Source organism: Portunus trituberculatus, chromosome 39 (genome assembly GCF_017591435.1).
Source record: "Portunus trituberculatus isolate SZX2019 chromosome 39, ASM1759143v1, whole genome shotgun sequence".
Classification (NCBI taxonomy): Eukaryota; Metazoa; Arthropoda; class Malacostraca; order Decapoda; family Portunidae; genus Portunus; species Portunus trituberculatus.
The window spans coordinates 15,014,956-15,157,926 of NC_059293.1; the positions used below are offsets into that span (position 1 = coordinate 15,014,956).

A 142,971-nucleotide genomic window follows, 5' to 3' on the forward strand; every position below is an offset into this window, starting at 1 on the left:
TGTCTTTCTTTCTTGTTTTTTTTTCTTTTGCTTCTACTTCTTCTATTTCTGTTTCTTCTTCTTTTTTTCCTCTTCTTCTTCTTCTTCTTCTTCTTCTTCTTCTTCTTCTTCTTCTTCTTCTTCTTCTTCTTCTCCCTGCGGTGATTTTTGTTTCTATCCATTCTCCTCATACCTCTGTTCTTCTTCCTCCTCCTCCTCCTCCTCCTCCTCCTCCTCCTCCTCCTCCTCCTCCTCCTCCTCCTCCTCCTCTCTTCCCTTGCTGCTAATCTCTCCTTTGTCTTCCTCTCATCTTCCTCCTTTGTCTTCTCTCTCTCTCTTTCTCTCCCTTTGTCTTGTGCTCTCTCTCTCTCTCTCTCTCTCTCTCTCTCTCTCTCTCTCTCTCTCTCTCTCTCTCTCTCTCTCTCTCTCTCTCTCTCTCTCTCTCTCTCTCTCTCTCTCTCTCTCTCTCTCTCTCTCTCTCTCTCTCTCTCTCTCTCTCTCTCTCTTCTCTCTCTCTCTCTCTCTCTCTCTCTCTCTCTCTCTCTCTCTCTCTCTCTCTCTCTCTCTCTCTCTCTCTCTCTCTCTCTCTCTCTCTCTCTCTCTCTCTCTCTCTCTCTCTCTCTCTCTCTCTCTCTCTCTCTCTCTCTCTCTCTCTCTCTCTCTCTCTCTCTCTCTCTCTCTCTCTCTCTCTCTCTCTCTCTCTCTCTCCGTAATTGTATTGTTATGGTGTCTTTCTATCTTCTTTACTCTCTCTCTCTCTGTATTCCTTTCTTTCTTTTGTTTCCTTTTATTCTTACAGTTTACATAAGTGTCATTTTTTGCTCATTAATTTGCATACGTGAGTTAATTCATGTGTGTGTGTATGTGTGTGTGTGTGTGTGTGTGTGTGTGTGTGTGTGTGTGTGTGTGTGTGTGTGTGTGTGTGTGTGTTATTAGTATCTCTCTCTCTCTCTCTCTCTCTCTCTCTCTCTCTCTCTCTCTCTCTCTCTCTCTCTCTCTCTCTCTCTCTCTCTCTCTCTCTCTCTCTCTCTCTCTCTTCTCTCTCTCCTCTTTTCTTTTTTTTTTCTTCCTGTCTTTTCCTCCTCCTCCTCCTCCTCCTCCTCCTCCTCCTCCTCCTCCTCCTCCTCCTCCTCCTCCTCCTCCTCCTCCTCCTCCTCCTCCTCCTCCTCCTCGACTGCCGCAGAACATCGAGGCATTTTATCAAAGCACGAGTATTTGTTTGTTTGTTTGTTTGTTTGTTTGTCCTTGTTTATGTGTGTGTGTGTGTGTGTGTGTGTGTGTGTGTGTGTGTGTGTGTGTGTGTGTGTGTGTGTGTGTGTGTGTCTCTGTTTGTTGCTTGGTTCGGTTATGATGTGTGTGTGTGTGTGTGTGTGTGTGTGTGTGTGTGTGTGTGTGTGTGTGTGTGTGTGTTTTTTTTTTTTCTTCTTTTTCAATTTTGTGTCGTAAATAAAATGAGAGGAAAGATGCGTCAGCTAAAAAATTATACAAATGTGTCGGATTTGGGGAATGTTTGTGTGTGTGTGTGTGTGTGTGTGTGTGTGTGTGTGTGTGTGTGTGTGTAGAAAGAGGAGGAGGAGAAGCAAAAGAATGGGAAGAGGAGGAGTGGGAGGATTAGGAAGAATTACAACAAAAAACAAGTGAAGAACAAGAACGCAAACTGAATACAAAAGGAAGAAGAGACAAAAGGAGAAGAAAAGAAAGAAGGAACAGAAAGCGAAGGGCGTTAGAAAGGAAAGCAAGGAAGAGAAAAACAAAAAAGGAAGGAAATATTAAAGGAAGAAACAAAAGAACTTAAAGAAGAAGGCAACAAGAAACAAAGCAAAAAAAGAAAGAAAACAAAACAAAAAGAATAGGAAAAACAAGAGGAAGGGGAAAGAGGGTGAAAAAGAAATAAAAGAAAAAGAATGAAGGGGAGGAAATAGAAAAAAAAAGAAGCAGAACAAGAAGAACATGAACATTGGCGCTACTACCACGACCACCACCACCACCACCAAACAACAACAACAACAACAACAACAACAATAATTACAGTAGCAGTAGCAGTAGATAGAGGACGAAGATGAGTAGGAGTAGGAGACAGAGGAGGAGGAGGGAGGAGGAGGAGGAGGAGGAGGAGGAGGAGGAGGAGGAGGAGGAGGAAGGAGGGAAAGAATAGAGCAGACATTGAGAAGCACATCAGAGTGGAAAAAAAGAGGGAAAAAAAGGAGACACAAGAGAAAGCTTTGTATCTTTTTGAGAAGCCTCTACTGAACTACTGCAGGAAGACAATCACGGTGAAGGAGGAAGGAACAGAACACGGAGGAGGAAGATAAAGAGGAAAAGAAGGACCAGCAGGAGGAGGAGGAGGAGGAGGAGGAAAGAGAAAGGGAAAATAGAAAGGAAATTCCAAAACAGCAATAGATCATAAGTTTTTCCAAAGGCTGTACAGAAGAATGATAGTACAGAAGAAGGCTCTCCCACCCATCCATCTCTCCACCGTAAAAATAACAGTGAAATGGTACAACGTTATATAAACACGAAATTTGAAAGGATAAGCGAAAGTTAAGCACTACATCTATTTCTTATTTGTAGCTGAGGGTATAAATCCATGATAGATAAATACATGATAGATGGGTAGGGTGGCCTGAATAAAAAAAAATGGTACCATAGAAAGACACCAAATTTGACAGGATAAGAGAAAGTTAAGGGCTACTTCTACTTGTTTGTGGCTGAAAGGTATAAATGCATAAATAGTTGTGTAAGATGGACTGAATAAAAAAAAAATGAAAAAGAAAAAAAAGCGAAATGGTACCACATTGCTTAAAAAAAAACACACGGAATTTTAAATGATAAGAGAAAGTTAAGAGCCAAATTTACTTTCGTTTGTGTCTGAAAGGTATAAATACATGATATATAGTTGTGTAATCTAGCCTGAAAAGAAGCTAATAAACGAGATGGTACCACGTTGCATAGGAAACCCACACGGAATTTGAGAGGATAAGAAAAAGTTAAAATCTACATATACTTTTCTTTGTAGCTGTTTGTATAAATGCATAATACTGGCTTAATGTTTTGTGTATATCGTAAGCACAGTCTGGTTGGCAAGAAACGGTGCTGTAGTCTTGTCTGGCACTTTCTAGGGAGGCAGCAGTCAATCAGGACCCGGCTCCAGTCACTTCACTGAGTTTGTGTATGTACTTTCCCTTTAGAAACGCCGTACACTGCTTCCCCCTGCAATATTGATCCCTTCTACTATATTCCCGAAGTTGATCGAGGAGGAGTAGAAGGAGGAAGAAGAGGAGACTGAAGACAAGGGAAGGAGCAAAAGTAGTGTCTAACAGTCAAAGAAATGAAAGGAAAGGCTAGACAAAGAACGTAAAGAAGCAGGAGGAAAAGGAAGAGGTGGAGAAGGAATAGATGAGGGAGAAGAATGAGAAGATTCCTAACAAGACAAGGGAAGAGGAGAAGAATGAAGTGAGAACTAAAAGAGCAGAGGAGGAAGTTGAAGAGAGATAAATGAAAGCGAGAGAAGTAGAGAAAATAAGGTAAGAGAAGCAGATAAGAAGAAGAGGAAGGAGAAAGATTAGTGAAGGGAAGAAGACAGAGAAGAAGAGATAGAAGAAGAAAATAAAGGAAAACGAAATACAGAGAAAAAAATAAGAGAACGAGAAAAAAGAAGAAATGGAGGAACAAGAGAAGTAGGAAAAGAAGATGGGAGAGGAGGAGGAGGAGGAGGAGGAGGAGGAGGAGGAGGAGGAAGAGGAGGAGGAGGAGGAGAGAGATGAAGAGTGAAGAAGAGAGCACTAGAGAGAGAGAGAGAGAGAGAGAGAGAGAGAGAGAGAGAGAGAGAGAGAGAGAGAGAGAGAGAGAGAGAGAGAGATCAAAGAAAGCGTGGTAGTCAGAATAACGATGACGTGAGAAGATGAGGAGGAGGAGGAGAAGGAGAAGGAGGAAATGGAGGAGGAGGAGGTGGTGATGGTGGTGGAGAAGGAGGAGCAGGAATAAAAGAAATGTAATAGAATGAGAGGGAAATGAGGGAAGAAGGAATAAAACTAATTTTGAAGAGATACAAAATTTGCCTTTAGTTTCTCTCTCTCTCTCTCTCTCTCTCTCTCTCTCTCTCTCTCTCTCTCTCTCTCTCTCTCTCTCTCTCTCTCTCTCTCTCTCTCTCTCTCTCTCTCTCTCTCTCTCTCTCTCTCTCTCCTAAGATTATCCAACAAAAAAAAAAAAAGAAAGAAAGAAAGAAAGAAGAAGAAACGAAAACTGCCTCATATTTACGTACATGTTTTTCCTCCCATAGCACACAATCTTTCATTCCTCTTTCTTTCTTTCTCTCTATTTTTTTTTTTTTCAATCTGTCTATCTTTCTCTTTTCCTTCTTTCCCTCTTACTGTCTCTCTCTCTCTCTCTCTCTCTCTCTATGTCTCCCTCACCACCACTGGCTCTTACTTCCCCCACCCCCATCTTTTGAATATGCAGCACAAACCCTGGGCTTCCCACATCATTAAGAATATTGCGGAAACTCAAAGCCGTACAGCTCACACAGGGACCCAAATGCTTTGCTCTTACTTACATGACGCACGCATACTCGCATACATACACAGCAGCAAGGAGGACACAGAGGGAGTTTATCTGGCTGTGTCTGTGGCTGTAGCTGTGTGTGGATGTGTTAGGGAGTGTTCTCTCTCTTGTATGGTTAGTAGAAAATATTGTTTTGGTGTGGCTTGTGGAAATGTTTCTTGTGTTTCTCTCTCTCTCTCTCTCTCTCTCTCTCTCTCTCTCTCTCTCTCTCTCTCTCTCTCTCTCTCTCTCTCTCTCTCTCTCACTCTCCGATAGTCATGAAAAACGTAGATATCTTTCTTTCATCACTGTTTAATTTTTCTTTTTTATTCCTTTTGACTGGCGTGTAAGAACCTTTTCACCTCTCCTTCCTTTCTCCGTCCCGTCTAACGTTTTGTGTGCCCGAAACGTTTCCTCGTATGTAAGAACGTTTCATTGAATGCTTTTATGAGTCTGCGGTAAGAACTCCACTACTTAATACGTGTCAAAGGCTGGCAGGCACACACACACACACACACACACACACACACACACACACACACACACACACACACGAGCAATCTCTACCAGGAGTATGTATGCATGAGGCCACGAACTTGTGTTATTGTCGAGTGTGGGAGTGAGGTCCAAGGTTCGCAAGGTGCTCAGAGTACGCACTGTTTTGGTTGGTGCTAATTGTCCCTATTGGCTTGATAATGTGTGTGTGTGTGTGTGTGTGTGTGTGTGTGTGTGTGTGTGTGTGTGTGTGTGTGTGTGTGTGTGTGTGTGTGTGTGTGTTGCCGGCGGGGGAAGGAGAGGTAGAGAGAAAGAGACAGAGGAGAGTGGCCGGGTTATGAGAAGGAAAAAGGGAAAGAAAAGAAAGTAAAAAGAAAGTGGCAGTTTTGATAATATTGATAATGATGACAGATGAAATTTTCTTCTACTTCTATTTCCGTCGCTGTTCTTCCTTCTCCACTTCCTGCCCTTCCTCCTCCACCACCACCACCGTTGCCAAGTGCGAGAGAGTGGCGCTATGCAAGTACAAACCCTTAGCTCTACACATGATGACTCGAGCTCTTAATCAACGAGTTTTATGCAGCAGTTAAGAGCACTGAGGAGCAGAAGCACACAGGGGCGGGTTGCAACGGGTGCTTGAGTGTCTGAAGGGGAGAGGAAGGGTGCGGGATGACGGATGAGTGACGGGGTGAGTGTTGAAACGCCACATGTAGCTCGCATCTCATAACAGACTCAAGGGGCGTCTCCAGAGTGAGTGCTAGTGTGCATGGTGTTAGTGTGCTTTGAGGTACAGACGATGCTTTGGTCCTGTTTGGTGTGTGTTTTGGAAAGATCATCAACTAGCATTCTGAGAGAGCAATTAGAAACAAGCAAAGCGAAAATATAAATGTAGAGGGAAAGGAGAGAGAGAGAGAGAGAGAGAGAGAGAGAGAGAGAGAGAGAGAGAGAGAGAGAGAGAGAGAGAGAGAGAGTGTGTAGCGTGTCCAGAATGAATATAAGAGTGTCCTTTATTAGTGCACTTTGAGATATAGACAATGTTTCAATCCTTTGTGGAGTCTACGTTGAAAAAAAATATAAACTAATATTCTGAAAGCAATAGGAAACGTCACTGGTAAAGAAAGAGAGAAAGAAAAACACAAACTCACACACAAACACGGAAGAAAAGGAGAGAGAGGAAGAAAGAAGGTCTTCATATCACAAATGGAGAGGAGGGAAGGGAGACAGACGTCAGAGGCGGCACTGAGCTAAAGAGACCCCTGGATGTCTGGCGAGGGCATGTCCCTTGTCTGGTGTGTGTCCGAGGCTTGCTGTGGTGACGGCTGTGGGGCGCGATGAGTGATGCAGCGTCCTTGGGGTGGCGGGGCAAGGCGTGAGTGTGAAGCAGCGTCACTTGAGGCAGTCGAGAGTAAAGAGAGAGAGAGAGAGAGAGAGAGAGTACTATAAACCAGCAAACCTCCACGTCTCAGTTCTTGTATAAAATATGCCTACCTACAGAAGCCAACATTACTATATTTTCATGAAGAGAGAGAGAGAGAGAGAGAGAGAGAGAGAGAGAGAGAGAGAGAGAGAGAGAGCACACTAATGAAAAACCAACAGAAACTCACCAAAAACGTTTTAAGAAATATTACACGAAGCGACGTCAGCGATTCGTTATGGCAGCGCAGGACACAAAACACGAGATTACAACTTGACATTGCACTCTTAAATCGATTACTCTCAAGAAAAAGATAAAACAGATAACATTATACTTTTTAAATACTTTCTTTTCCGCTGCAAATTCAGTTCAGTTTTGTTTACGTGATTTGATAGACGTGATATATTTGTAAACCCTTATTCCCAACATTACACCTATTTATTTTCCCTTGTATGTGTTGAGGCGATCAGAGAGAGTGTGTGTGTGGGAAGGTGACATATTGCCTTGCCTAGCACTGACGGCTCTATTCCTTTCTCCCTTTCAAGTTCCTATCTGGCAGTGACGTGAGGCTAAGCTCCCTCTTTATTGTTCGCCTTTTCGTTCCCTAGTCGGTGAAGGGGAACCGTGAGAGTGGCTCAGATTTTCTATTTAGAAGCAGCGGAGATTTGCTGAAGGAGTGAAAGCGACCACCGAGTTCTTATATACGAATCCTAGCGTGCAGAGTTGCTGGAAGTAGCTGGAAATTGAGTAATAGCTTTGTTTTAGACCTTAAGATTCATGAAAGCATTGTCCGTTTGTGAGTGAGAGCGAGTGATAAAGTGATTGAGTGAGTAGGTGGTAGTGAATGATAGCGAGTGAGTAAATGAATGACTGTGTGAAAGACTGACTGAGCGAAACAGTGAGTGAAAGTGAGATTAGTAAGTTGCAGACTAAGATAGAGAGTGACTAAAAGATAAAGATGTATAGATAAAGTGCTGAGAAAAATTACAAAAAAAAAAAAAATCTTGGTTAAAAACGAAAATTACTGATTTAGGCGATTCCACACGTAAAAACATTTCAATCCCAACCCAAGTTCTGTTGCAGCTCTCTAAACATGTACTAGAACCTATTGAAATACTACAGACTACAGATAAAGGCCTGTAAACATTAAGGATTCATAGTAAAAAAAATAATAATAATAATAATAATAATATTGATTTAAGAGACTCCATTCATAAAAAGAAGCAAAAACATTTCAATCCTAATCCTCATTATATTTCAACCCTCTAAACATCTACTAGAACCTATTGAAATACTACAGACTACAGATAAGGCCCTGAAATTCAACATTAAGGAATCCTAGTTAAAAGAAAAGAATACTGATTTAAGAGATTCCATTCATAATAATTAGCTTTTTTCAAACCCTATTTCTTTTTAACCCCTTAAACATCTACTAGAACCTATTGAAATACTACAGACTACAGATAAAGCCCTGAAAACATTATGGAATTCTAGTTAAAAGAAAAGAATACTGATTTAAGAGCTTCCCTGCATAAAAATCAACTGAATCTCAATCCTAGCTCAGTTTTAACCCTCTGAACAAGCACTAGACCTTGTTAGAATAGTACAGACTAAAGATAAAGGACAGAAAAAGGTAAAAGAACAAGAGTTAAGGTCATTCAAAGTAAATAAGGTCACCCAAATCGAGACAAAGGATAGAAGATGTAAAAGAACAAGAATTAAGGTCATTCAAAGTAAATAAGGTCACCCAGATCGAGACAAAGGTCAGAAAAACGTATACGAATAAGAGTTAAGGTCACCCCAAGTAAATAAGGTCATCCAGATCAAGACAAAGGTCAGAAAAACGTATAAGAATAAGAGTTAAGGTCACCCGTAGTAAATGAGGTTAACCAGGTCACCCAGGACACCCAATCAGCTCAGTCACAACCCTAGTCCAGTATTAACCCTTCCTAGCGAACCTTCCAACTGCCGCGACCACCACTGGAAACCCTGGAAACCCTGGAACCTCTGGAACCATATTGCTCTGTCCCTTTTTTTCTGGATTATTGACGATTGCGCCTCGGATTTCCCCTCTCTACCTCCTCCTCTTCCTCCTCCTCCTCCTCCTCCTCCTCCTCCTCCTCCTCCCTCGCCTTTGCTTACACCGATTCCAGGAAAAACAGGCTTATTCTGGAACACGCTGGAAGATCTCGTTTTGAGGATTTTAAGTTTCGTCCTGTATATTTTTTGTTCGTTTTTTTTTTTTTTTTCTTCTTTTTCTTCTTATTTTCGTTCCTTTTCTTTTTTTTATTCTATTTATTTGTTTATTATTCTATTTTATTCTTTTATTTATTTTTTATTTTTTTATTTATTTTTTTTTTTTTGTAGTGATCTGTAGTGAAGATGATTCGATCTGCTCTGTGTAATTTAGCGTATCGGGTTCCTCTCTCTCTCTCTCTCTCTCTCTCTCTCTCTCTCTCTCTCTCTCTCTCTCTCTCTCTCTCTCTCTCTCTCTCTCTCTCTATGACACGCGACATTCCCGGAAGGTTGCAGAATAAAATTAAAAGAAGCAGGAATAGGAAAGTAAGATAAATAATTTTAGATGTAAAGAGAGAGAGAGAGAGAGAGAGAGAGAGAGAGAGAGAGAGAGAGAGAGAGGGGGGATAACCATGAATTTTGGATACAATCACAGACTTGCCAACGTAAGGAAAATATTCGTCGTTCTCTACGCCTTTCACTTCCATTTACTCTCTCTCTCTCTCTCTCTCTCTCTCTCTCTCTCTCTCTCTCTCTCTCTCTCTCTCTCTCTCTCTCTCTCTCTCTCTCTCTTCGGAATTTCATGATATCACTGACGCTAAACTGATAAATCTATATTACTAAGAACGCTACGTCTATCCGTCTGTCTGTCTGTCTGTCTGTCTGTCTGTCTGTCTGTCTGTCTGTCTGTCTGTATGTCTGTCTGTCCGTCTGTCTTTCTGTCTGTCTGTCTGTCTGTCTGTCTGTCTGTTTGTCCGTGTGACCTATTTTCAGACCAATGCGATCGATTCGGTAACAAAAGCAAGCACCAATCAATGACAAGATTACGTAACGTTTAGCTATGAATGGATAAAGTCACTAAATAATTGTCTGTTATTGAAAATGTCCCAGTGAAAGAACAAAACTGCGACACACTTATATCTTGACCTTAGTGCACTATTAGACCATTTTATTGACAATAGGAAGTGTATGGAGGTCAGAAGATTAATGGCCAGAGTCTTCACTATTTTAATCCTCCGACATGAGTTCCTGAAGCTGTATAAAACCACCAAATAGTAAGCAGAATGAATAAGGAAATGCGTCATGGCACTGAAGGGGTTAAGAATACGAGGCTGAGAAGAAATCAGAAAGAAGTGATTGCAGAATTTTGCTCTACTTCTGCCCATGACTGTAGACTATTCACATTTATCCTTCTTTGACGGTGAAAGCTTTATTCCCTTTCAGCAAAACGTAATGTAAAGTGATATGTTAAAATTTCTTATTCCATTGTTGAAACCTTACCAGTGTTATTTAACGTCGTATTTTAAAGTTTTCCTGCTCTATTAATTCTATCTGCTTCTTTGACGGTGAAACCTTCTTATCTTCTTGCTTTGTTATCGTTTTATTCCCTTCCAGCAAGACGTAATGTAAAGTGATATGTTAAAGCTTCATATTTGAGTGTTGAAACCTTAGCAGTGTTATCTAACGTCGTATTTTAATGTTTTCCTGCACTACTAACGATATATGCTGTCCTGTTTCAATTCTCAAAGGCTACTAACCCTATCTGCTATCGTATTTCAACGTTTTCTTAGTTTACTAACGCTATATGCTGTCTTTTTCATTTCTTTAAGGTTACTAACGCCATCTTTTAACGTTTTACAAAGGTTTTCACACACAACTAACGCCATCTATCATCGAATTTCAAAGTTTTCGTACACAACTAATGGAATCTATCATCGAATTCCAAAAGTTGTCGTACGTAACTAACGCCATCTGTCATCGATTTTCAAGGGTTTTCATTCGTAGCTAAAGCCATCTAGCGTCGCATTACAAAGTTTTCCTACACCATCTGTTGCTGCACTTCCTGTTGACACAATGAGATCAGTCACCTCGTTTAGATTTTTATTGCGTTCGTGTTTCCAGTACAGGTGTCCCGTGGGAGAACAGACACCTGACAACAACCCGCATTTACTGCGTTTCGTTTTGTAGGGGTGGCTTTGTGTGTGTGTGTGTGTGTGTGTGTGTGTGTGTGTGTGTGTGTGTGTGTGTGTGTGTGTACGTTGAGTAGTTGGGAAAGACTGAAGTGTGTGATATTACGTTTGTCCTGTCAGATCTTGCCTTTAAAAATGTATACATGCTCTCTCTCTCTCTCTCTCTCTCTCTCTCTCTCTCTCTCTCTCTCTCTCTCTCAGCAGCAAGCCTCCTCCTCCTCGCCCTCTCCTAAATCCTGCGCATGCGTGTTAACTTCCCGTAAATAAACCAGACCTAATGTGAACCAGTTTCGTGTTTAGTGTCTCTCTCTCTCTCTCTCTCTCTCTCTCTCTCTCTCTCTCTCTCTCTCTCTCTCTCTCTCTCTCTCTCTCTCTCCACCCCATTACCTCTCCCTTTGTGTCCTTTCTCTCTCTCCCTTCGCTCTCTCTCTACCTCTATACTCTCTTTTTACCTGTTGTTCACGTCATTCCACAAGATTCATGGTTTGTTTTGGTAGTTTTATGCTTAAAATCCTTTGCAGTGTGTGGGAATAAGATTATTTTTGTCCTGTGTTCATTTTTATGTTTCTTTTCTCCTTTTTTTATTCTTTTCTTTCTTCGATTCTTTTTAGTTTGTTTGATTTTTTTGACTAAGGTGTGGAAATTTTTATGTTTTTGTTATTTCTTGTTTTGTGGTTTTCCTTTTATTTTTCTTGTTTCTGTATTGTTTTTTTTTTCTCCTCCTCCTCCTCCTCCTCCTCCTCTTCCAGTTTCATGTCCTTTCCTGCTTTTGTTCTCTTGTTTTGCCCTCTTTCCTCACCTTTATTCGTCGTTCTCCTATTTTAAGCACCCATTTCGTCCTTCTCCTACTCCTCCTCCTCCTCCTCCTCCTCCTCCTCCTCCTCCTCCTCCTCTGCCACAGGTGCTCCCTCCGTCACAAGGCAAACAAATAGCAGCAGTCAATGTGTTGTTATTGTTGAGGTTGAGGAAGCTTCTCTCTTTCTGCCCCCCAATGCCTCACACACCCAGGGCTTTACTGAGACTAGATTTGCATGAGACTCCCAAACGCAGGGCTCTCTTCTTCCTCTTCCTCCTCCTCCTCCTTCTTCTCCTCTTCTTCTTCTTCTTCTTCTTCTTCTTCTTCTTCTTCTTCTTCTTCTTCTTCTTCCTCATCCTCCTCCAGGCCTCGTGTGGGCGCCTGAGCTGAAGGTTTGATGAATTTATAAGCAGTGTTTTCGTTTCCGTTTTCTTTTTTGCGTTCCAGTCCAGTCTGTGTGTGTTGCTCTTCGCTTCCTTCACTTGTTTCTCCTCCTCTGCGTCCTCCTCCTCCTCCTTCTCCTCTTCCTCCTCCTCCTCCTCCTTCTGTTGGTCTTCCTTCTTCTTCTTCTTCTTCTTCTTCTTCTTCTTCTGTTTGTCTTCTTTCTTTTTATTCGTTCTGTTCGTGTTTTGTTGTTCTCCCCCATTTCTTTAGTCCATCCTTTCTCTCTCTCTCTCTCTCTCTCTCTCTCTCTCTCTCTCTCTCTCTCTCTCTATTACGGGTATCTTTTTTTTTCAATATATAGAATTGATTATGATTTCACCACCTCGCATTCATGTTAGTGCCATTACTCGTGTTATTAATGTATTATTACATATATACTTCTGGGAAAAGATAAATAAGTAAATAAATAAAATAAAATCGTATTGGTGTTGGTAGGTATACCGAACTCAATTCATTTCTCGAACGTTTTTTTTTTTTTCTTCTTTTTCAAATGTTGGATCATAACATTCGAGTTTAAGCTATCGAAAGAAAAAAAAATCACACTCGTCAACTTTGATTTTATTTAATTTTACTTTTTATTTGTGTATTCTTGGCGGAATCATCTCTCTCTCTCTCTCTCTCTCTCTCTCTCTCTCTCTCTCTCTCTCTCTCTCTCTCTCTCTCTCTCTTTTTATGTAAACTTTGAGAGACGGAAATGTTGAGTGACGCGAACCTATCCTGTCCTCGCAGAGAAAGCGTCACTAGCTGGAAACAGTATTCATTTTTCACCTCTTCCTTCCTTCGCACCCTTTCCAATTTATTTTCGTCCGTAATGAAATTCGTTGACCATAACTTGACTGCATATTCTGAAGAAGGAGGAGGAGGAGGAGGAGAAGCAGGAGGGAGGGAAAGAGAGAGAGAGCTTGGAAGGAAGAGGGAGAGAGAGAGGGGAAGTGAGGAGGCAGAGAAAGGTTAGAAATTACGTAGAATCGAAGGAGAAAAAGAGGAAACCAGAAGAGGAGTAGGAGGAGAAGAGGGAGAGAGAGAAGAGAGGAGTTAAGAATTACGAAGAACTGAAGGAGAAAGAAAAGAAACTAGAGGAGGAGAGAGAGAGAGCGCGATGAAGAGAGAGGAGTTAGGGAATAGCTTGGAATTACGAAGAACTGAGGAAGCAAGAGAAGAAACTAGAGGAGGATGAGGAAGAAAAATAAGAGAGGGAACAGTCAAGAGTTGGGCGTTACGTAGAATCGAAAAAGGAGCAGGAGGAGAAGGAGATTGAAGAAGGAGGAGTCACGGGGTGGAAAATAAAGTAAGATCGAAGAAGGAGGCGAAGAGACCAAAAAGAAAATGAAGGAAAGGGATGAGAAATGAGAACCGTTGAAAGATTAAGAGGAATAGGAATTAAAACAAAATAAGATGAAGTTAAATTAATACCAACAGAAAGATTAGAACGAGGTTGAGAAGAAATAAACAAAGGAAATAGAAAGTCTCTTAGAAGGAAGAAATTAAAAAGATAGACGGTAAGATTCGAAAAACAGAAACAAAACAGGAAGAGAAAAAGAAAAAAGATGGAGGAAGAAGAGAAGGTAGCGGTGGGAAAGGTGTGAATTCAGCAGGTTAACTATCAGCAGGTGTCAATAGCTTGCCTGCGCTCTGGAATTCTGGGACTAACCTCCTATTTCTATTGGCGCATTTACTGACGCATTTGTTCCAGCCTTAGCCAATATACCTACGTGGTTTTCCGAGAGAGAAAAAGAAAGGATGTGTGTGTGTGCGTGTGTGTGAGAGTGTGAGTGTGTGTTTTTGCGTTATGTCAGCTATAAATCAACTTTTCTTTTCCTTCACGATCTTAATATCTCTGTCAAGTAAGATGAAATACGTATTCTCTCTCTCTCTCTCTCTCTCTCTCTCTCTCTGGATGATTAATTGTTCTCTTTCCTCCCACACACAGAGAGCAAGATGGAGCGAGTTTGGTTGATACTTGCTCTTGTGACGTTCTCCAGCGCCATGGTAAGCCCAAGCAACGTATATCTTAACCCCTACAGTACTGGGACACATTTCTACCTTGAGTTTTGGACATGATTAGACGCTTTTGTTTACATTAGAAAGGATCTATGGAAGTTAAAAGTTTAATGTCCAGAGTTTTCACTATTTTAATCCCCACGTGAGTTTCTGAAACTGTATAAAATCACCAAATAGTAAGCAGAATAAATATGAAAACGTACCGTGGTACTGAAGAGGTTAATTCAAAATATTTTGTAATTTCAGTATTAGATTAGAATGAAAGGTGGCAGTATTAGTATCAGTGTTAGTAGGGTAGTAGCAGTAAACTTATGTAATTCGTTCTCAGCTGGAGTGGTAGATGAATGGAATAGACCAGTAATTAGGTTGTTAGTGCTGATCGAATCACTGGGGAGCTTTAGAAATTTCGGCGGTGTCCTAATGTAAATGTCTCTCCAGCTCTCCTCGTTTCCTGACTCCCCCCCTCTCAGCTCTTTTTATTATTATTAGGACAGGGTCGAAGATTCATAGATGAGGATGATAAGTGAAAATTTCAGGTTTGATACGGAAACTGCCACATGTTAATCTGATGATCTCTTGAAGCTTCATTTGTTTTGTTTTAGTGAGAAATGTAAGTGTTGTGACATTTCTTCTCAATAAATTTTGCCCGTTCTTCCCTTTCCCTATGTTTCCTGTTTATTTAAGTAACCAAACGTAGTGTAACATTAAGTATTGGCTAGAGTGGGTTCGTCTTAGTTTAAGCAGCATGACAAGTGTACAAGTTTTGACATTCTCCTCCCGCAGAATTTTACGCTATTTTTTCTCCCATTCACTATTAGGGTAACCATATGTACTGGCGGTGATAGTTTCTTGTAAGTGCTTTGTCATTGTAAGACGTGGGAATTACCACGTTGTTGTTTACCTTCCTTCCTGCCACTTGAACTGTTCCAGAAAAAGATCATCAAAATGCCTTCAGATCTTCATTGATTAACTTTTTTTTGAAGTTTTTTTTTTTTTTTTTTTTTTTTTTTTTGGGGGGCTAAATTAAGGCAAGGAGGATGGGGAGAACAGCAGATTGATATGGAGTAGGCCTAATTCACATAAGTAAGGCATAGAGTATTAAGGTAAATCAGTATAAGAATCATAGATAGAGGAAGTTCTTGAATGAGTCAAGACAAGTCCAAATTCAATAAAGGTTAGAGCAAATCTTATTAGGTCTTGAAGTAAGTGAAAGTAAATCAGAGCAAATCACGGTAAGGCCAAGAAGTCAGAGTAAGTTCTGGAGTAAGTCAGAACAAGGCCTATGATATCCAAGAGTAAATTAGAATGCAGAAGTGAATCCAAGCAAATCAGTGTCAGTAAGTTTTGGAGTAGGTCAGAGTAAGTCCTAAAGTAAGATCACTGTATAAGAGTCTCATCATGTGTTCCCACAGTCTCGGCGGCACCGGGACGCCACGCCTTACTTCGACGATGAGTCTCACCGGCTGTGGTCGTCTGATGCTGCAGAGTTGCTGGAGGGAGAGACAGTTGATGCCCACGTCATACAACACCATGGTGAGACTGCCACAAGGACTAAGAGCAATGCTATACACTTAGCAACATTACATTATCTCAGCAAGGAAATGGAGAGGAATTTTTAAGTTGGTCTTCGTTAACAGAATGGAATGAAGATGGTCTCTGATTCAGTAATTATGCAGAGTGTTGTGCTTCAAATGAATACTGATAGCAACCCATTATCATTGTGCAAGATCAAGCTGGGTGAGGCAACACACTCACTAGTTATGATACAATTCAGAAACAGAGTTGACTTACCTCACCATTGTCATCTCTCTTGAATATAACCTTTCATCATCAGAACCAGTTAGAATTTATATACTCCACCATTGTCATCTTTTTTGTAATACAACCTTTTCTCATCAGATCCAAAGTTAGAATTGTCACATTTTGCCAGTCTTCTCTCATAATGTAACCTTTTCCTCTCAGATTCATAGATAGAGTTGTTATACATACTTCACCATTGCCATCTCCCTCTTGTAATGCAACTATCCCCCTTCAGATCCATGCCAAGCACATTTCTGCGAGCGGGGACGTGTGTGTCGCCTGGACCACATTGGTGAGCCACAATGTGAATGCCAGCCCTTCTGTTCCCGCCACCGAAAGCTGGTGTGTGGCAATGATGGCGGCTGTACCTGAATCACTGTGAGCTGCACCGTGCTGCCTGCTTCAGTGGTGCCAGGATCCACATTGATAGGAGCAGAAAGTGTTTCAGAAAAGGTATTTACAAAGGACTGTAGCTGTTACTGAGGAATGAGGGAAGGATTGGAGGTGCCTTAGTGTGGAGTGCATGAGGGAAGGGCTGGAGGTGTCTCTTGATGTGGAGTGAGGGAAGGGTTGGAGGTGTGTCTCTCTTGGTGTGGAGTGAGGGAAGGGCGGGAGATGGCTGCGTTGTGAGTACTACGTCTTGATGTGGAATAAAAGACATGCTGGAGATGTCTATGTCCAAAGCACTAATTAAGTAAAATGTTCCTTCCCACCCAGGGTTGATGCCCATCACCTGGGACAACACCCCATCACCCGCCACACCAGCACCCCACAACAGGGAAGAGACGCTTGATCTGGAGCCAACACAGATCCGCGATGACCTGACACAAGTAAGTCACTTTATTGCCACCACTACTTAAAGTTTTTTTATCTACCATTCATGAACAAACACTGATAGATGTTAGTCACTCATTTTAAGTATATGAAGAATTAAAAACAGCAAAAATTGCTTTGTTCATGTCAATGCTTGGTATCTTATCAGTTCCAGTGCATGTACATCCAAGCATTTCAGATTTATTATGCTGCTTTCATTAAAACTGGGATTAGAACATGCATGTGGTTCTCTATTTGAGCATTATCTGGACTGCTAAATGCAATTATTTATCACTTATATGTGTACATATATCTTTCAGGGAGGAGGAGCAGTGCTGACAACACGGTCACCTCTTGAAGATGATCAGAACAAATTACAGAATGAAGTTACACATTTAGAGGTTGGTGAGCAGCAAGATGAACTGGTATCAAGCAGCAGCAGCAGTAGTAGTGACAGCATCAGCAACAACAGTGGCAGCAGCAGTAGCAGCAGCAGCAGTGCCTCACCCAACAGTCTGTGTTCATTGCAGCAATATGAAATTCTTAAGGTGAATAACAATCCTACCCATGGAGCATTGATTGAGAAGTCATCATTTTAACTCTAAATTCTTTACATATCATCATTACTTTTATGTATTTACAAACCACTTTTGGTACAGATTAAATATTTTTTATCCATCTTGATTAAGCACCAGATGTTATCAAATTGTGCAATGGTTACAGCTCAGACATGTTATTTCTTATTCAATTTTGCTATTCTTATCTCTCCAGGACAATCTCCTCCTGTACCACCATGCACGACTAATGGCTGAGAATGGCCGGGGCTCCGAGCGGGAATACTTGGTGAGCCTTATGTTTTCCAAATTTGACACCAACAACAACGGTGCCCTGGACCGCACAGAGCTGACACAGGTGAGGCACCATTCACACCACCTGGTACTGTATTACTGCCTATCACAAGGTCACCATTCTTGTACCTTGAAGACATTTAACTATAATAATTTGATATCTTTATGCTACAACCTCACTTTTACCTTATCTCCAAACACCCTTTTAACATGTTTCATACTCACGTTCTATGGATTTACCACCTTTTCTCATGAAACCTTTATTTTTGTGCTATTTCCACTCTTTTTTATTAGATTTTTTTCTGGTTTGTGGGTAATTTGATTTATAAATTAAGTAAGATACAAATATTGACCTAAGTCTCCTTTCTGCTGTGTTGTGACTGATGTCCCTGGTGGTGATGATGGTGGTTGTAAAGGTGTCACAGGAAGAGGAAGTGAGTCGTCTGGCAGAGGACTGTTCACTGGCTGACCTTCTGCACTTTGATGACACAAACAACGATGGACAACTCAACCTCAATGAGTTCTATACCGCCTTCAGTAAGTTGTACAGTAAGTTATCATGCCTCCCGCTACCCGTTACCACACCCTTCCTCCCTCTCCATCATATGTCCCTTCCTCATCATCCTCCCCTTCATCCTCTCCCTCCATCCACCGCCTCTATGCATCTTTTTCTTGTTTTCCTCAATGTGTATGTGTTGCATTAAGAATAGAAAAGGCAAGCTCACCAAAAGTTTCAAGAGACCCATACTCACTCATTTGTACTGGGCCAGACTTGTCAAACTTTACTTGTCCACTTTATCCCGTTTTCTTTTGGTAGTGAGTTTGCCATTACTATTCTGAATGTCTTGTATGTATGCATGTATGTCTCTCTCTCTCTCTCTCTCTCTCTCTCTCTCTCTCTCTCTCTCTCTCTCTCTCTCTCTCTCTCTCTCTCTCTCTCTCTCTCTCTCTCTCTCTCTCTCTCTCTCTCTCTCTCTCTCTCTCTCTCTCTCTCTCTCTCTCTCTCTCTCTCTCTCTTGCATGTGTAGTATTTTCCTTCCCTCATATTTAATCACCTTCCTCTTAAGCCTTCCCTCTGTCACTTCCTATTTCATACCTTTCTCCCAGATTTCCTCTTCCTTCTGCCTTTGCACTCAGTTTCCCTCAGCACGCTCCCAGCTTGCAGCTGATCTGGCATGCTTTGATTCATGCAGCCTTGCTTTGTCTAGGTTGATTTTGGAAACTTACCCATAGAAGTAGGTAATAGTGTTCATAAATTCTCCTTCAACACTTTCCTTCATCTAGCAGATACTTACAGTTACGTACCATTTAGTTTTCTATTTAAAAGATACTACCCTCACTTGGTTTCTTTTTTATTCTTTTCCATTCTGCATCTTCCCTCACACCTTCTCTCCACTGCTGCTCACAGGTGTGTCAGTGGTATCCTTGGATAAGGCCCTGGAAGTGAACCAGGTGTCAGCACGAGTGGGTGACAACCTGGAGATCAAGTGTGACGTGACGGGCACCCCAACACCCCCTATTGTGTGGCGCCGCAATGGACTTGACTTGGCAGCACTTAACTCTGAGGTGAGGTGAAAGACAGTATGGTGGTCTGTATGGGAGTTGGTGTAATACTGATGGATAAAAGCAGAGCTCGTGAGGAAAGATGAGGTAATTGTTGTCATATTTCCAAAGGACATTCGTGTGTTCATGGACGGATCACTGTACCTCACACGCCTGCAGTTGGTCCATGCTGGGAATTACACTTGTCATGCTGACCGGAACAAGGATGTGGTCCAGACACACATTCTGACAGTCCATAGTAAGTCCATGCAGCTGCTTCAGGTAATGCTGCACTTAGGATATCAGGTGATGCAGTATTTTCTCACACCTATTTTGTCACTTAGGAATATAATGCTTAAAATAAGTGGTTCTCACCTGTTATTTATGGCTATTTTGCAGCCGTGCCCACAGTGCAGGTGACACCACACATTCAGAGTCTACGACCAGGTGAGGAAGCAGTGATGAGCTGCCGGGCCACAGGTGAACCCTTCCCCAAGGTGAGTGTTTGTTTCCCTAGACCATCAAATTCATATACTTATTAACTGCTAAAATCTATATAATATCATCGTGTCATGTTTTAACACTCATTATCTTAGCTTCATTATGTCCATATTTATACAATTGTCTGCCCTACTGATGACAACTCTTACTGTGTAGATCCCAATTTAGTCTGAATACACAAAGAATATAACATTTTTTACCTACCATGTGTAATCAGGTGGACTGGCTCAAAAACGACGAACCGCTGCGGGTGGACATCCCCCACAAATACCAGGTGGTGGGCAACGGCACCCAGCTTAGGGTTCGCAACATTGGCTACGCAGACACTGGTGCCTATATGTGTCAAGCCACTAGTGTGGGTGGCATGGCGCGGGACATCAGCTCTCTTATTGTACAGGAGAACCCCGCTCCAAGTATGTCTTTTTATGTGCCTATGACATACTACTGACTTTTAAATATAGTACTGCTATAACAAACTTTGAAAGGAATTATAGCACATATATATAAAATGGATGGATGAATGAAAAATGTGGTTTACTCTGAGCCATTCATGAATTTCAAACCACAACAGTATAGATATTGGTACTTATTTTGTTTATTTTATCTTAGCTGGAGAGCAGCAGGAGAGCAGAGTGTTTGTATTCCATGACTGGGGAGTGGCAGTGTACGAACCTGATGAGTGTCGGCTCTTCCATGTCATCCAGGGCACTGATGTGATTCCTGGCACTCAGGAGTACGTGTGTGGGGACAAAGGTAAGTTTCCTGTCATCCTATACATGTTTAGAATGCTTGTATTTAATACTCATGATTGTGACATATTATGATAAGGAAATCTTAGTTTATGAGTTACTTTACCACAGATGGATTTCTTGTATTGGCATTTACATTCCAGGCACCAATTGCTCCTGGGGTCGGGCCATCAACGTGGCTGAACGTTACATCTATGTCACACAGCCAAGACTGGACCGTGTGCTGGTGGTGTCAGTACCACAGATGGTAGTTGTGGATGTAAGTAGATTTTTCCCATATCATGATGTCTACATGCATCTATCTATCTATATACCAGACCAGCAATCCCACACATACTTAAACAAGACACCACGCAATTACACACACACATCATTCATGCTCTTTTCTCTATCAGTCCTTGGAAAAGAGTCTCATAACCTACCTTACATACTATATGCTTATTTACAACATCAACTATACACATCTTATAAAACCAGTGTTGAAGATATTAAGAGAGTAAGTTATTTTTATAGTGTTGCTAGTGTTGATACCATTGAAGTAAGATAATGAATGCTTCCCCTTGTTGTGCAGGTGATAGTGACAGACCAGTACCCCGTGGACCTGTCCTATGTCCCCAACCTGGACCAGGTGTGGGTGCTCAACTGGCGCTCCACCAAGGATGACGGAATCAAGACCATACAGGTGACATCTTCTTTTCCTACTAAGACTTTCAGATTGATAGTATGCTTTTATGTTATAGTTTTCATAAGAGTTGAAATCGTAATCAGTCATCGAAGTTCTATAATGGATAATACTATGCATTTAGATTAAATCTGTTTACTTTCCCAGGTGATCCGAGATGCCTCTCAGAAGAAGAAGCACCACACCGTCCACCCCGAACCCATTGATGGCCACTTTGATCTTGTCGAGAATCTGTTTGTCCCCTCTACTCAGGTATGCCTTTATCCATAATAGTATATCTACATTCTTTATTGAACCTCATATGCATGTACATTTTCTTTATTATATTCATCTACTCACAAATTAGCTAGAGATGCAGGAATATGTATAATACTGATACATAGAAGGGATCTGTTGTTGAAGTAGTGCATAAAGTTATAGTCATCACATATGGCCACAAACACCAGCCATTCTCTTAATTTCAGGACCTTGGACATGACTTCCGTTATGCCTACGTTACACACACTAACCAGCGTGGTCTCTACAAGCTTGATTTGGCCAACATGAAGTATGTGAAGACTGTTGACCTCACACCTTACAACTGCGTTCCTCAGCATGTTGTGTTCTCTTCCCTGCGTAAGTTTTTAAATTAAATTTGTACCCTTTACTTTTCCCTTTCCATTCATAGATTTTGTGTATGTCAAAAACTAAGGTCTTAAGTCTATTTTGATCTTGTTCAAATTTGCTGTACTACTGTGTATAACTTAAACAGTTAAAGGCAAATGTTACATGTGATTTTCTTTTTGTTTCAGATGGCTTGGTTGTGATGGACTGTCAGGAACCAGTGACTGGAAGGCGCACAGGACAGCTGGTGCTTGACTACCTGACAGATGCAGTCCTTAGCCACAAGCCATCACTAACAGGAGAGCCCCATGTTGTACCAGACTCTTCACTTGCTGTCACAGTGGACACACAGGATCATGTTAAGATTGTTGTCCAGAAAGTAACAGGTTAGTCACATCAAGGCATCACAAAGGTGCTATTCCTTACTGAATTTTACTCACATATATAATAAAACATCAATGAAGCAATCATACTAAGATTCTTATGTGAAAAAAAAAGTTTTCTGTAAGCTACTTGATGGAATGAGTTACTTATCCATTCTTGTCCAAGCTTTGCATTATTTTTATGTTGATATTACATTTGTGAAGTGAGAAATATTTCATTGGTTTATGTATAGTATCATGTACTCAACATTTTGTTTCTCTCTGAACCTGATGCAGATCATGGACTGGACTACATGTTTGATGTCATCACAACTCTCAATGTGAGTGATGTCACTTTCTTCCCCTCCCGCCTCACACACAGCTATGATCTGTTTGCCGCCTCTACAGACAAGGATGACATATTCTTCCTGGACCTTCACACCGGTCAGTTATGTTTGCTTGTTGGCATACCTTTCCAACTCCCTTGAAGTATAATAGAAATATTGAGATATTTGTCTGAAGGATAGATAAGTCTTTAACTATGAGAGGCTTTTATCTATAGGATTGAACCAAAGGTGGAATAAAAAAATTTTAAGAACAGGTTCTCTCAATACCACAATCTTTAAGGCAACCATGCTGACTACATTCAAAGGTTAATCTTTGGGTTGCCACATGCTACAGTCTAGTAAGTGAAATTATTAATTTATTTTCTCAACTTAAAGATATAGAAACTGGTTAGAGGCTAAAGCAAAATTTATACTGAGCAGACAATATATAGTTAATGATTTTTTTAAATTCTGGATTACTCGCAAATGTTTTAATTAATTGTGTTTTTTTTTACGATCGAAAGCCAGTAACAAATCTATGAGGGGTCTACCAAAATAAAAGGTGTCCATGGAGAAAAAAAATTGAGAGCTCCTCATTGAGGCTAACAGCTGGTTCTCAGAATTGATTGATTTCCAAGAATAGGTTCTTACGAACTGGTGTGAATGGCAGCTGAATCCCATTACCTGATTGAACCCTTGACCAAGAGAATAGAAGGATGTTTGAACCATAACAGTGATTTTGATACTTCCTTCTACAATCTAGAGTCATCACATGAAAACAAACATCTTTGTCCAGACTACTCTGATTTAGATTTGTGTGTGTGGAATATTGTCATGAAAGTAGCAGATGACATTTGTATCACTGCCCATACATACAATGATAAGATGTGTCTTGCACTTCTATAGGTAAAGTGGAGATGATCACTGGGGTTGGGAGGGCTATGTCAGCTGACCTGGCCCAGTGGAGGAACACCAACCGACCCATCGTGTCCTCTGGAGTGTTTGGACGCTTCATGGTCTCCCCAGCAGAAGCCGCCATCTTTGTCATCAACGGAGAGACCAGAACAGTCAACTGTGAGATTGGCTCACTGGTGCACCCTCGCCTGGCCGTCTGGGTCACCAGGAAATACATTTAAGTTGTTCTCACCTTAAAGACTTCACCCAAAACTTGATAGGACTTGCATCTCACCTGGAATGAATCATTGTAGTTAGTAAGCATAATTGTGAGGCTTAAAGAGAATAACTAGATTGCCTATATATAAGATCAGTGAAAGAAAAATGGAATTTGAATGAGCTGTTTAAATAATAGGCTTTTGATTGCTCAGTTTGTTCCAAGTCTTTACCTCAGCGGATGTGTCGGCTTGTGTTAGCTTGTAGCATTAGTACCTGGGTGGTGGGTCACCTCGAGGTACACTCAAGAAAGAAGAGCCACAACTCTCCCTCAAGTGCCCAGTTAAAAGAAGTTTTGGTGGCTGCACTGGAAGACATACACCTGTGTTTGGTGCATACAACATTCAGTCTGTATTGTTTTGTCAGTGTCTGGTGCAAATGAATTTTGTATTTAACCCAGCAAAACATACATTATTTTTGGCCCAGTAAACAATGTTGATGTAAGTAACATGGTGAGAAGAAAATTAATGCATACATAGTCCAAATGCCATCCAGCTGTTGCTTTAATTGTAGGAAGTTTTTTCTTTTCTAAGTGAAACTGAAATTGTATAAATTCCATAAAGGCAATAAAATTTGAATTACTCTGCCTTTATGATACAGCATTGTCAGACATACATTATCAGGATATTCTTCACTATAGTATCTTCAAATTAAATGTCCCTCCTTCCATTTCATAGATAATTACATTTTCAAAAATGGAAAGCATCACATACTGAGCTTCAGTGGAGAAATAATGCTTAAGTAGAAGTCTGTGTGGGTCTGCTGCCGCCAGAGTACCTATATCAATCCCTGCCTTAACCAAGCACTCTTCAGTTTGCCTCACCCACTACAGTCGCTAACTGAATGGATGATCAAGTTTTTACAGCATATTACAAACTAATAGGAAAATATTGTATTAATATAATGTTTTCTCTGTAAGTTAAGAAAGTGAGGTGTGTGTGCACTATATTACTGTCACAAAATAGTTTAGGGCTTGAGGATCATACATGAATGTAAATATAAAAAAAAATCCTCTTTCTATGTAGCCTTCACCTTCAAAATTCTAGTTAAGGATGTAGGCCTTAAGTTTTCATTTCTATTTATAATCATAAGCTAAAATCTTGCAGGTTTTAGTTTTTCAGGCACTGTATGTAACTTTTAGTTAAGCTTAGCTCCCAGTTTGTCCAAGTGGAGGAGGCGGTGGTCCACATATCAGGTGACAGAACAGAACTCCCCAAGTGTTCACTCCAAAGCCATCTGATAACTCTTGATAATGGCACACTTCATGTCTGTATAACTCTCTCCCTATATATATAAATATATACATATATATGATATTTTCATATTATTTGCTAGACTGGTTTGTAGTTTCAGTGTAAAGCTGGCAGCCACAAATAGATACAAAGCCTTCTTATGAGGGACACACGTGGGAACATTCCTAAAAATACATATGGAAAAAAAACATGAGGCCTGAAGGACAACCTTAATTTAGGATACATGTACATAAAGTGTTTGACTTCTTGTCATAAATGAATGCTGTCCAAGGAAGAAATGCAGACGAAATCATTGTTTTTAGTCACTATAATTTTTTTCCATCAGTAACATACCATCTTCATTGTTTTATTTGCTTCAGGAGCATTTATTTCATTCACATGTGTTCACTTAGTCAAAACTGGGTTTGAAGGTGCCTCAAGTAGTGGCTTCAAGTAATGACTGCTGTTGTCAACTCAAGGAAAAAAATAAATAAATAATAAATAAATATATATATATATATATATATATATATATATATATATATATATATATATATATATATATATATATATATATATATATATATATATATATATATATATATTATACATACCAGTATTGTTACATCTTACACCAGTGTGCAAATGATGTAAAACAAAATGGTAATATGTATATGTATATTTTAGGCATATATGCTGCAGTTTTTGCATTACACAAATTATTGCATATTTCTTTACAACATTCATTTAGAGACTGACCATTCTAAATGATAAAGAAAACATTGTAACAGACATGATTCCTGTGAAGTTGAACCCAAGCTATGAGAGGCAGCCATTAACACAGTCACTTTTGTAAGCCATTATATCCTTTGTTACATGCAGCTTGTGTTCCAATCCCTGTGTATATCAGTGTAATTCTGACAACTGCGTGTGTGCTATTCATATGTATTTAACTTTGTGATATGTACAACTGATTTTAATAAAACACCTATATTTTTCTGTATTTATTCTCCTATTAAGTGAGTGGCTGGAGACATGAAGTGCTCCTCACCATAACAGTCTACTATATTGCTAACTGGAGAGGGAAAAGGTGCTGTACAGATGCAAGCTCTTGACTCCTTACCTATTGCGGCCATATAATTTCTTGGTAGCAACACCTGGTAACTCCACATCAGGTGAAGTGTTCAGTTTTCCTTTGATAGCTTTGTGACATGGTTTGTTCTGTGGCTTTATAATGTAAATTGTCCCTGCATGCAGTGGTCCTAGGAGGCACTGTCTTGCCTATGCACAGAGAGAGAAAGAGAGAGAGATGGGAGGAAGTGGGTGAAGGATGTATGAGAAACATGGGGGAGGGGAAGAGGGAGTGAGGGGCAGACAGAAAGGTGGGAAGTAGATGGCAGGCAGGCACGCCAGCCAAGCTGTGCCAGAGGCAGCTGTAGCCAATGTCAACTGCCATGAAAAATGGTGTCAGATATCACTCTTGTTTAAAATATAGTAGGTAGGAAAACTCCTTGATTAAGTAGAAAGCCGACATGCATACATTCATAAACACACCATGTAGTGTAGAGGTTAGAACACTCGGCTCACAGCCAAGATTGAGGGCCCATGTTTGAGTCCTGGGAGTTCGAGACAAATGGGAGAGCCTTTTAATGTGTAGCTCCTGTTCACTTATCAGCAAGTAGGGATGGGATGTAACTCGAGGGGTTGTGGCCTCGCTTTTCTAATGTATGTGGTGTGTCATATGTAGTTTCAGTCCTTCCCAAAGGTCAGTCAGTATGAGCTCTGAGCTCTTTCTGTATGGGAAAGGCTGGCTGGGTGACCAGCAAGCAACCACAGTTAATAACACAGAGGAGGGTGGTGGATAGGAATATGACATAGTGATGCTCTGTCACAAGGAGGGACGGTATATGGACGAGATAGAGAAGGTCAAGTGGGTGGAGATTAAACCCTTTGTTTTTGAGGTGACTTAAACAATCAGAGGAAAACAGAAGCCTTCATCTGGTATGGGACAACCAGATGTTGCTACTGAGAAATTATATGACCAGGATTGGTAAGGCGTCAAGTGCTAGCATGATGGTGTCTGCACATGTCATAATATTTCCCATATCTACAAATGTATTAGTTTGATAAGTTAACTTTTTTGTTTTCATTTTAAATATCGCACAGGACCATCCTTTACACCGGAAAATAAAAGATCGCACCATTAACCACTGTCTGTGATATTCTATTATTGCATCATTCATCCCTGCATGTGAATGAACGTGACGTGACGTGACGTGACAGGATGTGGCGTGACTCGAAGCATCCGGTGTGAATATATATTTTTTTTCCAAAGATTCATACAAACTTTGTGGCGATTCACGATGCGTCATAAATTTTATCTTGACTTTTCACAACTCGCTTGGTGCCTAAACGCCCATATAGTATCACTAATGACTATAGGGTCGAGCGCATAATTATGTGCTGTTGAGCGCAGTTCGTGTTGATTTTATGGGTTGGTTAAACTTAAAGGACACCAAGCGAGCGAGTTGCGTCAAGTCGCATTGAGTTAACGAGTCGCGATAAGTCAAGATGATGCATCACGGACCGCCACCGCAGTTTTAACACTATATATAAATATAATTTGTATGGGTCTAGTTGGTCGAAAAGAACCGGACGTAGGCTATGTGTGTTGATTAGCGCGTGACTTAAACTGAGTGTGTCTCAGTATGCAGTGCGAGATGGGGTGTGGGCGGGCTGTGAAATAGAGACCGCTTGGTGTTGTAACTAAAGATATAGGAATTACGTAAGACATCTATCTGAACCACTTGTTGATTTGTCGCCGATGTCGTCACTCGATCGTCACTGTCGTGCAAAATAATATGCAACAAGGCATACCTTTGATATATATATATATATATATATATATATATATATATATATATATATATATATATATATATATATATATATATATATAGAGAGAGAGAGAGAGAGAGAGAGAGAGAGAGAGAGAGAGAGAGAGAGAGAGAGAGAGCTACCTAAGTAGATAGGTAGGTAGGTATAGGAATTAAGGTGGGTGGACACATATAGATAGATGGATAGATAGATAAGTAGATAGATAGATAGATAGAAAGATAGATAGAAGGTCGAGATAGATCAATGTAGATATTTACGAGACCACAATAGTAGGTATAAACACAAACATCAATGATATTGATAACGATAATATGTAATAACAATAATGATAATAATAATAATAATAATAATAATAATAATAATAATAATAATAATGATAATAATAATAGTAATAATAACAATAATAATAATAATAATAATAATAATAATAATAATAATAATAATAATAACAACAACAACAACAACAACAACAACAATCGTATGTCACTATTATGATTATTTGCGCATGGTCTTCGGTAGCTGCGTCTTGCAAAAGTTATATATACTCATTGGTCTTGTGCCTAGGGATGGGATGCGCACGCGCAGTGGGCCAATCTCGCCAGTATTTCAGCGGCATCATTGTGACCTCGGAGTAAAGATGAGATTGTGATGTCATGTTATTCGACAGGTTGGGCTTGTCACTGCATTACATAAAGCCACGTACAACGGTAACAAGTAAGCAACAAGTGTGTTAACTTTTACTTTTCTTTCATTTCTTATTCTCTGCTACATAATCTGATCTATTTTCCATTTACTTGTGTATTTATTTTGGTATTATTCCAGTGTTTCACCACATTCACTAGATGTTTTTTACCCACCTCATGAGATAGAGCTCCTCATTACGAGTATTTTGAATCCCATATTTATAAGGCGCAACCTATTTGTAATGATACCGAATTTAAAAGATTTAATCGTATTAGTGACTCGTTTTGTTTGAGCTATTGTTTCCGCTGATTGGTTACTTCCGTTTGAAAGTGAACCGGCGGCCAATAAAAAAAAAATAATAATTTATTCAACCAATCACGGTGGTCTTGAGGCTCGCGGTATGAATTTGAATTCAGTTTGAGGCAAGATGTCCCATTGTGCAGGTTGTGAACTGCATTACTTCAAAGTTATCGCTGAGTTTTTCGAGGACTCTGCTAAATCCGTACAGTTTTTACGTGATCACGGCGTTCTACCTATTGTGGTGCAGTGTCCGAGACTGTACGTACAGGGAAGTGTTTTTTTACCCACCTCATGAGATAGGTTTGGTTAGGTTTGGTTTGGTTTGGTTTAGGTTAGGTTAGGTTAGGTTGGGTTGGGTTGGGTTGGGTTGGGTTGGGTTGGGTTGGGTTGGGTTAGGTTAGGTTAGGTATGGGGGGTGATTTGCGCCAAAAACAAGTGGTAAATTAATTAAAAGCAAGCCGAAATTTACCAGAAGAAATTAGTTTCATCTAGAAAAGAGAATGTGGTGAAACTCTGGAAATTTACCTTTATTTTGGTGTCTGTTGTTTCCAGCAATACACAGTACGTAAGTCTTGCCCTCCGCAGGCCCTACATCCCACTGCTTACCGGTACAACATTTCGTAGACCAGTTTCACCTTGTCGGAAATGGATAAGTTTGTTGTACCTTCAGTTAAGAGCGTGTTGGGGGCGTCCACTTCAGGAGGTCGCACGATGTTAGGATTATTCATTTTACCTTATAGAGGTGAGGGGATTCATGGGGAGCGAAACTCCCTCCCCCGCTGCCCTGGTAAGAAGGGTGCTAAATATTATGTTAAGTTTATTTAACTTCTGCAGACATGCTCTGTTAGAAGCGGAGGAAATTTAAAATACATTTGACATTCTTTTTCATATTTGATTTTATGGTGAAAGTTAATTTGTAACAGATACAGCCATTTTCTATAAAGCTCCATAGAATAAAAAGGTGAAACTAATCAAATTATTACCAAAAATGTGTATTTACCGACCAAACATATATGTTAAGGTAAACATTTATTTTTAGCAAGGAAGATATGTATATCATGAAAGTGAACAGTTACTTTCAATGAAAAAAAAAAAAAATCAGTAATAAGAATATTTACTTTCAGGTAAAAATGTTTCATGGCAAAGAATTATGGCAGGTTGTTTCCATGGCCTCCCGCTGGACCAGGGCATCTTGCAGCCTTACATTAAACTTGTACAGATGGAATAAGACTTTCATACATACATCATCATGTCACAGAAAGTGTGAGCTGACTTCTAAAAGGTATGTCAGACAAATAGCTTAAAAATTTGTAGCGACAGAACCATCAAAGCCGATCAAAAGGAGCTGTGGTGGTGTGGCTGGCTTGGTAATGCGTCAGGTGCTCTGTGTTGCTGTGCCTGAGTGTTGTGCCTGACTTCAGTTCTTGGTGATAAGCTTTTTTTCATATATTAGTCTGTTATTATTGTTATCTATTTATTTATTTGATTACTTATTTATTTCATTTCTTATTACAAGTTCCTGGCCTAGGGTAATAAACTAGTGGAAAGAAGACAGTAAATGTGCCAATTAATTTCAGTTAATTTTCTCAGCACATTATGTACTGTATAAAGTTGGGCATGACAACTTAAATACCATTTTTTTTTTTCTTCTTCTTTTTCTCCTTAAAACAGCATTGTAAGAAAAGTATTGTTTCATAGTTATCTGTGGGTCTGTTTTAAATGTTTTAATACTACAGGTAGGTAAAGCATGATTTAAGGAAGCCAATGTGAAGTTTAACCTACTTTGCCTCCTCTGCCATTGAAGTTGTGAAACTTTTCCATTTAAAAAGTTCTCCAGTAATGATGCTATACTGGAGACGTTGTTCCACTGATGATACCTCCACATTGTAGTTTATGTACTACTGAGATAAAATGTTACTCCATGAAGATGTTATTTATTAATATGTAGGTAGTTATAATTATGCCTTGAACTATTGTACATTGTAATAACTTTTTATATGAAGACTTTGATTGTGATTTTTGAGGATGAATGTAAGTTTGATATGTACATCTTTACTAGGTATCAGGTGAAGAGAGGAAACTACAATCAGATAAATGACCAAAACATCAAATTCTTTACTGAACTCTTGGGTCCACACCGAATTATTGAAGGTGAATCAGAGCTAGAAGGTCACAACACAGACTGGCTGGACACTGTGCGGGGAGTGTCTTCTGTTCTTCTTAAACCCAAGACAACCGAAGAAGTGTCTGCAATCTTGACTTACTGCAATCAGCACAGACTTGCAGTATGTCCCCAAGGCAAGTATTTCAATATTTGTTCTTGCGTTTGATTCATCATCGAGTGTCACACTGGTGATCCGTCTTTTATTTTGTTTTATTTATTTTATTTTTTTTTTTTTTTTTTATTTATTTACTTATTTTATTTATTTATTTATTTTTTTTTTTTTTTTTTTGCCTTTCATCAGCCTATATAAATCTGATGCCTTAATTGTGTGATGTTGTAATCTGATTGATACTTGTACAGTTACTGCGTGCTTTACCAAATCTTGCTGCATAGATCATTATTAGAGACTCTTTGATATTGAGGATGCAAAATTGTTACCAGTATCTATACATTATATCATCTTTTAATAAACATTGAAAGGTAAAGATTAGACCCATGAAATCCAGTGTCACTCCAAACTTGCTATTTTCTTCTTTTGAATTTCTCTCAAAACAGGTGGTAACACTGGACTGGTTGGTGGAAGTGTTCCAGTATTTGATGAAATTATCATCTCAACAAACTTGATGAATAAGGTTGAAAATGTAGACACTTGGTCAGGTGTTGTTACATGTCAGTCTGGGTGTGTTCTTGAAGCCTTGGATCAGCATGTGGCTGACTTTGGATTAATGGTCCCTCTGGATCTTGGAGCAAAAGGCAGCTGTCACATCGGTGGCAATGTGTCAACTAATGCAGGTAATCTTTCTTCTGTGCTGTTATACTGTTTTGCTGTTGATAATTTGACACTGAGTTATTGTGATGATGAATGTGTAGATGTAGCATAACATGAAAGGGAGCATAAAAGTTTAGGAAATTCATTTGTATCATACCACAGAAGAAAATTTTGTTCTTTAATAGCATACCACATATTTATTTTTTTTTTTTCTCACAATTGTACTATATTGTAATTTTGTATGATGGAGTCTGTATGCTCTACTTCTACTGGAATTAATGTAACAGATTACAACGAAAGAGCAATGACAGTTTTACTGAGATTATACAACTTAGTGAACAAATTTGTATACAGAAGTTTACTATTGTAAACTTATATCATGATTATAAATGTTAACATTCACAGGAGGCTTACGCCTGCTTCGCTATGGAAACCTTCATGGATCTGTCCTGGGTGTGGAGGCAGTGTTGGCCTCAGGAGAAGTGGTTGACTGCATGACAGCCATGAAGAAAGATAATACTGGTTATGACCTCAAGCATTTATTTATTGGTTCTGAAGGAACATTGGGATTAGTTACAAAGGTAAATATCTGTATAAATGGGGCTCTCATATATTCATTTTCTGATTTTAAATATTTATTTTGATAATGTATTCCTTTTTTTTTTTTTTTTTTTTTTTTTTTTTTTTTTATATGATATACTATAAAATTGTCATCTATTGAAGTGTGAAACATTGTTACAACATTCTTTTAATCATATAATCAACATGGCATCCACTGCATTTCAGATTGCAATCCATTGTCCATCAAGGCCACAAGCTGTCAATCTTGCCTTCTTAGGTCTCAGCTCTTATGAAAATGTTCTCAAAACCTACGTTGCAGCAAAGAGCAAGCTTGGAGAAATCTTGAGCTCTTGTGAATTTATTGACAGATCATCTCTTGAATGTGTAGAAGAAAACTTAAAACTAAAGCCACCAATTTCATCACATGAATATTACATGTTAATTGAGACTTCAGGTTAGTATGACAAATATCTGTAGATAATAAATTTATAGTTAATAAAAAGAATTATTATCATGTACAGTGTGAATACTTTTGGCATTTAAGAATTCATTGTATTTTGCAAGTGTTCATTTGGTGCATTTCCAGTTACTGATGATTTGCTAACATTAAGGAAAATTTTTGTGTATTAACTTTTGATAATGCTTTTCTTTTCAGAAAATATTTTGAGTTTTATTAATTAGTTTACTCATTTATTTTATATTTCCAATTCTAGATATTGTATCATGCCAAACATTTTTACAGAGCTGGCATATATTTCTTTTTTAATGTTTTCTCTATTCTTTGAACTCATTCTTTTCCTTATTCTTATGCTACAGTGTCCTAACTAGATATTTGTTTGTTTTATCTAGGATCAAATGGAACACATGATGAAGAAAAGTTAAATATCTTCCTAGAAGATGTTCTTGGGTCAGGAATAGTTGATGATGGCACTGTGGCCTCTGAACCCTCCAGAATGCTGCACATATGGGGTCTGAGGGAGAGGATTGCAGAGGCCCTTCACCATGAAGGCTACACCTACAAGTGAGTAGCAGTGATAATAAATATCATTGGATTTCTTTTTATTTATTTATTCATTTGTTTATATTCATTTACCTTATTTATTCTTTTGTAAGGTATGACATCTCCATCCCATTGTCTCACTTCTATAAAATGGTTGAAGATATGAGGGAGCACTTGGGATCTAAGATCATTCGCTGCTGTGGCTATGGACACATTGGGGATGGAAATCTCCACCTCAACATCACAACAGAAGAGTTTGATAAGGTTTGTAGACTACCACCTTCATCATTCTGCTTATAATAATATTTTCATGAAGACACTCTCTCTCTCTCTCTCTCTCTCTCTCTCTCTCTCTCTCTCTCTCTCTCTCTCTCTCTCTCTCTCTCTCTCTCTCTCTCTCTCTCTCTCTCTCTCTCTCTCTCTCTCTCTCCTCGTGTAATTTTAATTTATTTGGAACTTTACAGGAAGTGCTGAATCACATTGAGCCGGCAGTGTATGAGTGGACATCAAAAGTAAAGGGAAGCATAAGTGCTGAGCATGGTCTAGGATTCAAAAAGAGGAATTACATACATTACTCAAAATCATCTGGTGCAGTAACTATTATGAAGCAAATGAAGAAGCTGTTGGATCCCAATGGCATTCTAAATCCTTATAAGGTTCTTCCTGATGAATAACTTATTCTATCAAAGTTCTGATGTAATAAATTATAGTATTTGTTGTACATCATATCTACTTAATTGCTAATATATGTCATTAGGCATATATGATCAATTATGATGCATTTAAATTTACTACTTAAGTCTTCTGTATGATACTTATATTGATGTCCTAATGCAGTCTGTGATATCTCCACAAACAATTTGTTTATGATATGTGAGGGAGTGCTTGCAATTGTAACTGAATGCATAAATGTATATACCTGTTCTTGAATATTTGCCTCCTAGGAGAATGTTTACCTGGTGTTTCCATAGATTTAAGTTAATGCTGGATGTGAACAAACATTTTCTTTTGTTAAAAACTAAGTGCCATTACTAACTTCTAGTTTTGATGGAATTTGTAACAATAATGGATCAATATGAATGAATGTATAATGTAATAAGAGATTGAATTTAAATTTTCATTGTTTTATTTCATGCAAGCAATCAAGACAGTTCTGAAGTGGGTGGTGTAGGTGAGATATTTTGTGTGAAAGAAGGATGCTTATGAAATGAATGAGAGAATCAATAGGGAAGGGATAGAGAAATGTATGCAGAAAAATGGTAAGGCCAAATAGGATATCCTACAAAATGAATAAATATTGAGAGGAAGTTGTGAACTTGTGATTGACAGAATGAGTGAGGTATTTAACCTGGTGTGGGAGGAGAGTGTAAAAAATGTGGAATGATCTAATCTAAATAATTCTTTGGGGGTATGTTGAGAAAATGAATACATGAAATGAATGAAAGAACATAAAAGAAATTAATGACAGAATATATTAAAGAAAGAACAAGGAAGGAGAGAGAAGTACTGGATGGAGGGAAGGAATAATGGAAAGATAATAATCCCGATGTATGAAAAGTGGGCACAGTGTATGAATATGAATGGGAGGGGATGCGACGGTGAATCGGTGATGTGATGTTTGTGAAGCATGCCAGAGAAAGGAATGAGATGATGTAAGTGGTGTTGAGGGAATAGGGAAATTTAGGGTGAAGCCTCGCTGGAGCAATCCCGAGCCACTTGTAACAAGATGAAGATCGGCGGCGATCAGCTGATGCGGCAGACGTGTGCCGCTACGGTAGCCTTGGCGGTAAAGGCAAACACTGTTTCAGATAATCACAACTGATAAACACACGGTGAAGAACATGACCTAATACCGTGCGTGCCACATATATCCCCCGTCAGTACGTATGTGTGAAGATAAGTTTTGCAGCTGATGTGTGTTTGAAGGTCGATTTTGCAGATTATGAACACGTGTGTTGTTGTTGGATAACGTGTTGGCTGCAGGGTGAGTGTTACTTGTTGCCGGACTGCCCCTCATTGTTTTCCCCCAAGATGTGGCTGTCCTAACATACACGTCTGTTATGTGTCGACTTGTAAATTGGCATTTTCCATCATTGTTATTATCTTAAAGATTTAGTGTGATGTAATGTTAGCACTCCCCCCACCCCCATTCCTTCCCAAACCTCTCATGTGATATCTCAACCCCCAAGGGACAGTGTTTATGTGTGTGTGTGTGTGTGTGTGTGTTACTTGTTACTTATTTGTTCATTGTGTTTTTTGTTTATCTGGTCCCATTTCCGCCAAAGCACTTTGCACGACCCACATGTTAATTGATTAACTTTATAATATTGACCACACTTTGTTTGCCATGTTGATTGTCATGCTTCCGTGTCATAACAGTCAGAAAACAGGAACATTTCTAGTTTATTTTTTATTTATTTTCTTAATTTTTTTTTCTTATAGAACTCTTTAGTTTGTCTGATGTAAAGAGAGTTTATTGCAGTGTGTGTGTGTGTGTGTGTGTGTGTGTGTGTGTGTGTGTGTGTGTGTGTGTGTGTGAGAATTAACTTTTTAAAAATCTTGTAATTGCATTCTCTTTGTATAGAGCTTTTTTTTTATTATTATTATAACTGTATACTCTTTCTGTTAGATAGTAACATTAAGTTCATTCATGATTTTTTCTTTATAGGAGATTTTAGGAGTTACAAGCCAACCTTAGGAAAAGAATAACACAAGCTTGAATCATAATGTTGTTAAAGCTCAGAAGATTTTTCAAGAAACATCCTCTGATGAAGGACATGATTTCTTTTGGTGGGATGTATGTTGGGGCAGAATGGACACAACAGACCATGTTGAAAAGGATGAGCGTAAGTTACTAGTGGGCTACATGAAATTTCATTTAATTTACAATAAACCCTTATAAGATACATCTGCATTATGCAATCTTTAAAGCATTGCTAATGTTATCTACTTAAAATGTAGTACTGAAATAGTTCTTGAATGTTGAAAATATTAATAACTGACTATTGTCAAGTCATCACTAAAAGTGGTATCTCACTATGAGTATTGATGAAGCAGGCAACCTGTTGTTTAGCTTGGTAAAATCTAAATATTTATATAGATTCCATTTCTTGAATAGACTCTTAATCATTTATTGTATTTATTAATATAAATGGTTAGGAATGAAAGTTTATGATTGATCTGATAACTTAGAAATGCGAGTTGTAACATGAATTTCTGCAGATATTGTTTGGTACAGGTTGTTGTAAGTTGAAAATGTTCTATGCACACATGCATTTTTTATTGCTATCTTGTCATGGTGTGAAATTCAAGTGTGACTTGGTGACAGACACAAAGGTTCTGTCAGGCAGGTAACCCTGGTGGAGAAATTCCCTTTCCACACATCCCACATTACTTTGAGTTATGAAACACGATCTGAAAATATTCACTGTCAATCTCAGAGGAAAACTGCGTGACCTGACTAACAATCGGTTAATTTGCTGCTATCCTCTCTCCTTTTGACTTCTGAGGCTGTACATGATGTCGTGCAACATTATATTTAAGTTATCATTATTCATGATTTCAGATCTTTCTTATGGCCTTGTATACTTGAAATTTTATCTTGCTCATGTGCTAGTACACTTTGTATTGAAATATTATTAAAAGGTAACTTGAATATTTCTTGAAATTATTGTATATAAAAAATGTATTTTTATTTATTTACTTTCATTTTTTTTTGTGTGTATTCATTTATTTATTTTTATTTGTTTATTTATTTTTATTTATTTATTTTATTTATTTATTTCATTTTTTTTTTTTTTCAGAATGTTGATCAAGATCCCAAATATGACAAGCAGGCTTTTGCACATTACAGCTTCTATGGATTTCTTTGGTACCCAGTTGTTTATCATTATTGGTGAGTTTAAATAATTATTTTTCCATTGCAAACAACTTATACACTATCTATCAGTGTCTCCCTTCAGGAGTATCATCCAAGTGGCAGCCATGACAAAAGAGCCTCCACCTTTCCCTATCCAAACATTTCAGGCTTCTCGTCTTGTTTTGCTAGAACAAAGATACAGAGAAGGTTCTGTGTTAAACTTTAAAACTTTTATTTTAATTGCAGATTCATTATTATTATTATTATTATTATTATTATTATTATTATTATTATCATCATTGTTATTATTATTATTATTATTGTTGTTGTAATGATTTTTTTTTTTTTTTATTTATTATTATTTTTTTCAGATATGCCCTATAACCAATACATACTTTATTTTCTAAAGCTTTTATTGTAGGTTTCTATATTTTCATTACTAAATGTACCATTTAATATTAAATCAAGTCTTACTGGTTCACAGCTTGAAGTTCAGTGTATTTTTTTTTTAAATATTAATAGTGTCTGAGAGGAATGCAAATTTCATACGAATACTGTTTACTTTTAAAATCAATTATATTGTCTAAAAAAAATCATATAGAATTTTATTTGTATATTTAGATGATGATATACATACATTTTTCTCATTCAAAATATTACATGAACTTCATCCATTGATAGCATCCAATATACGTACTTTGTAAGGTGCTCCTTCCCTTCACATTGCACTGAAACAGGATACTCTAGATTAGTTTTAAAGCTAAAAGATGTGTGTATTAACATGAGGTATGAATGACAGGTACAGATGGTTGGATGCCAGGTTTGTGGGAACCAGTGCTGCTGTGATTGGAAAGAAGCTGCTGTTGGACCAGTTTGTAATGGAGCCTCCACTGTTAGCTTCATTTTATGTGGGTAAGGAACAAAGGATATTATTTTTAAAGAAAGTGACTGCTTGCAGTAAAATTAAATATCTTTGAATAGGATATCCTTACCAGTTTGTACATGTTAAGTATATTAACAGTATGATTGCAAGTGAGATCTTGAGAGAACCAGAAAAAGGTAAAAATATATGAATATCATGGTTATTGAGAATGATTAGGGTGAGGAACAATGAGGAAACAAACAGAACAATGAAAGCAGGAATTAAGGATGAAAATTTTTGCAACAATTTTTGTAGCCTATAATTTTAAAATTTTGTGTTAAAATTAAGATTCCAGTCATTGCACTTTATATGTTTCCTCCAATCACTTAACATGTGTCTCTTCATCAGGTATGAGTGTAATGGAAGGACAGGAGGACATATTCAAAGAGTGCAAACAAAAATATATCACAACATTTCTAGTAAGTACAGTGCATTCATATTCACTGTAAAATTTATTTGCATTCCTGATTAGGCAAATGATGTGTGGTTGTTTGATATTCTTATTGAGGGTTGGCTGTATGAGGAGGATGAATGTTGGTAATATTGGTACAAAGGTGAAACATGGAGTGGAGTGGGATGAAGTAGCTTGTTTATTTGGAGATAACATTAAAGGGAACTTCAAAGAATGGTGGATAATCTCCATAGGCTGTGTGAAATGGAAATGAAGGAAAAAGTAAGATGATGGTATTTGAAAGAAAAGTGGAGGTGTGTGACTTGGATGCTTTATGGTATGAGTGAGCCAGCTGTGAAAATCACACACACACCGTGTAGTGTAGTGGTTAGCATGCTCGACTCACAATCGAGAGGGCCAGGTCCGAGTCCCGGCGCGGCGTGGCAAATGAGCAAGCCTCTTAATGTGTAGCCCTGTTCACCTAGCAGTAAATAGGTACGGGATGTAACTCGAGGGTTTGTGGCCTCGCTTTCCCAGTGTGTGGAGTGTTGTGGTCTCAGACCTACCTGAAGATCGGTCTATGAGCTCTGAGCTAGCTCCGTAATGGGGAAGACTGGCTGGGTGACCAACAGGCGATCGTGGTGAATTACACACGCACACACACACACACACACACACACACACACACACACACACACACACACACACACACACACACACACACACACACACACCTCTGCTGCTTTACAATAGACCCTTTCTTACATCTAAACCAATCATTTATTGTAAGAAAACCTTCTGTCAAGATTCTACCTCCATTCATGCATTTACAACAAGAGTCTACTCATCATTTCTTCTCTTGTACCAAAGGCATCATCTTTACATTTGAAGCTCTCTTCACACTGTGTATCCATTTTGTTCAAGGTATTCCCTTAGTCTTTCACCTTTCACATCAGATCCAGTTATCTTTCATACCCATTGTTCTATCTTTACATTCTCTATATGGCTTGGCCCTCATAACTATTTTCCCATGTAAACTTCTCTTAGAAGTTATTTTAACTGACTGTTACATTAGATAAACCGTTGATTTTACATCCAATTGTAAATGCTATTCATTTTTCCTCACGTCTTTTTTGTTTAATTTATTCTTAACTGTATCTCTGCAGCATACTTCCTTGTTATTGTGAATTTAGAACATGATGGACAGTTAGCACATTCTTGTTGAAGTAAATGATACTAACTACTCACTTGATTTTCAGAGTGGCTGTGTGTTCTGGCTGCCTGCAATGAGCATCAATTTCTGGTTGCTACCTAACTCTATGCGGGTAATTTTTCTAGGTGTTTGTAGCTTTGTATGGTGCAATTTTATATGTTGGTATAAAAAACAGTAGTCATAATGGTATGTATGATATTTCTCCTTAATAGAATATTTATGTAGGTACTGATTCTAGTATTACTTTTCAATTAAATTTTTGCAGTAAAGAAAAGAAGCAAACATATATGAGAACTCATTATGGATTTGACAATCCATAATGAGGATAAAATGCTGTGTGTTCTGGAAATCATTACAAAAGGTAAGAGAAAAATAATGGCACAAATAATGGCTTCACCACGCCCTGCCTCGGAGTCCCCCTCTGGGGAGGGGACCATAAATGTCCCCAGGTCGGACTGCCCCTCTGCTGTCGACCTTGGGTGTCTTGACACTTCATCTAATACTTTCACTATCAATTTCTGCAACATTCGTGGCCTTCGTTCTAATTTTCAATCTGTGGAACACCACCTCTCCTCTACTAAACCTCATCTTCTCTTCCTAACCGAAACACAGTTGTCTGTGACTACTGACAGCAGCCCCTTTTCTGTTCCCTCCTACTTGCTCTATCCTCATTTTCAATCCAAAGCTGGATGTTGCGCATACGTGCGTAACGACACCACTTGCTCTCGTGCCCACAATCTTGAATCTTCAGAATTTTCTACCATCTGGCTAAGACTTCAATGTCACTCTCTAACTAAATTCATCTGTGCTGTATACCTCTCACCTAATTCCTCTGACTATGTAAAATTCTTTGACTATTTGACTTCCAAGGTGGAGCACATCTTATCTCACTTTCCTTTTGCTGAGATCTCCATTTTAGGGATTTCAATGTTCACCACCAGCTTTGGCTTTCATCTTCTTTCACTGACCAACCTGGTGAACAAACCTTCAACTTTGCTATCCTTCATGACCTAGAGCAGCTAGTGAAGTTCCCTACCCGTATTCCTGACCGCCTTGGAGACACGCCCAACATTCTTGATCTTTTCCTAACCTCCAACCCTTCTGCTTACTCTGTTAAACTTTCCTCTCCGTTGGGCTCCTCCGACCACAATCTAATTTCCGTTACCAGTTCTATCACTCCAGTGCAGCCTCAGGACCCGCCTAAGCGGAGGTGCTTCTGGCATTTTAACTCTGCTAAGTGGGAGGAACTAAGGCAGTACTATTCTGATTTCCTTGGGATGATTATTGTTTTCATGTCAGAGATCCTTCTCTTTGTGCCGAGCGCATAACAGAGGTGATTATCTCTGGCATGGAGCTATACATTCCTCATACTTTCTCTAACCCTAAAGCTAAAAAGCCTTGGTTTAACTCTGCTTGTTCTCGTGCTGTCAATGATAGAGAGGCGGCTCACAAACGGTTCCGTAGCCATCCAACTGCTGAAACTCATGCCCTATATATTTCTGCCCGTAATCATGCCAAATCTATTCTCCAACTTACTAAAACTCTTTCATCAATAGAAAATGTCAAAGTCTTTCCAATTCTAACTCCTCTCGAGATTTCTGGCATCTAGCCAATAATATCTCTAACAACTTTACTTCTTCGTCTTTCCCTCCTTTACTTCATCCAGATGGCTCTACAGCTGTCTCTTCTTTTCTAAAGCTGAACTCTTCGCTCAAACCTTTGCTACCAACTCAACTTTGGATGATTCTGGGCATATTCCTCCTACTCCTCCACCCTCTGACTACTTCATCCCTAAAATTAAAATTCTTTATAAAGACGTTTTCCTGGCCCTCTCTGGCCTTGATTCTCGGAAGGCTTACGGTCCGGATGGAGTCCCTCCTGTTGTTCTCAAAACTGTGCTTCCGAACTCGCTCACTGCCTGGTCAAACTCTTTCATCTGTGTCTCTCTACTTCTATTTATCCTTCTTGCTGGAAGTTTGCTCACATTCAACCTGTCCCTAAAAAGGTGACCACTCCAATCCTTCTAACTACCGCCCTATAGCTTTGATTTCCTGCCTTTCTAAAGCCTTTGAGTCTATCCTTAATAGGAAGATAATGAGGCATCTATCAGCTCACAACCTTCTCTCTGATTGCCAGTATGGTTTCCGTAAAGGCAGATCTACTGGTGATCTTCTTACTTTCCTAACTGAATCTTGGTCATCCTCTTTTAGGGACTTCGGTGAAACCTTTGCTGTCGGCCTTGACATATCGAAAGCCTTCGATAGAGTCTGGCACAAATCTTTAATTTCTAAACTACCCTCCTACGGATTCTATCCTTCTCTCTGTACCTTCATCTCCAGTTTCCTTTCCGATCGTTCTATTGCTGCTGTAGTAGACGGTCACTGTTCTTCCCTAAAACTATCAACAGTGGTGTTCCACAGGGTTCTGTCCTATCACCCACTCTCTTTCTATTATTCATCAATGATCTCCTAAATCTGACTCAATGCCCTATCCACTCCTATGCTGATGATACCACCCTGCATTATTCAACAGCGTTCAACAGACGCCCAACCCAACAACAATTAAATGACTCAAGGCGAGATGCTATAGGACGCCTAACTTCTGATCTTTCACTTGTTTCTGATTGGGGCAGAGAAAACCTGGTTTTGTTCAATGCCTCAAAACTCAATTTCTACAACTATCTACTCGACATAACCTTCCAGACAACTATCCTCTCTTCTTCAATAACACTCAACTTCCCTCTCCTCTACATTAAACACACTCGGTCTATCCTTCACTAAAAATCTAAACTGGAAATTTCACATCTCTACTCTTGCTAAATCAGCTTCCAAGAAGTTAGGTGTCCTATGGCGTCTTCGTCCATTTTCTCTCCCTCCCAGCTGCTTGCTCTGTACAAGGGCCTTATCCGCCCGTGTATGGAGTATGGCTCTCATGTCTGGGGGATCCACACACAGCTTTACTAAACAAGGTGGAATCTAAAGCTTTTCGTCTTATCAACTCTTCTCCTCTAACTGACTGTCTTGATTCTTTAAGTCACCGCCGCAATGTTGCATCTTTATCTGTCTTCTACCGCTGTTTTCATGCTGTCTGCTCTTCTGAACTTGCTAACTGCATGCCTTCCCCTCCTGCGGCCTCGCTGCACAAGACTCTCTACTTCTTCTCATCCCTATTCTGTCCATCTTCCTAATGCAAGAGTTAACCAGTATCTTCACTCCTTCATTCCCTACACTGGTAAACTCTGGAACTCTCTACCTGTGTCTGTATTTCCACCTGCCTATGACTTAAACTCTTTCAAAAGAGGAGTGTCAAGACACCTCTTACGTTAACTGGACCCTCCTTTTAGATTTTTTTGTTTTTTCTCTTTCTACTTTCCTCTTAACAGGGCCTGGCAACCAGCGGGATTTTTTTTTTCTAACACTTTGTTTGCCCTTGGCCAGTGCCCTTGTAATGTAAAAAAAAAAAAAAAAAAGTAATAAGTAGTATTCTCAATTGACACAGGACAGAAGCTTCACCATCATAAAGCATCACTGGTCCATTGCTGAAGTCTTTCCTTAGTCTTCTCTGTGGATCAACATACTTTACCAAGGACTTGTAGTCCCACATTTCTACCTCCATTGTATTCTTCCTCTGCTTTCTTTACTTTCTCTTATTGTTCACTCCTTACATCCATTCCTCTTGCAACATTTCTTTGTACATACTTTCCATTGCAGCTTTTGTTATTTACATTTGGCCTTTTTAGTTATAGATTTTTTTTTTTCACCCCGATGTACTTATTCTTACTGTATTTTTTTCATTACCTTTGCCCATTCTTCCCACATTATTTTCCATGGACTTGTTTAGTCTCCTCATTTTACTTTTCATAATAACATTATTATGAATACTAGTTTCAGATTGTCTTATGCTTAGCAAATTGTATTACATCCTATGCTGATGAGCTTTATTTAACTTGGTTCTTAATCCTTTGATCTTTGATGCCTCTAGAATTATTCCCAAAATTTATTTTTCTATTGTCTTGTGCATTTTGTAATTTATTCATGTTTCTTATCACTAGGCAAACTCTAGGTGTACAACATCCTTTTTGAGCAAGTTGAGTGAGTTTCCTCAAGTTCTATTTGTGCCTATCAAGTACACATAACAATATAAATCTTGTCCTATATTGCATTTATTTGTGCTCATCAGATGCAGTTCTTCCTCTGTTGAAGTATTTGTCCATACCAAGTCTTCTTTACAACAGACACACATGAAGGGATCATCCTTCTAGCATAGTTCCTTTGCCTTAGGACAGGATTCTTCAAAGTTTGGCTCAGAACTGTGTATGGAGTCACAAGCTCTTTTTCATTGGATTGCCAAATCATTGACAGGCATATAAACAAGTGAAATGTAACAATCTGTGTGTGTGTGTGTGTGTGTGTGTAAGCATGCATGTGCACATGAATTGATTTTCATATCAAAGCAAGAAAGATCATACCAGTCTAGCAGTAATAATCACAAAGCCCCCAAGAGTTCAGTTGACTTTGACTTTCCTCCCACTAATTTACCTTCCTTCACTTTTAGGCCAATGTATGGTATTTCCAGAAACTGCATACTCTTAAGGTCTCTTTGAGATTTCATTCTCTTCTGTGGTTATTGCATTCTAGCCAAGTTTCTCTCTGGATAATGCTAAGCAATCCCAATTTCTTCATCTTCATTAGGGATCTTTAGCACAACATCTTTACAGTCAGGCCATAGTGATCACCATAAGACAAGTTGTGTTGTTACTTTAACCAGCACATTACTGCACCTGTCACAGTTGTGTCTTATAATATGACAGGATTTCATCATTAATAATATTTATAAACTGGCTTTGGAAATTAAAGATTTTATAAGCACTTTTCTTATATTATGTGCATTACAATACATTCCATTATAGATCAAAGGCAAGATATGAACAAAAGTTCAAAATCAAACACAATAACAAAATTCTTCTCTCCTAATCTAATAAAGAAAAAATCTCAGTAAAAGCTTTCTGATTACAAGATTTTTTGTTATCTTAAAGACAAACAAAGAGCAAACTATTCATAGACAAAGTATCCTCATGATCACAACCATATGTAAACTAAATGTGAGAAACCCTCACCATAATTTTGATTGTAAACTGAGTATATTGTTTTCATCATTACTCCATAATTCATAACTTATAATTGGAACTGCATTTTGTATACAAGACAAAATTAAGAATTGGACAACACACTGTGAGGCATCAACCAAATTGAATTCATGATTAATTGGAATGTATGGTACTCAACAGCAACAATTATGGGAATAATCAGTCAAGGAATGCCCCTATTTACAAATTACTGACCCTTCATGAACTATTTCATTACTCACATGAAGTATAGCTGGTTGAAGTTGATGAAACAGGAAGTGCCCTAGACATACATTCATATTTATATTTATATATATATGTATAGTATATACACATGCAAGTACTAGGTCCTCATATATAGAAATTTTTGCATGAAGCATCAAATTCCAATTTTTCATATTCCTTGAATGGTGATCCATTAACATGTCCAGATATCCTCACCTAGCCTGGCAATAATATCTACATCACTGAATTTTCACTATACACTTAACATCAGAGATCATTGATGTAGATTGACACCCCCTAAAACTTAAAAAAAAAAAAATCTTAACAGCAAAGCTGTTTCAGTCGTTTGTTGAAGTTAAAATTAATCAATTGTATCACCTATCAATGAATTCCTCACCTAATCATTCAAACCTGCATAATGAGAAATACCTTTAGTCTTTAATTTCCTCTACATTCATGACCTCCGATAATTGAGTAATCTTACATACATTTATACACCAATAACTAGATATGATTACATAACATGAACCAGGCTAATGTGCCCTTTCTCACATAGTTACAACATTTACAGAAAATCATTCTTGCCAACAGAAAATGAATGCATGAAATTGTACCAAATAAAAGTACAATAATTTTCTTTCTCCCAGAGAAACGTGTTAGTACTGGTGTAGGCAGTGAACTATTCGTACATACTTCATAGGAATTGTTCTTCCCTTTGGTGTCACATCAGAACCTGTCACTGTGGATTTAGGAAGGCATACAATTCATGATTGCACTACCAGCTAGGCAATCTTATCAGGAGCTTCAGAACATCATTTATAGTACAATACACATGATATGTCTACTTCAAGAATAGTAAAAATAATTCTCAGTATAATAAAAAATAACCTGCATCTAAAATATATAGTTTTTTGTCATATGGGAAGTACATTAACAATAATAATTAGCATTTTCATTATTTACAAGAAATATATTAAATGTACATTGTGTTATTATTCAGTTTTCTAATCAATGCATACCAAAGAACCTCCAGGATTGAGGTGTGAGAATCCTGTGCCACACTTGAAGACGAAAAACTTGTGTAGACAAATCAAGCTTTTTGTTTAGCACTTAAAAATACAATCCACAATTTAAGTACCTTGTTTCTTCAAAGAGAATTAGCTTCGTTGTTAGTGACTTCTTCCTTGGCTGTTACTTGTTTGATTTCTTTCATTGAAGACTAGTTATCTCACTCGATGTCAAAGTTTGGTAGTGATGGATCTTCAATACCTTTCACCTGTCTTTTTACAAGTTTCACCTGCTAAAGTATTACCCACAGCCAGTCTGATTATATCTCATAACTGTATCTGTGCAGTTGCTCTATTACTATTGTTGCTATGCCAAAATTCCTAATTGCTTTATTGAAAAGGAACTGGGATAGCAGATTTAATGTCAAATAAAAAAAATTAAGCAAGTATATTTTGTTCTTTAAATATTTGCGACTAAGATGCACAAGACAAAACTTCACATCATACTTCCAGTAATATACCAATGCAGGGCATGCTTGCTAGGAAAAGCTAATTTCCTGAATCACTTAATAACAGTGTTGAAACATATGCACATAAAAATAGGTATTCCATATCTTGAATTGTCAATTTAAGTGTTATACACAGAGTAAATGATTTTTAACCCACTAGTCTACAGTGCTAGCAGCTCTAATTGCATGCTAACAAATTTCTTTTTTCTGCATTTCTGCAACAGCACATCATGCTTTTAACATTTAATACAATAAGGTACAGGCTGAACTCCTGCTTAGTTTAATTTTTTTAGTGTTTCACATATAATTGTTCAGTATCGATTAATTATTGCATATTATTGGCACATTAGTAAAGAAAATAGGCTTATTGTTGAAGGATACGAACATTTGTATCTTACTATTATAACTAGAGCTATCCACCTGAACACATGAATGTGGGGGCTTAATTTTTAATTGGAGATTCATTTGTTTGGGTACAGTACTTCACTTAGAGCTCAAGGATGCAAGATTTTTCATCTTAACTTAAAGAAATACAAAAATAATTAACTAAAAAATAGGTTTTATTACTGTGTTCTTAATTTTCCATATTGCTAAAATAGTATAGTATATATATATATATACTATGAAATACAATATTAAAAACTGTCAAAGTCAGCAAAAAAAGCATACTTCTATAGAGCGATGATTATGTCATACTATAACAAACAAAATATTTGCTACAAAATGAGCTGGTTAAGTGAGATATACCTAACACAGGTGAAGTGTGTAATTGTAGAGTAATTCTATGAAGATATCTATGAGGGAAATAACACTGTTCTACACATACTACCACAACTGTACATAACATGGTTGGTTGATGTAAAGTATGTGCACTTTACCCAAGTTTTATTTCCACAATAAACATTACTTGACTCATTCTGCAAGGACTCCTGTCTCACTTCTATGAATTATTCTTCCACAGTTGCTTAGTATAGTGATCAAGAAGTTGAGAATTTATGAAACATCCTTTGAGGTAATACAATACACATTCTGACCTCAGAAGAAATGAAAATCATTTCATGAGGTATTTTCTACAATCAGCAATAGGAGCCCTTGCCCTGCTCTTGCTAACCAGGAACTTCACCTATCTAGGGCATTATTAATCCTAAAGTCTGTTTCATTCAACACTGCAAGGGATAACTTTCCCCTGATTAGTGATTCCAAGGATGGCCCAACCCTCCTGAAAACCAGGTGGATGCAGGTAATACTTGGTGGTTAGCAGCGGCAGGAGCTTTGGTGCTATCCAGCTGAGCAGTGCCGACTAGTGGCCATGACTAGCTGAGCCTCCAAAAACACATGTGGCTTAATAAGGGAGCTGCTGCTGCATACCTGCTGGCAACAAGAGGCAGTTTACTAGGAGGTGTACTAAGCATACCACAAAGATCAGTTCAGGCAGTCATAGCTACTATACATACATCACGGTCAATTATGTCGATATCATTTACATCTATAATATCAAGGAGCAGCTACAGCACCTTACAAAACTATTATTTCATAAATAATATGTAGTAAATGAAAAGAAATTACCTAAAGAAACACTGACCAACTCCACACACTTGCATTTTTCCAATACAACTGATCATTTTTACAAAACATTTGAAGAATGGTGATATTCTTCAGAAGAACCCTTAGATTTGTCTTCAAGAACTTCATGCCTGAGACTGTGACTGGTAGCCAAAATCCACAGTAGCAGTTCCAGTACCTGACTGAGGCTGGGAAGGCTGTCCACTAAATGGGGGCTGAGAGTAGCCTCCATCTGGATCTGTGGCATCAGGGTAACTGTTGTAACCCCCAGTGGTGTTTGGTTCAGCCTCATAGCTTGGGGCAAAAGCTTGATCTGATCCTTGTTTGTACCTCAGAAAAGCAAGGTAAGCAGCACCAGCCTAAAAACAAAAAGTAATTAATGTAAATAAAACCACATGGCCAGTATTAATTTTTAAATCTCAATATTTGAGTGCAAAAATGAATTCATGATTAATGCCAAAAGTTTCAATAATATTCTGCAAACTTACCCATGGAAAGATTGCAAAGAAGCTAAATGTGATGGCTGCCTGCATGTTGCTTGTTCCAAATGGTCTTTCAGGAGACTTGCTCCACTGATTGGTCAAGTAACAGAATCCCACAAAGTACAGGAAAGACCAAAATGCTGGAAGGGAAAACAAAAAGAAATATGGAATTAAAAAAGAAAACACTGGCAAAGATGACACTCCTATTCTGTGCAGGTAGCGTTTATAAACTATCCACTACCAGAGCCTTCTAAGCACAAGTTTCATAAACAATCCCTACGCATTACCTCACCTGAAAAACCCATGTCTGCCATAACATAGCGTTTCCGTGTCTTGACTGAGGACATCTGTTCAAAGAAATACTCCCCGGCAATAAAGCCAATGGAGGCCAAGAATGCAATAACAGAGATTCCAACCCCATAATTGCAGGCATTACTATCTCCATTGTAGAGACACTCTTCTTTTCCTTCTTTGTTCAAAGTCCAGCCTTGTGATGAGATGCAGCCAAAGATGATGACCGAAAAGAGCTGGAAAAGAAAACAATACAAATTAGATTGTGCAAGAGCTTCATATGAATATCTGACTTTATCTATATAGAAATATAGATGAGGTTTTTAATTGTGACCTCCTTTTACATATAACAGGCACCTGCAGACCATTGGGCTATCAAATTTTGATGTGGTACTCAACAACTGCCATTTTGCTTACAAGTTATATGAATACTGGTTGTTTTTCATTAACACTAAATATCTATCTTTGGTGGTCATGATCCAGCCAGACACCAACACAGAAGTCTACATACACCATCACAACTGCAATGGACAAATTTTTACAAACTAGGGATGACATAAACTTGAAATTCTTTCTCTCAAGATATCTCTGCTGAGTTATTTATTTATTTATATATTTTTATTTGATTACATATATATATATATATATATATATATATATATATATATATATATATATATATATATATATATATATATATATATATATACACAAGTTGAACCTTAATCCGGTATTCTTTCATCCGGCAAAATTTTTGTTTGCTGGAATTTTTTAATTGGCCAAAGTAATTTGCCGGACCGCCGCTAGGACACGGCGGCGCTGTACTGTGTTTTGGAGCCCGGGCATTCTGGGTCAAATTTGGATCAGTACCACACTGCCGCTCATTGCAAGCACCACCCGTCCCAGGTGCATAAACATTTTTTTCTGTAATATTTGCCCCTAAACATGGCTTCCAAGCGACCAAGAAGTGATATTGTGTTGTGTGTGAACCAAAGAAAAAGCGCAAACATATGACAATATCAGTGCAATAGAAAGTGGATCTATTGAGGAAGCTGGATAAAGGTGTTTCAGTGCGGACCCTATGCCAACATTAGCTCATCAACCGTCTATAATATAAAAAAAGCAGAAGAATCGACTTCTCAAGTTTTACAGTGAGTGTGAGAGCAAGAAGAACATGGAGGTTTGTAGAACACTTAAGGAGGGTAAAAGCAGTGATTTAGACAGTGCTCTCATACAGTGGCTTAAGCTTCGGCGTGCTGGTAACGTCCATGTGTCCGGCGAGATGATAATGGCGCAGGCAAAAATTTTCCATGCTGAACTTAATTTACATCATGATTGTGAATATTCTCAGGGATGGTTACAAAAATTCAAAACGAGAAAATCTAGTGCAGATATAGATGTATATTTTCATGTACAACTATCATATATCAAAACAATGTTACAGCTACACTTGTATAATGCAGGGTAAGTATATAGAGGGTGTTTTGGGGACCACCTATAGTTCAGAATTTTCCATGGTCCGGCAAGTCTAAGGTCCGATGGTTGCCAGATTTGGGAGGTTCAACCTGTAATTTTTTTTTTTTTTTTTTTCCCCAGTTTGTCCATACTTTTAAGAAGCAGAGTAAATTTGAGTGAGTTCTGATGCCAGGTCAAAAGAATCATCTCTCCTAAGAAGAATCTAGCATGAACCCAGATTGAGTTCACAATATTTTAAGTGCAGCCAAGCACTTCACCATGAAGATGTTTGGTGTTAAACAATCACAATGTAGGAAAAAAAGGACAGCTTTGTAGCATATTAAATTCTAGTTTTGAAAAAAAAAAAAAAAAAAAAAAAAAAAAGCTTTCCCTATTACTACACTATTCTATAAAATTCATGGCATATCTGACTCTCTATATTACAAAATATGACTTCAGTAAATTATTTTATATACCCGTCACCCAAAATAAATATTATGAATTTGGGTAAGACAGGAAAAGCTATGTTTGATGATAAATATTTACACTTTGTTTATGACTTCTTATGTAACTCTTGTAAGTAGAGATGTACAAGTATTACAAAATGAAAAATTCTAATTCTGAGTATTTTGAATAAGGGATTTTCCAACTTGTACAGTAAACATTCCACGCATTCCAAATACCAATGTCATTTTCCAATATTTATTCCACATACAGTTTCTATTGTTGCTTGAGATCTAAATACCATTGCAAGAGGGATTCCATTCCGAGCACTTCACACCATTAGTCTGGTCAAGGTGTTTTGGCTTCCTGCATCAGACAGGAGCATAAGCCTGGAAAAACCCAATACTTGCTTTCTTGGGTATCCTGCTATTGACACACTGACAGCAGTAAGCAACCTAAAGGCATTACTTTATGATCATTACACTCTAATTAATGTCAGTCTTTGCTACATTCTATGGGAATGGTCAGCACAGATGTGCATGACTAGTCCAGTGTAAACCTACAGGTGCTGGCAAAGTGGATCTGGTAAAGGAGCACACTAAAAATGTTTGAGACAAATAGCTTAAGAGGGGTGGAGAGGAAAGTGTTTACAATAGTCTTTGACATGGTACACATATGATAACGGATGAGAATTGTATAGGATGGAATGTGAATGAAAAGAAAGACTGGGCTGATTTAGTTCAGGAAAGGGAGTTTTCTAAACAATAATCTGCATATTTTATATAAAAATTCTATAAGTATTTTTTTCCTGCATAACGAAACAAGGATAAACAATCTTAAATACAGTCATATTGGTTATGAAAAGTTGAAATTGAAATATATACAGCAATATATATTGTCCCTGTTAAGCAATTAACCAATATGAGAAAGTATTCCCTTTAGCCCATAAATTCCCGTGAAAAGCCCACATGGTATAAATAAAAAAAAATGTAAATAAATAAATAAAAAAAAAACATTCCTATGGATATTACTCCACTTCTATTCCTACATATAGCTTGTTTTTATGTATGTAATATAACAAAATTAATATAATAGAGATCCAAGTACTAATACTGATGACATGTTTGTGGTGTGACACTTACACAATATAATTTTCAAGGGAGTCCTGTATCGATAAGAACACCTCGTGATAATGGCCACGCACTGAGCTGCACAGCCAGGCATGACCATCGTGACTCATGGCGCGCACGCCTACACCACTCATAGCATTTACCATTCACGCTATATACGTTACAACTAAGTACTGTAGGTATTCTATAGCAACCTAACCTTTCCCACCACTGAACTGTCACTTTCAAACCTAAAATCGATGGAAGGTTTCGGAGGAGTGATGTATAACACGATAATTTTCCACTTATCATCTTCCTTTTTACCAGTCCATCCCGTCACAACTCTTGGGGCCTTCTAGATACGAAATTCCCATTTGACATAACCCGACATAGCTATTCCCTTTATGGTCTAGCTCATCGTTTTCGGTACGTTTCAATCTCTTTAAATGTAAGGTATGATAAATTGTTATATATGGTGGTATCTGGCAAGTTTCCAGCAGCTGAGAACGAAGGGAAGCCATGTAGTGTAAAAATGACTCAATAGATGGCGTTGGTGGTGGCCAGCTGAGGAAGAAGCACAGTGAGGGACGCCATGTGCAGGCTTGTGTCAACAACGCAGTTTGCTCCAGACAAAATGTCCCAGGATGCCCATATTAGTAAGTGTTCAGCTTCCAGAAATTCACAGTTTGTTTAATGATGTATAAAGAAGATGTGAAGTGATTTTAAAAGTGTTTGAAAGTGTTATTTAGAGTAATTACGTATGAAAGTTTTAATGTATTTTTTTCGGTACACTGGGCACAAGACCTATGTCAATTTTTTTTGTGAAACGTGTCGTTTTCAGTGATCTGAGTCCAACTTTTGAAAAGTAACACATGGTTGCACCTTGATTTCACATAACAATACTACATAAAATGCACATCTTGCTTGATATCTGCCTTAAACTTGTTTCAATAAAGAATACCAGTTATTGCATAGTTTCTAATGTAATTTATTTCTTCCAGGGCCTATGCAAACCTTCAATTTTAGAGGAAGATGTTCAACACCCAAGGGGAGGGTTTGTCATTAGAGAGGAGCCTCAATCAGATTCTGAGGTGTCTGATATTTTCAGATAAGGACCTGAAATCTAAGGGAAAGTCATCTTTTGTAGAATACGAAGGAAAGATTAGCACATGTGCAGGCGCTGTAAGGGTTGTGAGGTGGAATGATAATAATATATGTACAGTGATGTCTACACTAGGATCAGCTCAACCCGTCACAACTATTGAACGCTGGAACAAAAGTGTATCCACAACACAGAAAGCTGAGGTAGGATGTCCTGCTCTTATCAAGCATTACAATGCTAATATGGGAGGTGTTGATAAAATGGATTCCCTTGTTGCTTTCTATAGGATGTTCTTCAGATCAAAGAAGTGGTATCATCGGCTGTTTTTCCATTTCTTTGATGTGGCAATAGCCAATGCTTGGTTGCTGTACAGACGGGATCTCGCAGCTTTTGGCGGCACTAGTAAGCCTTTGATACTGCATGATTTCAAACTAGTTCTCTCACAATGCCTGCGTTTGCAGAACAAGCCACTGGTAGGTAAGAAGAGAGGTAGACCCTCAGCTACAGTTCATGAAAGGCAAGCTGAGAAGAAACAGAGAGGCCACAACACCAAGGCAATTCCTAGTAAGTCAGTCAGGCATGACCAGGTTGGGCATTTTCCTATAAATCTGAAGAAAAGAGGAAGGTGCAAAATGCCAGGGTGTAAGTCCTCACCCGTCACATGGTGCCTGAAGTGTCAACTCTACTTGTGTATTGGCCGTGAAAATAGTTGCTTCTTGGAGTTTCATGGGGTGCAAACCCCGCCACATGAAAATTCAGAGTGATATGTGTGAGGTGACATGAGAGGGGAGTGAAATACAAGGAAAAAGCAAGATAATACAAGGGTAGGAGTAAATAGAGACTCTACTGTTGTAGCCATGCACCTGGGCAAGTTCTTTGAGGAAAATATTATATTACTTGGATTCTGGACCAATCAAAAATTTCATTTAGTTTGGTTTCATTTGTTTCTACACAGGTATAAGATGTGAAGAGGGATTTTGTTTTGTTTTGTTGTTATTTCTTACATGCATATTGAACTGATTTAACATGTAATTGAAAAGAAACATTGTACACAGGTGTCTAAAAGGTTACAAGTTCTATTTACATGGCATTTATTTGTGAAAATTAATATTTTTTCAATTAAATATCATAATAAAATATAACAAACTACATACACTATAATAATTTTTAATGTTCCTAAATTATTTTCCCATAAAAGATCGGCAATCTTCGCATTCAGGCAAAATAGAGCTTGATATGTAAGAATAACTTATTTTTGTCATATTTCAAAGAAAGGCCTGTCGTATGCTCAGATGATCGAAAAAGGCACGTTTGGATTTTTTTTATTTACAGGAAAATGTAAAATACAAGGCCATTTTTGCATTCTGGGATGCAAAGGGAACTAAAAAAAACCAATGATTATTTTTTTTGTTTGTGGGAACTTAATGCGGTCCATAAAGGGTTAAGCCACTGTAGACCTCATAAGCACTTCTTTTCCTATACTCATCCAAAGTGACCTGCTATCTATATCAACCTCTATTTCTCTCTCCACGTCCAGATTCCAACATAGAATCCATAGCCCAGGCAACATACATAAATAAACATCGACTAAAACAAAAAAATAATATAATATCAACCACTACTAGTCTCTCCACCCTCAAAAATCAATACAGAGACACAGGCCGGAGCATCGGAGGGGCCTAAGCATCCACCAAGTCCAAAAGTAAACACAAAACACGTGGCTTTTCGCACCACTGGCCAGTACGTACCCATGACACTGCCCTGAGGATCACTTGAGGCCGCTGGACAAAGGTGAGCGGGTCAAAAGGCGCCCCCGCTTTGCCACCGCCGTACACCCCCTCCTCCATCATCCTGCCGCTCTCACTCTGCTCTCACTTGCCTCTCACCCGCCACCACCGACACCTTCTAAAAGCAACGGCGAACGTTCTCTTGCACTTATTCCTTCACTTCACTTCTTTCTTATGACGATTCATATAATGTCAGGTTCATAGAATTACTGTACGTGTCGTACTTTCCAATGAATGCTCAGGGAAGGTGGGGTGTATATAGTATTTCTGGAACCGGAGCAGACGACGTATCTGTGCGCAAACGCGACCACCTGAATCAATTACACATTTTCAGTTCATGCCAAGAGAGAAACGCAAGTAATAGTTGACTTTCGATGATCGACATCAATATAATTTATATTCTTATGTGCTACTAGTGTAAAAACACTGATATCAAGAAAACTGTCAACAAATTATGGCATGACAGGACATGACACAACGGGAGTGTATTGTTATTGTGACAATGAACATTATTTAATTGTGAATCTAAAATGCATAATTCATTACAATAATAATCCTGGTGACAGAGTGTCTGAACTTATAGTTGAATTCGCACAAATGCATGACGTTTTATAGCAGCAGCCTTAAACTTAGATTAAGCGCGGTTCATTTGAAAGTGACTCAAACGCAGATGTTATTTTTGTTATGTGTGTGTGTGTGTGTGTGTGTGTGTGTGTGTGTGTGTGTGTTGTGTGTGTGTGTGTAATTCACCTCGGTCGCCTACTGGTCACCCAGCCAGTCTTCCCCATTACGGAGCGAGCTCAGAGCTCATAGACCGATCTTCGGGTAGGACTGAGACCACAACACACTCCACACACTGGGAAAGCGAGGCCACAACCCCTCGAGTTACATCCCGTACCTATTTAGGTGAACAGGGGCCACACATTAAGAGGCTGTGTGTGTGTGTGTGTGTGTGTTTCACTGTTTGATCTGCTGCAGTCTCTGACGAGACAGCCAGACGTTACCCTACGGAACGAGCTCAGAGCTCATTATTTTCGATCTTCGGATAGGCCTGAGACCAGGCACACACCACACACCGGGACAACAAGGTCACAACTCCTCGATTTACATCCCGTACCTACTCACTGCTAGGTGAACAGGGGCTACACGTCAAAGGAGACACACCCAAATATCTCCACCCGGCCGGGGAATCGAACCCCGGTCCTCTGGCTTGTGAAGCCAGCGCTCTAACCACTGAGCTACCGGGTGTGTGTGTGTGTGTGTGTGTGTGTGTGTGTGTGTGTGTGTGTAACAACTTCATTTTGTTTTGAGTATGACTACAGATAGCTTTTATTTCTCCGGAAGTAAGAAACAGTTGCTTCATAGTACATAAGCTCTTGAGAGCTTTCCGTCTTCATCAAAACTATTTTCAAAAGCTGGGTTCACAAGGGTGTTTTTTTTCATTGGTGATGCTGAATCTATGTAAAATTGTCACTGGAATCATAAAGAAAAAAAACTCATATAAACAGGAATTAATCTCACTGGAGCTTGTTAGTGGTTGCCAAGATGAGATGCTGAAATTAACGTCTAGGAGTGCAAACCACAGTTTTTCGAGCTGCATTACAAAGAAAGAACAAACGCTGTTGCCGGATTACGTGACAATGACGCACCACACACCAAATTACAGTCTAATTCAACCTGTCAGGAAGCGGACACGTCGATTCTGAGTGGCACTAGTGACACGACTATTGTGAGCTTATCTATAGCCGTAGCCAAACTATCTATGGCGCAACATCCCGGAAGGTGCAGTGCTTCGTTTTGCAGCCTTATGATGTGTTCGTATGCTGAGTAGTGCCAAAAATATCTAAAAGATGAACAAATTATTAAATAAATAAAGAACTGAATGTATAGATAAAGAAAACAGGTAACATTGTTTGGGAAAGACTATAGAAAGGTGGGAAATAGTGTTGTTAGTGCACGTGTAAACATTATCATGAACATACGTGCCGAAAGTCACTCATGCACACAGACTTACCGTATCAGCAGGAAGTGATACCAGACAATAAGGTTATACTGCGGCGCCAAGTCAGTTATTATATCAGACATTCTCGCTAATCCACACAATGTTTTTGCTGTGTGTCACGTTTGTATATGCGGATATCTAATCAGAATTGTCGTATGCAAAATTCATACTCCAACTAGAGGCGGGGATGGAGTCATTATCGTAGTGAGATTAAACAGTATTGGGTATGATGCATGTACAAGTGTTTCCTCTCTCTCTCTCTCTCTCTCTCTCTCTCTCTCTCTCTCTCTCTCTCTCTCTCTCTTTCGAAATTTAAATAGCAGCGGAATGTAGAGCCCCCCCCCATAAACACACACACACACACACACACACACACACACACACACACACACACACAGAGAGAGAAGGAGGGCAGTATTACTCGAAGCCCTTGAAGTGACTATGCTCCACATTTGGTGTTTGTGTCGTGTCTTCTTCATGCACTTCCTTCCTTTTGAGAGCTTTATTGCTATACGACTCTCTTCTGTTCGCTTACTCTTCCTTACAAATATAAATAAAGGAACCTGCTCGAGGACTGACATCTAAATGAGCCTTTTTGTTCATTCGTTTTTTGTTGCCCTGTAAATTGGCCAGATTTCCACTCTTACATAAAATAAGAGAGAGAGAGATAGATAGAAGACTTCACATTCCATAGCAGTAGTAGTAGTAGTAGTAGTAGTAGTAGTAGTAGTAGTAGTAGTAATAATAGTAGTAGTAGTAGTAGTAGTAGTAGTAGTAGTAGTAGTAGTAGTCGTTGTTGTTATAGTAGTAGTAGTATAGTAGTAGTAATAGTAGTAGTAGTATATAGTAGTAGTAGTAGTAGTGGTAGTAATAGTAGCAGCAGCAGCAGTAGTAGTCGTTGTTGTTATAGCAGCAGCAGTATAGCAGCAGTAATAGTGGTAGTAGCAGCAGTAGTAGCAGTAGTAGTAGTAGTAGTAGTAGTAGTAGTAGTAGTAGTAGTAGTAGTAGTAGTAGTAGTAGTAGTAGTAGTAGCAGTAGTAGTAGTAGTTGTTGTTGTTGTTGTTGTTGTTGTTGTTGTTGTTGTTGTTGTTGCTGCTGCTGTTGTATCAGTACTGCTTCGTACTTACGCCATTGTGAGAGAAAGCCAGGCATTATGACATAAAAGGGAATACAGAACACGTGGATTAAAGATGAAAAAAGTGACGGAAACACACACACACACACACACACACACACACACACACACACACACACACACACACACTACTACTACTACTACTACTACTACTACTACTACTACTACTACTACTACTACTGTACTGCTACTACTACTATTACTATTACTACTACTACTGCTATTATTATTCTTACTACTACTGTTGTCACTACTACTACTACTACTACTACTACTACTACTACTACTACTACTACTACTAATAATAATAATAATAATAATAATAATAATGATAATACCACCAATTTCTTTCCACCGCCTCCTCCGCCTCCTCCTCCTCCTCTTCCTCTTCCTCATCCTCCTTAGGCATAAAACTGTTGTGTTTTGAATCCGTAAGATACAACTTAATCAAATAATCGGATTGTTTGAAAGCAGTAGTGTCATATGTTAACTATTTATCTATTTATATTGAGACAAGTATTTCTTTGAGTAAAACGAGATGACCTTATGTTTGTTTAAAAAAAAAAAAAGAAGTAGCATAATTTCATCTTAGCTAAATGTTTTCAAGAGACTGTAGTACAAAGAAATACGTCTTTTGAAACTTGAGGATGAACATGAAAAGGATCAACAATCTTTGAAAAGGTGAATGACTCAAGAAAAGAATCTGATCACGTTTGGTTTAACATGTCCCTCCTCGTCTTCCTCTCAGCCAACTATAAGTCAGTGTGGCATGGTGGTGGTGGTCTCTGGCTTAGCTGTCATCGTAACCATTCCAGGTGGCCTTTGTCTTCAAGTGGAAGCATAATACTGATGGTGATGATGGTGGTGATGAAGAGAAGGAGGAGGAGGAAGTGGGCGTATAGAGGAGAGACGCCAGCCGTATGGTGTGTTGTATTGCCGGCATTATGAGCAGAATGAGATATTGTGGTGATTAGTTCGGCAATGCAGGCTGAACACATCCCTCTGGTACACCTCCGCGGTCTGCACGTCGCGGCGGCGTCTCAGTGTTGTTACGCAATCCACCTGACTTTAGGACAAAATGGCGGCCAAGTGTTCATCAGCGGTGGCGTGAGTGCAGCTCCCCATTGCCAGGAGCGTTGCGTGGGCTGCCCTGCCTACGCATGTCAGATAGGGGCGCCCACACGGGGTCTCACACCCATCGGGAATAAACAGTCACGTCTCGTCTAAACTATAAAGTACGCTTTGACTTTTGCCTAAGCTAAGAATGTGTTGCATATGTAAAAGTGTTCTATAACCGTTTGCTTGCTGTTGCTCACTCTTTTCGTAGTTTAAAACACTTTGATGCAGATTTTAAGATCACTTCATCTCATATTTGACGCTCATCACTTCTTGTCAAGCCTAGCATGTTGTGGTGCAAACTGACTGCTACCACTTCTTTGTAAGCCTATCACATGATGCAAATCTGTGGGTTATTCTTAATATATTTGAAGGACACCACCGCCGGCGCAGAGCTCTCAGAACGGGTTTTAGTAATTACCTTAGATTTTGAGGCAAATTACCTTAGATATAAAGATTCTACCTCAGATTTCACTCTGCAATACTCTAGAATTACTTCAAATATATTAGCTAATCTATATTTTTTTACACCAGTAGCAAGTCCAATAATGGCACATATTCATTTCATAGTCTAAAAGGTTAGGATATAAAAATCGACAGACAATTTAAATTGCATATTTTACAAGAACAAGGGGTTTCTCTGAGCCCAGCTCTGCATAAAGCAACATTCACAACACCACAGTTACTTCATTCATGATACCAAAATGCAATCAACATGGCCATAATACACATAATTGCCAGTTTGACTGCACCAAAGCAATATAGACATACCTGTAGTTTTTAAAAGAAGTTATGCATAGCACTTTGACATTGATACTAAGACATGCTGTTAAGCCACAAAATATTTTTTAAAGGAACTTCTAGGTGGCAAAAAATAACAAAAAATAACTAGAAAATAGTCTTTAAACTGTCAATCATCCTGATACATGGCAATTAATTAATATAAGAACATAAGAAGTTAGGAGACTGCAAGAGGCCAGATTGACCTACACTAGACAAATCCTTTTCTCCCATACTCTGAACAAATCATTGAAAATCCATCCCACCAATAATTATTCACATCGGTGACCAGACTGTAGATAAGTAGTTGGTTAAAAAAAGGTAGGCAGAATTAAAAGAAATGGAATACAGGATGAGGGAGGCACCAGCCTAAGCTGAGCAGAATATAATAACTGGAAGCAAAAACAGAAGGTGATTCTCAGATGTCACGACAGGAATGTGGGCTCGATCCCGTTTACTACTTTAGAGTACTGGGAAGGCTGCTACCGTGGACCTTGCTTCGCTCACTGAGTTCCATTCTGTGTACGATGTAACTAATGAATCAATCAAAGATTCTGCTCAGGTTCAGCTGATGCATCTGCATTACTTTGACATTGAAATAAACTTTAATGCTAATCACAGAAAAAAGTAAGTAAAATCCAGGAACATACTAAGCACCAACATACACCCCATGCATAGCAATGAGATCTTAGGTAGTAGGTATAAGCATGTCACAAAACCAAACATTGAAAGCATATTATTTTCCATAACTTCCATATGCTAATCATAGAAATTTTAACACAACCCATGCACAAAACTTGAAGAGAAGCAATATGAAAAAAAAGCGTGTTCAACTCTGTATTAGTCCATGAGTGTGACGTTAGACATATGGCAACGTTGTCAACTTCTCTAATTACGTTAAAATTATCTTAAAATACCCGAGTTACCTCAGAATTACCTTAAAAATAGCATTACCTCAAAATTACCTCAAAAGTGGTGAGATTACGCTAATCTGTGATCAGGGCCGTTTCTAGCTTTGTGGGGGCCCTAGGCAAGATGATGTTTGGGGGGCCCTAGATTTCAATTTTTCGTCGGAGCCCCTGGGTGACTTAGGAAATTTAAATTTTCCAAGCTACCCGGGGGGCCCCCTGTTGGCTTGGGGGCCCTAGGCAATCGTCTTGTCCGCCTATAGCTAGAAACGGCCCTGTCTGTGATAATTACCTTAAAAATGAGAGCCCAGGCCGGCAGCAACAGTGACAAACCAGTTCAGTTGTAGTTTCGTTTTTGTGAATTGTCAAGGAATGCCCAAATGAAGCAACACGTATCATAATCAGTGCCAATAGTCTGGTAGTCGATACTTCTATGCAATATACATACCTCCAAGACCACAAGAACCATGCAGCTGAGGCGTGGTGCTGCGGCGCTGTGGTGCTGGAGTGGCGAAGGCAGACGATCGCTTTCTGACACAGTTTCTGAAAATTATGTTAATACTGTAGGCCTGCCAGAGTGCATGGAGGGTTTGGCGGCAACTTATTCACGGGAGGGCGGTTGTGTTAGGATCCCCAGAACTGCCGCCGAACAAAAGAAGGTTTGCCCGCGAATGTTGCTTCTTCCCTCGCCAGAGTAACACACGAGCCTGCTGGGAGTTAATGATGTATATTTAAAATGAAACTCCGTGGGTCATTGGAGCGGAAAATACGCATGTGGTGTGTCAAAAGTGAAAATAGATAAAGGAAATAATGTTGTATAAGTTAAAAGTACGCAAGTATATGAATTGTTAAGAGTAAAGATAATGTATTACGTGGAAAAGAAGTATTCAATATGTGACTTGTTGGACGTAAGGTAATGTATGCACCACGTGAAAAGAAAAATAATAACATGTACTCGTATATGTATGGATTATAAAAAAGTGAAGGACAACGTATCACTTGAACATAACAGAATATGTGTTATTATCCTTATTATTATCATCTTATTCTAAATTGCACACATGTATTTCTTTTTTTTTTTCATTTGATTAGTTTGTTCATCTTTGGTCGTATTGTTCTTGATACATGATAATTAATATTTACTGTTGTCATTATTACCTATTGTTATCATCATCATCTTTACTTTTCTCATTTTCTCTTGAAAGTTTAATGTATATATATACGGATGCTCATTACATTAAATTTTATCATGTATCAGATTTAGTTCCTTTCCTACCTTTTTTTTTTCATCTCTTTTTCCATGTTTTCAAATTTATACATCTGGTGCCTAATCAACTTTCTGCCAGTAAGTGGAAGGCCATGTCTACGTACTTTATCTTGTTACCAGTTCTTCATATCCATCTGTTCCCCATCTCTCTCTCTCTCTCTCTCTCTCTCTCTCTCTCTCTCTCTCTCTCAAGGTGCCGTATATTGACCTATTGCTTGTACCTTGAAGGATGTCAAGCATTTTTTATTTCATTAATATTTTTTCTTTGTTCCTTTCGATTTGGCAGAGAAAGGATTGGTCCATGCTCTTCCTTCATGTTCCTGTCAGCTTTATTTTGTCAATTATATCTTTTCGTTTTTTTTCTTTACCTTTTTTTTTATTTACTCATCCATATGTTCACTTATTTACTTGTTCGTTTGTGTATTTATTTATTTCATTATTGAATTATCTATTATTCCTTTATTTTCTTATTCTTACAGTTTATAATAGTAACCTGGGAAGACATTCCTTCTCTAAGTGGAAGGGTATCACGACTTATTGATCTGTCTTACCTTCATCTTCTATGTCTTCCACTTCCCATGACGCCTTCCTCCGAGCCTTGCCTGTGTCCTTCTCTAAGTGGAAGGGTATCACGACTTATTGATCTGTTTTACCTTCATCTTCTCTGTCTTCCACTTCCCATGACGCCTTCCTCCGAGCCCTGCCTGTGTCTGTGTCCAGGAGGGCCGCAGCGGGCACCCTATCAATTAAGAGCCGCCAGCCTTCTACCACATCAACACGTGCTGGGTGAGTCGGGCGGAGGGTCGGGCCTTGTTGCCTCCAATATAAGGTTTTTTATGTCACGTAAAATCCGCCTAACCAAATAAAGTGGTGCATCAACTCCATGAGTCATCGATTAACTGTGATTGTATCAGCTTCATGAGACTTAGGAATGCTATAAGCGAGAGGGCGCGGCCATGGGCATGAAGGTTGGTGCAGGGGCAGGGGTGTGATTGGCGTGTATAAGGAGGGGGAGGGCAAAGCTGGGGAGGGAAGGTGCATCAGTCAAATACAGGCCGGTATCTTTTTTTTACGACGTGTGAAAACAAAGATGATACGGCCCGTGGGCAGGTGATGGCGCGCACACACACACACACACACACACACACACACACACAATGGAGACCTAGAGGATTAGGAAGGCTAGTGCCGGTAAATTAACTCCCCAAAAGCGAAAGAGCTCGTAAAATGATTAAGTTAAAGAATACTAAAGAGATTGCTAAATAAAGCGAGTCCTGTATTCATGCACATATTTACGCTTTTAGTGCTGCTACAAGGCCCAACTGATCTTTGAAAATACTTCCTTCAAAATATCCTGCCACATTCCCTTTTGGTGTTTATTTCACATGTACTGTATGTTTGTATTTACTTTACAGTTATCATATTTCATTGCCTTTCGCTCATGTCCAACCAATGTCCCACCACTTTTTTTTCTTTTTCTTTTCGATTTTACTTATCACGTTTTTTTTTTTTTCTTTTCTGATTCCAAATTGACACACAATGCTTTGCCATAGTCACGTCCCACGCAAATACTCTACATATTACCTCGATAGCCACACTCTGAGGCAGTCTGCAGTCAATACTTTTTTTTTTTTTTATTTATACCATGTGGACTTTTCACGGGAATTTATGGACTAAAAGGATACTTTTTGGCGTACCTCCTATCTCAAAGCCCACCCGCTAGGAAACCGTTACCCAGAGTGAGGAAGCCCAACCTACACTCGGACCGTGGACAGGATTCGAACCCGTGCGCTTGGAGACCCCTCGGACCCCAAAGCACGCATGGTTCCACCGTATCATCGCTACTCTCTCTCTCTCTCTCTCTCTCTCTCTCTCTCTCTCTCTCTCTCTCTCTCTCTGCCACCATTACTTGACTTGGTTTGCCAACACTTCCAAGGGATGCCGAATTCAATTGTAGTCCATGTAAAAGTACACAACGATTAAGAATATTATCCCTCAGTTTTTGCTGGACAATTTAAACAGTGACGCATTATGACCGCTTCTTCCCATGATGATTAGTTTTGTCATTCCTTAACGTGACATCTGGCCGGTCATGTTACACCAGAGAATGCTGCCTATTGATATATACTTTCCCACGCCCTGACCTGTTCTAAACTGCTTTGTCTCTTCTTGGAGTTTGTTGAGAATTGTTGCACATAGAGTGAACGATGACTTGCACTGGAAAATTTTTACCTATTTTTGAGTGACGCCAGATGTGGGATCGCTCGGATTGCCTGCGTGTTGCGTAACTCTTGTTCTGTGCACGAGAAAGGTTGTGTAAACTTATTATAGTTCTCCTTAGAATTTGACCTAGTAATAGGAGTCTCTAGATTATTGAGTGTCAAAATTTTCACTGTTAAAGCAGTGTCTGAGTAACTTTTGTATTAATTTTACTTCTATAGTTTCCTTCTATCATGGATCCTCGAACCTTCTTGGAATCTCTGAGTAGTCATGTCATATTTTTAGGAGCATTAAAAGCAAAGGTCCCGAAGTAATATCAAATTTATATTCGGCGCTGGTCAGACAGCATCTATGTAGATTATGCTGTACAGTTCTGGTCCTCACATTATAGGAGAGATATAGGCCTATCAGAATCAGTACATAGATGAATGCCTAAAAAGATACAGAGATGAGAAATATTCCCTACGAATCAAGACTGAAGATGTTATTTTTTTTATTCCTTATAGAGACGTGGGTAAGAGGGGACCTGATAGAAAAGTATAAGAGGCATAGGAAACATACACAAAGTTCTTGGGATCAGTAATCAAGACAGAACCAGAAATTATGGGTTCAAGCTGAAAGATTAGTTTTTGGAAAGAGTTGAGAAGGAATTGGGTCTCTAATAGAGTGGTGGTTGGTGAATGGAACGGATTCAGTAATCAGGTTGATAGTAAATAGGGACCTTAAAAATAAAATAAAATAAATATATGGATGGGAATGATTGGTGGAAATAAATAGGTGCGTTCATACAAGGAGTGCCACCTGTAAATCTGATGTCCTCTTGCAGCTTCCTAATGTTTTTTAATGTTCTTAAAAACCAAACAACGGTGATTAGTGTAGCATCAATAATTCTAAGGATCCTGCAACCACATTTCTCGTGTCCGTCTTTTATTTGACTAAAATATACCTGTCAGACAAGGCAATCAAGCATAATAAGGCAAAAAAAAAAAGTCTAAAACAGCTGATCACCTCAAGCATTGCCCCAGACACCGTAATCACTCTCCTGCCTCCCCCACAGTATCAGGGCAAGCTATTAATACCAAAGTAATATATTTCGGATATTTTCTGTGTGGGCGTGTCAAGGGGGTAGTGGTGACGTCACGGGGGGCGGGATGAAGGAAGGAGACCCCGCCCACCGTCGCCCACCGAGGCTGCTGTTGGTGTCTTATGGAAGGGCCGGGGATCAGACGACTCACACGCCACCCGAACCTTCCCCGCGCACTACCTCCGTGTCACACCTGCCGCCCACCTCTCCGTCTGCTCGCTTGCACACCTGGTCAACCCGGGCCGCAGCCGAAGTCCCTCTCCCGCCTTACTCTCTCGGTGAGTAGCCTGAGCACAGTCACCAGCAACAGGTCTTAAAGTCCCACAGGTGTCTCTTGTTTTCCCTGCACCCCTCACTTCCTGACCACCCATCCCAGAGATTCTCTAGCCCAAATATCTTTTTTTTTTTCTCTTCCTTCTCCATATTAGGTGTTTATTGTTTCCTTTCTATATTTTCTAATCATCCATAATGTTTGCCTTTTCTTCTCTCTGTCTTCTGTATTTCTCTACTTTCAAATTCCTTTCTCTGCTAAAAAAAAAAATAGGTGTTTATTGTTTTCCTTATACATTTCTTAACCGTCCATAGTGTCTCTCTTTTCTCTTCTCTCTGTCTTCTGTTTTTCTCTACTTCCAAATGCCTTTCTCTGCCAAAAATAACTTCTTTTTCACTTTATGAGTAGCAACAGGTCTCTTGTTTCCCTCCCCTGCATCCCTCACTTCCTGGCATCCCATCCCAGCGTGGCTCTGTCCAGAATATCTCTTCTTCTCTTTCTCCAGTAGCAACACAGTACACAGGTCGCTGAGATCTCACGGGTGTCTGTCGCTTCCGTCTTACTTCCCTCACTCATGACTGTTTCTTGATACATCCTTTCTCTCTCTCTCTCTCTCTCTCTCTCTCTCTCTCTCTCTCTCTCTCTCTCTCTCTCTCTCTAAACATCGCTTTTTCGTCATTCCGTCAACAGTAACAAAATTTCGAGGATCTACAAAAGTTTTTAGATTCTCGTCCTGTATCTTTCTCTCCCTGACTGTATATCTCTTAGCGTCCTTTTCTCTCTCTCTCTCTCTCTCTCTCTCTCTCTCTCTCTCTCTCTCTCTCTCTCTCTCTCTCTCTCTCTCTCTCTCTCTCTCTCTCTCTCTCTCTCTCTCTCTCTCTCTCCCACGCTTAAAAGTCCCTTCCTTCTCACTTCATTGATAGTACTAGGTCTGCGAAGCCCAAAAGTACTGCAAGCTCCCTTCCTGCATCTCTCACTTTCTGATTGCACATTACTTGTCTCTGTTTTTATCTGCCTGTCTGTCTCTCCCTTTCTACTTCGTCAGGAGTAACAGATCCACGAGACTTCACAGGTATCTCATGCTTCCATCCTGCATTCTTCTCTTCCTGATTATTCTTATTCTCTCTCTCTCTCTCTCTCTCTCTCTCTCTCTCTCTCTCTCTCTCTCTCTCTCTCTCTCTCTCTCTTATTTTTACGATATTTCACCTTTTTTTCGGTCTAATACAACTAGGCAATTTTTATTTATTTATTTATTTATTTATTTATTTATTTTACTATACTCACCCCCAGACCCAGGCGTGGCATTATAGCGGGTGTGGTATTGTTCTTCTTAGTTTTCTTGCAATACGGTAAGAAAATTTGAAAAAGGAGGTTTGCCAAGAGTGGAGCAGGAGGTGGACGAGGAGGAGGAGGAGGAGACTACGAAGAAAGATCTGTTTGGTAAGACTGAAAGAGTTGACGTAGTTAATGTGAGATGCAGAGAAGGAGGAGGAGGAGAAGAAGAAGAAGGAGGTGGTAGTGGTGGTGGAGACTACGAAGAAACGTCTGATAAAGGGTGAGAGTGGAGGAGGAGGAGGAGGAGGAGGAGGAGGAGGAGGAGGAGGAGGAGGAGGAGGAGGAGGAGGAGGAGGAGGACTGAGGCATCATTTATGTGTGTGTGTGTGTGTGTGTGTGTGTGTGTGTGTGTGTGTGTGTGTGTGTGTGTGTGTGTTCATGTAAATAATTATGTTTAGAGTTGCTTGACTTCCTTTGTCTTCTTCAATATCATATGACGGGAATAACTCAGCTGATTCATGTGGGTAGGTCTGGATTGCTTGTGGTTACTTAACTCCTGTATTTAGAAACGCCTTCCCTTGTCACTACGCCGATCTTCCAAGGCCACAGAGACAACTAGCCGGTTTTTCAAGACAATTTCTCGTTTTAATAAACTAGAAATCTTGCCAATCTATCACCAGAACAATAAAAAATACTCTTAAAAATACGGGTATCTTCATCTGGAGCCTTTGGAAAGCAGTGATGGTGAGAGACCAAAGCGTTTCAGAGTATAGGTGTTAAACTGGATGACGCCCTGACGTGACTGAGCTTATAAGAGAAACAGATGGACAGATAGTTAACATGTTCATTCAATAACTACTTAGTTAGTTAGGTTATTTGACTGGTTAGGTTAAGTTAATAGATTGGGTAGTTAGTAAGTTTGTTAGTGAGCGAGTGAGTTTGTGAGTTTGGTTCTTTGTTAGATATTTTAATTACGAATATAGGACTAGCTAAACACCCTATCCAACCAAAGAAAAAAATGATAATCTAATACAAATCAAAGATCCAGAGGAGAAAAAAACATTTCGGATTAACACACACACACACACACACACACACACACACACACACACACACACACACACACACACACACACACACACACACACACACACACACACACACACACAAGCGCGCGCGCGAAGCTTACTGATAAAGATATGGACAGCGCAGCATCTTCTGTCTTGCCTTTAGTTAGTTACGGCGCGATGAAGAGTGTCAGTAAGTAGCAAATTATTGGTAATGAATTAGGTTAGGTTAGGCGGAGTGGCGTGAGATGAGAGGAGAGGAGAGGAGAGGAGATGGGACATGGCGGGGCGGGAAGGGCCGGGACGGGGCAGGGCAGGCAAGGCGGTGCATGACGGGATGAAGGAGCATAACGGATGTCTTTTATGACTTCCTATACTCTTCATTTTAGTGTCCCCGTGAGACTCGTCCAGATTCTCAAGAGCGTCTCACCAAAGGATATCTAGGAAAGAAATATTTGTACCATAAATTAGGAGAGGGTTCATGTAATATTCCCACGTCTTGGATCTAAATCAAGGCAGAGGGGGTGACGGGGCGCCTCTCGCTGCGTCACATGAACCTTCGAGCTGCTGGAAATAACGCAACCCATCCCAGGAATCACGTCAGCTGACCCATTCACAAATCCCCGTCAGAGGTGCACTATATATAAGCTGACCCCACGTGAGGCTGGTCATTCCACAGCTTCTGCCTCGACCTCCACAACCTCCACTATTTCAGTCCATCATCGCCGTCACCACCACCGCCGCCACCCTGAGGTAGGCTCTCACTTATCTTCATCAAGCAACGAGCTGTGACTGTTCCTTAGAGTCTAGCAGGTCATGGAACATATATTCTTGTTACTGATGTCTTTTTTTTTTTTTTTTTTTTTTTTGTCTTGGATCTATGGCGTCTGTAGGTCTGTAGGACTTGGATGGTCTGGCTGTAAACTGACTGATTTCGCAGGTTCGACCAGTCGTCTTGTTAACTATACTCATGGCGGCAGGGGAAAGATTTCTTTAAATGACATGTAGTGGTTCGTGTCGCTCCACAGCGTCCCCCGGTAAAACATGATTAAGTCGAAGGTAGAGTTGTCAGGAGGATGTAGGTGTTCTCCTGCCACTCCATGATGGCAGTAAAATGGTTATCTTCTTGAGGAGGACGAACTTAGGACAAGTAGTTTGTCGTTTTCATGAGCTGACTTTCCCTAAATGTTCGTTACAGTTAATTGTAATGTGTATGTTAATGAGTTCGCGTAGGATACGAAGTAAGTACAGGCAGTCATCAACACGCCGTGGAAATACAAGACCTTTAAAGGGTGTTTGTTCATCACCTCGGAGGGCCCTTGAGGATCCTCGGGCGAAAGTTTACTTAAGTTGCAGGTGTGGCTCCGTGTGTCTCGCCGCACCACTCACCTAAAATGAGACCAAGGACATTCCCGATCCAATTCTTTGCTAGTCACCTTTGAGAAGCGAGCGGAAGTACGAGCGAACGATGGTGTATCAGCGAAATCGTTCCTCGCGACTCTCAAAAGTAATTCAGTACGCGTGTTGCTCAATCAGAGCCGTGCTATGCTTCGTGTTGGTGCGATTAGCGGAGTGCTGTACCGCTTTATGGCTTTGTTGATCCCCTTGAATTATAAGGAGAACTTTGATCATTACCAGCGCCTCGGCTACCAACAAACAGACGTAAGCAGTCCCAGAACAGCCAGGCGGCCATGACTGATGAGTTGTTCCGGCGGGCTGGAGGTGGCCCAGAGGGGTTCAGTACGACTCACCGCTTTGTCCTCTTTCTCTGGACCATTCTGAAACATTTCTGCGCCTCACCTCCTCTACTTTCAAAAGGCTCTAGTTATAGTAACACGTATTTTCAAGGGTGCTTTTACTGTTCTAGAGACAGATTGATAAGATTTCTACATCATTAATAAAAATAAACCACTCAAGAAACCCGGCTTATCATTTTTGTGACCTTTGAAAATAATTATAGTGAGAGAGCAAAGGCTTATGAATACAGACATCTCTCACCTTATTGACTGGTTTCTACGCTTAACCCCTTCAGTACCATGACGAGCTTCCATATTTATTCTTTTTATTATTTGGTGATTTTATACAACTTCAAAAAACTCATGCGGGGGGATTAAAATAGAGAAGACCGTGACCATTAATCTCCTAACCTCAATAGACTCTTCCTAATGTTAATGAAATGGTCTAATCGTACACAAATCTCATTGTACAAATGTATCACAGTAGTGAAGGCGTTAAACTGTTACCCTGACATTGCTCCGTAAAGGTAACATGTGACGCGTTTTGTGAGATCCAGTGTCAACATTGCTTCTTTTTTCTTTATATTTTGTCTTTATTTAGTTTTTTGGATTATTGGTAGTATGGAAGTGGTTGTTGATTATATCCTTTACTTTTTTCCTTCGCCTTTTACTGTTCTTGTTGCTGCTACTACTGCTACTACTGCTACTACTACTACTACTACTACTACTACTACTACTACTACTACTACTACTACTACTACTACCATAACCACCACTACCACAGTCATATGTCACGGTTCGCAGTTTAAACACTCAGTCAGTTGGTGTGTTAGTTTAAAGTTTAAACTAACAGCGCAACGCGTCTGAGCGAAGGAGTGAGGAACTGTGCCCGAAACAGAAAGAAAAAAGTAGAAGGGGCAAAGGCTTTTTCCTATTTATTTATTTGTTTATTTATTTATTTTCTTTAGGCATAGGTGAAATTACAAGCTGAGGGCTATTGATGGATGTTTACCTTTTATTTTTTTTTACATCAATTATGAACGCTGATGTTTTGGATTGTCTCCCATTTACTTTTTCTTTTTTTCTTCTTTTCGTTACGCTTTTCTCTGTTTCTTAACCTACCAGTGGTTCCCAAACTTTTTCAGCTTGTTAACCAATTTAACATGCCACATAAAGCATGTTATCCCTTTCACAAAATGTTGTTATTATTGATATATATGGCTAAATTAAAACACTAGAGATATTTTCTTTTATTTATTGTATTTGAACATTGTGCATCTCTAATGACTATTACCAAAGATGTCAAGAACATCAGTGGGATGGATGGAGTTGCACACTTGAAGCTAGTTTAGGAATTCTTGGCTTCGTGGTTGAAAGTGCCAGCCTGGCATCGTTTGCAACATTCAAGCGAGTCCTCTTTTTTGTTTTCATACACATACACATGTACACATACATACCAGCTTATGTCTACCTCGGCTGATGCTCACAGATAAACTGACAGTGTGAAATAGAGGCAGCCTCAGGCAGTGAGTGACGCGTACTGGACAGGTCGATCTGGGATACTGAATGCCTAGTCCTGAAGCATACTTGTCAAAATACTTTTGGGTTTCCACACACTTAACTATATATTTCTTCTTTTCTAATACTGTATATTAGTTTTTATGTTTATTGTTATTTGGTTTAACTTTATTACTTACTTATAATAGGTTTACTTTACAACTTTGTATACTGAGACAAAGTTAACAATAATCCTAATACCGGGTACCGCATTGTTTTCTTGATTTTCAGAACTCATAACTTTTTTTCTGTCACCCCTCCATTATCCCCCAAAATGGTTAAATTACCCCCAGGGGGTAATTTACCCCCAGTTTGGGAACCACTGACCTACCTCGTGCATTGTTTGTCCTTCCTTTGTGTCCACTTGCCAATTGATAAATATTCACATGTTTTTGCATAATTCATCAACACTTTTTATTCTTTTCCATTCCCTCGTTTCTCCTTAATCCTTAGGTTTTTCCTCTTTATTTTCTCTCTGTTCCCTTTACTTACATTGTTTGACCTTCTTTTGTATTCCCTTGTGTTCCTCTTGCGTGAATCTTTTTTCTTTTTCCCCTGCTTCTCCTCCACGCCCTCTCGTCCCTTCCCAAACACCACAGGCGGGGCAGAAAAGAGCAAGGTGGTGTGTATAGGGTGTCACCTCCATCCTCATCCATCTCCCTGTGACTTGTTTTGCGCTGGTTCCGTCGCTGAGGTGCTGCAAGTCACGCGTGATATTGTGTGTCTCGGTGGAAGTGATGCAACTGAACTGGAGCAAAGCAGGGAAATCGTCCTTGTTCGTATTAGATCATTGAATTGTTACTCCTGCCCCTGGATTTGCGTGGGCTCCGGGTGTTGGTTCCATTTCAGTGTTATCAAGTGTTTCAGCGTCTTGTTGTCTTATTTCAGGTCTATTTTACCTTTTCATTACTGCAGCTTCTTGTCAGTTTCATGTTATAGTCTTTCTTTAAATTTAGATGACGATTCTAAAGGACGACATTCACAGCAGAAGGTGTCATCGAATATCTACGAAGTCTTTTTACGTAATACTTTTTCTTGATGCGTTAAATTGCCTGCTGTTGCTGAAAATTAAATTACATGTGCCATTAGCTGTCAAAGGGTTGATTAGCAGGCCTCAGTAGAAGTTATTGTGGTTTTTTGAAGAGTATTTTTGTTTTTATGATCTCAGTGATGTAGCAATAAAGATTTTCTACCGCCTGCGAAAAAGAAAAAGTAAAGGAAAAAGAAATCTTGAGAACCTGATTTAACTCGTGAGCAAAATGGCGTTTGTTTTTCTTTATTTCCATTTCTCTCACACTTACACGATCTTCTCTGCACGTGTAGAAATAGCTTGAACAGATTACAATGAGGAATACTCGTGGGTAGAATTTACTTACAAGCATCAATTGTGATGGAAAGGCTGCTGTCTCACCCACGTCCCCAATCCTCCCGGCCCCCACGCTGCAGGAAATGCTGTGCTGTACCCATGTTCCTCGCCGCCTTCACCTCATCCAAACTTGTGTAGTTAGCTCCTCTGTACTCGCAGTAAAGTTGCTATTATGTAACATTATAATGAGCACCAGCGCGCCCTGTAGCGATGGCTGAGCACACGACATGCGTTCACTTTGTTCACTTTGCTCTAGTAGTTAGTTGTCATTTCGTTAGGTATTTACTGGGGTTAGGGTTTCTGTGTCCCTTTCAATCCATCTTAACCCTCTGAATATCGTGGCTTCTCCTCAGCTTAACAAGTAGCTCAGTTATTGCAGCTACAATCTTCCTTTTATACTTTCCTTTCATTCTTTCTCTCCCTTCTAGTCAAATAGCGTAGGGAAAGTTTAGTGTTATATCGGAGAGCACCATTGACAGGAAAGGGAGTAAAGGAGCAATTCAAACCTTTTAACCCTTTAATACTGGAACGCATTTTTACCTTGAGATTTGTGTACGATTTGATCATTTTATTGATATTAGGAAGAGTCTATGAAGGGCAGAAGATTTATTTCCTCGGTCTTCACTTTTTTATTCCCACATGAGTTTGTGAAGCTGTATAAAATCGCCAAATAGTAAGCAAAGTGAATATGAAAACGCGTCATGGTATTGAAGGGGTTAAAAGATGTACAGTAGTCTTCTCTCAGTTTTGTTCATCATCTAGGCTCACTCAGATTAACCAGTGATTGCCATAGTCATTAGTGGCAGTGGAAACAATAAGAATATTCATCATATCTTATTGAAAAAAAGTAAAAGAAAATAATCAGGAAGGAATGTACTTAAATATATCATGAATTAGATAAATACTACATCATTTTTTCCTACCATTCAAGACATTTATACCCTTTTTTTGGCTAACTTTCTCTCGGACCTTGAAGGGGACTGGCAACTTAGTGGACTTTTTTTTTTTTCGTTTTAATGTTGCCCTTAGCTTTCCCCACTTACATAAAAAAAAAAAAAATCTTCTGGTGTGTCATTCGTAAGCCCTTCTGCCTGGCCATGCACAGCGTCCCCAGGCATTTGTTGTTCTCGCAAGTCTCCTTCACGTACATCCATCCACCTCCGCTGTGGTCTTCCTCTTCGCCAGTTGTCCTGTACTTACCTTCACCTCCATCACTCCTATATTCTCCCATTACGATGAGGAAAGAAATATACCAGAAAAGGAGAGTAACTTACGTATAATCATACATTCCTGAGCCATTTAACCCATTCAGTACTAGGAGACACTTTTACATTGAGAATTTGTATTGTGTATTGACACAAGGAAGGGTCTATGGAGATCAGAAGATTAATGGCCAGAGTCTTCACTATTTTAATCATCCACACAAATTTCTGAAGATGTATAAAATTCATTGAAATAGGTAGTAAGCAGAACGATTATTAAAACGCGTCATGGTACTGAAGGGATTAAGTCAATGCACTCCATCTCATCAAAAACAAGGAGACGGTATTGTTTTTCTCTTCCTGTTACGGTGAAGGAAAAAAGACTCCGCAGCAAGAACAATACATTTTTAACCCCTTCAGTACTGGGACGCATTTTTACCAAGAGTTTTGGGTATGATTAGACGATTTTATTTAATATTAGGAAGAGTTTATGGAGTTGAGAAGATTAATGGCCACAGTTCTCACCATTTTAATCTTCACATGAGTTTCTGAAGCTGTATAAAATCGCCAACTGGTAAGCAGAATGAATATGCAAACGTGTCATGGTACTGAAGGGATTAACACGTTGCAACACACTTTTACACTTCATACAGTATCAGAATTCAGGCTCCCCACCACCAAAGCCCACCTTAGCGAAGATACACAGGAACCCGCGGAAAGTTAGGCCTGCATCACTTGTTTCCCGGCCAGAGCGAGGCCTGATGAAGTGGAGGCGGGGCTCACTAACTTGCTAGGAACCTCTGTGTGTGTGTGTGTGTGTGTGTGTGTGTGTGTGTGTGTGTGTGTGTGTCCGCGACCGCAGCCACCGCCACCGCCGCCGCCGTCCGCTGCTCAATGCTCGCTCTCTCATCCATGCTTTTTGTTGACCGCCTCTCTCTCTTTGGTGGTGGTGGTGGTGGTGGTGGCGGTGGTATTAGTAGCAGTTGTTGTTACTGTTGCTGTCGCTGTATTGTGGTAATAATGTATGCTGCTGCTGTTACTGCTATTACCACTACTACTAATAACAATAGTAATAATACCAATAATACTAATAATAATGATAATAAGTATAGGTCTCTCTCTCTCTCTCTCTCTCTCTCTCTCTCTCTCTCTCTCTCTCTCTCTCTCTCTCTCTCTCTCTCTCTCTCTCTCTCTCTCTCTCTCTCTCTCTCACACACACACACACAAAAAGAAATAATAATAATCTTTCACTCTTTCAAAATCGAATTTACACAACACGAAAGTAATATTTTCTCTCTTTGACCTCCTTCCCCCTCCTCCTCCTCCTCCTCCTCCTCCTCCTCCTCCTCCTCCTCCTCCTCCTCCTCCTCCTGAGAAAACTATTTGTATTGACCGAAGGAAGAAGAAATTTCGCCTCAAGACTCAATCTGAAATTACACCGAGTACATTTTTACCTTTCCTTCCTGTTGCTTTCACCTCCTCTCACTTGTCCTTTAGAACGAAAGAAAAAGAAAAAAAAATAATAATAAAAAAAAGTACGCGACTAAAAGAGAGAAAAATTGCATCGTAGTATCATAAGCGAGTGTCAGATTTTAGTGTTCCATGACCTTTATTGCATTAGTAGAATTAACATCGAGATGCGTTCTGGTGTGATGGGCAAGATTGAGAGGGGAAGGACGAGGAGGAAGAGTAGGAGGACGAGAAGGAGATACAAGTGAATAAAAAGAAGGTGAAGGAGGAGGGGAAAGAGGCAGCGAAAGGGAATGTTAAAAGGAGCAATAGGGAGAAAGAGAAAAAAAAAAAAACAAGGAAAGAAGAGAGAAGAGGAGAAAGAGGGAGGAGGAGAAAGCGAAAGGGAATATTAGGAGAAATAGGGAAGGAAAAAAAACGAGTAAAGAAAGAGAGAGAGAGAGAGAGAGAGAGAGAGAGAGAGAGAGAGAGAGAGAGAGAGAGAGAGAGTGTAGGAAAAGTACAAATAAAATGACAAAGCCCTCAGTTTCTCTCTCTCTCTCTCTCTCTCTCTCTCTCTCTCTCTCTCTCTGTCAACGTCTCAGGAAAACGCACAATCTAGTACTTAAACACCAAAGAAAATGGGAGCGATTTTGAACCATCCAGGTGTGAACGAGGAAAGCCAACCAATGAATGTATAGCAAGCGGTGTCTGGGAGAGAGAAAGAGAGAGAGAGAGGGAAGGGGGAGAGAGTGCTTGTAGACGGGACTAGTGAGAGTTTGCAATGGTCTATGGGTGTTTGTATGGTGTGTAAGGTTTAATTGGACAGATGGATAAGACGGCAGCCTCACAAACTTGAAGTGTAGGTGTACATATATATGGAGATTGTATTGCATTGGGTAGGTGTTAACTTGGTAGGGAATAGATATGTGTCTTCCTGTCTTCTCGTCTTGTCTTGTCTCGTCTCCTCTTGTCCGAGCCTTCTACCTTCCTCCCTTACTTCCTTCGTCTTTCTCTGTTTCTTCTTCTCATCCTTCTCCTCTTCTTTCTCTTCCCCCTCCTGCTCCTTGTTTTTATTCTTGTTCTTCATTTTGTTCTTCTTCCTCGTCTTGTTCTTGTTCTGGTTCTTATTTTATCGTTTTGTTCTTGTAATTCTTATTTATGTTCTTGTTCTTGTTCTGGGTTTTGCTATTTTTATGTAGTTTAAAGATCAGAGGTGCCTATAGAACAAGAAAAGATGTCTCAGAGCGATCAGTAATTAAGGAAAGGTGTACCAAACAGCAGTCAGAGTTATTGCAGAGAGAAACGGAGCAAAAACCAGGTGGGAAATCTGTAACACTAAAGAAAACAAGAGAATTTATAATAGGTTAGACCACCTAATTAAATCTTCCACGTACACTCTGCAATCAGCAATCATCTTACGTGTATTAATAACCGTGGCAATTTCCTACACGGCAAGATGCTTCAGGAATTGTCTGGAGATATGAAGCAACATGTGTTATCCCTATAAGATGCATGAGCTCCTTAAGATAGATATCGACAACAGGTGAGGACAGGTAAGGACAGGTGTGTGGTGGGGATGAGCCAGGTGAACGATGGGGATCAGTAGACATGAGGGTTGGCGGGGAAGATGAGGTGAGGGAAGCGGAATGTCACGTCCTAATCTTGGACTGGAGGTTGTTGAGCATTAGTATGTTGAGGTCAGTGGTCCATTAACCCGCCGCTCCCTATGACTCCGTGTTTAGCGGCTTTCCTGTTCCCTCATCAGTCGAGAATATGTTAGTTGTCAGGTTTTTGTAAGATTGTCAGTGGTCCTTCAACGTTTAGCACCCATTGCTTCTATTTAGCGGCTTCCCTCAATCTTAGATCCTTTGAACGGTCGAGAATCCGTTAGTTATCCGTTTTATGTAAGGTTATCAGTAGTCTATTAAACCGCCACATAGCAGAATCGAATCCCAGTGAGTTGGAAAAATAGCCACGCGAATCATAAAAGACACCTTTGAAAACACTTGCAATTTGTGACGCATAGAGGCATCCTTTAAAACACCTACAACTTCCACCTGTCAGAAATAGCTGTGCAGGAATGAGAACACTGCGAAGCCAGGCTCTTTCAGTTTTGTTCTGTCATATCTCGTCACGTTTTCGAGGTCATGGAAATCCCCCTTAGAAAACACCAACAACTTCCAATGTCAGAAGTAATGGAAAGGATGGAGGAATAAGAACATCGCGAGAGTACTTTTAATTTCCTTTTCTCACATCTACTAGCACATTTTCACTATGCACATAAATCATATGTTGTCCAGATCGATCGTTTCTTCAGTAGCCATGCAACACTCACTACCTCGATGTGATGTCTCTCTTCTCGCTGGCTTGGCTCCATGTACACTCAGTCTGTCATCGGTGAATTTGCGATGAAGGAAACACTTAACTCAACTCAAAGCAAATTATTCAAGGTCAAATTATCGAGTGAATCTTTTCCCCTTTTTTTTATTTACTTTCTACAAGGGACGATTATATCTAGTAGTTTCTTAACCCTTTCAATACTGGGATGCATTTTTAACCATGAGTTTGGGTGTGATTAGACGATTTTATTGACATTATGAACGGTTTATGGAGGTCAGAAGGTTAATGGTCACAGTCCTCGCTATCCTAATCCCCACATAAGTTTCTGAAGCTTTATAAAATCACCAAATAGTAACCAGAATAAGTAGAAAAAAGCGTCAATGCACTGAAGGGGGTTAATATGTGTTTGAGTTTTTTTTTTTTTTCGTGGGATTGGTAAGTTAATTGATAGAATCCGTACTTAGTTTGCAGTTTTCTTCCATTTCATAAGTTTCCCGTCTCATCTGTGATTCCGTTTTCTACTTTTGTCATTTGGAGTATTTTTATTATGTATTATCTCTCTCTCTCTCTCTCTCTCTCTCTCTCTCTCTCTCTCTCTCTCTCTCTCTCTCTCTCTCTACGCACATGCAGCCTCTTCTAACCTCCCAAGAGAAGGTCGAGAGAGTGTTGTGTCTGGAAGGAAAGAGAGAGAGAGAGAGAGAGAGAGAGAGAGAGAGAGAGAGAGAGAGAGAGAGAGTCCCAATATCCAGCCATGTACAGAAGGTAACACAAACCAAGCCAACGTCTTCCTCGTCCCTTCAAGCTACCAAGGATCAGGAATCATAATCTTTCCTCTGCTCCTCCAGATGATATCACGCCTACGAGCCCTTCCCTACTGCCTCTCCGTCTCTCCTACCTTTTTAATATCACGCCCCAGCCAGCCCCGCTCCACCCCAGCCTTCCTTTCTCAATATTGGCGGCCGAAACACTACACAAAGTTCAAATATTCCGTGTAGATTTCTGTTTATTTGTTTCAAGGTATTTAGTAGATATTCTTAAGGTTTCGATTCCTTTTTTTCTCTCTCTTTCTTTCTTTTTTTTCTTGAAAGGGTTTATTTGGTCTAGTTAAGTCAGTCTTGAAATGTAAAGTGCAATAGTGCAGCCTAAAAACAAAGAAAATGGACGTGGCTCAGGAGAAAAAGAAAATGGGACTGGCTCTTGCTTTTAGTTTCTTGCAAGGATTGAATTTTACGTTTTTTTTTCTTTTCTTTTCCTTTTTTCTTCCTTCTTTTTCTGTTTTCGTTTCTCCTCTTTTTATTTCGTTCTTTTAGGTGGACAACGTAACAGAGCGTGGGCAAAAATAGTAATAGAAAGTGAGGTAAAGAGCTGCCTGGTTTACTTTTCTTTTCGTCTCTCTCTCTCTCTCTCTCTCTCTCTCTCTCTCTCTCTCTCCATTTTCGTTTTTTTTTGGCGTAGTTGCAAGTTTCACGGACAAAATATTATATGGAAATACACTTCTTCCTCCTCCTCCTCCTCCTCCTTCTCCTCCTTCTCCTCCTCCTCGTCTTCTTCTCCACTTTCATCATCATCATCATCATCTTCATCTTCTTCGTCTTCTTCTTCTTCTTTTTCATCTTCATCTCTGACAAACTCTGAATTGTGTTTCTAAGTGTTAGATCAATAATCATATGGTATTGTGTTGTGATAGACTCTCTCTCTCTCTCTCTCTCTCTCTCTCTCTCTCTCTCTCTCTCTCTCTCTCTCTCTCTCTCTGGACAACACTTCATATGCTCCTTTCCATTCAAGTTACGAACCATTTTTTTTTTTCTTGTTTCTCTTTTTTCACAATTCTTACCTCCTGTTCACTCAACACGTAGTCACTAGTAACACAGGGACGAAAATGCAGAATATTTAAAAAACACCTGCCGAGAAATCCTATCAATATTAAATTCGTGGGTTGGAGAGAAAAAATAATATAAAGTTTTCAGTCTTGTGTCGCTTTAACGTTGAACTGCCCTTGGATTTTTCTCACCCTTGGCCTCGGCTGGTTGGCGTCAGAATCCAAGTAAAATTCGCTTCCACGGCTTGGAAAGTGAAGGGGAATGCTGAGGTTGAGGTGGCAGAGTGGTGGTGGTGGTGGTGGTGGTGATGGAGGTTGGGTGGTGGTGGTGGTGGTGTTGGTAGTAAGGGTAGTATTGCTTCTCTCTCTCTCTCTATCTATCTATCTATCTATCTATCTCATCCTTCGTCTTCTCTTCAACGCACCAAAACCATCAAAAATAACAAAAATGAAAGAAAAATCATAAATACAAAAATGCAAAGAGGAAAAGTCACTCCAATTTGAAATACCTTCATGTCGCAAACTATTTTTTCCTCACCCAAAGCGTCAGTTGATGAAAGGCGATCCAGTAATCCAGTAATCCGATCATTTGCACTCTTCCCTCCCAGCGCTAACCAACACAACACTTGGAATGTTTGCCTGCCACCATCCCCTCCACTCCCCATTCCCTCTCTCGACATCGTCCCGTATTCATAAACACTCTGCTTTCTCATCCCGACTATTTTTGAAAGGCCGCAGGTGTCACTTACCAGGTTCTCAAAAATAGCTGTTCTAATAAGATAAAATTATTGTTAATCTCTCACTAGAACCATGAAAACATCATTAGAAAGCCTTGTAACTTCTACTGGAGCATTTTTTGTCATAGTCGAGGTGTGAGGAGTAGTGTTTCAGAATATGGTACATGCATTCCACACCCTCCTGACATGCTCTCCACCACAGCCCTGCCTCCCGCGCCTCGCCATTCCAACAGTCATAAGAAAAGCGATTACTTAAATGAACAGGACGACTAACATGCCTTGAAACGGTGGAAGTAGCCGAAAAGTAACTAGCGTATTCTTGTACGTTTAGGAGAACTGGAGCTGTTAATTTATGGGATTTGTGGCTCCTTGATAAGCATGGATATAGTGAAAATAATGAAAAATCTAACTAAATGTGTTCACAGTGTTTTTTCTTACAAGTAAAGGATAATTTGAACTATTAGTTTATGGAATTTGTGGACATGAGGAAGCCTTGAAACAGAGGAAATGAAAAGAAAGAAAAGAATACACGAATAAGCATTTATTTATTCATTTATTTATTCCACATGTAAGGGAGACCGGTCTGTCCAAGTGTAACAGAATGCCATAAAAAAATACATCACTCGATCGCTACTCCCTAGAAAGGTACGGATGTTTATTTCATAGGGAAAGAATAGATGAAATAAATGTGAATTCTATCAAACCCATACGAAGGGAACAAGTTGGAGCCACTAAGGGTTAGCCAGAAAAGCAAGGTGTAGGAGGGGAGCCTTGGAAGAACGTCTAAAAATACTGAAGGGCTTTTACGAACAGCAAGGTTTTTAGTAAGAAGAAATAGAAATCAGACCAAAGGACGTGTCACAGAACAAAATGTAGCCACGGACCCTCAGGCAGAAAACTAAGGCGATAATCAGTTACCTTTACGAATGCTGAATATGTCTTTATGAGGGAACGTGACATACTGAACAGTGATGCATTATCATTAGCAGACAGAATTAGAGAAGTGGAATAAGGTTAGGAGGAGTTGAAGAAAACTCCAGGAGGAAACGACGCAGGAGGAAGAGAGTAAATCTAAAGAGAAGGTTTATGGATACACTAAACACAGACAGAAGTGATCAGTGTCACCTAAAACACAGATAAATGAGTGCAATGAAAATAATCCGCTGTGGAGAGGCAGGAGGAAGAAAGTAAAACTAAAGGAAAGGTTTATGGGTATACTAAACACAGACAAAAGTGATCAATGCCACTTAAAACATAGATAAATGACTACGGTGAATACAATCCGCTATGGAGAGGCAGGAGAAAGAGATTAAATGCAAAGAAAGGGTTTATGGATACACTAAACACAGACAGAAGCTATCAATGTTACCCAAGATCCACATAAATTAGTACGGTGAATATGATCTGCAGTGGAGACTCCTCATGGAAGCTGCTGAGAGACGCGCATACTTAAGAAAAGGAAAAAGATAAAGAGAGGAAAGAGAGAGTCGTAGTAACAAACAAGAACACGGGAGAAGGTTTTCCATTACGTGATTAACCCATTGGGACTAGCACACCTCTTCTCTGCCTGCTGCTCTGTCCGGCCCTGTCTGTTCCATCTCTGCGTGGGTTATTTTGTTGTATTAGACTGCAAAACTATTCACGAGACCCTAGTGAAATAATGACTGTACTGCACTAAATGAAGAGACAAACGGATGGGGAAAGAATCAGTCACAGAGGAAGAGAGAGAGAGAGAGAGAGAGAGAGAGAGAGAGAGAGAGAGAGAGCAGCAAAGCACTCCTGGCTATACTAAATAAGAGATTGGTGACTGAATGTATAAGAAAATAAGGTTGAAGGGAAAAGGTTACAATGGAAAGAAGTTAAGAAGACAACGTTATTCTTGGCTGTACTAAAAACAATTGGCTGCAGAATATAAGGACGAAAGACTGAAGGGAGAAAAAAAAAAAGAGACAACGGAAGAAAGTACAGAAAACCACATTATTCTTGGCTGTAGTAAATCACAATTGGCTGCAGAATATAAGGACCAAAAGACTAAAGGGAGAAATAAGAGACATTGGAAGGAAGGACAGAAGACAAGACGACTCCTGCCTGTACTAAATGAAGTGTGGCGCGCCGCGAACTTAAAAAAAAACACCACGTCCTGCACATATGACGTAAATATTGACGAAGGAATCACACGGTCGATTATCCTCCATTCTTTTCCCCAATTACGAGTACAGGAGTGTTTCTGTGGCGCCGAGTGACGAAAAGTTGATTCTTAGTCTAGGATAACAAGCTTTTTCCTTCACTTTTGTCGTGCCAAGTAGGAAAGATAGGAGGAGGAAGAGGTGAAAGAAGAGGAGGGGAAAGTAGAGAGGAACATAAAGAACCACTAAGGAAGAACAAACAACAGCAGACTTGTTGGCCCTTAGGTAGCTGTTTGTTGGGGACTATTTAAATATACGCCACCCTCTCTAAGGAGAAGAGGAGGAGGAGGAGGAGGAGGAGGAGGACTGAGAGCATGCAGAGAGTCGAAGAAAAGGGAGAGAAAAAGAGGAGGAAAAGCGGGAGGTATTCAAAGAGAAGGGAAAGGAGAAGTGAAGGAGGAGGAGGCGGCGTGGGATCAAGAAGAGGAGAAATAAGAAAAGGAGAAGGAGATGTGGGATTAAGAAGAGGAGAAAGAAGAAAAGGAGGAGGTGGAGGCGCTGGATTACGAGTTCAAGAAGAGGAGGAGGAGGAGGAGGAGGAGGATTAAGAGTTCAAGAAAAGGAAAAGAGGAAGAGGAGGTGGAAGCGGCAGATTAAAAGTTCAAGGAAGAGAAGGAGGAGCAGGAGGAGTTGGGAGGAGTTGAAGGTGGAGGAAAGGAAGAGGAGAAGACTGAATAAAAAAGACAGAATAGGAAAGGAATAGGAAAAAGACAGAATAGGAAAGAATAAGAAGGGACAGAATAGGAAAACACAGAATAGGAAACGAATAGAAAAAAAAACAGAATAAGAAAACACAGAATAGGAAAGGAGAATAGGAGTCGGTGGCGGTGGAGATGGAGGAGGTGGAGGAGCGCGAAGTGGAGAGTGGAGTGGCGGGCAGAGTGTGGAGTGGCGGTTGGGTTATCCACGACCAAAGAAGCACCGTCACTTGTTTATGATGGATATGCGCCTCTTTTCTCCTTCCCCTTCGTCTCCCCTCCATCTCCTCGTCCAACCGTCCTTCCTGCACTGCCTTTTTCTCTCTTACTCTCTCTCTCTCTCTCTCTCTCTCTCTCTCTCTCTCTCTCTCTCTCTCTCTCTCTCTCTCTCTCTTTCATTCTTGAATTGATATTTCTTCAAGTTTTGGTTCCCTCAGTGTTACTCTCTCTCTCTCTCTCTCTCTCTCTCTCTCTCTCTCTCTCTCTCTCTGTGTGTGTGTGTGTGTGTGTGTGTGTGTGTGTGTGTGTACAGGTTTTAAGCTTTGCCTTTTAATTTTTGTTTCTCCAAATCTTACTCTTACATTTCATATTTCCTTTTAACCTTTATTTTCATCATCATCATCATCATCATCATCATCAACATCCTTTTAATTATCTTTTATTTCATTATCTTTTTCGTAATTGTATGTTCTCGTGTCCACCTCCGTTCCTTTCTAACTCTTGCCACATTTGTCCAAAGAGTCGAGTTTCCCTCCAGTGCTGAAGTAAAGCGTCTTGTCTCCACCACACAGCATGCACACGCGTTCCCTTCCTTCCCCATCATTCTTTGCCGGGTCTTCCTTCCTCCTTTACTCTTTTTTTTTTCGTGTCCTCTTATTGCTTTAAACTTCATAATTAAATCTCCCCTTTCTCTCTCTCTCTCTCTCTCTCTCTCTCTCTCTCTCTCTCTCTCTCTCTCTCTCTCTCTCTCTCTCTCTCTCTCTCTTTCATTTTAGTAGTGTGTGTGTGTGTGTGTGTGTGTGTGTGTGTGTGTGTGTGTCTGGGTAGGTAGGTCGGTGTGTTTATGGGTAGGTGGTAGGTGTGTAGTAGTAGTAGTAGTAGTAGTAGTAGTAGTAGTAGTAGTAGTAGTAGTAGTAGTAGTAGTAGTAGTAGCAGTAACTAATGTGTCTATATTTTTTTCCTTTTCTTCCTTCCTCCTCCTCCTCCTCCTCCTCCTCCTCCTGCTCCTGCTCCTGCTCCTCTTCCTCCTCCTCCTTCTCCTCCTCCTCCTCCTCCTCCTCCTCCTCCTCCTCCTCTTCCTACTACTTTTCTTCCTCCTTCCTCTCTTTCTACGGTTTCTCCTCGTTTTTCTTCTCCTCTACTCCTCCTGCTCCTCCTCCACCACCACCACCACCACCACCTTCTTAATCACCGCCACCGCTATTGTCACTACGAAAAACAACATTATTACAAGCAGCAAAAGACAACATTTTTTTCTTAATCTGAACATAGAAGAGAATTCCCTGCAGCTTTGGTCTCGTCGTTCCTTTTGTTAGGTATCGACCACACAAGAGCCGCCAAGCACATTGATCAGAGCCCTCGTTGGGGTGAATGGCAGGAAACACAAGGATAAGATACAGAGCCAGACAGAGCAATAGGATTTGATAAGGAGTGATTTCACCCCCCTTTTCTGTTTTGCTATTCCTTCCCTTCAGTCATTAGTTCGTATTTTTTTTTAACTTATTCTCTGATCAGATTTTTTTTTTTTTTTACGTGATTGGTCATGATTTCACTAACTCTCTGACTGCTATTGTTCTTCCTTCAGTTTAATAAAGTTATCTATAGAAAGTTTTGAATCGTAGTTCTCCAAGACACCAATCAGTCAATCAACAAAAAGAGGAAGAGGAGGAGGAATTTAAATGTCACGGAGCCTCAGGATTTGTTTCTATATACTCAAAGCCAAATCGAGTCATTTAGTCAGCAGTGGAACCTTCCCGTCTATATATATATTTTTTTTTTCCTTTCGGCTTATGGTCCTTAGTTCTATGTGTGTATCATCCCATTGAATGTAAGATCTTTTCAATAATAATCCTGACTTTCCCTCCTCTTTCCCTCCTCGTTCCTGTCTATATATTTTCCTACCTTTCAAATTATAGTCCTTAGTTCTTCGTGTGTATCATCTCATTAAGTGTAAGATCTTTTCAATAATAATCCTAACTTTCCCTCCTCGTTCTTCTCGTTCTATTTCCTCCTCGTTCCCTCCTCGTTCCCTCCTCGTTCCCTGCTCGTTTCTTACTCGTTCCCTGCTCATTCCCTGTTCGTTCCCACCTGCATGGCTCCCTCCGTGTTCCCTCCTCCCCAGTCGCTTACCGTCTAGGGAGGGATCAATTTCTCTCCCCCCCTCTTCGAATCGCAGTCATCGCTAACCCTCCACCTGACTTCTGAAAATAGCAACATCAGCTGTACTGTAACAACGAGGCGCTTAAATATTTGCACTTCAAGCACAGGGCGGCTATTGAGACTGCCTGCCATTCACTCCTCCTTCGAATCCCTGAGAGCTTAGACAAAGAAACTCAACGGACTTATTAATTACAAACTGAACTGCCTTGTGTGTGTGTGTGTGTGTGTGTGTGTGTGTGTGTGTGTGTGTGTGTGTGTGTTTTGTTGTTGTTGTTCTCCTTTTTTTCTTGTTTTTTTTCTTTAATTTACTTCGTTGTATGTGACCTTTTATTTTCATTATTATTGTTATTATTGTTGTTGTTATCGTCGTTAGTTATTGCATTTTTTTCAGTTTTTTTCTTCTTTCTTTCTTTCTTTCTTTCTTTCTTTCTTTCTTTCTTTCTCTTCTTCTTCTTGTTCTTGTTCTTCATCTTGTTCTTCTTCTACTACTACTACTTTTTTTCTCCTCCTCCTCCTCCTCCTCCTCCTCCTCCTCCTCCTCCTCCTCCTCCTCCTCCTCCTCCTCCTCCTCTTTCAGGTGATCCGTTTATTTTTATGTTGGCAAATATTGACGAATTAAAAATGAGGGAGCCAATGAGAACGAGGAGGAGGAGGAGGAGGAGGAGGAGGAGGAGGAGGAGGAGGAAGAGGAGGAGGAGGAGGAGGAGGAGGAGGAATTTGACTTCGATTACTGTGTTGAACCTTTATTTTAATCACTAAAAGCACGTGTGTGTGTGTGTGTGTGTGTGTGTGTGTGTGTGTGTGTGTGTGTGTGTGTTTCCCGATAGCTGGATGTGTGGGTGTTGAGTATGATGGGACTCTCTCTCTCTCTCTCTCTCTCTCTCGTGCCAATGGTCTTCTTTCGTCCCTATTCATCTTCCCTTCCCTTGCTTTTTTTTCTTTTCTCTTTTCTTCTTCCTTTTTCTTCTTTTCTTTTAATGTTTCTCTTGTCTCTAATTTCTTTCATTCATCCCTCACTCATTATTGCTTTTTGCCTTGTGACTCATTGTTTACTCTCTCTCTCTCTCTCTCTCTCTCTCTCTCTCTCTCTCTCTCTCTCTCTCTCTCTCGTTATTCGCATTATCCCATTATCACCTTCCTCCTTCTCCTCCTCCTCGTCCTCCTTTTCCTTAGCTTCTTTCCTTCATCTCCCCCATCGTCTTTCTTCCTCTCTCGCTCTCCTTTTCCAACGCACATATTCTCTTACCTCTCGTGAATTCTGCCTATTACTGCTTATCGACTCGTCTTGCCATGCTTTCTTCATATTTATACTCCGCGCTGGAAGGTAGAGGGAGGGAAGCAGTGTAGTGTTTGGGTATTACAAGGGTGGTTTATATGATCGTGTTCTGCGTTTTCTGTCTCCACGAATGAGTGACTTAAGCAATGATTGTGTCCCGGTTGTTCTGATTTACTAAGTGACTGGTTGACTGGCTGACTGACTGGTTGGTTTGTTGAATGAATGACTTATTAGTGGCGTGACTGGGTATGTGAATGAATGACAAATTGACTGACTGACTGATTGATTCTCTCTCTCTCTCTCTCTCTCTCTCTCTCTCTCTCTCTCTCTCTCTCTCTCTCTCTCTCTCTCTCTCTCTCTGCCTTAATAAAATACATTTGTTTTCCCAATTAGAGAGGATAACAGTGGGTTCAGTAAAACACATTCATCACACGACGTGGTGACACCTTCTCGTGGCCAAGATTGATGGCCGTCCTCGCCCCTAGCACGCCTCGCAACGCCCGGGAGAACTTTTAAATACGTGGCATAAGTCTCACTCACCCACTCTCTCTCTCTCTCTCTCTCTCTCTCTCTCTCTCTCTCTCTCTCTCTCTGCCACCCACTCGCTTCCCCTCGTCCGCCCTCACACTCACAACAGCGTCAGGAGTGTGGTCGTGTTGGCTTTTTGTTCTCGAGGGTGTTGAGCTGTTGAGGTTTTAAGGTTTTCAGTTGTGTGTGTGTGGGTGTATGTGTGGGTGGGTGTGTGGGTAGGTGGGTGTGTGGTGGGTGGGTGGTGCGTTTTCTTATTGGGTGAAATGTTGGTGATTCTTTTTTTTTTTTTTTTTTGTCTTGTTTTAATCACTTTCTCTTAGTGTGTTTTCGGATTGTGTTCCCCCTTCCTCTCTCTCTCTCTCTCTCTCTCTCTCTCTCTCTCTCTCTCTCTCTCTCTCTCTCTCTCTCTCTCTCTCTCTTTTGTCTATCACAGTACCTATCTATCTATCTATCTATCTATCTATCTATCTATCTATCTATCTATCTATCTATCTATCTACCTGTCTATCTTTCTGCCTGACTGTCTTTCTGTAGGTTTATATGTCAATCAACCAATCAATCAATCAATCAGTCAACATTCATAAGTCAGTTGTAATTCACAGTCTTTCATTAACATGTGTCTTGTTTTCTTCTCTCCCCCCCACCTTGGATGCTACCTCGAACCTCGCCCCGCTGTGCCGCGTCCCCGCCCCAGACTATGGCCTCCACCGCCCCACGCACCTGCCTCGTCCTGCACACCATCCTTCTGCTGACCGCCCTCGCCAGCTTCGCCTCCTGCGGCCAAGCCATCGACTGTCGGTAAGGTCGAGGTGATGATATATATATATATATATATATATATATATATATATATATATATATATATAGAGAGAGAGAGAGAGAGAGAGAGAGAGAGAGAGAGTGTGTGTGTGTGTGTGTGTGTTCAGTGGTATACAGTACGTGTTCATTTACCTGTTCTTAAATCTTTTTCACGGTTCATGCACCACTCTGGGAACTTTTGAGGAAACATTTACTCTTGAGCCGAGGACGTTTAGTTACAACAGGCTTGTGTTAATACTTTGCCTTTTCCTCTAGTTTTGAAGACTGAAAATATGAGTAGAAGTATTAGATCTATTTTTTTTTTTTTTTTTGGACGTATACTTACAATAGACTCACTTTACTTTTTCCTCTAGCTTGGAAGACTGAAAATATATGAGCAAAAATATTAGATTTCTTTTTTTTATAAAGATAATAATACTGTTATAGCTTTTAGATTTTTGAAGAATGATAGCGATACTCTTACTTCAAATGAGCAAAGAACACTAAGTAAAGCGGAGATGGAAGAAAAAATACATCTAAACTCTAAAGGTAACAGAAAAAATATAGAGAACTGAAGAATACTATCAAAACATTCACTTAGATAGAATAAACAAAGAACGGAACACTTTATAAACGAAAGCAGAAGGAAAAGAATATGTACTCGTATACTTGACATTAAAGAATGAATTTATAGAACTACTACTAGCTTTGTTTTGAATTTCGTTTAGGCAGCGTAGAATGAGAACAGCCCTCGTCTCTTCTCCCTAAACGCCGTGACAAATTAAATGACTTCGTTGACAGTTTGACAGACATAAGTGATATATGACAATGTGTATTTTTTAGGGACACCACCTAAAATTTCTAACTTTTCACACACTCACTAACTTTAATTGTATTTTTTTTTCTATTTATCTGTTATTTTTCATATTGTTTCGTTGTTTGTAGAAATGCAGAAAATAATTAGAGTGTTCAGGTGTTGTAGTATTGTTAATATTTTGATAGTTTGTGTGTGTGTGTGTTTGTGTGTTTGAGGTTTTGGAGTTGTAGCTGGCTTTTAAACTCTCTCTCTCTCTCTCTCTCTCTCTCTCTCTCTCTCTCTCTCTCTCTCTCTCTCTCTCTCTCTCTCTCTCCTCAACCTACAGCTCGGGCGAAACATCAGATTTACACAGTATACCGTTTTGTACACAATAATCTCTCTCCCCCTCTCTTGCCTCTTTCCTTCCCCGCCTCCCCTCCCTTTTCCCCTTCCGTGTTATTCACCCTTTAGTCTCCCTCCATTTCCTCCCTCCTCCCTGCTTTCTCCATCCCTTTCCATCGTTCCCTTTCTCTCTCCCTTTCCTTCTTCTTTCTCTTCATAAGATCTTTCATTCAGTTTTTCTTTCTCTTTTCATTGCTCTCATATATATTTTCTCCTTAATCCCTCCTCTGATCCTTTTGTTTGATCCTTTGTCTAATCCTCTGGCTGATCCTTTAGCTGATCCTTCCTTTTTTGCCCTTTATTCGAATCGGTTTTCATTTTCGATTGATTTTTTTTTTTATGATTCGTTTTTTTTTTTTCTCTCTCTCTCTCTCTCTCTCTCTCTCAGAATCAACAAAGCACCTTCCTACCTACGTAATTCTTGCTCTTCCTTTGCATTCCTTCATACTCCCCGACCTGTATTGTTTCCGAAGCCCCCTTTATTTCTTTTTTTCATTCCCATACTACCGTGACCCTCATTCTTGTGCCTCATCTTCCCTGCCTTGCTCCTCATCCCCTAATATAAGAGAGAGGCTTGTTGACTGATCATCTTAGTAACTATAATCACTGTCACCCGGCGCTGTAAAGGTGAGCGCCCCATACCTGTGCACCTGTGTATCTACCTGTGCCCTCCCTACCTACCTGTCTGCCTGCCTTCTTGCCTCACTCTCCTGCCGGGAAGATTGGTGCAGGTAACACAGATAGATACGTGTGTAGGTGGGTAGGGAAGTAGATAGTTGATAGATAGATAGATAGATAGATAGATAGATTGATGGATGGATAGATAGATAGGTAGGTTGGTAGATAGGTAGGTAGTGATATTAATTAGTTAGGAGTCGTATAAGGAAGAAAATCAAATAAATCACACACACACACACACACACACACACACACACACACACACACACACACACACACACACACACACGTATTTAGAAACGCTCGCTCTGCTCTCTCACCATGACTATTCTCCAAGGCCACAGAGATGATTGGCGGGAATTTCAAGAGTGTTTCTCCTATTGATAATGTAGAAATCTTGTCAATCTACCTTTGGAACCGTAAAAACACCTTTAAAAACTCGTGTAAATTTAAATAAAGCCTTTTGAAATAGTGGAGGTGAAGCACAGAACTGTTTAAGAATACGAGATTCATACACACACACACACACACACACACACACACACACACACACACACACACACACACCCCTCACTCACTGTCATCTTTATACATGTACGTACACCAACCATGCGTCACACACACACACACACACACACACACACACACACCTCTCTGCGTATGTACACGAGGGGATTGTGTGAGTGTGTAACCACTTTAGCGTGTACACAGGACTGCCATATTGCGGCGCTCTGACCTCCTGCTGTACCTCCGCCGCCGTGATTAACTGCGTGGGGAAGTTACGGGTCTAGGGAGGGAGTGGTGGCTTGAGCGGCGTGTAGGGGTGTGCTGTGCTGGGGCGTGAGTACTGGGTGTTGGTGGAGGGTGTTTGTTGGTGGTGGTGGTGGTGGTGTATATGGTACTTGTGTGGGGGGTTAGTAGTAGTAGTAGTAGTAGTAGTGGTGGTGGTAGTAGTGGTGGTGGTGGTGATGTGTTTAGTGACTACAACGCCCTCTGACTGCAAATCCTTCAACTCTTTAGCGTAACACTGCCTTCTGTCGGAAAGCTCACGATTCTCTCTCTCTCTCTCTCTCTCTCTCTCTCTCTCTCTCTCTCTCTCTCTGGCGGTAGAATTTTGAAACATTAGCACTATGTAATTGGCAAAAAAGCATCGTTCATGTACCCACTGTAGACACTGGACTGTTTTATGCGATACGCGCCGTTCATAGAATTCTAGTTCATGGTTCTGTAGCTGTGAGGTGACGACGTGTTCTTCCCAGCGTAATGCAGGGCTTCGGGACATTGATGACTGCTTAACTTTGAGTGGTAAATGTCAGGCTGGTCTTGGTGGTGAGTGTGCTTCTTGCGGCCACCTCTAAAAGTGACCGGGGCAATGAAAAATATAAAATTCATCAAGGGACTTTCAACCACGATCGATCGGCGCCTTTCGTCCTTAATAACCGCTCACAGCATCTTGAACTTTTATCCTTGGAAAGCTAAAAATTTTCTCTCCGTCAATGCCAGCGTTTTCTGACACACACACACACACACACACACACACACACACACACAATCCATCTCACGCAAGCTGTCGTCTCTCCCTGCAGAAGGTTCGTGTTCGCGCCGCAGTGCCGAGGCATAATCGCCAAGAGGACAGTGTCTGACTCCGCCATGTAAGTGTTCCTCCTCTTTGTTGTACTTGTCTGCGATTTATGGAGCGATTCCTCTCCTTTTATTAAATAGTGTATCTGCGGTGCGTCTGTCTACCCTTGATGACATGTCAGCCTTACAAGCGGTGTCTGTCTTCCAGAGGACTGCCCGACGCGCTGCAAGAACAACGGCAGTGGTCTGAATCCATCCCTCTCGACTACGTGGTGCCTGAGTACAGCCCCGCGTATCAGAGGGTTCGCTCCACCTACACGAGGCCCAGTGCTGCATCCAGAGACGCCGCAGTGGGTGCTCAGTTCTCTTCTCCAAACGCAGCAATGACTGAGGCATGTTTAAATTGTTGATTCCATCTTACCCTGACCCAGCCAGCCTTGCCAATCAATGCTAAATTCTTAAGCATCTTTTCATGATTCTTAACACAGTAATTGGACCAGTTTGATATCTGCTATTACTTCAGAAAATCACTGTAAGAGAAGGCAAGATTGGGAGTGACTCGATCTTAGTAACTTCAACGTAACCATATTTGCCTTGAGTTATTCCATTACAAGCTACAATGTAATCATAGTCATTGTGCAAATGTAAACATCAGTGTTCAGATTGCGTAAGAAGCTTCATATAATTTTATAGTCGCATGGTTAAGTGAGTGTTTAGGCAGGGAGGCACGGTAGACTGCTCTCAATGACGTGTGTGGTGTGTGTGTGTACAGATGGGTGTGCGTGACAGTGGGGACCTGGAGCTCCTTTCTCCTTACGTGAAGATCATCCACCGGTCTGAGAAGCTCCCATACGAGAGGAAGTAAGCAGGAGGAAGCAGAGTGGGGATCGAGTAGACAGGACAACCCGCCAACAGCAGAAAATAAAAAGGTGACCTCACCAGGATCGACCACAAGAAAAACCATGTCGTTTTTACAAAACACTCCAGCATAGTATGACCGTAAGTGACTCAGGCCAGGACAGACCCACTCAGAGAGAGAGAGAGAGAGAGAATTATAACTCCATTTCCTCCACCACAACCTTCTCGCCGGTGACGCGAGTGCATGAGATGTTAAAGGCGCCGGTGGGTCTGGCCGCCTTGGTCACTGGCACATACTCCTCCAGAAAATGTTTGTAACGTTCCTACTCGTGCTGTCGATTAAGTGATGCATGCGGTGTTGACCTGTTCCTGTTCATGTTCCTCTGAGTTATAACCAGTTAGACATTTATTTTGCAGTATTCAAATAAAACTGATTTGGTGTTAATGGCGCATCCTATCCCACCCTCACTGACGCCTCTGCCTCCTCATGGGCTCAGTCTGTCTGTGTCCTGCATTGATTATGAGACGAGTATTTGTCACGACTCCATGTGTGTTGATCCTCACTGTCCTGCCACTTGAGCTCCTGGTGAGGTTTTCTTTTTTTGTCCAGCCACTTTATGTTGTTATCGACCAGTTTCCTCACTCACCACATCATACCATTGATCAAAAATAGAGACTTAAGACGCAAAAATTAGAGACTAGAATATTCTAGCTGTGTGACAACATAATTTTTCAGGTGGAAAGGTTGTTTCATCTGACATCTGTTATTATTCATCGAAACTTGTTTTCTGATCCACCACCCAGCAGCGTGGATCAAAGAGATTCAAGACGCTATGACTGAAGTGCAGAAATGGTGTGTTGTAATGTTGTAACTCTGATGTTGACCAATACATGAATCACGGACTCACACATGACCTGCACAACCTCCTCATACACTCCACCATCAACACTAAGGCTGAGAGGGAAGGTTCTCACTTATCACTCCGAGCTACGACCCCTCCCGGCTTGACGTAATGACGCCTGCAAGTGTTATATAAATGATAATGGCACTTTGTCATTCACCGTGTTACTCCGTTTGATGGTAAATTATTCCCTGCTGTAAAAGGCGCTCTGACGATTGGTGGCAGTAACGAAAGATGGCAGTGATAAATTATTCCCGCGTGAAGGATGGAGCCATAGACTCTCTCTCTCTCTCTCTCTCTCTCTCTCTCTCTCTCTCTCCGTAGAGGCTGAGATACAAAAAAAAAATCATCTAAAGTTACGAAAGAAGTCTCTTTTAATGGCTGAGGTGCGAAGGATTGTTCTTTTTAATAACAGTGACAGCCTTCCTTAATGAGTGCGTACATCGGCGGTAATGTAAGAGAAGCATGACCATTTATCTTGGTACCGAATGGAGGCGTGCGACAAGAAAGACAGAGCACTGAAAGTCAAAGGACACCATAATGAAAAGTCCCAAACTGCCAATTCGTACATAATTCCTTCTTTTACCCTGAGGAACAACAATACAGCCACAGAAAGAGACAAGGTGACAATTCCTTTTAGTTCCTCCGCCTCTCTAGTCCCAAACGGCGTTCTTTCCGCCGCGTCGTTAGCACAGAGGCAGCAACACGCCGTCTGCCGCTTCCAGGTCTCATCAAGCTACTTGTCACCCACTATTTACATGTTAATTGGTTCTGTAGTGTTAATATCGCCAGCTGAGTCATTTCACTATTCCATGTTCCTTTTCCCTCGAGGCCCTGGTCGCTTATGGATGTGGGAGATGGTGTGGGGGCTCAGAGAAGAGAAGAGCATAGGACGTTTAGGGTAGAGAGTTCAGGGGAAGAAAAGAAATGAGGAGTTGAAAATCGGCTCTGCAACAACGTGGTTATATGGCGCCGTATAAAGATAATTGGTTTTAAGGGTAGAATGATATAAATTTTTGTGTACACTGTCTGTAATGTTGAAATATGTGTTATACTACATTTAATTACTGTTTAGTTGGGAACACTGATGGTTATCAATTCACACACACACACACACACACACACACACACACATACGTTCTTCTGTTAGTACATCTCTCTCTCTCTCTCTCTCTCTCTCTCTCTCTCTCTCTCTCTCATGTAACCTCTCACAACATGACGCGCCACTAAAGTTTCCACATCCTAACAGCGGCATTCGAGGCGATGTTGTAGACGAGTTAACAGTGACTTACAGTACTCAACTTGCTGGCGCAGGACAGTGATGCGTGGGAAGGAAGACGAGGGAGACAGGAAGCATGGTGGTGGCGGTGGTGGTGGTGGTAAGAGCTGACAGTGAAGTGGACGAGTAATAACTGAGTGGTTCTTAATCTGTGTGTTGAGTGTGATGTTTGTTGTTTGTCGTCCACACTCCCGTTGTTGTTGTGATTAATGGAAGGAGTTTAAGATAAAAAAGATAAGAAAGCAAATGTCGCGAAAAAAGTAAATCGGAATGGAACGAAATTTCAAAGATCATGAGTTCGTATAAAAAAAGAAGAAAAAAAAAGCTAAAACTAAACTAGATAAAAAAAAAAAAAGGAAGATGAGAAAAATCACACACTTGGGATAAGTAAATAATAAAAAAAAGGAGATCCGAGGTTGTTAAAAATAGATAAACGGAAAAGAGAAAGACAAAATCGCCATATAAAAAAAGAAGGAAAAATAGACAAGAATAGGTAGTAAAAAATAAATCGCAGGTCATAGAAAAAAAAAGAAAAGAAGAAATCGCTCTATGAGAAAACAAACACAATAAAAGAAATGCGAGAAGGTGTAATCATAAGGCCATCAGGGGAAGCAGCATCGGGGGCAGTGGTGGGTACTGAGCTCATCACCTGACAGAGGGAGAGGGTGGGAAGAAAACGGGAAGTCTTTTGGCTCATTGGCGGTAATGATTACACGGTTGGGGCTGAGGAGAACAAAACACCGGACACAGCGAGGGACTCTCATCTTTACATAACCCGATCATACGACTCAAAGTACTGTCGCCGCTTGGTGTATACTGAGGCAGAGTAACCTAAGTAATCTCGACTCAGCGGTGCGATTAAAGTTCAATAAAAGTCACGAAAAATTGATGACGCGTCGTATTGGAGGTCATTTCAAGATAACATCCACTTACGGGCAGGACTCCACCCACTGCGGGGAAGGAAGCCCTCTGGTGGATGTAGGCTGGAGAAAGAATGTTTGAGAGTGTTCATGTGGAAGATAACTATTTAAAGAAAGGGTACTTAGTGTAAGCTATCTGGAAAGAGGTATTTGTAAGAAACTGAAAAAAATGCTACATTGGAAAAGCTGTTTTTGGGAAGCAGTTGAGAGAAATATACTATTAAAAAGATAACCTGATAATTTACGAATGACAACTGAAGTAATGCTGTAAAAAGTTAATCCATGACAACATTCTAACGATCTTCACCATTGCACATGAAATTCAGTGAAGCGACGGAGATAAGTTGGTATCCCTGACAAAGAGGCTGGATCAGGACTGCCAACCTGCCTCCACGTTGCAGCACATTTGGCACATCAACACTAGCAAACTATGACTCACAACACATATCTTGTTTTGAAATACTCTTGGTAAATTAAGAAAAAGCAACAAAATAAAACAAGATGGTAATATTATGTAAACTACTCTCTCTCTCTCTCTCTCTCTCTCTCTCTCTCTCTCTCTCTCTCTCTCTCTCTCTCTCTCTCTCTCTTGTAAGCTTAAGACTCATAGAACTTACAGACTCTCATTTAAAGTTCATTATGTATCTTAATCTTGATCTTGGAGCAGAAGGCGGTGTCCCGATGATAATGTGTTGATGGAGACCGGCGGGGATGTTCAGTGCATCATTTGAGTAAAATATATATTATATCTAGCTTTTTGTTTCATTACACACCCCACACTTCTATTTTCTAAGCAAGATTTGCAGATTAGAATTTATTTTCAGAGAGAGAGAGAGAGAGAGAGAGAGAGAGAGAGAGAGAGAGAGAGAGAGAGAGAGAGAGAGAGAGAGAGAGAGAGAGGTCACGGTCAATCTCTTTTCATTAATAACACATTTTCACGGTCAGAAAGATTCGCAGCCACTTATTGAAAAAGAAAAAAACATTCCCCTCCATCTAGATTTTTCCTTCAGGGTGGCGGAGAGAGAGAGAGAGAGAGAGAGAGAGAGAGAGAGAGAGAGAGAGAGAGAGAGAGAGAGAGAGAGAGAGAGAGAGAATATGGATCGTGGCTACTAAACGCTGTAATACTAGATACGATATACTGAGTTTCTTTTATCAGCAAGTTTAGAAGCAATCATCACTTCACTTAGTCTTTCCTCACAATAACCACAAAGACATGAACAAATTGGTGCTAAGGTGTTTGTCATCTGAGCAGTCACTAGTATGACGAGTCTTCATATTTATCCTACTTACTATTTGTTGATTTTATACCGCTTCAGAAACTCATGTGAGGATCAAAGTAGTGAAGATTCTGGACCATTAATTTTCTGACCTCGGTAAACTCTTTCTAATGTAAATATAATCACCCAGTCATACCCAGAACTAATGGTAAAAATCCGTGACAGTTATGTAGGGGTTAATTTCGTGCCTTCGCTGCCTCATTCCTCACTTTTCACCGCTACACAAATTTTCTTTCAATACCTACAATAACTTTTTTTTCAGATGCTGCTTTTTGTTCTGATTTTTTTTTTGTGTGTGTGTGTGTGTGTGTGTGTGTGTGTGTGTGTGTGTGTGTGTGTGTGTGTGTGTGTGTGTGCATAGAAAGAGAAAATGAACTATTTGTTTTACCTCTCTTCTCTCTCGTGTCGTCATACAAACAGCTTTCCCAGCATTAGAAAACATAGTGATTAACGACCACAGCAGTAAAAGGATCAAGTAAGTCTTTTCCTGTGCATCACATAACTTTTTTTTTCATTTATTCATTTATTTTAGAAGACTACAATCATGAAAGCTACGAAAAGACCAATCTCACATCAAAACAGCGCCATGTTCACACACACACACACACACACACACTCCACGCCAGTATAAGGTGACACGTGTTGACGCCATTAGTTTTTCCTCTCCTCCGTTCTACTGACTTGTGAAGGAGCGATTAACCCCTGCCTGATGAGGGACTCGCGGCACTCGCCCAACCTCGGCAACGAACCCACCCACTCCTGCTGCCTCTTACCTCCCCCGCCCACCCTGTCACCTTGTGATGAAGCACCCGTAGCTCGCGTCTCTTTCCCTCTTATCTCTGCCAAGACGTCGCAACAAGCACCTTTTGTTCTACTAGAGGTGTGAGGGTACTGGAAAAGAATGGCTATCTTTAAACATTAATTACAATGTTACTTATATCAAGATTTCAAAGTTAAACTACGTAGCTGTGATTTGTATTTTGTTTTTATTTGATTTAATTTTTTGTTTGTTCTGTTTATTCGTCATTTTCTTTATTTTTTATAATTCTATAGTTTGTTTATTATATTTCTGTTTACTTTTTTTTTATTATTTTCTTTAAGTTTTGAATCAATATTTGGCATACACTTCCGTTCCTCAAGATCGCGTGGATAGAAATCATCAGTATTGTACTTTGAAGCATTTATTGCAGTGTGGATTCCATTCAGATATTAAGATTTAACATTATGATTCCAAATACAAGATGTTTCTAAGTTGGATTCCACAGCTTCCAGACCGCTTCAGTACAAGTCATACACTGTACTCGTATGAATGTAAGATCTTCCCGTTGGTCTCTCTCTCTCTCTCTCTCTCTCTCTCTCTCTCTCTCTCTCTCTCATATGACTCTACCATCACTAAACTCGCCCCTCATTCCTGTCATTCCCTGCCGTGTTTTGGTGTCTCGCTCTTCACTTATCTCTGCTTCCCTCTCCTTTCCTATTCAGTTCAACCTTAACTGTGAAATTTGACTCTTTCTTTTTTTTTCCAGAGTTCGCTATAGTCCACCTTCATAACTTGCACACACACACACACACACACACACACACACACACACACACACACGTCAATATTAAACTGGCGACAACAACATCTAGAAGACAACATTCCTCCTTCTAGTATGAAATTTTTGGTCCATTTTTTCACCCCCTTAGGTCTTCACACTCCTTCAATACACGCAAATTTCTCTGATCGATAGGAATGGAAGTGATTTTTTTTTTTTTTCAACAATCTCAGCTATGTCCTTTAAATCCCGTCAAGAGAAACAAAACAATAAGCAACAGACAGCAGATGGGCCTTGCACGTGCAGACCCTTTAAATTAACCTCCCCTGACCCCAATATTGAAGAGAATAAGTTTCCTGCCCCACAGATGGCGTCCCTCCACAGCCACTAGAGGAGGGGATCAAGGGGGCTGGGACACACATCGACACAGCCAGTCTAGGGGTGCGCGGAGGCAGCATCATGTGATCTATAGGTACTGTCAACACTGGCCAGAATATGTGTGGCTGTATGACTCACTCAGCAAGACAGTGGACGGAGTGGATACCAAACGCGTATTGAAAACAAATATGCAATTAACCCCTTCAGTGTTATGACGCGTTTTCATATTCATTCTGCTTAGTATTTATTGATTTTATACAGCTTCAGAAACTTGTGTGGGAATTGAAATAGTGAAGATTCTAGCTATTAATCTTCTGACCTCCATCAACCCTTCCTAATGTAAATAAGATCGTCTAATCATACCCAAACTCATGGTAAAAATGCGTCCCTGTCCTGAAGGGATTAATGCGAAAAATCAGGAAAGTAAATGAATAACAACAATGATAATGATAATAACTATAACCACCAGACAAAAACAAAAATCGCCACTGTGCATATAAAAAAAAAACTATATAATTTTTCCTTACTCCATAAAAAGAAAAAAAAAAAAAAACACTGCAAATGGGCACTACCAAACTAAATCATTCATTCCTCGCAAAGCCCATCGAGACCACCGCTATCACTCTGTCATCTGGTATGTACGTCAGCATGTGTACTGGATTATGTCACGCAGATAAGGGAAGGCTTTCCCACGCGCTTCCTTCCCCCTGCCAGACTGTACATATAACCCCTCCTTGGTGTCCACTCTATGGGAAAAACTAATACGTGTTTAAATGTATAATCTCCAAAAGTGTTATTCCATCGGTCTGTTAAGGCGAAATACAGCAACTTTAAGGAAGACTGTTGACTCTCTCTACCCCTAAAAATAATGATAATGATAAAATGTTATTTCCTTAACATTCATTTATGGTTATGTCGCATACTTTTTTTTCACTATCTACTCATGTTATTTGAGTAGTAGTAGTAGTAGTAGTAGTAGTAGTAGTAGTAGTAGTAGTTGTAGTAGTTGTAGTAGTAGTAGTAGTAGTAGTGATGGTGTAATTGCAGTATTTAGTCTTCTTAACGGCTCCTCTTTATTACCCGACACTTTTACTTCCCCTACATACCTATCCTTTAGTCCCCACCTTTCTGCATGCCCACAAATTATAGGTCACTTTTCCAGCTAGCTATTATGCCACAGGGCGAGTCGAGTGTCAGGGCTACACGTGCCATCACAGGAGGAGTACTGGATCGCCTGAGTGGCACCGCTGCGCCACCTATCCACGAGCCACTCACAACAACACTGCCAACACCTCCACTGGGCTGAGGGCGACAGTAGAAAGGAGGTGGTACTGAGACCTTAGCATCATGTCTAGAAATGTATCCAAGAGTCCTGAGGTGGTGGGATGCCCTGGGGATGTGCAGGATGAGGTGTGCGTGGTGTGCTTCAGGCCCGTCGAGGTGTACAGCGTCGGGGAGTGTGACCATCCTGTGTGCTACGAGTGTTCCACCAGGATGAGGGTGCTCTGTGCCAGGAACGAGTGCCCCATATGTAGGAAAGAAATGTCCAAGGTGAGTTGTGGCTGTGGTTATTGGCTGGTTGCTATGGGGTTGGTGTAGGCAGTGGTGGTGGTGCCCAGGGTGTCTACTAGCTCTTGTCATTTATTTAATGTTTCTAGGTACGCTGCTCTGGGTGTTCAGTATGCAGGGGGAGAATATCATATGTGTGTTGTTTCCGTGTTTATTTGGAGATGGTAGCAAGGTATTGGTGGTGGTGGTGGTTGTGGTCAGATGTTCAGAGTCATGGTTCATGTTTTGGTCACGTATTTGTCGGGTATTGTTATGAAAACCTGTATCGTTTGGGTATCAAGCCTGTGTGTATTTCTCAGAGTGGGTTTTGCTATTCTGGGTATTTGTCATAATCACTGAGTTGTGTTGCCAAATATATGACCAAAATATCTTGGAGTGTCAAATCTTTACATAATACGTGTCATAGTAAGTTATGATTTTCCAGCATGAATTTTCAGCACTAGTAGGCATTCAAGTGTTTGCATAACATTTATTTGTTGATTACATAAGACCTTAGTGTCATGTTGCTAGCCAAGGTCATTCATTGCTTTCATGTCCACAAAGTTCCAGTATAACAAATGTTAGTGTAGCAGTATATATATAAGAATCCATCAAAATGGCCTAATTTCAATTTTGAAATAAGAATGTAATCTAATTGAAAATTTGCATGAGTGAAAGGTGCCATGTTGCACATTATTTCATGTAGCAGAATTGCATCAGGATGTAGATGTTTTGTCAGCTGCCACACATGATGACACTTCAGGTGTCAAGGGTCCGGTGAGAGATAAAAGGATGATAAGGGTAATTATGCTGACAGTGGATGAAGGAGGGGGAAATATACTGTAATCACTCAAAAGTTTTTATGATTATTTTTCAGATACATTACATTTTAAATATATAAGTCATTATTCTCCAGGAATATATTTTTTTTGTATATCATTTGCTGGTATAGCATGAACCATTCACCTAACTACAATACCATGCTTGTAAGGACACTGTATTATGCAATAAACTATGCCATAACTAACAATCTCTCTCTCTCTCTCTCTCTCTCTCTCTCTCTCTCTCTCTCTCTCTCTCTCTCTCTCTCTCTCTCTCTCTCTCTCTCTCTCTCTCTCAAATTCTCACTCTACCAAAACAATGTTTTCTACTTTGTTTAGTTATATGGTTAGTATTTTCATTTGGCAGTTTAGAATGCACTCTATTTTCACTGCATCATTACCATGTGGAACCTGATTTTGCTCAGGATCACATTTGATATTTGAATGCTTATCTATCTTGCATATTTCCAGGTGGTCTTCACAAGGGAAGTAATACCCTTTGTCAGCATCCAGACCCGAAACATGCACTATGAACGTCGATATGCAATATTTTTTGAAAACGAGGGTGTCATGAGAGCCTATGACTTCTTGCTGGAGCACAGGTGTAAAGCGTGTGATGACATGCCAGTGTTCAGGAACTTCACCCAGCTCAAGGACCACATGAGGAAATACCACGAGCGTTTCTACTGTGAGCTCTGTGTCGACCACTTAAAGGTACCTACTTTTCAGATGAGAATTTGGTATGATGATATGAGCAAATAGCACATAAGCTTATGTGTGAATATCCTATCACATGTCTGTGATGGGCTTGATTAAAGACTGCCATGTTTTGAAATTATGGTTGATATGATGTTGATTGGCATGGAATGAGTGACATTGACAATGTTACTTTTAACTTTATTTGCCACAAGCTAAGCTGATTTAGGTACTTAGCCAATTTTTTTTCCATCCATAGCTAACTGATTGATGCACTTAATGTTAGTGTCACTTATTTGTTTATTTATTTGCTTATTATTATTTTTTCATATCATAAAAGCATTCCTGGCTGGTGGCTGATCTTTATACTAAAGGGTATTGCTGAGTTGGGAATATATCCATTGTGATCCATATTTTCCTGTGTGCCAAGTGGTGATGGGGTTACATTGATGAATTTATCTCTCTGAGGTGGCTGGATTTCCATGAATGAGCAGTGAGTGGCACCAGGCATGGCACAACTGTGGATGTTTTGTTGCGGGATGGGGGCAGGGCCAGGGAAAGAGGAGAATACTCAGAACTTTGATGTTCCTGACTGAGACAGAAGGTTGTGACCCTGGTTTCCACTTGACACTTGTTTGCTTCGTCTAACATAATGTCAGCATAAATCCCTCTTATCTGGACTCACTTTGGTCATGATTATTACTGTCTTTCCCAGCTGTCCTTTAGTAAGGTGTCAGCTACTTTTTTATTGAAAAGGCTTTTGTCTTGTTTTACACACTGAGTACAAAAGTAATACACAAATAGTAGCCTTCATTTGAAAGAAAGACATTCTTCAATTCAATTACCACTCATGCATATTTGTATCCACAAATTTTTTTTAGAGGTTAATACTTTGATGTGATTATTATTTTCATGATGATATCTTTAAGATTTTATCAAAGGTCAGGATAGAAAATATTTCAGTCTAGAAATTTATGAAAATGATAAATTTTGAGCATATCAATGAGTTGGATTCAGGAAAGGGGGTGGTAGGAGCATGATGCCTAAGTTAGCTCACCTGCAGGGATGGTAGTCAGTAAACACAAGCTGCTTGGTGCATTGCTTTCTAATATGGATAACCTTCATTCGGTGATGTCTATGATTACACTCTCCTCACTGTGTATTTATTATTGACAGAGGCTGACTGCTGTGAAGTGGTCTTTATTTTCTGTCAGTTTGTTTTTAACTTAAGCTTTAACTCAAGATTAACTACTAAACTACTTAGCAGCTTACTCACTGACCAACAAAACTTCATTGAAGGTTCCTGAGAGAAGTTTTGTTTTGTTTTGTAGATTTTCACTCATGAGCGGCGGTCATACTCAAGGTCACAGTTGGCTCAGCATCGCCGCAAGGGTGACACTGACGACCGCAGCCACAGAGGTCACCCGCTGTGTGAGTTCTGTGATGCAAGGTTCATGGATAATGATGAACTTTTCCGACACTTAAGGCGGGATCACTTTTTCTGTCATTTTTGTGACGCTGATGGTTCGCATCAATATTATGAGTAAGTTACACTAGTTGGGTAATTGAGCTTTCATTTATTGTGCTGGTTTGATGATTTCTTGAAATTGAATCTTAAGCTGGTTATCATTAGCTTTCAGGTGAAGAATCTATAAAATTACATGAACCTTTTTTCATTAGTGACTACAATGCATTACGGAAACACTTCCGGACTGATCACTATCTCTGTGAAGAGGGAGACTGCCAAGAGGAACGGTTTACATCAGTGTTCAGAACCAAACTTGATTTACAAGGTATGTAACTGAACACAGATTGTTGCACTCAATGATAACTTTTCTAATTATGTTCTACATTGTATCTCTATAGAAGGTCTTATGTTATCATTTTGTTTATTATTTACTCCCTAAATTGATTTTCTGAATAATTTTTCTCTTAAACTGACCAGTTTTCAGATTCTGTATGAAAACCTTTCTTTTCCAGCTCACTGCACTCAGAATCACAGTCAGAACATGACCAAACAGGCAGCAAGACAAGCACGCACTGTGGACATTGAGTTCACCCTCAACCCTCGGCCACAGGACAGCCACCGGCAGGAGGAGCGAGGGGGGCGAGGCAGCAGAGGGGGCAGGGGTAGAGGAGGCAGAGGTGGAAGGTAATGATAATTAGTTTATAATGTTGTACCATAGTTACTCACAGATTATTCTCTCTCTCTCTCTCTCTCTCTCTCTCTCTCTCTCTCTCTCTCTCTCTCTCTCTCTCTCTCTCTCTCTCTCTCTCTCTCTCTCTCTCTCTCTCTCTCTGTATTCATAATTAATTCACAGTCTTTTCACCTGGTATTCATCAAATATTAAGATAACATTAAACCTTAACCTGCACACTGTATCTGAACAACCAGCTCAGAGGAATTATAGTTGTGAGACAATCATACATTCTGAAAGTTTATATCATTAGTATGACAAAAGTAAATATTTTCTATTGGATTTACAGAAGGGATAGAGAGAGAGACTTTGAAGACTCAAGGATACCAGATGAAGTTGACAGCAGACCACCTCCTAACCAACATCAAATAGATATAAACTGTGTACAAGATTTCCCGTCATTAAATAGCAATGGCCCAGGATCAGGAGGTGAGGCTGGTGGGGCCAGTGGCTCTAAGTCAATGGCCACACATTTGGCACAACAAAACAGATTTACGATAAGGGCAAGAGGAAGAACAAACCTTTTAGAAGAGGAATTCCCGTCACTTCGATCAGGATCCACGAGTGTTACAGTCAGTGCTGCCCCGGCTACATCTCAGTCTCCTTCATCACCCACAACATCAGTTCATCTCAAGGTCAACACTAAAAAGCCTTCCCGTGATGCTCAGGGATCCAATTCTAGAAGCAGTAACGTGTCAATACAATACAACCGCACTGTGCCTGCTGCAACTAATGAGGCAAAGACTCCTTCCTCTGAAGGAGATAGCAGCAGGGGAGCAGGGCCCCAAATAGGAGTTATATCACACAGCAGCAATATAACGCTTCAAAGCACCGGCAGTGGGAAACCCAAATCAAAAAGTCCAGAAGAGGATTTCCCAGCACTTGTTACTCCAAAGACAAAAGTTAGTGGTCAGTCCTCGTCTGGGTGGGGAAGTGCTATGGCTCAGCCTTCTAATAGTGTACCAAATAAGGTAACCACTAAAGTTTTTACAAATGACTTCCCATCTTTAGGGCCTTCTTTAGGTGCCCCATCCACAACTTCATCAAAACCGGGTAAAAAGTTTAATGCAAAGGATTTCCCAACCTTAGCTCCTAATAGTGAGAGCCAAACACACATGCAGAATTATCATGGACATTCTAGTGTCACGATACCAGTGAGTAATGCTTGGACGCACAGTGTAGACCACATGCCCAAGCCAACCGAACCTAATGAAAATTTAATGGGATCAAAAGGTAAAAAAAAGAAGAAAGGTCCCAATAAACCTGCAACACAAAACAACCAAGGTAGCGGTGGAAACACAGCTCCGAGTAGCTTAGCGAATGGCACTAGTAAGCCCAAAGCAGCACCAAAGAAGAAACCATTGGGACTCCACAATATATTTGATGATAGTGATGATGAAGAAGCTCCAAAAATTAACCTGTCCATGGGGAAATTAGGTGATTATGAGTCTTTAGCTCCACAACAAGGTTCTAATGTTAAGATGATTACTCAAGAGTCTCTCACTCAAGAAAGAAAGAAATCAGAGCTGAAAATTGGTACCTTAAAATCCCCACCAGTAATGGACAGCGATGAAGCCTTTCCCACCCTGGGAGCGCCTACCCCTTCCCCCTTGACGACTTCCACTTGGTCATCACCTGCAAAGAAATCAGCACCCCCAGGATTCTCAGGAAAGCCCAAGGTCCCTCCAGGCTTCAGTGCCACAGACATGACTTTTACCAGTAGCTCAGGGGAAAAGTTTGCCATTTCACCCACTTCAGAAGGTGCCGTGTCCACTGATTTCACACAGCAACCACGGCCCCCATCATTGTACTCCTTTGCCCGTCCTCCTGACTTTGAGCAGCGGAATAAGAACTTGATCAGGACAATCCAGAACGAGTGCCAGGGAGAAGAGGAGAAGTTTGCTCAGTTCAAGTACTTGGCAAACCAACTTAGGAGTGGAGAACTGTCAGGCCAAGTGTACTATGAGTCCTGTAGGAGCATGATGGGTAAGGAGACCTTCCTCAAGATCCTTCCTGAGCTGCTAGTACTTCTTCCAGACATAAAAAATCAACAGGTATGTTCATAAAGTGATAAGCAAATATCATGCCTAGGGTCTTTTAAATCAGTGGTTATAACAGATAAAAGTGTGAAAGATGAAATTTTTTTTTTTTGAGGAAAAGTTATACAGATTACTTGTCAGTTTGAAGTGGAGCAAGAATTAAAGTTGCATTGAGAGAGATGAATAACTACCTTGATTCATTTGTATGTAAATGGCTTTTCTGCTTTGGTCATTATAGTAAAGGGTCAGAAAATGAGACACCAAAAAGGTCTATTCCTGAGTGAATAATGAATAACAGGCATCATGATAGATACACTATATTATTATAATAAGCCAGACAAGTGTTAGTTTAGAATGGGTATTTTTTCTTCTTAACCTCTAGTAAACTAGCTGAATTCAAATTGAGTGAACAATGGAGAAGTTTAAATCTGATGTCTGCTGCTTCATTTTGTCTTTACACTGTAAGGTTAGCCAAGATGAAGTGAAAACCATTATGAGCAGTGAAGTGTTGAAATGATCTGTTTTCTTACTAATTATTGAGTAATGTTTCTTTGTTCCACTCAGGAGGTACTAGGGGCCTATAGGAAAGTGGACGGTGGGCGGGGCTGCTCCACCCTCTTTGCCGTGTGTGTGGTGTGCCGGCAGGTTCTGAGCCAAGGGGACTTTGCCCAGCACATGGAGTTGCACGACAATGTTGCTGCAGACTTTCCCTCCTTGTCTCAGGCTTCATCTCACATTCTGAAGAAGTGATGACATTGATCTCAACACTTTGGAAATGGTGCGCAGAAAAAAAAAAATCTGTAGATCGTTGTCAGTGGTGGTATCTTGCTAGTCAACTGCTCTCTCTCTCTCTCTCTCTCTCTCTCTCTCTCTCTCTCTCTCTCTCTCTCTCTCTCTCTCTCTCTCTCTCTCTCTCTCTCTCTCTCCACACTGATTTTTTGGGGGTATTGGGTAGAATGAGCAATGAACATAATGATTTAGGTTGTTGGGAGGAATGGAAAGTGGTTGTGTTGTCAGACATAGTGGAGGTATTTGGAGTCAAATGATTATTGTGCCACAAGCTATTGGTGTAGATTGAATATAAATGTATATGATGATAAGTAAAGGTGGTTGTGTAATAATTTTGGAGTTCGATATCCTGCTTCTTGTTTATGAAGCTGATTATATGAGTAATATTTTTGTTTTATTGCAGAGCCCATGAATGCAGCAAGTGGCATGAAGAGGTTTCCAAATGCTTTGATGTGGTTTGAATATCAAGCTTGTTTGCTGGCTATTTTTGTATACTTTGTTTACCTTGTATATATGATACAGAAGATACCATAGGAAAATACTAAACTCATTGTGTAGAAATGCTCAGCAGAATTACCCACTTGCATATTACATCTATGATACACATCTAAGTAATTTCAGATATTTACAAAATATAAATGAAATGAAATAGAGGGTTCCCTGTTCACTATTGTTTTTGGGTAGTAAGAACTTTCTTACTACATTTCTTGTAGATGTTCACACTTGACAGATCTGTTGTTCAGTGACTGTTTCATAGTATTGACTTGATCTGTGGTCAGGCTAAGAAAACTGTTTTTTCCTCTGACTACCTAAATTGACTACTATATGTTACATCAAGAATGAATCTTGACAATGGGTTTGAACTTTTAAAAGATTTATTTATTCTTTATGTGTAACTTTCTCAAAAAAGTTCAGTTATTATATTTATATTTGTATGTAATAAGGTTATTTTCAGGATGTGACATTATTAATGTCCTTGTAGCTCATGTTTTGTTTTCAGGGAAGTGCCCCTCTTTAGGAATATTGCTGTGGCTGTTGGCATATCTAGTTCATGGGCTATAAGTTTGCTTTCAAAGAACTCTATATATATATATATATATATATATATATATATATATATATATATATATATATATATATATATATATATATATATATATATATATATATATATAAATATACAAATATATATGAGATGCCCTCAATATTGTGAACATAAATGTGAAAAAAGCATGGAGTACTATTGAAGATTCATGTCAGTTTCAGAAGTCAGATGCTTTTCAGAGCATGAGCTTTTCTTGGTGGTAAGCAACAGATACAGATGACTGAGTCAAGGCAGCAAGGCACACCTGCGATGGAGAGATGAAGTTTTATTCATTTTATGAAAAATGCAAGAAAACATAGAGTAATTACATAAATATCAGTAATTGGAAATAGAACAAATTGATAAAGAGGGTGGTTTGTTTGTTATGGCAACAGCAACCAGTGGGACGGTGCTGGATGGCTTGTGTGCAGCCACTTGCCACCCAGGTACTTTCAAATTGAAATGTCTAGTAACTTATAAACTCTGGTATGAACACCACTAAACCTAAGAATATTTTTGACCAAATATAAATTACTTGATTTTTCATTTCCAAGAATATATGACTATTTACAAGACACTTTGTATATAGTATATCTATATTGATATCCTTGTAAGGATGTCAACTAAATGTATCATTTACCAATTGATTGTGTCAACCTAATTTACATATTTTTTTCTGATTATCCATATTTGAAATGGATTTGCCAAAAACTGACCATTTAAGATAAGATTAGAGTATGTAGTTGATATTGAAACAAGTAGACTTAAATTTGCTTAAATCATAATGTAAAGCAAATCACGCTATGTTAGAATTTTTAGATGATTCATAGAAACATGGACCCAACCCTCCCAAAAAATGGTTACTTGAAAGATAATAGATAAGTTAGGAATTCATCAAGTCATAATATTCAATCATCCTCAAAACCGGTGAATGCCAACTCACCAGAATTTACCAAGAGAAACTGAGTGGCAAGTATTATTTACATTACTGAGGAGGAAAGTGTATGAATGCTTTAACTGAACTCCATTATCATGGATAGTCATTCTCACAAATGCTTAACTGTGCACAAAAGTTAAGGTGCCCTTACAAAGGCTGTGATATGTCTGAGGACAATAAAGAAACCCAGACCAAAACCAGTGTCCTGCTGTCTTGCATCATGACCATTGCCTCCTCTATTCCACAGTACATACCATGCCATGTGTTTTCTCTCTATAAAGAGAATGTGCTTCACATACAAACTTATACTGATGAGGTTACTTGCTTACCAGGCACCTTAGAAATGGATATTGCTGATATTCATGGAATTATGCAATTTTTAGAAGAACTTGAAACACAGGCCATTTGTTCTTTTCTTATATTCTTGGTGTCAAGGGTCGGCACCATGTATGGGTCTTTTCCACGTTATTTGATGCCAAGTACAATGGTACAGGAGATACTTGTCATACTGAAGGAAGCAAAAACAACAATAGTGTTCTTTAACGAAAAGAAATATGTATAGTTTGAGTAACATAAGATTAGATCATCAAATAAAACAATCTGACAAGGCAAGCACAACTTGGTGTTCCCCTTATAATTAGTTCATTTTATTGAGGGATATTGTTTATATATATTAAGTAAGTAAGTAAGTTTATTTGGATTCTTCATGTGCATTACAGGCATAGTATAAAACCACTGAATGTACATGGATATTTCCTCCAGGATGACCAACTAAAGTTTAGCAACTTATTTCCAGTAGGGTCCCTTTTTCTATCCAGCAAGATGGGGCAGACAGCACAGGAGTCATTATACATATAGAAATGGCACACAGTAATACTAAATCTAAGACTTATTTACCTACTCTTCCATAAAATTAACAGTAAAGCCTAAAACTACATTCTAAGACAGTCATGGTTAAAAATAAACATAGTCATTTGATTCAGCAGCTCTTTCTTCATCCTGTAAATATTTCCTGAGAGCTACTTTGAACAGGTGTTTGGATTTTATGATTTGTAGGTTTTTTGGTAGTGAGTTCCAGTCTCTAATGGCTGTGTGATAGAATGTATGTGCTGAGGGACCCTGTGCCATTGACATACAAAAGTTCAAATCATTATTTCTTGTCCTAATTGTATTGGTATCTGTTTTCCTTTGGAAGTGTTCTGCAAGATATGTTGGTCCTCTGTTGTTATGAATATTGTGTGCGTGGCTTAATTTTAATTCTTTTACCCTATTCTTAACACTAAGCATATTTACTTGTTTTCTCTCCGCTTGTCCTATATGAGATCTGGGGTCTAAGCCTAAAATAAATCTAATAATCTTGTTTTGACATATTTGTAGTTGTTTCTTAGATCTACTTGTCAGTCCAGAGTACCAAGAGGAGCATGCATAATCAAAATGAGGTTGAATTAGGGCGCTACATAAGGTTTTCTTAATTTTCTTATCAAGGTCCTTTGCTTGTCTGTACATGAATTTTAACCTCACGGCGTTGATTCACTCGTTAGAAAAATAAAATGGATCAACACACATTAATCATTAAGTTTTTGGTTAATGAATAAATTGGAATGTTTTAGTAAATATAACTTAATTAAGAATATGAGCATTTTTTGTGAGCAGTGAATGAGCGTTCCCGGGCAAGGCGGAATAATAACACGCCGCATCAACGGGTGGCTTGAGTTGAGGACCGCGGTTGATTTCCCCTTGATATCCACGATGAAGGAGGAAGTGCCGGTGCTAGAATACAGCGATGTCACCATGGAGTCGCGGGGCACTATGGTGAGCACTTCTACTCACACATAAAAGCCTTAGTTCACGAGGTTACCTGTAATTAGGGACGGTAATGTGTTAGGTGAAGTCATGGCGCGGTTGTTCAGCGGTGTTTTTCCACCGTGCATTTACTGAGCCGTGTGATACATTGCATTTCGTTGTAGACAAACAGATGATAATAGCCGAGGGCTAGGCTTAAAAAGGATTCAGTTCATGAATTTCATTGCTAATTACCCTTTCATTGTGTAAACTAGGGGTGGGGAACTTTCGTCCTGTCAGGGACCACATGAATGTTTTTAACGCAGGTGGTGGACCGTAAAAAGAGATACTGGTAAATTTGCTGTTTCACCCAGTATCCTCAATCTTTACCCACACCTCCCCCCAACCCCTCCAGTAAGCTTGGGGGACTGGGGAATCGAGGGTTTTAGGGGGGGGAGAGCCAAAAGAGGCTAGATATGGCGAACTGAAAAGTCTAAGTACAAAAACAACCGGTTTTTTTTAAGGAAAATTTTGGAAAATGTAAAAATTCATGGATAAATTTTGCTGAAATTATCCTAACCAAACATGCTAGCAGGGGGGCTGTGAACCCCGGACCCCCTTAAACTATCCTAACCTAACCTTGCCTTGCCTTTGCCTTACCTATCCTAACCTATCCTAACCTAACCTAACCTATTCAAATGTAACGTAACTCCCCCAAGAAGTATTAAATATCTAGGGATATTTCCTTACAAGTGAAAGAAATTCCCTAAGTATACAAAATTGACAGTCGCCATAGTTATGTGATACATGCCTCATACACTCGTAGCTAAAATGTAGGGTAGCTGCACATAAAATACCTTAAGAAGAAATGGAGGGTCCAGCCTCCGAATGAGTATCCAAGTCTTCTAGTGTGCCCAATTCCTCAAGAGGAATAGGCAGCGCACACTGTCCGGTACACCATGTTGCCGTAGGAAGTCGATCGCTACACTTGACTGTTCGTAAAATTTCGCAATAAGCTCCCAGTATATGTAAGTGCACTCTCCACATGTATGGTGTAATTAAACCTCTCTATGAAAATATAGGCAGTTTATCCCTCCCTAGACACACGTGTACATATATGATTGGCAGGAGGAAACGATGACCTCCATGATTGGCACCAAACGTCATTAAACGTCAGAACACGTGACTGAGAGTGACGTACCTATAACATCTGCGCAGCATTGATAACAAACACATGAACACACTCACTGTCCTTAGAATAACTGGAAACAGGATCCCACCTAAAAACTGAGGTAAATCTTTGAAATTCCATCCTGACCTTATTATTCGTTTCTGACAAGGTAATATGGGGTTAGAAATGCTCCAAACAGTGTGATCTAGGTCATGGGACACTTCATACTTACATGCGGTTTATTAGGGGAAACTGCAATTATACCAAGATACTAGTTTTTTTTTTTTTTTCACTTTTTTAACTTACCTTAGTATCCTTAATTTGACTAAATTGGATTTACTGTCAAACTAAAAATTTAGATGCCAAACTTTTATAAATCCTGATATTTCACTTAATAGTTGAATGTAAAACTAAACCAATTCCAATAGAACAGTTTATCAAGGGTAAGGTGAATAATCCAGTGTGTGACCGGCTGACAATTTGCTGTTCGCTGAGATCCCAAGTTCGCTAATCTGGCATATCCATGCAGATCCTGTTCTGACCATGTCACGCCAGCCTACCAGAGGGGCCGTGAGAACGTGATATGTGTTGAAGGCCTGGTTTTGGCTGTTTGGTGGCACAGTACATTTCCCTTGTTAGATGCTTGGAGCAATGCCTAACATACAACCTCATAAACCGTCATTGTGTTGCAGGTGCCGGTGCGACTCAAGCTTAGTGACCAGGGCATCACCTTCCGCAATGTGAAGACCGGTAAAGTGGAGTCTCTGGGTGCCACTGACCTTGAGGTGGTGAACTGGCAGCGCCTAGCAGGTGGCTATGGCCTCCGCATCTTTACAGAAGCTGGGAACCTCTACCGCTTTGGGGGTTTCAAGGAGTCGGTGGGTGTTCACTTTATCTTTGCTACCATCCAAGTGTAGGAGTGGCTTTATGTATACAATCCATTCCTTTATTCTGTCCAAATTTATTATATGCTTGAGTTACAAATTGGTTTGTATATTTATCTCTTTCTTCATTTTGTTTAAGCATATTACTGTAGCTTCCTCATCCAGATATGTACAGATATGCAGGATAACTTGATAGGCTGGAATCTTATGCAATATGAATATAACTGGATATTTGCAACAAAGATATTAAAGGGAACATGATTGCTCCATGATAGGAAAAGTATGACTTTCTAAGTTGAGTGTTACTCTGAGCTATGTGTTTTCTTTATTATTTATTAATCTTTTTCTTTTGTATATTTTATAACTATATTTAGGTTAAGACTGGAAATGAAACTGAAGGAATTAATGTTAATCTTTCTTTTTATCCCATCCTGAATAGAATGAAACTATTTTGTATACCATAATTTAACTAAAGAAGGAAAGGAAATATATAGGAAAAAAATCTAATTATGTACTGCTAGAATAAGCAAATTATAAAGGAGCAAGTGGATAAATAAAAACTGTTAATGATGGTCTTGGTTTTCCTATTAACAGGAACAGTCAAAGCTAGAAAAGTTCTTCAAGAACACGTACAGCAAGACCATGACGGAGAAGGAGTTTTCCGTCAAAGGCTGGAACTATGGGGCAGCAAAATTTGAGGGAGCCGTGCTGTCCTTTGATGTGAGCTCCATACCTTCCTTTGAGGTGCCCCTGAACAACGTATCTGGTTGCACCACAGGAAAGAATGAGGTCACACTGGAGTTTCATCAGGTGAGTCTTGGATTTGTGTTAGTCTCATGTATTCATTCATAGTATATAGCTTGCATCCAAAACACAAAATATAATAGAATAGATATATAGATAAACTGGAGTATAAACAACTGAATTTATAGGTCTCATAACCTCCTAATTTAAGTTTTGATTAATTTTTTTCTTGAATTGGCTGCAGCAGTTATGTCTAAAGAAAATTTTGTGAAAATTTGTAGGAGCATTGCTTAGCTCTTAGTAACTTTGTGCCATTGTACAGTATTTGGTATATGATATATATACCAATACTTTGTATAGCTATGATGTGTCTATACAATTCTGTTTTATCTCTTAAGAGGTATTCTTTATTATACAATGGCTGCTGACACCCTTGCATGGCAGAAAATGTAATCATGAGGATTGTAAGTGTGATTTTATTCTAGGAAAAATAAATACATATTCAAAGAAAATTATTGCATATAGCAATTACAGATATTAAGTTAACCAGTGTCCCTGTTTCCACATCCTTATCACAGCACGATGATGCAGCAATCAACCTGATGGAGATGCGCTTCCACATCCCTACCTCAGAACTGGCTGGAGACGACCCTGTGGAGAGCTTCCAGCAGCGCGTCATGTCCAAGGCCTCTGTCATCACTGCCACAGGTGATGCCCTCGCCATCTTCAGGGAGGTGCAGTGTCTCACACCACGGTATGTCACTGCTGATAGCATTGTTGATATTGCTCCCCTATTTATTATTTCTATCTATTTTGGTGTTTGTACATTGTATATGGGTGCAACTTTATCTTGAAATGATAATTTATTATAACAGATTGTTGACTCCAAAGCACATACTTTTGAAGATTTGAAATGGATGAGTGTCATTGTGATCTTACTTGGCACATTAATTGTTATGTTAATGAATGTGTTTTGAATGTTATAGATTTATTAGTTACCATTCCATGTTAGGATGATTAGCAACTTTATTTAATTTTTTTTCCATCCTTTTCAGTGGTCGTTATGACATCAAGATTTACCCAACCTTCATCCAACTCCACGGTAAAACTTTCGACTTCAAAATCCCCGTCACCACTGTGCTGCGTCTCTTCTTGCTGCCTCATCCAGACCAGCGGCAGCACTTCTTTGTTGTGAGTATCAGTCCAGCATCTTAAGTGACACAATTAATGCCTCACAGATACTCTTTGTTCCAGTTCAAATTAAACTTTCTGCAACATAAAGGAAGTATTCTGAATTATCGCTCTTTTCACTCAAATTTCATCATCTCTAGAATTTTAGTGTACAGGTGTGAGTTTCTAAAATTTATCAATATCCTTTAATTTTGAAAGTTTGATAAAAGTAGACAATCCTGTTTAAAAGAAAAATATTTTGCTATGTATGATGAACATTTTGATAGCTGCCTTGTAGCCCTTGTGATTGTTTTGTGCGTTAATGGTCATGTGCTCCTGACAAACTTATTTTATTAACTTTCAATTTGTTTCCCCTATGCAGGTATCTCTGGACCCTCCCATCAAGCAGGGCCAGACCCGCTACCCCTACCTCATCCTGCTCTTCTCTGGCGATGACACTGACTATGTTGAACTGCCCCTTGAAGAGTGAGTGTTGGTGGTGGTGATGGTAGTGGTAATGGCAGTGGTGGTGGTAGTGCTGGTGGTGATATAGGAGTTGTTGTAGTTGAAAGCATGAAGGAAGTCTTGATTATTGTGGTCATTTATAACAAGTGTGGCTGTGATGTGGATTTAGTTACATCAGATTTAGTTCAAGATCCATTTACTTATTAAAAAGTAGTAGCAAGTAAATAAACAAAATTATAATTATAAATTGTTGGTGGGAAATGAAACCATATGACTGAATATAGATCTACTGTTTTTAAATGCTAAGACAATATTGATGATAATAGTAGAAATAACAACAAATGACTTCAAACCCCCTAACCTCTTACTCCCAGGATACAGTTATAAACTTGTTGGTTAGGTTAGGTTAGGTTGTCTGCTTTATTTTGTTCAGCTTGCTTTGTCTTTGGGTAGAAGAAATTCATTATGGGATTTAGTGTTAGATATGAAAAGTTTGTCTCTCTATTATATATCTCTCAGCTGCAGAGGGTATTTCTAGAAGTTATGCTAATTGTTGCTTGTGTTGCGGTGTCCTTCATGCAGGGAGGAGCTGCGGGAGAAGTATGAAGGTCGGTTGGAGAAGGAAATCACAGGTGCTCAGTTTGAAGTCATCAGCAAAATCTTCAAGGGAATTTGCAACCGTAAGATTGTCACACCTGGGAATTTCACAGGGTGAGTTTCCTGTATGACTTGACTTAGAGTTTAATGTTATGTAATGTATAAAAGTTACATTCATGTTATTTTCTTAACTGTGTGTTTGGTAGGAAATGAAGATGTGGGTTATGTTAAGTTTTAATTGTGTTTGAAAATTATAGTTAATCTCTGGAAAAAAAAAGCCTGTTTTATACCACTAATATAAAAGACAGTATATTAATAGATAATTTCACCAGTTTGAAAGTTTGCAAACAACTCTTTCACAATAAAACCTCAATTAACAGATTTAATAATAGCCTAATTTCAGCTAATATCTGTACTGTACTTTCAGTGTCTTGTTCATACTTCTGTATTATGTATACACAAGCTCTTTGCATATTTGTATTAACTGTATACATCCATCCATCCATCATTTGTTGTACTTCTTGAAATATTATTCTAAAGATAAAGTGAAAGGACATAAGATCCTTTCCTCTTTATTCTTATTACTATAGTGATGCAAGGCATGTCACATCTTGTCTTGATGACCAGAGCTTAAGAGTGACCTTAGTCAAGATAGTTAATAAAACTCCATATGCTGTAATTAGAAATCTATCAGCCTTCTGCATCTTTCCAGGCACTCAGGAAGTCCAGGGATTAGTTGCTCCTACAAGGCTGCTGCTGGCTACCTCTATCCCCTGGAGCGAGGCCTCATCTATGTGCACAAACCTCCAGTCCACATCCGCTTTGATGAGATCTCGTCTGTCAACTTTGCTCGGTCTGGATCCACCACAAGATCTTTTGATTTTGAGGTGAGTAAGCCTGGTGGTGGTGTCTGTTTTAAGCTGTTTGTGTTGCGCATGTCATGGCCACCTAGTGGACAATTGCTGAATTGCTAGACTTGGTTCATAACACCCACAATTTTAACATTTTTTTGTACATTCTATTTCATTCGATATCTGTTAATGTGGTGTCAATAGATGAAGGGTTCATCTGTATGTGTGCATTGTGTTGTTAGCTGCAACACTAGTTAGATAAGCTTATATGCAAGAAAAGGGGAGAGGAAGGCTGTCAGTGGCTCTGTTGCATTGTGAAAAAACACAAACAATTGAAAGGTGTGTCTCTTCTGTGGTGGATGTGATGGGGCTCCATGGTCCTGAGTTTTGTGCCATACTTTTGGAAGAAAGCAATCACAAAATTCAAGAGGATATTGTAGTAATTCATATTTTCTATTTTGGTTCGTGCAATTCATTGTCATCTCTTTCCCAAACAGGTTGAAATCAAGAATGGTGGTGTGAACACCTTCAGCAGTATTGAAAAGGGTGAATACAACCGCCTCTTTGACTACGTGAACCAGAAGAAGCTGAGGATTAAGAACCGCGGTAAAATGGTAAGTAGACTGGCATGTTACTGGGAGACGACGCCACGCCCGAGATGGTCAGACAGCTGCAGCTTGTTAAGTAAAAATGTTGTTCCTTTTCTCCATTTACTTGATGGCTTATTCTTTTTATTTAGTGATGTGGTGTTTTCACAATTCCTAATCCCTACCCTCCTTCCTGTAGTTTATTGCCTTGTTCTCTCATGTACACCCAGCAGAATGGACATGTTGAGCTCCTGTACACATTTTGGGGATCTATCTAATGGTTACATCACTCTAGAGATATCCCAAGTCATGACAACAAAGATTATGAAATTATTAAATGTTTCTGAAAAACAAACTTCTTGTCATCAGCCTTCTGAAGTTTGTATAACATAAACAGGAATTTCAGATGGCATGGTGATGTTATGTAAAAAATGAGGTCATGATAATTTCAGTCAACCATTTTTCTTAGATATCTGAATCGAAAAAAAAAAATTTTGCTGAAAAATGTTACCTTTCCAAAAATATCAATTTAATGCATAATTGGAAAAATTGCGATTATGAAATGTGCGTATTCATGGGGTTTGTGGGTACAAGGCTGAGGAAGGACTGAGTGTTCACCTCAGCGACTCATCATTATTATGCAGTGATTTAGATATGGTGAGGGAATGTTGGACAGAATCTTTGTTGGTAGAGGTTTACAAACACGTGCACAGTAGAATATTGAGATTTCTCACCTTCTTTGGTGGAGTGTGACATTGCCACATCTCAGATTTAAAATTTGTATAAATTTGAAACTTATTAAATTCTCTGTAGTAACTATGTAAACAATGAGTGACTATTTTATTGTCTGTGACAGTGGCACTGCCATGTACACTACTCTGCCATTTCTGTTCACCTTTAGATCCCAACTTGTAATGAAGTGCAGTTTGTTATATCATATATGACTCAATGGACATTGATGTCAGTGTCCTCTCACCGAGTGAAATAATTCAATTACTTTATTATCTTATAAGTATCATTGCAAAGAATACCACACACAGAAATTTGCCACAGCAAGCACTTTTACATTTAAAAGTTTGTTGATCACTTGTGAACCAAGAAAGTTCATGGAAATATTTGTAGACTTTTCTTCTGGATAGAACTTTGATTCCTAAGCAGGAACTTTGTATGTTGTCCTTTAAGGATTTAAGGAAATTATAGAGTAGTAATTCTGTGAGGGATATAATCTGCTGTGACAATAATGAACACCAACAAGCTGTCACTAAACAGGCATGCCATGTCAGTAACAGTTGTCACCTGCCACATGATGCAGCATTTATTTTGATCTTTTTAATATGTTTTATCCTTTGAAATAAGAATAAAATTAGTGGGATAACGGGAGGCTAAGGGAGGCAGCTGCCGTGCTTCCTCCAGTAACATCCCGGAACATGAGCATCCTAACTCCTGCCTCTCCACAGTTTGTCGTGAGTATTCTTATCCACTGAAGCTTAGAGATTTTCTTTCCCTTTTTATACATATTACATGGCTTCAGAAATATACTTGTGTTGCTGACTAGCAGAAATATTTTTGAATTTCCTTAGTTGTTGCTGTGTGGCATTTTTTTGGTCCTGTTGTCAAGCATCACCATGTAAACAGTGTCAGTTGTGCTCCTGTGCCAGACATCCCACTGCACCATCATTCCATAGACTAATGCTCTTGTTGATTTGTGGCTTAAGCGTGTGGGTGGCTTCCATCCCAACCTTTGCTTACCTTCAGCATACTGTGTGGGACTGTGTGTCTTCATGTCAACATTCTCATGCTGCAAGTGCTGATGATGCATGTCTTGGTTAGGTTGTAGCACAGGTCACCCAGGGTGAATTAGGACTAAGCACCATTATGTACTGTTTTGTAAGCCTGTAAGTCTAGGTTCGTACATTCATACCTTGGAAAGTTTAGAGATAATATCAGTAGAGCTTTAAAGATGCTCAATAGCACTACAAACTAAAAAAGCAAGGAAAAATACAAAGAAAGTTTTCCAAACTAAATAACTTTGTCTTACTTATTTTCAAGAAAAATGAGTTATGTTTTAAGGGAATCTACAATGACAATGAGAGGCATTTTGTTCAGCCTTGGTGAAGTTCCTATGGGACCTTGGCAATGGATATGTGTTCCCTGAGGATGGTCATTATCTGTTGTGTTCCAACCATCTTTCTGGAAGATCATCATCCACACCTTACATCCATCCTTTAATACAGCACAGAGCAGCATCACATTCTACTCTGTAGTGAAGACATTGTAATGGATTCTGTGATGAGCTTTACAAGTCAGTGGAAGGCTTGTGCTGTGTTGTGATGGACAGCACTGCACTCATTTACCTTCCAAAGAAGCTGCTTCCATTGACTTGGGTCATGAGTGTGCTTTCTCACATAACCTGTAATGATCTGTTGGTGGCATCAAATCTCTCATATAGTTACTAAGCACCTCAATTGTGAAGGTATTTTGGGAACAATTAGATATGCTAGAGTGGTAGGCTTGCCCCAGAGGAATGCATCAGTCACTACATAAATGGTGTCAGTCAGTAAAAAAATAAAATAAAATAAAATAATAAAAAAAAATGGAGCCATGGATTTTTTCAGTATGGTATCTAATGCATCCTTCAGTTGAAGGTTGCCTGAACTGCTGTTTTACCATGTTGATGTTTTGAAAACTTTATGTTAACTAACCTGGTTTACAGTCCTGTAACATTTAATGTGTATCTGCAGCTTGCTGAAATATGAGCACCAGCTTGGTACTTTAGTAAGGCTGTTGACTAAATAGATCCTTTCCTCCATTACTGACATTTAGAAAAAAGAACATTACTATGTAGTTGAGTAAATGGTGTTATATAGTAGGTACAAAAGTACAAGACAAAATTTACATTATGTACTCCTCTTTAACACGTTTGTCTCATTATTTTTCAATAGGAACAGAGACTTCCCATTATGTCTGTAGGTTTTTTGATATCTCAAGGGTTGGGAGCTTGGGAGAATTATTTATTTATTTTTAGTAGAACCTGCAGACTTGACTTTTCTATTTCTCTTTTTTTTCTCTCTCTCTCTCTCTCTCTCTCTCTCTCTCTCTCTCTCTCTCTCTCTCTCTCTCTCTCTCTCTCTCTCTCTCTCTCTCTCTCTCTCTCTCTCTCTCTCTCTCTCTCTCTCTCTTTTCTACAATTCTCTCTCTCTCTCTCTCTCTCTCTCTCTCTCTCTCTCTCTCTCTCTCTCTCTCTCTCTCTCTCTCTCTCTCTCTCTCTCTCTCTCTCTCTCTCTCTCTCTCTCTCTCTCTCTCTCTCTCTCTCTCATGTGTGGGTGTGTCAAGAGTCCTGGGAAGTCTGTCTTTGTGTGGAGGGCATCACACTTCATAGATCTTTTATCTTAATTTCTATTTTCCATTTCGTCCACTGTCCTTTAGTGATTAGTTTGCTGCCCTCCTCTATTCTATAATGGAATTTGTCTCAGTATTTATGAATTTGAAAGGAACATATTCAAAACCATGTCCATTCTTGTTCTTTCATGTACCCAGTTATTCCTAATTCCTTTAACATTTTCTATTTTTTTACTGTAGCAATCTGTAGTCATCCCATTGTGTGCATTCCTTATTTCCTATACAGTATCCAACTCCCTTACAGTCCTCCCCAATCATCATTACATTCTTTTACCACTGTTATCTTCCACTTATCCCTTATCCTCAATAAACATCACCCTAAACACAATCTAAGGAACCTTTAGCTCTCTAGTAAACTCCCTTATTAAACACACACCTGTAGCATTCTTCATTCCCTAAACACCTTGGCAGTTGTATTTCACCACTAGTAGTCATTTTGTAACCCAATCTCTTATGAAATAATTTATTAATCTGCATCACTCTTAAACACCCCGACCACTTTCCCTGCAGGAGATGGGTGGCGGCCGCAACGACGACTTTGATGACAGCGATGCGGACGAACCAGATCCTTACATGCGTCGGGTGCGTGAGGAGGCCAAGGAGCGCGACCAGGATGAGGAGGATAGCAGCGAGGATGAGGACTTTGTTCCCAATGAAGGAGGCAGTGATGTGGCTGAGGAGTGAGTAGAGAAAGGGTTGTAGTGTGTTAGTGTGGTGGTGGGGGTGGGGGTGTGTCTATGAATCTATATGTAATGCTTGTTTCCATGTACTTCAAGTGTTCCTGACCATATATTTCATGGATGTATTGTTATATGTACTTTTATGTACTTGTGTGTGTGTGTGTGTGTGTGTGTGTGTGTGTGTGTGTGTGTGTGTGTGTGTGTGTGTGTGTGACAATACTTTATAAATTTGCTAGTAGTGTTTTTAGTTTCATGTTGCATTTCTTATATAATCATACTTTGATGGTACAATTTCATCTTTACAGTGATTGGAAGTATTGGAGAGAGTTACTTGATCAGTGAAGGCAAACTTGTGTGGGTGCAGTGAATAAGTTCTTTACCTTAATCTCTCATCTGTATGAAGAAACACACCTTCCTTCCCTCACACAGTCACTCCTCCTCCCCACAGGTATGACAGTTTTGCTGGAGATTCCTCAGACTCAGGAGACTCAGAGGATGAAGGTTCTGGTGAGGAGAAAAAGAAGAAGAAAGAAAAGAAAGAAAGAGTGAGTAAAATAAGGGGCATAGACAATAATATGTAATATTTATCAACATACTTAATTGTTCTGCTAATTTAATACTTATCATTTATTCAAATCAAACAGTATTGAAGATAAGTAACAAATAGTTGATACTGCTTATTTTATTTTGCTTTTGTTTATTTGTTGCATTTTCTGTTATCTGAATTTTACAATGCACATTGTGGCATTCAATTTTTGTGTATTCCTGAATCTTTTAATGTGACCTGAAAAGATAAACTACAAAAAAAGGCTTGTCATATGATAATGGTATATTCAATTAATTCTCTCCCACCTCAGACCAAAACCAAAACAAAGACAGTGTCAGAGAAGCCCAGGAAGCGTAAACCAAAGAAAGAGAAGGACAGCAACAAGCCCAAGCGTCCCCAGTCGGCTTATTTCATCTGGCTGAATGAGAGCCGTGAACAGATCAAGAAGGAGAACCCCGGCATCTCCATCACTGAGATCTCCAAGGTGGCTGGGCAGAAGTGGAAGACCATTGAGAACAAGAAGGTAAGACTTGAAAATAACAGCACTGTATCATTAGAAGTCATTCATGAGGTGCTTCAAGTACATTAAAAGTGCTGTGTGGGGGAATTAGATTGACAGAAAATAAACAGATGCTTTTTTTTTCTATATAAAGACCGTCATATATAGACCTATTGACTTATTGTAGCTTCCTTTGTGTCATATTAAAATTTTCTCTTCTAATGTAGTTATAAATAGATGTTTTTGTTTTTTTATATAAGAACTGCCATTGACTTTTGGCAGCTTCCTTTGTGTCATTATAACCCTTCATGCTTTTCAGGAATGGGAGGTGAAGGCAGCCAAGGCTAAAGAGGAGTATGAGAAGGCAATGAAGGAGTACAAGGCTTCACTCAAGGGCCAGTCATCATCACCAGCAAAGAAGTCCTCCAAGAAGGTGGTGGCAGCAGCAACAACAGTATCGCCGAGCAAGGCTGGCTCAGGGTCAGGATTCAAGTCCAAGGAGTTCATTGATGAATCCAGCAGCAGTGAAGATAGTGATGACAAGCCCCTCAAGAAGAAAGCCAAAAAGGAACCCAAGAAGGAAGCCAAGAAGGTATGTAGGAACCAGTGCAGAGAGAGAGATTTTTTTTCCATTTAAATGAGGAATAGTTAGAAGAAAAAAAAAGGGTCCACTGTGTTTTATTAATTATTCATTCATATATATATATATATATATATATATATATATATATATATATATATATATATATATATATATATATATATATATATATATATATATTTTTTTTTTTTTTTTTTTTTTTTTTTCTTCAGTTATTGTAGTCCCATCAACATGTAATCTTTGCTACCCACTTGTGTGTCAACTTCAATTTTGGTAATGAATAAGAATAGTATTAATTTATGCATGATTGGGAGCATAGGAGGTGCCAGTGAATGTGATTTACTTTATTTAACAATGATAAAGTAAGCTATGATTCTCTCTCTCTCTCTCTCTCTCTCTCTCTCTCTCTCTCTCTCTCTCTCTCTCTCTCTCTCTCTCTCTCTCTCTCTCTCTCTCTCTCTCATATGAAGCACTGACAAAGATATTCTTTTCTCAGGAGGAATCTGGAGATGAGAAAGAAGAGGAGGAGGAGGAGGAGGAGGAGGAGGGATCAGAGGATGCATCAGATGAGGACTCTGGGTCAGGCTCTGATTGAGGTGTCAGGCCTTAGTTGTAGCTTAAGGCCCAATGATTCCTGATATTCAATGACCATAACATTTAAGGTCAGAGTTAGTAGTGTGTGTGTGTGTGTGTGTGTGTGTGTGTGTGTGTGTGTGTGTGTGTGTGTGTGTTCGATACTCTTGCAGGTGTGTAGTAGTGACATTCCTGATATTTAGTTCTCATTTTTTTATTTTTCCTCATTATCTATGAATATTTTTTAACAAGCTACCTATGCTGTATTTGTAGGTTAAATGTGATGGCAAATAAACTTTAACTTGCAGTTGTAAAGATTTTTTAACCCTTCAGCACAAGAAAAATTACAGAAGAAAATATTTGAAACCTTTATGAAGCTGAAAATGTTACGCAATAAATTTTTTTTTTCGTTCCTTAGTCTATATTTCATTCAAGATTAGTGGAGGGGTGAGGGTCAGTTCATCCCAGTGTGTTTTTCTTGTCTTCTGAAGTGATATAGATTCTGAGGAGCAACCTTGATTTGTTTACAGTCAGCTTAGTTTCTGTGATTTGATTGGCAACAAGTTTAGTCTTATGGGAAGCACTTAAGGAAAGTGGGATCATAATTTCAGGGGCTTCTCTGTGATGTTGTGCATCTTTGTGATGTTCCTGCTTTTTATGAATCTGCAAAGTGTGTTAAAAGGATGAAAAAATTCTCACTGTTTTATTCACATTAGCCTTGAATGTGACATTGCTGGCTTTTCATTTAGGGTTGATGGGTGTTAGTCTAAGCAGTCATCAATAATAGCCATTAATGTAACCTGAGAAAAAAAATGCCTTTGAGTAACATGTTGGACAAGACTTGTATTGATAGTCTATATTGAGAGAATAGTCTGCTAAGTGCAAAGATGAAAAGTGGTAATATATAGGAGAATGTGCAACAGGAAGTTAAGTTGGAGGGCGAGGGAGGTAAAATTACAACAAAACATGTTCAAGAAATTTTCATCATGAACCCAGATTTTTTACATTTATTTATTTTGTTTATTTGTTTACTTACAGTATTTTTACGAGAGACTGAGTAATGGGATGGTAATGGTATTAAGGACTAAATAATGGTTACAAATATGAAACGTGAAGATGCTGATAAATATCCATTTATTAGAGAATTTTAATATTACGTAAACAGATGAAGCGGCAGACTTCAAGTTTTTCCGCTCACCAGACGACTAGGGTAGTGTGGGGGTATATCGTACTATTAGTGGAAAAATATTACTGAAAAATCAGATTTAAATCTTGAAGATAAGGCTGTGGGTCAGAAATATTCCTCAAGGAATGGGCTACCTACAACACACAACTAAATTTATCAATATGAAACTAGGGACCTTTTTTGCTATTTAACCAAAAATTTCCATTTTGTACGGATCACCCCCATAGTGGGGGTGATCCATACATACTATGGGGGTTTTCCATACATGCTATTTTCACCCCAAAAAAATTCAATACAAATTATAATGAATTAGATATTGCTGTCCAAAATTAAACAAACACATTATTTAAAGTGTTCTATTAATGAATGAGTAACAGAGAAGGAGTTTTTTTGGCCTTATCTTGGCAATCAGTATTACATGTCCATTTCATCCCTGCAATACCAATAAGAAGTTTTATGAATGATATTTTGCTGTGTGAAATAAAACAAATGTGCATCCAATATTGTTTATTTAAAGAAAACACTGGAAAAATAAAGTAAGTTTTGTAAATTTATCACTCCTAGGCCTACCTCATTTCATGTTAAATTAATACAATGGAACATTTAGCTTTACCATATTTGAAAGTCGTTGAGTACGCCCTTGCTGGGGCATCAACACACCTTTGCAGGATTCTTTGGACACCTTTGTTGTGTCCTCTATTAGAGGGAAACAAAAGTTATCTGGAATACCAAACTTAGACTTGATCCGGAGAAAACTTACATTATAGCTGGTGTCGTCTTTAATAGAGAAGATTTTGCCAACATAATGCACCTTTTCCCCAGCATTTCGACCTTCCTCTAGTTCCAGCTCCACCAAAATAAAGTCCCCTATTTCTGCCTCCTTCAGCACAAATGGATAGGGCTGGTCTTCTGCTTCACCATCCGCTTCATCAGAATATTCAGACGAGTCATCCAGAACCAACTCAGGGTTGTCCTCATCTTCACTGCTGGATGGCTCTTGAGGCCTTTTCTTTGTGGTCTTGCGACTTTTCTTTTTCTTTGCCACACTTTATTTTGCCCTTCTCTCGGAGGTTCTCAATGGCCTCCTCATTTTTAGCGAGGATGCATGCATGGACCCTCTTCCTCCCTTTCCTTCAAGGTTGTGCTGCAGCCTTAGGATAGGGACGAATGTCTTTTGGAGATAGGCCCACGCTGGAGGTAGATGGAATGGCAGCTGTAGTAATACTACTGTCCCTAGAGGGTAATGGTGGAGGAAGAAGCTATGCTTACTGAAATGATAGGCTCCTCAGTTGCATTGCTTGGCTGGTGGCTGGTAGGGCTGGCTGCAGCAGTGTGGTCTTCCCTATCATTGTCCTGTGGTGGTTCTGGCTAGCCAGTGACAGCTGCTCTCATGTAGACCTCATCAGGAAATATGTTTCTATTTACAGACCAGATGCCAGTAGCTGAAAATCCACTCATCACAATGGACATTCCTTCCAAAGCCTTCAGAGTCAGCTGTGGGTGGCGAGCCATGAATGCGTACTGCGTAGTACCATTCCTTGGTGGCAGACTGTTTCCTCTCCCAGGCTGACAGGATGCATGGTGACTTACAGGCAAGTGCGTACTCGTAAGCCAGCTTACGGAGCTCCTTGGCTGGGAGGCCGTGAAACATATTTGCAATCTTGATGGCGTAATCACAAAGCTGTGTCTCCTGCTCCTAGTGGGGACTGCCATGGAGAGGGACAAAGGTCTTACCATCAGATAACTTTCTGGATCTACTGACTGCGTCCTGTAAGGTCATCACTTTCCCTCCAAACTTTTTGCAAGCTTCCCTGATACTGCATCTTGTTTCCACACGGTACTGAAAAGCCTCCTTCAAAGCAGTTCTGTCTGCTTGCCTCTCCCCCTTTGGTACAAACGTCCTCGGCATGTTTAAGTTTGCAAGTGAAATTACAAGTCATCAAATAACTGGTAACTACCAAAATGAACAGTATGTCAAGTGTTGGGATGCACCGTACACCATCGTATGCTGCACCCCCATACCTACAACTGTTTTTGAAAATATGAAAAAAAAAAAAAAAAATTATCCAATCACCCTACACGATTATAAACTTCACAACACACGTACAAAACTGCAAATGCTCACTAAACATTACATGTAATATCACATTTCAATTGCATTCAGAAAATCTGTGATTATTATTATAAGGTGCAATGTAGTTTTTAAGACCTTAGGTTAGGTTAGGTTAAGTTCTATTTATTAGTATATATATATATATATATATATATATATATATATATATATATATATATATATATTGTATGTATTTAGGACAACTATGTATATATAATTTTGTATGAGGCCCTGTAGAGCACCATTTACTGGTGGAATAGAGCCTAGAAAACAAAACAAAACAAAAATTTGTTTTCCCTTACCATTTCAAATTTTTTTTTTTTTTTTTTACCTATTATGCACTTGGTACTTGCATTTCTTCATATTGAATGTAAGTAAACTATTACGTAGGAGTTTTATCTTGTTTGAACGTAAAAAATAAAGTATGTAAGAAATTTTTGCACGCTACACCCCTTCCTAGCCATGCTGCCTTCAAACCTGTATCACAGCAACAATGTTGGATAAAACCTAGATATATCTTCATATATTACGTACATCTGCCTAATACTCATATTCAGTACCTTACCAACAGGGTCAAGCTGCATTCAAGATTAGGAAACAATATGATATGAATGTTAAATCGGATGCCACAAAAAATAACAAATCTTGGCTCCAATCCACACGCGGCGCGCTATGAGGAAAGAAAGCAGGCATCTTGGTTTACTGACGTAACTTCCACTTTCAGTGTTTCCAACAGAGCTCTTCTATAAATGTTCTAATTTTAACGGAGCTTGTGCGGTCCACCCCCGTGTACGCTAATCCCCCACATTACCCTATGCTTCATGATCATCCCGCGGTGTTTGAGTGCGGACGTTCAGAAATCTCTTTCGTTATATTAGGTTGCGTTTACACCAAGCGAATCGAATCGATTTAGTTCATAAAGCATCTACACGATTCAGACAGACACACAGAGATTGTTCTTCAATCGCCTTCCCAGCCACCACCACGGCACGGTGCAGGAGGGAGGTGGTGCCATGGTGCCCAGTGGAGGTGGAGAAGTGTGGGCTCATCAAAGATCTACAGCAGGTTTTGAACTTCGACCACTGAAGAAGTTTTAAAATCTACTAGATGACAGGCAAGTACGATGCGTTATTCGTAAATATGTATAAAGTTAAATCTCAATAGCTAGACCACAACTCCGTCTCTCATGGTTCCTAACTCAGGATGGACAGAACCTCAGGGATTCGGTGGAAATTTTCTGAAACTTAGTGATATAATTTATTTTGAGTTCAGGCTTTACCAATTTGAGAGGTGCGTACAGTGTGGGAAGTTTTCGTTAGGAGTCAGTGACAAAAGTTAAAGAACGACTGCTTTACCAATAGAAAACACAAATGACAGCTCTTCTGATCGTCTCTGTGAAAATAATCCATGCCAGAGAGTAAAGTTTGATAGAGATACCAGTGCACCCCCGTGGGATCAGAGGTGCCCTTGGGAACAGTTCGTGAACAATAGAGTATTTGCGTTTCATCTCGCGGGTTTCATTCCGCAGCAGTGAGGAATATAGGAATGGTTTATTGTTTGTGGTGGGGAAGATAATTAGGTTACTACAATATATTTACTACAACATATTCTCTCTCTCTCTCTCTCTCTCTCTCTCTCTCTCTCTCTCTCTCTCTCTCTCCACCAATGCTGTTGCTCGAAAAAAAAAATAGAGTGAATATGATATGGTATAATAATAGTGATGATGATGATGATGATAATAATAGTAATAATAATAATAGTAATAATAATAATAATAATAATAATAATAATAATAATAATAATAATGATAAAAATAATAGTAATGTTGTCTTTCCTGACACAATAGTCTGTATAGCACCTTACCTTTATCACCTGCTGATGCTGACGTTTGTGCTGCCAACGTTTGTAATGCCAGAATTATGTTAGTGTAGAAAATGCTGTGACGTTTTTTTTTTTTTATCATTCATTTATCTTTTTATTTATTTTTTTTTTTTCTCTTTAAGTGGATTTCAAGACAATGATTTAGGAGTTGATGGCTTAATTTTTGTATAGTACAATTAAAAGTTGATTTTTCCCCATTTGATATTTTACGTTCATTTGATTAGTTTTTTTTTTTTTCTTCTTTTTTAATCAGTAATATCTAAGGTTTGCTAAAATATTTTTGATATCGGTAAGGTTAAACAGTGGATGAGCGGCAGTTCCAGCGCTTAATTTCCTTTGCGCCTCATCTGCATTCCGGCTGAGTCTCTAATGCGCCTTGTGTCTCCCTTTGTGCCGCTGATAACCGCGTGCAAATAAAAAAAAAAAAGCTCAGAACCGACGCTTCTGGCTTCACGCGGCTGACATAACCACTGGGATGCTTGAGCGGGTCGCGGTGACATCCTGACAGCACGGTGAGGGAATGATAAAGAGGTAAAAACAGCGGGCTTCTCTCTTGACAATCTAAACAGTCACTCATACACCGGCTTTTTGTGATTATTTGTTATCCCGTTGCGAAAGCGTAAACACGAACTCTGGGTGTGGCTGCGCGCGAACTCTCCTCCTCACCACCCATCTCCCTCTCCTCTTCCTCCTCCTCCTCACCACACCGCCACCAGTACCTTCCCTCCCTCCCACCCTTCGATCAATATTTTCTGTAGAACGTGTGTGTGGTGTTAGTTTGTGTGTGTCTGTGTGTGTGAGAGGGAGGAGAGACCTGTCCGTGGATTTTGGCGTCACCCAGGTCAGTAGAGGAGGCGGTGTGTTTTGGTGTCCGGTCAGTGAGTGTGTTGACCAGCCCGCCGTGACCCAGCCCAGGTAAAGGAGTGTTGGGAAATGCGGCTGGCGGCACCGGCGAGTTGGTGGAGGTGCTGGCGGTGGTGGTGGAGGTGGTGGTGGCGGTGGGTGTTTAAAGGACTGCTTGTTTATTCCGTGGGCGTGGCTGGACGAGTGTCTGGCGCAAGGATATGGCTACGTATTAAATCTCTGAAGCGTATGTGTGTCTATCTAATTCTCTTTTTTTTTTGTACCTTATTTAAGTGATGCGTATTTCAAGACACCAAACCAGAGAACGAGGAGGTGAAAGAAAGAAAGGGGCGAAACTCAGGAGCACCATTTGAATGTAACGTAACAATGTCATTTTATGGTACACTTGTTTAGTTTAGTAGAGAATGGAGCCGTAGTATTATCCAGGATTTATAGGCTATTAGTGTCTCTATCTATAGCACCGGGTAATGGACTTCGATGGTGGGAAGATTGAGGTATACAGAGGAGTGGAAAAGGCAAAGAGGGTCGTTGGGGTGATAAAAGACGTGTTTGTGTGAGATTCAAGGAGGTTCTTTTGTTTTCCTATCCTCCACGAGTAGGAAGGAATGGGTGTTAGGTGGAGATGCAGGAGATCGTTGAGATGGGGGATGAGATATTCAAGTTAGTGCGTGTTATTGTTCTAGTCATTCCTTGTGCGTATGTCAGTGAGTTGTTTTGCATGCTTGGTAACAGTGTGTGTGTGTGTGTGTGTGTGTGTGTGTGTGTGTGTGTGTGGGTGTGTGTGTGTGTGTGTATGCAGTTAATTAGCGTACATGAGTGAAAGGGTACAAAACAACAGGTGAAATGCATTAAACATGAATAAGTATGCGAAATTTGTAGTAAAACCTGTTGATGATTTTTCTTTTTTTTCTCTCATTTGTTTTGGTGATGGTGGTGGTGGTGTTGTTGTTGTTGTGTGTGTGTGTGTGTGTGTGTGTGTGTGTGTGTGTGTGTTTGGGTAGGTGGGTGGGTGGGTGGGTGGAAGTGGATTTTGTGTGTGTAAACGTGTAAAGAGATTATACATATATTCTAAAAACACGGTACTACTACTACTACTACTACTACTACTACTACTACTACTACTACTACTACTACTACTACTACTACTACTACTACTACTACTGTTGGTGCTGGTACTGGTATTATTACTTCAGTACTACTTCTTTTCTTCTATTGTTGCTGTAGTTATTGTTACTGCCATTGTTGTTAACCTATTTGTAGTAGTGGTGGTGGTGGTGGTGGTGGTGGTGGTATAGTGGTGGTATTTGAACTGTTACTAGATACTGTTGTTGGTGTTGATAATGGAATTGCTGGTGTTGTTCTTGTTAGTGTTGCTGCTTCTGTTGTTGCTGTTGTTGAGAGAGAGAGAGAGAGAGAGAGAGAGAGATGATGTATACTGAATGAATGATCTCTCTTAAACTCATCAGAATTTTAATTTATCATAAGATTCCTTGGCATCATAATTTCCTCTCACTCTTTCCACTTTGAACTCTATAATCCTCTTCCCGTTTTCTCTCCTCCTCCCCTCCCCACTACAACGCAGAAATGAGGTGTACGAGTATATTCTGTAAAGCGAGTTCAGAGTAGATGCAAATAGTTCTCTGTAAACATAAGGAAATTATCTAGTAGTAGGAATTAGAAAGTTCTTGAATTGATGCTTTGTTACTATAGTGTGTCTACTCTAAAGTGGCTCCTGGGTCTCAGTTTGAACGGTGTCCCAGGGAATGCGTGGTTGTCAGATCTTGAGGCAAACCGTGAGCTGTCCTTGTAATAAGTGCGTTGATCAACAGAAAACAAGTATTGTTCACATAAAATCAATTACGTTATCTATATGCTTTTAATTCAGGAGCCATTTTACAGTAGACAAACTATAAAAAGACTACAATCGTTCTGACTTTGCATCTTCTTTTTGGGGTACGTTTTATTTCTAGAAGTTTGTGGATTTACGTTTCTGGATTTGAATGCGTATATTTGCTTTTGATGACGTTTTTGTTTTGGATTTGCCTGTCCCGCAGACAAGATTTCAGTTCGAATTTAAGTTTGTGGGTGAAAGGATTTGAGTTTTGATTCGTGTTTGTGGAAGCAGAATCTTGGTTTTAACTGGGTTTGTGGAAGTAATTTTTTTTTTTTTTTTTTTTTTTTTGTGGGGGAAGATATTTGAATTTAAATCTGTGTTTGTGGTAGACAGAATTTTTGTTTAAATTTGCATTTGTGGAGACGGAATCTTAGTTTAATTGGGTATGTGGAAAGAAGAATTTGTATGGTTATTTTCCTTTTCCTTTCTTTTATTCTTTTCTTTTTTTTTTTTAGAAGATATTTGAATTTGAATCTGCGTTTGTGGAAGACAGAATTCTAGTTTAAATTTGCGTTTATGGAAGATGACTAATTTCGTGGAGTTGTAAGTTTTATAAGATGATGACGAGAGAAATTGTGTAGCAGTGTGTGTGTGTGTGTGTGTGTGTGTGTGTGTGTGTGTGTGTGTGTGTGTGTGTAGGTGGCAGTGACATATGCCACTTCAACAGGGCACCAGTGAAAATCTTCTCAGGGCACTAAAAATTGCACTAGAAAATGAATAAATGAATGAATGAATGAGTGAAATAGAGTGGTATTAACGCTTAGCTCCAGCCAGGAATGTTGTCACGGATTTCATTCATTTTCATTCACTGTGGGCGGCATCACGTGTCCCTCTTTGATTGGTAACCCTGCACAGATCCATATCAGACTCACTCCTTTGAAATCCGTGGCAATAATTTTTACCAGAGCTGAGCCTCGTAACTGATTTTAGTCAAAGTAACAAAAAAAAAATGATAGTAATAAAAAGATAAATAAATAAAATACATAAATAAAGAACTATATAAGTAAAAAAAGAAAAGAAAACTGCCCCCTGTATTTTTGTAACATTTGAGTTTTTGAAGGATTTTTTTTTTTCTGGTCTTTCACAACTTAATCCTTTGAGTACCATGACCCGTATCCATATTCATTCTGTTTACTATTTGGTGATTTTATACAACTTCAGAAACTTATGTGGGGGATTAGAATAGTGAAGACTGTGGCTATTAATCCTTTCTAATGTCAATAGAATGATCTAATCACACACAAATCTTAAGGTGAAATGTGTCCCAGTATTGGAGGGGTTAATAGGAAACCGCGGCCTGTATTTCTTTATAACATTTTAATCTCTCAAAGATTCTTCAAATGTTCTCGTCATTCACAATAACATTTTAAACGTTTGGTTGCATCGTTACCTTCGCCGCCCTTAGTGTTGGCGACTCCAGGCTTGATATTAACCCTTCAGTACTGGGACACATTTTTACCTTGAGATTTGCATACGATTAAACCATTTTATTAACATTAGAAAAGGCCTATGGAGGTCAAAAGATTAATGACCACAGTCTTTACTATTTTAATCCCCCACATGAGTGTCTGAAGCTGTATAAAATCACGAAATAGGAACCAGAATGAATATGGGAACGCGTCATGGTACTCAAGGGGTTAAGCGTGTTTTGGGATCTAGACTTGGAATTGATAAAGAATGGTGGTAAAAATGCGTGCCCCATTGCACTAACCTAATCGAACTTCATCACTGCTATCACCGCCAGCAATGAAAATGGTTCCAGGTTTCATGTTACACGCAGCGGGAATCCAGGTTCGCTCAGTATTGAATCACAGCAGTAAAATATTATTAGCGTCTGTATTTCGCTAATCAAATGTCATTACCATTGTTATTACCGTCATTAGTACTACGTGGGCTTATATGCATCTCACGAATCAAAATGCAGCTTATTCTCACAACCGTCACACCGTGAATTGCATTTTCAAACGCTTTTATGCTTCACCTCCACTATTTCAAAAGGCTTTATCTAAATTTACACGAGTTTTTAATGGTGTTTTTTACGGTTTTAAAGGCAGAGTGACAAGATTTCTACCTCACTAACTGGAAACTAACTTGAAAACCTCGCTAATCATCTCCGTGGGCTTGGAAAATAGTCTTGGTGAGAGAGCAAGGCGTTTCTGAATACATACCTTAATATGAGGAGGCTAGGCTGTGTATGGACTAAGCTAAGACCAAAACACAACCTCATAAGCAGAATGAAAAGGGCAACAGATATATATGGAAATGAAACTGCATCTCGCAACTCAAACAACTTATTCTCATCACCATCACCAATAGCTTGTCTAACTCCAGGCATGCGAAACCTGCTAAGATCAAAGCCTCGTGTCAAGAACAGAAAAAAAGACGAAAAATAAGAAATAAGAGGGAAGTAAAAGAGAATGCAAATCGTATATACTGCATCTCGCAAATCAAATAGTTCTCATCACCATCATTAACAACACAAGCATTTGAAACCAGTGGAAACTAAAACACGACTGCAAAAAATAGAAAAACTAAAAATGAGATAGAAATAGAAAATATGCACAGGTCAGCCGCGTCCCTCATACCAAACCTAAGCAAATTTTTCCCATAAATAAAACACAATCCTGTTAAAAAAAAAGAAAAAAAAATCACGCTTCTATTTGACATTAGTCCCTAGCAAACAGGTGGTCATGTTGCAGCACCGAGTAACTTTGCTTTGGGGAGAATAACGGAAAAGGAAATGAAACAGGAGGAGGAGCCATGCAGCCAGCCAGCCAGCCTACCAACCAGCCAGCAAGCCAGACAGACCTCAACCTGCTACATTTCTTGCATCATAAGAGCACAAGAGGCTGGGTGTCTTGTCTGCACCACGCAAGCGCCACCTTCTCAATGTGACCCAAAGCAGAGATCGATACCCCAGAGAGCTATTTTGGCATTTGATACCAAGTGAGTAAGTGGGTCTGTGTCGCGGCGCATTTGGGGTGGCTTGTCCTAATGGATGGGAGTTTCGTGGTGTGGGAGGGACGTGCATGTGAAGACTTGTTTGGTTTTAGGGATCGTGATGATGTGGTGAGTCGTACCGTGGGAAAAAGTAAATGAGTGTGGGAAGTATTGGTTGGTTAAGATTTATATTTATTTATTTATTTATTTGTTTATTTTATTATATTTTTTTGGGTGTGGTTCAGAGTTCGTGTTATTTTTAGAGGGTTTTTGTTTGTTTTGATTTAATTTTGTTTCACTTCCATTTGTTCTCGTGGTTTATTTATTGATTTGTTTTTTTTTTTTCTCTTTTATTTATTTATTTTTTTTTTTTTCATTTTTTTTTTATTTTTACCTCTTAGAATAGTTACGTGAGTTTATTGTGAGATTGTTGTTGTTGTTGTTGTTATTAGTTTTATCATTATTATTATTACCATTTTTTTATTATAACTACTACTACTACTACTACTACCACCACCACCACCACCACCACCACCACCACCACCACCACCACCACCACCACCTACATTGCAACCTTTACCTTTCGCACGCTTTTTAACCCATCTCTTCCCGACTGACCTAGATGGAAGCGCGCCAAGAGGTGGAAGAGAGGAGGAGGTGAAATGAAAATAAAACACGCTACTGCCACACCATCCAGATTAATAAAAAAAGGCGGGATATGTTGCAGAAATGTCACTTTAAACGCCGCCTAGATGTGATGGCATACCAGAGAGAGAGAGAGAGAGAGAGAGAGAGAGAGAGAGAAATGTAATTAAAGCCATTTCACTAATGTTTCTGTGTGTGTTTGTTTAGATTACACGTATGTTTGTTTGTCTGTTAGTGGGGAAATAATACTCTCTCTGTCTGTCTGTCTGTCTATCTATCTGTCTCTCTCTCTCTCTCTCTCTCTCTCTCTCTCTCTCTCTCTCTCTCTCTCTCTCTCTCTCTCTCTCTCTCTCCCTTTACCTGCTTAAGGCTTCTTTCTGCATGGTGAGTGGCAGTATATATTGAGGAGAGGTAGAGGGAGAAAGGGAGAGAGAGTGAGAGAGATTATTACTGCTGAAGATAGAGAGGAAAATAGTGAGAGTGACTGTAGGGGTGAGTGCGTGAGTTCGTGAGTGAATGTCTAGTACGAGGACAGTGAAAGTGACAAAGGAATGGATGGTGAGGGAGATAAAACGTGTCATTTTTTTTTTTTTTTGTCATTTTTTTTAATCATACGAAGTGGTGATATAATAGATGGAAGAATAGCATGGTGAGGGTAAAGTTCCAAGGGTTTGAAGATTTAAGTAAGATGGAAAGGTGAAACTATAGTGATTTTTTAAGTTATGGAAAGGGAAGGAGGGAGATTAAGTGCGGTTATCTTATTATGCAAATCTACGTGACAATACAGTTGAAAGATAGTCTAGGTAGAAAGGTGAGTTTATAGTGATTTTAAGTAATGAGAAGGGAAGGAGGAAGATTAAGTGCGGTTATCTTATTATGCAAATCTAAGTGACAATAGGTACAGTTGAAAGGCAGTCTGGATGGAAAGGATGGAAGTGGTGATATAATAGATGGAAGAATAGCATGGTGAGGCTAAAGTTCCAAGGGTTTGAAGGTTTAAGTAAGATGGAAAGGTGAGTCTATAATTTTTTTTTTTTTTTTTTTAAGTAATGGAGAAGCAAGGAGGAAGATTAAGTGATGTGGTAATAAGTACAGTTGAAAAGTAGTCTAGTTGAGAAGGTTAGTCTATAGTGATTTTTTAAGTAATAGGAAGGGAAGGAGGGAGTTTAAGTGAAGTTATCTTATTATGCAAATCTGCGTGACAATAGATCTAGTTGAAAGACAATGATGGTGTTGAAGGAAGGAGCAGAGACAAATAGAGACAAAGTTTAGAAGAAAATTTCATGAATGGACGGTGAAGCAAACAAAACGTATCATTTCTTAATCATAGTAAGTGTAACTATAATATGATAAATGAAGCAAATGAGTATAAGAATTTAACAGTTTCAATTAGGAAGAAAGACAAATTTAGTGATTTTTAAGAGATAACAGAGGAAGAAAGATAGTTTGTGACAAGTTATATACTAAGAGTAGATATGATATAATAAATGAAGGCAGATGAGTATAGCAATTTAACAGTTTCAATAAGGAAGAAAGACAAATTTAGTGACTTTTAAGAGATAGGAGAGGAAGAAGGATAGTTTGCGACAGGTTTATATTAATACTGGTCTAGACAGTGCTATAAAGTTGAAAAGAAAGAGTCTGATGGTGTCAAGGGAAGAAACGGAGGCAGGTTTTGGCGATTTAAAGACTTGAGTTGAGGGAAAGTAATGGTACAGTCTCTAAATTATCATAAGTATGTGGCGAAAATACAGTTTTTAGGAAAGGGTGTAGTAATTGGAGAGTTTTAAATAAAGATGCGAGATTATTATTATTATTTTTGTATATATTTATTTGTTTTTTGTAATTTTGAGAGATGGGAAGTAAAAGACAGAGAGAGAGAGAGAGAGAGAGAGAGAGAGAGAGAGAGAGAACTTACCACCTTACATTTACTTATACAATTTTAGATAGTACGAAAAAAAAATAGTAAGTGATGATTATAATACTAGGATATAAATAACAACAACAAAAATGTAGAAAAGCGGGAAAATATTGGAATGAGTTAAAAAAAAAAAAAAAGGAAAAAGTAGAAAATGAAGGAAGTAAAATATTAGTGAGAAAAAAAAGAAGAGGAAAAAGTAGAAAAATGAAGGAAGTGAAATATTAGATAAACTCCAAAAAAAAGATAAATAACACAAACCTGCTGAAGAAATATAAAAGTGTGGAATCTAGTGGCAGTAATTGCAAGATAGATTAATGTTTTGTGCAGCGGGATGGAAGGAAGGAGGCTTGTGAGAGAGAGAGAGAGAGAGAGAGAGAGAGAGAGAGAGAGAGAGAGAGAGAGAGAGAGAGAGAGAGAGAGAGAGAGAGAGAGAAGAGGGTAAGAGGCAGTGCCGGCTGGAAAAATAGAGGTGAGAGAAAAAGAAAAACAGATGACATAAAGGTAGCAGTATTTTTAAAAGAGAGACAGACAGAGAGAGAGAGAGAGAGAGAGAGAGAGACAAAATAGACATAGAAATAGGGATTGACAGAGATAATGATAAAACCAGAAATGATATGACAAACAGATAAATAGATAGACAGATATATAAATAGATAGATATATAAATAGATAGACATACTAACAGAGTTTAAAGAATAAGGAAAAACAACAACAACAACAACAACAACAACACAACACCTGCCGATAAACTAGATAAGTAAAAAAAAAAAAAGCGAACTAGAATAATTTTGTATTCATTATGTATTTATTCCTGACAAGACACCACAAAAACCAAAAATAAAAATAATAATAATAAAAAACAAGAGTAATCAAGTTTTTGTCCTCCAATCTGGCGTGTCACAGCTGCATTGCCTCCCACCTGGTTATCGCACCTTCCACCTGTCCCAACCTGACTTACCTGTCCCCCACAACTCATTCCCGCCCTGTGACTAGGTAAAAAGCCAAGCACTCAATATTAAAGTTGCCAGTTTCCTTTGTTTACCACTTCTTCATTCATCTTTGTCTTGTTTTTATTGATATTTTTATTTTCTTCTGTTCTGTTCTCTTCTCTTCTCTTCTCCCCTATTCTCTCCTTTTCTCTCTCTCTCTCTCTCTCTCTCTCTCTCTCTCTCTCTCTCTCTCTCTCTCTCTCTCTCTCAAATGACTTTTAGTGGCATTTAAGATCGTTACGTGTTGAATTATCGTTTTTCTCTTTTACAGTACATTTACATTCTTTATTTGCTTTATTTTTTTTTTCATTTATGTCTTCTTTTTATTGATTTGTCTCTATTTGTCTCTCTCTCTCTCTCTCTCTCTCTCTCTCTCTCTCTCTCTCTCTCTCTCTCTCTCTCTCTCTCTCTTAGTAGTATATATTCATGACCGTCCACGTGTTGAATTATTAAATCTAATTATTCTTCACCGGCGATGCAAAATCATTAGTAAACTATCAAAAACAAAACAGAATATGCAAATACCTTAAAAAGATGTATATTAGAATCAGTCAAAATAAGAAGATAATATTTCAAAAACGCAACACGGGCATAAACTAGTCATTCAGTCCGTCAATCAGCCAGTCAGTCAATTAGTCAGTCAGTCAGTCAGTCCGTCAATCAGTCAGTCAGTCAGTCAGTCAATTAGTCATTCCCTCACACCTGTACTTTTTATCATCCCACCACAAGCCCTCCCTGTATACCTGTTTACACACACACACACACACACACACACACACACACACACTGTCACACACTCCCACACACTTCAATCTGTCGTCCTCTGCCTCACCAGCCAGCCTCGCTTCACCACCCAGCTGTGCGAGTGTGGGATTTTGATGGACGGGAACAAAAGAAGGAGCTGAGGTGTGTGTGTGTGTGTGTGTGTGTGTGTGTGTGTGGATGATGGGACGCGGCGGTTTTAACAATGACGATAAACATAAGAACAACTATAACAACTACTTTTACTACTACTACTACTACTACTACTACTACTACTGATAATAATAACTACAAATTACCTAAGAAGCTAAAAATATCAAGAAAACTCTAAAATAAGCAAGAAACAAGACCACTACTTAAGAAACACTTAGAAATGAACTTAAATAGGATTATAATGACTTAAATATTTCACTCTTATTTGTTAGTGTATTTTCGTATTGATTCGCCTAGTAACATTCTAGTTTTGTGTGTCCGTTCGTTCGCTTCCTTATGACGCCGAACGAAGGGAAATGAAACACGACGTAGAATATTGACTAGTGAAGCAATGACATAAGGCTTCGTAAGTAAAGCTTCGGGGTTTCTCTCTTTATCTCTCTCTCTCTCTCTCTCTCTCTCTCTCTCTCTCTCTCTCTCTCTCTTGCATTGTTTATTTCAGTTATTGTTGTTGTTATTGTTGTTGTTGTAACCAGAGTAAGGTCAGAATTGTGGCGGACAGAGAGAGAGAGAGAGAGAGAGAGAGAGAGAGAGAGAGAGAGAGAGAGAGAAACAAATAGATTAATAAGTAAAACAATTGACGAGGGCACACACACACACACACACACACACACAATGCACTCTCGCTCATAGACACAGAAACCAGTCGGCTTTGTTTCGTCTCTCACCTTTATTGTATGACGAGAGAGAGAGAGAGAGAGAGAGAGAGAGAGAGAGAGCAGACAGGATGAGACAAAGTGAAGTGCGTTTCATTTCAGTTCCTCATTAGAGAGAGAGAGAGAGAGAGAGAGAGAGAGAGTATTAGTGATATAAGAAAACACTAATGATGATCTCTCTCTCTCTCTCTCTCTCTCTCTCTCTCTCTCTCTCTCTCTCATCAGTAAGAGCCTCACAAGAGACAAATGGACAGTTACTGCTTGTTCTTCCTTTGTGATCTTTTGTGTTTCTCACTTAAAGATTCTAACAGACTGCTTTTCATTGTCTTCTGGAGGTCCTTTGTTGAGAGAGAGAGAGAGAGAGAGAGAGAGTGACGTAGTATCTCTCTCTCTCTCTCTCTCTCTCTCTCTCTCTCTCTCAGCCACACCCAACCAACTGACGTGTCTCTGTCTGGCTTCTGTATTATGTTATTTGCTGATATGAAGAGTGAAAGTGGATGTTTTTTTTCTTTTTTTATTTATTTGTTATAGGGTCGTGATGGTGGCGGCATAGTCGTAGTAGTAGTAGTAGTAGTAGTAGTAGTAGCAGTAGGAGCAGCAGCAGTAGGAGCAGCAACACCACTATTATCATTATTTTCATTACCATTATCATCATCAATATCATCAGTAATAGCAATAACAGCACCACCATCATTAACAGCAGCATCAACAGCAGCAGTAATAGTACCAGTAATATAAGCAGCAGCAGCAGCGGTATAGGAGGAGTAATAGTAGTGGTCAATAAGATCAATGCAATAACGCAGCAGGGGTGAGGGAGAGGAGGACGAGGAGGCAGGCATGCGGTGAAGCTCGGGGCAAGAAGGCTGCTCCGTTCTATTTCTACCCTCCTCTTCTCTCGTCTGCTCCTTCGTTGCACTTAAACTTTGAATTTTGGAGTGTTAATACGGAGATCAGGGAGGTTGTTATGTCACGTCACGAGGAAAAGCAGAGGATACGAAAGCAGTAGATATGTTGGCTCTTACTTTACTGACAAAACTATAAACTATCTAATCTTAAAGCGAGAAATGTGTGATGGCCAAGGCAGATGAAGGTTTATGTTAAGGTTAATTCACCAAACCTAACTTAACCTTACCTATAACTTTGCCCTGCCATAACCTAGCATTCCATGACCTAACCTTATCGTATTTAATCTTCCGTGAGAAATGTGAAATAAGTAAGACAGATGAAGGTTAGGTTAATTAAGGTTAATTCACCAAACCTAACTTAACTTCACCTAACCTAGCTTAACGTTGAATAATTTTGTCCTTCCATAACCTAGCATAACATAACCAAGCCTATTGTATTTAAGACTGTATTCTGAAATGCTTTGCTCTTTCTTTCTCACCACAAGTATTTTCCAAGGATACAGAGATGATTAACCGGGATTTCAAGAGTGTTTTTACAGTTTATAATGTAGAAATCTTGTCACTTTTTTTTTTATACCATGTGGGCTTTTCACGGGAATTTATGGGCTAAAAGGGGATACTTTTTGGGTACCTCCTATCTCAAAGCCCACCCGCTAGGAAACCGTTGCCCCGAGTGAGGAAGCCCAACCTACACTCGGACCGTGGACAGGATTCGAACCCGTGAGCTTGGAGATCCCTCGGACCCCAAAGCACGCACGGTTCCACTGTACCACGGCGGCCTCTAGAATCGTAAAAAGCACCTTACAAACTCGTGTAGATTTAAATAAAGCCTTTTGAAATAGTAGAGATGAAGCGTAGAGGTGTGTGAGAGTACGAGTCCAAGTTGATCTTTAAGTGAGAAATGTGTGATAGGTAAGTCATATGATGGTTAGATTAAGGTTGATTTGCCCAAACCTAACCTAACTTAACCTTGCCATGCCTAGGCAAGTAATTTTGAAGATTTTTTTTTTAAGATTGTGGTTTTAGGGTCAATTCACTAAACTTCTCCTCACTTTAACCTAACCTTGCCTAACGCTAAGTAATTTTGAAGGTTATGTTAAGATTAATTCACCAAGCCTAACCTAACTAACCTTATTTTTACCTTACCACAATCTACCATAGCATAAATAAGGCTGTTTTTCTCTGTTCTGTCCTTCTTTGCTCCTCTCTCCTCGCCTCCTTCGCTGCTCACCAAACCTAACTTAACCTAAATTAACTTAACCTAATTTTTGTCCTATCATAACCCACCATAGCATAATAAAAACACATACGGTGAGACTCGGGGCAAAAAAAAGCTGCTCTACTCTGCTCTACTTTCCTCTCCTCACCAAAACTTAACTTAACCTAAATTAACTTAACATATTATTTTTGCCCTACCATAACCCACCATAAAGAACAGACATACGGTGAGAATCTGGGCAAGAAAGGCTGCTCTACTCTATTTTACTCTACCCTCCTCTATTCTGCTCCTTTACTGCTTAACAAACTCAACTTAACCTTAATTAACCTAACATAACCTTATTTTTGACCTGCCATAACCCACCATAGCATAAAAAACAGACATGCGTTGAAACTCTCCCCTACTTTCCTCTCCCCTGCTCCTTCACTGCTCGCCAAATCTAACTTAACCTAACCTAACCTAGCTTAACCTTATAAAATGTTGCTCTTTCATAACCATGGCAAAAAAACAAACATGCGGTGAGGCTCGGTGGGCAAGAGGGCTGTTTTACTCTACTCTGCTCTACTCTGTTCTATATACTCTACCGTTCCCTACTCTCCTCTCCTTCGCTGCACTATCAACTCCACCTCATAAATATTCAAAGCCATGCATTCAGAGGCTCGGCACAAACTGGCTTTACCGTGTCTGATTCTTGAAGCTCCTTACAAACTTCATGAAACCCTGCCTTGATGATGTTTGGGCTTCATTCCGACAGCTTGGCGGGAATATGAGGTGCTTCTGGTGTTTGCGGTTTGGTTAGATTAGGTTTGGTTAGGTTTGGTTATGGGAATTTGGTTATGGTTAAGAGTATGTTAGCTGATGGTTAGGTTAGGTAGGTTAGGTTGTTAGGTGTTAGATCAGGTTAAGTTAGGTTAGGTTAGGAATTAGGTTGAGTTAGGTTACTTAAGTTAGGTCAGGTTAAAGTTAAGTCAGGTTAAGTTACGTCGTATTAAGTTAGGTCAAGGTTAACTTAGGTCAGTTTAGGTTTTGTTAATCTGGTATAATCTACACCTGACTTGCTTATCACACATTTTTCACTTAAAGATTAACCCCACCAGTACCATGACGTGTTTCCATATTCATTCTGCTTACTATTTGGCGATTCTATACAGCTTCAGAAACTTATGAGGGGATTAAAATAGTGAAGACTTCAGCCATTAATCTTCTGACCTCCATAGACCTTTCTAATGTAGATAAAATCGTCTAATCATACCCAAAACTCAAGGTAAAAATGCGTCTCAGTACTGAAGGAGTTAAGGTTATGCTAGGTTAGGTTAGCTTAGGTTAGGTTAGGTTAAGTTAGGTTGGTTAGGTCAGGGTAAATTAGGTTAGTTTAGGTTGGATTAGGTTGATTGGTTAGGTTAAGTTGGGTTAGATTTGGCAAATTAATCTTAACGTAACTTCATCTGATTTCCCTATCACACATTTCTCACTTAAAGATTGAATAGAGTATCGTTTTGTCAGTCGAGTAAGAGCCAACATGTCTGCTGCTGTCGTGTCCTTTGTTTTCCCTCGTGAAGTGATAGCATAGCATCTTCCCTGATCTCCGTATTACCGCTCCGAGATTCAAAGTTTAGATGTTGTGAGGCGAAGAGGCTGAACTGAAGCAGAATGTTTGAACAGTTTCGCAGTCCTGGAGTCCCGAAGTCCCGAAGCAGTATCCGGGTCCTGCTTCGTTCCCTTGTTTGAGTTTCATATCCACGTCATAAAAAATAAATGGCCTGTGGAGTCAGAGAGAGAGAGAGAGAGAGAGCCACCGTCCTTCCTCTCTCTTCCTTTAATCTTGCCGCTCGCGATCGTGTTTTGTCTTCACCATTCGCTGTTATCGACTCGACCTCATTCTCTCTCTCTCTCTCTCTCTCTCTCTCTCTCTCTCTCTCTCTCTCTCTCTCTCTCTCCCCTTCAAAGGA

At 39.6% G+C, this 142,971-nt stretch overlaps 7 protein-coding genes across 20 annotated transcripts; 6 read left to right on the forward strand and 1 right to left on the reverse strand.

The window, feature by feature from the left end:
* Positions 1-4,634: 4,634 nt before the first annotated feature.
* Positions 4,635-25,497, forward strand: LOC123515517 (follistatin-related protein 5-like). The gene is given in 21 exon segments (XM_045274199.1): positions 4,635-4,653; positions 13,803-13,861; positions 15,286-15,406; positions 15,909-16,031; positions 16,034-16,126; positions 16,391-16,503; positions 16,807-17,034; positions 17,258-17,398; positions 17,751-17,883; positions 18,743-18,900; positions 19,009-19,135; positions 19,276-19,373; positions 19,595-19,790; positions 19,987-20,130; positions 20,270-20,385; positions 20,698-20,808; positions 20,956-21,060; positions 21,273-21,423; positions 21,600-21,797; positions 22,071-22,217; positions 23,006-25,497. Coding segments are annotated over 20 exon segments (2,784 nt in total). The 5' UTR covers positions 4,635-4,653; positions 13,803-13,810; the 3' UTR covers positions 23,236-25,497.
* A 2,403-nt stretch (positions 25,498-27,900) lies between these two features.
* Positions 27,901-33,991, forward strand: LOC123515397 (D-2-hydroxyglutarate dehydrogenase, mitochondrial-like). 4 transcript variants are annotated; one of them, XR_006677863.1, is made up of 9 exons: positions 27,901-28,124; positions 29,508-29,665; positions 30,443-30,681; positions 31,103-31,339; positions 31,722-31,897; positions 32,103-32,331; positions 32,727-32,898; positions 33,038-33,141; positions 33,342-33,489. XR_006677863.1 is itself a non-coding variant. In XM_045273926.1 (9 exons), the coding sequence occupies exons 1-9, from the start codon at positions 28,053-28,055 to the stop codon at positions 33,549-33,551; spliced, it is 1,644 nt and encodes a 547-aa protein (XP_045129861.1). In that variant the 5' UTR covers positions 27,903-28,052; the 3' UTR covers positions 33,552-33,991. The 4 variants fall into 4 exon arrangements, 3 of the variants coding, with proteins under 3 accessions (XP_045129861.1, XP_045129863.1, XP_045129862.1); XM_045273926.1 differs by having other exon boundaries at positions 27,903-28,124; positions 32,991-33,141; positions 33,342-33,991; XM_045273928.1 differs by having other exon boundaries at positions 27,903-28,113; positions 32,991-33,141; positions 33,342-33,991.
* A 623-nt stretch (positions 33,992-34,614) lies between these two features.
* Positions 34,615-45,496, forward strand: LOC123515400 (mpv17-like protein). Of its 7 annotated transcripts, XR_006677866.1 has the most exons (8): positions 34,626-34,861; positions 35,546-35,723; positions 36,681-36,772; positions 37,536-37,648; positions 38,007-38,077; positions 39,309-39,374; positions 39,528-39,623; positions 43,442-45,496. XR_006677866.1 is itself a non-coding variant. In XM_045273937.1 (7 exons), the coding sequence occupies exons 2-7, from the start codon at positions 35,604-35,606 to the stop codon at positions 39,528-39,530; spliced, it is 465 nt and encodes a 154-aa protein (XP_045129872.1). In that variant the 5' UTR covers positions 34,621-34,757; positions 35,546-35,603; the 3' UTR covers positions 39,531-39,673. The 7 variants fall into 7 exon arrangements, 6 of the variants coding, with proteins under 6 accessions (XP_045129870.1, XP_045129868.1, XP_045129872.1 ...); XM_045273937.1 differs by lacking the exon at positions 43,442-45,496 and having other exon boundaries at positions 34,621-34,757; positions 39,528-39,673; XM_045273936.1 differs by lacking the exon at positions 43,442-45,496 and having other exon boundaries at positions 39,528-39,673.
* LOC123515398 (synaptogyrin-like) lies at positions 44,125-54,798 on the reverse strand. Of its 4 annotated transcripts, none has more exons than XR_006677864.1 (5): positions 54,323-54,668; positions 48,466-48,700; positions 48,180-48,313; positions 47,695-48,050; positions 44,125-47,496 (listed from the first exon to the last, which is right to left on the reverse strand). XR_006677864.1 is itself a non-coding variant. In XM_045273931.1 (5 exons), the coding sequence occupies exons 1-5, from the start codon at positions 54,422-54,424 to the stop codon at positions 47,471-47,473; spliced, it is 678 nt and encodes a 225-aa protein (XP_045129866.1). In that variant the 5' UTR covers positions 54,425-54,798; the 3' UTR covers positions 44,125-47,470. The 4 variants fall into 4 exon arrangements, 3 of the variants coding, with proteins under 3 accessions (XP_045129866.1, XP_045129865.1, XP_045129864.1); XM_045273931.1 differs by having other exon boundaries at positions 47,870-48,050; positions 54,323-54,798; XM_045273930.1 differs by having other exon boundaries at positions 44,125-47,499; positions 47,870-48,050.
* Positions 54,799-64,995: 10,197 nt separating this feature from the next.
* Positions 64,996-92,323, forward strand: LOC123515750. Its single transcript, XM_045274605.1, has 5 exons — positions 64,996-65,151; positions 87,460-87,563; positions 91,026-91,091; positions 91,229-91,412; positions 91,793-92,323. Exons 1-5 carry the CDS (start codon positions 64,996-64,998, stop codon positions 91,883-91,885), a joined length of 603 nt encoding a protein of 200 aa, XP_045130540.1. The 3' UTR covers positions 91,886-92,323.
* A 7,071-nt stretch (positions 92,324-99,394) lies between these two features.
* LOC123515491 (E3 ubiquitin-protein ligase ZNF598-like) lies at positions 99,395-108,896 on the forward strand. Its single transcript, XM_045274099.1, has 8 exons — positions 99,395-99,723; positions 101,013-101,255; positions 102,569-102,780; positions 102,918-103,030; positions 103,218-103,389; positions 103,725-105,489; positions 106,039-106,252; positions 106,667-108,896. The coding sequence occupies exons 1-7, from the start codon at positions 99,520-99,522 to the stop codon at positions 106,222-106,224; spliced, it is 2,895 nt and encodes a 964-aa protein (XP_045130034.1). The 5' UTR covers positions 99,395-99,519; the 3' UTR covers positions 106,225-106,252; positions 106,667-108,896.
* A 1,048-nt stretch (positions 108,897-109,944) lies between these two features.
* On the forward strand, positions 109,945-123,141 carry LOC123515500 (FACT complex subunit Ssrp1-like). Of its 2 annotated transcripts, XM_045274113.1 has the most exons (15): positions 109,945-110,096; positions 111,930-112,115; positions 112,716-112,931; positions 113,444-113,619; positions 113,921-114,056; positions 114,418-114,521; positions 115,083-115,211; positions 115,810-115,984; positions 116,446-116,562; positions 117,993-117,998; positions 120,445-120,614; positions 121,063-121,159; positions 121,472-121,684; positions 121,980-122,252; positions 122,758-123,141. In XM_045274113.1, the coding sequence occupies exons 1-15, from the start codon at positions 110,034-110,036 to the stop codon at positions 122,854-122,856; spliced, it is 2,160 nt and encodes a 719-aa protein (XP_045130048.1). In that variant the 5' UTR covers positions 109,945-110,033; the 3' UTR covers positions 122,857-123,141. The 2 variants fall into 2 exon arrangements, with proteins under 2 accessions (XP_045130048.1, XP_045130049.1); XM_045274114.1 differs by lacking the exon at positions 117,993-117,998.
* Positions 123,142-142,971: the final 19,830 nt, after the last annotated feature.

Bases quoted from the DNA above. Each gene is read 5' to 3' on its own strand.
- LOC123515400 (XM_045273935.1), top strand. From the start codon at position 35,604: ATGTTGTTAAAGCTCAGAAGATTTTTCAAGAAACATCCTCTGATGAAG. The intron at 36,773-37,535 runs GTGAGTTTAAAT...TATGAATGACAG, and splicing joins CCAGTTGTTTATCATTATTG to GTACAGATGGTTGGATGCCA. The intron at 37,649-38,006 runs GTAAGGAACAAA...TCTCTTCATCAG, and splicing joins GTTAGCTTCATTTTATGTGG to GTATGAGTGTAATGGAAGGA.
- LOC123515500 (XM_045274113.1), top strand. From the start codon at position 110,034: ATGAAGGAGGAAGTGCCGGTGCTAGAATACAGCGATGTCACCATGGAG. The intron at 114,522-115,082 runs GTGAGTGTTGGT...TCCTTCATGCAG, and splicing joins GTTGAACTGCCCCTTGAAGA to GGAGGAGCTGCGGGAGAAGT. The intron at 121,685-121,979 runs GTAAGACTTGAA...CATGCTTTTCAG, and splicing joins AGACCATTGAGAACAAGAAG to GAATGGGAGGTGAAGGCAGC.
- LOC123515397 (XM_045273926.1), top strand. From the start codon at position 28,053: ATGTTATTCGACAGGTTGGGCTTGTCACTGCATTACATAAAGCCACGT. The intron at 31,340-31,721 runs GTAATCTTTCTT...TAACATTCACAG, and splicing joins CAATGTGTCAACTAATGCAG to GAGGCTTACGCCTGCTTCGC. The intron at 32,899-32,990 runs GTGAGTAGCAGT...TTCTTTTGTAAG, and splicing joins CATGAAGGCTACACCTACAA to GTATGACATCTCCATCCCAT.
- LOC123515491 (XM_045274099.1), top strand. From the start codon at position 99,520: ATGTCTAGAAATGTATCCAAGAGTCCTGAGGTGGTGGGATGCCCTGGG. The intron at 99,724-101,012 runs GTGAGTTGTGGC...GCATATTTCCAG, and splicing joins GTAGGAAAGAAATGTCCAAG to GTGGTCTTCACAAGGGAAGT. The intron at 105,490-106,038 runs GTATGTTCATAA...TGTTCCACTCAG, and splicing joins CAGACATAAAAAATCAACAG to GAGGTACTAGGGGCCTATAG.
- LOC123515750 (XM_045274605.1), top strand. From the start codon at position 64,996: ATGGAAGGGCCGGGGATCAGACGACTCACACGCCACCCGAACCTTCCC. The intron at 65,152-87,459 runs GTGAGTAGCCTG...TCCCCGCCCCAG, and splicing joins TCTCCCGCCTTACTCTCTCG to ACTATGGCCTCCACCGCCCC. The intron at 87,564-91,025 runs GTAAGGTCGAGG...CTCTCCCTGCAG, and splicing joins GGCCAAGCCATCGACTGTCG to AAGGTTCGTGTTCGCGCCGC.
- LOC123515398 (XM_045273929.1), bottom strand. From the start codon at position 54,424: ATGATGGAGGAGGGGGTGTACGGCGGTGGCAAAGCGGGGGCGCCTTTT. The intron at 48,701-54,322 runs GTACGTACTGGC...TTTCTTTTCCAG, and splicing joins TCCTCAGGGCAGTGTCATGG to CTCTTTTCGGTCATCATCTT. The intron at 48,314-48,465 runs GTGAGGTAATGC...TTTCCCTTCCAG, and splicing joins GGCAGACATGGGTTTTTCAG to CATTTTGGTCTTTCCTGTAC.